The sequence below is a fragment of the Vitis riparia genome, chromosome 1, assembly GCF_004353265.1.
Source record: "Vitis riparia cultivar Riparia Gloire de Montpellier isolate 1030 chromosome 1, EGFV_Vit.rip_1.0, whole genome shotgun sequence".
Taxonomy (NCBI): Eukaryota; Viridiplantae; Streptophyta; class Magnoliopsida; order Vitales; family Vitaceae; genus Vitis; species Vitis riparia.
The window spans coordinates 23,312,631-23,456,809 of record NC_048431.1 but is presented as its reverse complement, the minus strand read 5'-3'; the positions used below and the strand labels follow the sequence as shown (position 1 = coordinate 23,456,809).

The 144,179-nt window shown below is 30.2% G+C and overlaps 11 protein-coding genes and 1 pseudogene across 21 annotated transcripts; 5 read left to right on the top strand and 7 right to left on the bottom strand.

The window, feature by feature from the left end:
• The first annotated feature begins 464 nt into the window (after positions 1–464).
• On the top strand, positions 465–4,761 carry LOC117919020 (protein NEOXANTHIN-DEFICIENT 1). 3 transcript variants are annotated; one of them, XM_034836058.1, is made up of 11 exons: positions 465–703; positions 1,691–1,767; positions 1,872–1,955; positions 2,072–2,135; positions 2,277–2,323; positions 2,975–3,029; positions 3,119–3,157; positions 3,485–3,653; positions 3,976–4,039; positions 4,116–4,172; positions 4,254–4,457. In XM_034836058.1, exons 1-11 carry the CDS (start codon positions 701–703, stop codon positions 4,273–4,275), a joined length of 681 nt encoding a protein of 226 aa, XP_034691949.1. In that variant the 5' UTR covers positions 465–700; the 3' UTR covers positions 4,276–4,457. The 3 variants fall into 3 exon arrangements, with proteins under 3 accessions (XP_034691949.1, XP_034691941.1, XP_034691933.1); XM_034836042.1 differs by having other exon boundaries at positions 480–703; positions 4,403–4,761; XM_034836050.1 differs by lacking the exon at positions 4,116–4,172 and having other exon boundaries at positions 476–703; positions 4,403–4,761.
• Positions 4,762–8,009: 3,248 nt separating this feature from the next.
• On the bottom strand, positions 8,010–11,201 carry LOC117911175 (serine carboxypeptidase-like 45). The gene is made up of 10 exons (XM_034825418.1): positions 10,903–11,201; positions 10,533–10,634; positions 10,330–10,425; positions 9,798–9,890; positions 9,613–9,692; positions 9,199–9,480; positions 8,981–9,105; positions 8,695–8,787; positions 8,475–8,592; positions 8,010–8,379 (listed from the first exon to the last, which is right to left on the bottom strand). Exons 1-10 carry the CDS (start codon positions 11,153–11,155, stop codon positions 8,230–8,232), a joined length of 1,392 nt encoding a protein of 463 aa, XP_034681309.1. The 5' UTR covers positions 11,156–11,201; the 3' UTR covers positions 8,010–8,229.
• An 11,105-nt stretch (positions 11,202–22,306) lies between these two features.
• Positions 22,307–24,830, top strand: LOC117921323 (annotated as a pseudogene).
• Positions 24,831–27,903: 3,073 nt separating this feature from the next.
• LOC117911989 (receptor-like protein kinase FERONIA) lies at positions 27,904–31,618 on the top strand. Its single transcript, XM_034826392.1, has 2 exons — positions 27,904–29,368; positions 30,558–31,618. The coding sequence occupies exons 1-2, from the start codon at positions 27,911–27,913 to the stop codon at positions 31,509–31,511; spliced, it is 2,412 nt and encodes an 803-aa protein (XP_034682283.1). The 5' UTR covers positions 27,904–27,910; the 3' UTR covers positions 31,512–31,618.
• Positions 31,619–40,441: 8,823 nt separating this feature from the next.
• LOC117919771 (coiled-coil domain-containing protein SCD2) lies at positions 40,442–51,284 on the bottom strand. The gene is made up of 17 exons (XM_034837021.1): positions 50,807–51,284; positions 49,766–49,932; positions 48,573–48,648; positions 48,448–48,489; positions 48,260–48,322; positions 47,273–47,322; positions 47,115–47,142; positions 46,771–46,845; positions 46,527–46,637; positions 46,389–46,449; positions 45,854–45,967; positions 45,559–45,680; positions 45,284–45,353; positions 44,616–44,657; positions 42,190–42,230; positions 41,556–41,682; positions 40,442–40,826 (listed from the first exon to the last, which is right to left on the bottom strand). Exons 1-17 carry the CDS (start codon positions 51,158–51,160, stop codon positions 40,705–40,707), a joined length of 1,665 nt encoding a protein of 554 aa, XP_034692912.1. The 5' UTR covers positions 51,161–51,284; the 3' UTR covers positions 40,442–40,704.
• A 3,962-nt stretch (positions 51,285–55,246) lies between these two features.
• LOC117916133 (RNA polymerase II C-terminal domain phosphatase-like 3) lies at positions 55,247–61,964 on the bottom strand. 3 transcript variants are annotated; one of them, XM_034831999.1, is made up of 12 exons: positions 61,016–61,964; positions 60,733–60,865; positions 60,576–60,631; positions 60,418–60,478; positions 58,890–60,335; positions 57,706–58,305; positions 57,469–57,615; positions 57,113–57,381; positions 56,897–57,008; positions 56,549–56,806; positions 56,124–56,170; positions 55,247–56,052 (listed from the first exon to the last, which is right to left on the bottom strand). In XM_034831999.1, exons 1-12 carry the CDS (start codon positions 61,651–61,653, stop codon positions 55,989–55,991), a joined length of 3,831 nt encoding a protein of 1,276 aa, XP_034687890.1. In that variant the 5' UTR covers positions 61,654–61,964; the 3' UTR covers positions 55,247–55,988. The 3 variants fall into 3 exon arrangements, with proteins under 3 accessions (XP_034687890.1, XP_034687907.1, XP_034687898.1); XM_034832016.1 differs by having other exon boundaries at positions 57,706–58,269; positions 61,016–61,963; XM_034832007.1 differs by having other exon boundaries at positions 57,706–58,278; positions 61,016–61,961.
• Positions 61,965–67,273: 5,309 nt separating this feature from the next.
• Positions 67,274–70,502, bottom strand: LOC117924984 (acyl carrier protein 1, chloroplastic-like). The gene is made up of 4 exons (XM_034843789.1): positions 70,369–70,502; positions 67,955–68,053; positions 67,741–67,863; positions 67,274–67,626 (listed from the first exon to the last, which is right to left on the bottom strand). The coding sequence occupies exons 1-4, from the start codon at positions 70,432–70,434 to the stop codon at positions 67,495–67,497; spliced, it is 420 nt and encodes a 139-aa protein (XP_034699680.1). The 5' UTR covers positions 70,435–70,502; the 3' UTR covers positions 67,274–67,494.
• Positions 70,503–72,781: 2,279 nt separating this feature from the next.
• Positions 72,782–81,986, bottom strand: LOC117923293 (poly(A) polymerase I-like). 7 transcript variants are annotated; one of them, XR_004652603.1, is made up of 16 exons: positions 81,793–81,984; positions 81,488–81,587; positions 81,239–81,355; positions 80,719–80,816; positions 78,718–78,801; positions 78,442–78,575; positions 78,265–78,337; positions 78,121–78,166; positions 77,897–78,006; positions 77,689–77,796; positions 77,528–77,587; positions 75,715–75,776; positions 73,747–74,062; positions 73,433–73,662; positions 73,223–73,282; positions 73,007–73,098 (listed from the first exon to the last, which is right to left on the bottom strand). XR_004652603.1 is itself a non-coding variant. In XM_034841528.1 (14 exons), the coding sequence occupies exons 1-14, from the start codon at positions 81,868–81,870 to the stop codon at positions 72,871–72,873; spliced, it is 1,503 nt and encodes a 500-aa protein (XP_034697419.1). In that variant the 5' UTR covers positions 81,871–81,982; the 3' UTR covers positions 72,782–72,870. The 7 variants fall into 7 exon arrangements, 5 of the variants coding, with proteins under 5 accessions (XP_034697419.1, XP_034697411.1, XP_034697435.1 ...); XR_004652604.1 differs by lacking the exon at positions 73,223–73,282 and having other exon boundaries at positions 73,016–73,098; XM_034841528.1 differs by lacking the exons at positions 73,223–73,282; positions 73,433–73,662 and having other exon boundaries at positions 72,782–73,098; positions 73,747–73,997; positions 77,735–77,796; positions 81,793–81,982.
• Positions 81,987–93,339: 11,353 nt separating this feature from the next.
• On the top strand, positions 93,340–96,303 carry LOC117921693 (transcription factor bHLH137-like). Its single transcript, XM_034839652.1, has 8 exons — positions 93,340–93,737; positions 93,834–93,974; positions 94,077–94,142; positions 94,739–94,807; positions 94,891–94,974; positions 95,067–95,201; positions 95,307–95,404; positions 95,841–96,303. The coding sequence occupies exons 1-7, from the start codon at positions 93,507–93,509 to the stop codon at positions 95,391–95,393; spliced, it is 813 nt and encodes a 270-aa protein (XP_034695543.1). The 5' UTR covers positions 93,340–93,506; the 3' UTR covers positions 95,394–95,404; positions 95,841–96,303.
• Positions 96,304–106,115: 9,812 nt separating this feature from the next.
• Positions 106,116–108,952, bottom strand: LOC117921314 (B3 domain-containing transcription factor FUS3-like). Its single transcript, XM_034839181.1, has 6 exons — positions 108,731–108,952; positions 107,556–107,645; positions 107,341–107,441; positions 106,680–106,726; positions 106,478–106,554; positions 106,116–106,373 (listed from the first exon to the last, which is right to left on the bottom strand). Exons 1-6 carry the CDS (start codon positions 108,950–108,952, stop codon positions 106,116–106,118), a joined length of 795 nt encoding a protein of 264 aa, XP_034695072.1.
• A 467-nt stretch (positions 108,953–109,419) lies between these two features.
• LOC117925869 lies at positions 109,420–110,806 on the top strand. Its single transcript, XM_034844982.1, has one exon. It carries the CDS (start codon positions 109,507–109,509, stop codon positions 110,416–110,418), a length of 912 nt encoding a protein of 303 aa, XP_034700873.1. The 5' UTR covers positions 109,420–109,506; the 3' UTR covers positions 110,419–110,806.
• Positions 110,807–123,503: 12,697 nt separating this feature from the next.
• LOC117912272 (protein LAX PANICLE 2) lies at positions 123,504–132,112 on the bottom strand. The gene is made up of 4 exons (XM_034826805.1): positions 131,004–132,112; positions 130,809–130,859; positions 130,622–130,694; positions 123,504–124,054 (listed from the first exon to the last, which is right to left on the bottom strand). The coding sequence occupies exons 1-4, from the start codon at positions 131,768–131,770 to the stop codon at positions 123,896–123,898; spliced, it is 1,050 nt and encodes a 349-aa protein (XP_034682696.1). The 5' UTR covers positions 131,771–132,112; the 3' UTR covers positions 123,504–123,895.
• Between the last annotated feature and the right edge of the window lie 12,067 nt (positions 132,113–144,179).

The window sequence follows — 144,179 nt, the reverse complement described above, 5'->3', positions numbered from 1 at the left end:
GTTGAGATATAACAAAATTGTTTTTAAACTCGAGAATGAGTCATTTAATGATTACTTTTAAAATAAGTCTAAATGAAATGGTTAAAAGTCCGATCCAAAAATTGATATCAGATTTAAGCCATGAATGGGGTTCAAATCATGGAACCTCGAAGGAGGGATTGTTGGGATGGGTCGTAGAGTGTAATGCTCTTTCTTATTATTATTAGACGGTAATTTTCGGTCTGAAAAGCCCTTTGGGTTCTTTTAGATGTATAGGTTTTTCACTATGTTGCATATATTTTTTTTCAACGGTTCGTGTGATCCAAACTGGGGAACCAATGCTTATGGATCTGCGAATGGAAAACGAAAGAAAGAATCAAAAATTTTTATTTTAATTAATTTACAGAAAAAATATCTGATTGGGAGACATTGTATATTGTGAATGATTGATGGGGAGGGAGCCCGGGGAGGTTCTATCTTGTAGTAGATTCGGTTGGCGCCAAGCCAAGGCCCATGGTATAGATAAAGCTCATAGTTTATCCACAAAAAATGGTGCTGACGTCTGAGCTCACCACCTTCCACTCTCAGTTCTTCTCTCCTCCCTTTTTTTACCACTTCTTACCATATTGACACTCGAATCTCTTCTGGGTTTCTAAGATTGTCACTCCTCTCTTCTGGGTTTCTCTTGGAATTTCACTAGGAAGCTTCCTCAAATCCGTCAATGGTGATTTTCTCTCCCTTTCCCACTCATTTTCTGCTCGACTTCTAAGGTGACTCAAGTACAGAACTGGGTTTTTGTTGGGTCTCATGTTTGTGTATTTTTTTTTTTTTTTTTTATGTTTTTCTTTTGTGTTATGACATATAAAAGAAGCTCTGGTGTTTGCTGAATCCATGGTGTCTTTTACAATGTTACTGAATTCTTTCAATTTCCTGGAATTCTTCTGTTTGATTGTTAACTGCTGAGGGAATTTATTGGTTTCGGAGATTTCTACCTGCAAAAGGGTAAATGAAGAGTTTTAATTTCTCAGAACCTAGTTATTTCTGTTCTTCTTTTGGCAATGTTGTTAAATTCTTTGGTTTTTCTGGAATTCTCCTATTCGATTGTTAATTATGGAGACAAATTATAATATTTTTATATTTATTTATTTATTTTAATAAAAAAAATGTACTGTATTACCCAGAAGTCACTGCCTGTGAAAGGCCATGGAGAACTCTAATTTATCAGAATCCTAGGGTTTTTGTTCTTGTTTTTGGCAATGTTATAAGATTTTTTAGTTTTCCTGGAATTTGGGTATTTGATTGTTAACTCTGGAGAAAAATTATTATTAATTTTTCACAAAGGAAGACTATTGAAGATTACCCAGAAGCTATTGCCTGCAAAAGGGCACATGGAGGGTTCCAATTTATCAAAGTCCAGGAGATTTTTTCTTTCTTTTTGTTTTTTTTTTTTTCACCCAAGATTTGGATCTCCTTAAAGCCCCTAAAGTCGGATTTTGCATTCATCCAAAGTGTATTATCTAATGATCAAGAACACCTAACTCTGGATCCAGCAAATATTTTGTTAGTATTAATCTCCCATTTCAGTTGAGATAGCTTTCGATGTAGATTTTCCCTTCTAATTGAATGAACAGTGCTGTTAATCTTTTACTAAGCAGTTCTCAGAATACGAATTTTGTTTCTAAGGCATTGTTTCATAATTTAATTTCTTCAGCCCTATTTGAAGCCGGTGGAAGCCGAGGAAAAATCTTCCTCGGGTTATGGCAAACCTCCATGGATATTCAAAGGCCGGCAAGTGCTTTAAAGCTCCTGGTTTTATTGCTTTATAATCACATAAGCATTCTTCTCCAAACTTGAAAAAGTGCTTTTTTGAGTAACCTGGTTCTTGTCTTCAGTGCCTTGTACCAGCTCCACCTTGTGAAAGCAGAAACCGCTAGAGCTTTCATCCCAAAAGAGTTCAGATTAGTTGAAGCTTTTGGGTATTCATGTTTCCTACTACTATCATTATTTTAACTGACAGTGGAGTGTAGGTGATTTGAGGGTATAAGAACTTTATTTTTTCGGTAAATAAGCGGAATCTGTTTTCACCCTGCAGATACACTCTTGGTGGCTTTTTTCTTGCCAGTTATGAGGACAGCCCAGCTGGAGTTTTTGATGAGGTTGTGTATTTCGGGTTTAGATTCTTTTCTCTGAGTCTTCTCGTGTTTATTCGTAGTAAAAGGGATAAAAGTACAGAATGTTTTTTAAGTTAATTCAATCTGGTAACTAATGTGATACCGCATCTTGCTTTCGTTTACCAGCTCGTGGTGATTGCAGGGATAGTGTGGAACCCACCAACATCTTGCGCGTATGTTTTCCTTCTGGTTCTACTCAAATGAATAGTGAATAGTTTTCCCTTTTTTAGGTTTAGACACTGTTTGTTGCTAAGCCAGTAAAAGGGCCTTGAAAGTGAGGCATGACTCGGACAAGGCCTGATCTGGGAACTAATTCTGAGCTCAATTTCAAATGGGTTTGATGCAGTCTAGCCAAAAAGCCAGCCAAGGTGGACACCCACCATTTAGGACTAGTTCATTCAACTTTTGGGACTTAGATTGGGCAAATCAACCTTGTGGCATGAATCTTTTGTTAATGCTTCTTAAATTATTTGCCAGAAGGAATCATCCTTAAGTAAGAGGATAGGGTTGTTGGTCAGTCGCATATCTAAGACCCAACCATGACTACTTTTTTCAAGACTACATGGAGCATCTTGTCTTTAACTCTGTCAGTCAAGAATCCTGTTCCAAATAAGTCAGGCAAATCTGAATCTTTTTCAAGTATAATTCAAAACAAAATTCTAATTGAGGTTCTATACAAAGTCCACATTTTACTCATTCATGCAATGCTGATTTGACTTGAATTGCCACGATTGGATGGCCATTAGGCAATATTTTCAAGGTTCTATTTTCTTTCTTGTAATGATTGAATAATGGCTAAAGTTGTTGGTTCCTTTTGTCCACAGATGGGCTGCTAGAGTGCTTGTGAACAGTGATGAAGCTTGTGTTCATGGACGGAAGGCAGGGAGTTGCAGAATTGCTAGTGAAAATTCTAAAATTTCAAGTTTTATTTCGACTAGTTTTTCATGAAATCATGATCTTGCTTGCAGGCTGTAGGGCTTCCAAGTCAGGTTGCAAGGTTTTCAAAGGTAGGCCTTGAACTCGATACTTCATTTTTGTTTATGTGAAGTTTAAATTTTGAAACTCCCAAGCATTTGGCCTAATGTCATATCCCATGCTTTTTTTTAACTGTGTGAATATGATTTTTCAAATGGAAAACTCTTTTTGGGAGGGTTCCATTCAATCATATTGACTGGGATCATCGTATCTCCACTAGGTAAACAAATTGATTCTGTTGTGCCATGAAATGACTTCCCAAGGTGGGTTTGAGCCGTTTATATACATCATACCAAAAGCAAACTTCAAAAATGAACATTTGTATGTTGCTCTTAGTATTCTTTTTCCGCATGAACCAGAGAATTACTGCAATTCCAAGGCAACAAAGGAGTAAGACCAATGGCTTTCTTAACATGATCGGCATCGGTAATACTTTCAATAGTCCAAAGGATTGTATGGATGTTCAAGTGACAGAAATTGAGGGTCGTACTGCTGCAGATGCCTGTAGTGTTAACCTTAACACTGCTGGTGAGTTGTTTAAACCGATTCCATGGAATATCGATGGTAATATAGTAAAAAAAATTGGCTGTTTTCTTCTATAGGCTGCTGTCTCAGTTTTTCAGTTTTCTCAATTGTTCATGCTGGTAGTCCAACATTGTATTAAAACTTTAGTTAACTGGTGGTCTCAGGTTTTCAATATTGACTAATAGTAATTTACATGCTTTAGGACATAGCAAGGAAGGAATATCACTTTCTTTTCCATTGTTATTCAGAAAAATGTTGTATATAAGCTTCATATTTCTGATGGGATTTTCTATTTCTTTTCTGGTTACGAGTTTGTTGATGGCAGTGCCTTTGCTGAAACCCGAGAAGTGGATGGGGCCAGCTATCAAAATGTCGCTTCCAAGCTTTAGGTAGATTTCTAAAATAATTCATGTTTGAGCTCCAGCTCCGTAGCTGCTGGATTAAATTCTATATTGTAAAATGCAGTGGCCATACAGTGTATAATCCGAACCTTCTCAAATACTCCTGCCAAATCGAATGCAGGTGATTTTTATTTTCTTTTCTTTTCTTTTGCCAAAATTTTCATTTGTTGTTATTCAATCTTCAAAACTGTTGAATTCTCAGAACTCCCACAGAGAAAATTTGAAAGCACACATGGGATGGGATTGAGAGCAAGAAAGGAAATTTTGAAGGACTGAGCTCATATCTGGAAAAAAAATGCATTTTATTTTGAACAAGGTATCGATATGTTTTTTGAATGAATTCTCGTACAGGGTGAGAGCAGTGAAGCCAGCCAGAGTATCAAGTCCCTCTCCTGGGCCAAAAAATAAGAAGGAAAATGAGAAAGAAGGATCTCCCAGACACCAGATTTTCAGTTCCATGGACTCCACAGCTGTAGAAACCATTGAAAATGGAGAAAACCTCTGCGTTTCCGTGATGTTATCAAAGCCTGTATTAGCTCTGGAGTTTAACTGTCTGAACATGCAAGTTGAAGCCCCCATTGTAGTTTCCCACTGCTCCAAGAACACTTTAGGAGGTTCTTGATCATCTCCTTGGTTTTTTTTTTCTTTTTCCAGCTGATTATGTACAATAAATCGATAATCCAAGTTTCTTTGCCTGGTTTTGCTCCTAAGTGATCATCCTGTACATGCATTTGCATAATAATAAGTCTTCACTGCCATCACATACCAGAAAAATGGTATCTGGGGAAGAAGTTTAAGCAGATTCAGAAGAGAAATAAGATGAGGAAAACCTGAAAAGGAGGGAGAAGTAGCAGGAAGGTTTCGGCCATTGATGAGTGTACACTTAAAACAAGCTAGTTCCATGGTCTACCATGGTTCATTTGGTAAGATCTTTACAGAATTCGTTTAAGTTCCATTAGTTTGCTTGGGTACAAAGTCTACTTTTTTTTTCCACATGCGCCTCTTTCTATTGCTGTGCAGGCATCATTTGTCTAGCCCCTGTGTAATGTTTTTGTTTTGCATATGCTGGTTTTATTCATTTTAGGAGTTATTTTCCAATGAATTTCCTCTGTGGCATCTAACTTTGAGTTAAATTTTGTAGCAAAAATCAAGTTTCGGTGTTAGGCTTAGGTTATGTTTGGTTCCAGGAAAATTTGAGAAAAAAATGTAAAAATAGAAAAGTAGAAGGAAAGAAAATATGAAGAAAAATAAAAAATAGAATTAAAGTTGATAAATTATTTTCATACGTCATTTCATACTCATTTAATTTATTTTAATTTTTTAATATAAACATTAAATAATTTGAAAATGCATAATTTTTAATTGATTTTAATTATATTTGATTTTTTTTTCTAAAATGAAACTAAATAGGAAAAATTTGTTTTTCTTAATATGTCTTTTCTTTTCTTAGTAATTTTTTAGAACTAAATATAACCTAACTATACAATCTTCTTTTATACTCTTATCTTGATGATATTTGAAGCATTGATGGAGAGTGGAAGGAATAATCCCATAATAATGAACCATGGTTTTTCCTAGTAGCGTGTTACACGATGCTCTAGCTTTGATGCTTTGATGACATGGAACAAAGCACTTGAAGGATTCAATCATGAAATTGAATCTCATCATTCCAATAGCCTTTTGGCCTCCTTAGTTGAAGCCTTTTATGACATGGAACAGAGCACTCAAAGGGTTCAATTATGAAGTTGAGTCTAATCATTGCAATAGCCTTTTGGCCTCTTTAGTCGAAGCCTTGCCTCATCATTAAGGAGCTTTCTGAGAACTTATCGATAGAGATCCTAAGCTCGTTCATTCTGTGATTGACCAATATGTTAACATTCGATCCTCTATCAAGTAAGATCTCGTTTACTCAATGCCCATGCACAAATCCAATAATAAACGGAAGAGGATTATTATGAGGCTTTGAACCAGACCTATTTGTCACCATTACGGTGATGGTATTGGAGGAATTGATAGGCTCGACTATTGTTAGAGTGCGTTTTATAGTGATTTTAGAAAACATTTCTAGCATTTTTAATACTTGAATGATAAAAATTTTCAAGTATTAGAAATATTAAAAACGTTTCCTAAAATTACTATCAAACAGACTCTTAGTTGTATTAGTTTGGGGTTTGACTTTGAGATACGGGTGGACACCCACTCTTAAACTTATTGTATATTTTAGTAGAAGAAGGTTTTAGTGTTGCCTATTGAGACGTGACTTGTAACTTTAGTAAGGTCAAACTTAGATTTGTTTTCTTGATTGTTATATTTTTTTTTTTTTCCTAGATTTCCATTCTTATAGATCTTTTACAAAGAAGAGATGAAAGATAAATGTTATTCTATTAGCATGGAAAAAACTTGTATATATGAATTTCTTTTTAACAAATAAATTATTTGAAACAAATTGATTTTTATTGATTTGTAAAATTAAAAGTACAGTCTCTATTGCAATCCTCTAATTCTTCTTTTACTAAGAACTTGACTTAGGCCTTCTCTTGGGCTTGGACTTAGGCAGTACTTGGGTCTGGACTTAGACCTTGATATAATTGGCCCTAAGCTTAGACTTCAGTCTTGGGCCAGTGTTTGAACCTTGGTATAGATTGGGCCTAGACTTGGACCAGGGTATGTCTTGAGCTTAGGCTTGGACATTGGCATGTGAATTCGGCTTGGACCTTGAATTATTAGGTTAGGTTTAAACCTTGGTATGTCTTGGGTTTGGACTTGGAGCTATGTATACTGAGCTGAAATTTGGTCTCCCATGACTTTGTTAACTCCAAATCAGATGCTTCTTTAGATTTATGTGAATACCAAGCATTTACTCACAGTCTACTTAGTGTTTGTCAAGTCACCTAGAGCTCCATGGAAGATGACTGCACTTCTAAATTTATCATAATCTGGGTGTTTTTGTTCTTGTTTTAGTAAACTATGGAGGAAAATTTATTATAAATTTTTAGGGAAAAAAATTTTAATTTTTTAATTTTATACACTGCTTGTAAAAGTGTATATACATAATTTTAATTTTATAATATCTCACATAGGGAAAAAAAAGTTTATAATACCGTTATATCCGTATAATCTTTTTTTAATCTTGTAAATATTTTTTAAAGCCGTGAAGACATTTTAACTCTAAAATATATAATATCTACACAATTGAAATTTAACTTAAAAATTTATCAAAATCTAGATTTTAGATTTTTTTTTTGTAATCCAAGATTTGAATATCATAGGACGCCCTTTTAAGTTGCATGTTCTTATTATGTTACGTGGTAAGTACATCCCATGTACACGTAGTTAATACAATCCTATGATCCTATCAATTGATTTCGAAAGGATTAGAAGAATGGATTAGGGGCGCTTTTGTAATGTTTATAAATTTTGCTTATACAATTAAATATTCGTTGAACTTTAAAATTTTAAAGATTCACTTGAAAATAATTTATAGTGAATTTGATAATGATTTTAGGAAGTGTTTTTAATTTTTTTAATACTTTCAAAATTTTATCTTTCAAACATAAAAAAAAAAAAAATTAAATACTTTCTAAAATACTATAATAACTTTTTTTAAATTATTTTTTTGATATATAGCAAATGACAAAAAAAAAATACTATAGAGATGACTTTTTTTGTTTTTTTAATATTCAAATATTAAGTGATTTTTCTAAAAAGCACTTTTAGTAAAATCCAAAAACTCTTCAACTTAAATCACTTCCAAACAAGGTTAGATTTATTGTATAGTCTTTTTTATTATATGCACATGTGGAATCTGGATTTTGTTTCCAAGGCTTTGTCTTATTATTTAATTTGTCTAATGGAATCTGAAGGCTATGGAAGAGGACAAAACAAGCTTCTTCACGATATACACTTTAACTAGCTTGTTGCATGGCATATCATACAGCTGAATTGAGAGACAGGAAAATGACACAAGAAAGAACACCTTTTTCCATTTCCTAAGACCTTTACAGAATTCATTCAACTTCCACATCTTCGACAAACCAGATAAGCAAAAAAACAAAGAATAGGATTTTCCTCTCTCCTTTTTTTTTTTTCTTTTTTTTTTTTATGATTAACAACCCTGCCTTATCAAACCCTACTTACAATCTCAATCAGGAGTTACTGCTGGAAAACTGATCAGCAGATCAGAAAGCTTGTGGTAGAGGCCTACCACCCAGAAATGCCCGGAACAAAACAAGTGATCTCTCTGGCTGAGAGAATGGAGCTTCATGGGATGCTCCTCTAATGGTGGCAAAGGAGAGAATGTTACCATACACTTGTGTCCACCCACCAACCTGAAAACCACCAAAAACATCTTTAGCTGAACCCCAGAATGACAATACCTACAAGATATCAAATTTTCGACCATATTGTAGATTATAGAACTCACCTGCTTCCCCTCAAACCATACTCTGTAGGGCACAGTTGTGTTCAGTCCTAATTCCTCAGCCAGTCCATGGACCAGTGTCCGGCTCCCCGTTAATGGGATAACAGAATCTTGATCGCCACTGCAGTTGGTTGAATATGATATGAAGCAACAATATCAGAATTTCATGCCTTGAAGACTAAAACAAATGTGGAAATCTTTTCCAAGGCTAGAGGCAAATTACCTATAAACCAAAACCGGAATCCCTGCCTTGATGAGCTTGCCCACGATGGAAATTGTGGGTATCTCCAGGTCAAGCAATTCATAGTCCAAGATACTGTGATTAGAATATACAAAATACTCATCAACTTTGTGTTCTTCTCTTGCCTATGAAAATTTTCTTTTTGACTTTATTTTCTTCTTGAATGAATACTAAGAGTATGGTTTAAAAAAGCTGAATCACCAGAATAGTAGCTTGATTTATTCGAAATTTCAAATATATCAATCATGATTAGTGGGAAGAGAATTACTTGCTACAAACAGACCATTTGTTGACTCCTACTAGCCGGGCATGGAGAGCCTTCTGCACGTCTCGCCTATTCAAATAACTCTCGGTTTCATCCTCCACGCAGACATCTATTGTCTCGGTTACTTGCTGGAAAAATGAAATTTATGAGAGGATGAACTTTCAAGATTAACAAACTAATCACAAACAGAAGAAAAGGAAATAGAAATGGATTGAACTCACTTGGGGATTAAGGACTTTTGATTGTGAGAGCACAGATGATATACAGACATCAAGGGTAACATCATACTTGTCCACAAATCTACTGGTTTCTCTCCCCACTTGGCTCATCACCCTTGAACAGATTGAGGAAACTGATCCTCTGTAATACTCGCTCACATACCGAGAATAATTACAAAAGGAAGTGAACATTTTGTATGTGGAATCCGATATCAATCCATGAGACCAGAAAAACTCAGCCCTTGAGTTGAGATCAGTGGCAAACTCCAAAACTGGATTGCCCAGCTGCAATTAAGATAGAGAACACCCGGGCTAATTCATAAAATGTGGAACTGATGATGGAATGAGATCAAACTAATGAAACGTGACTCAGGTTTTGGCATGAAAAAAATGAAATTCTGCTCTTGAACTACTCACAGCAATTCCTTTTAGATTGAACATCTTCTCCTTCTTGTTGAATTGGAGCATTAGCTCAGCAAGTTGAGGAACATAGTGGCCTGATCATCATATGTATAAAGCTTAGAACAGAGTAAGTATCCATTCCCATCTCTGTTTAATCAGTTTTGATCTTGTAATGGGATTGAGCAGAGAGAAATATTTACCAGCATAGCTTTCTCCTGTGATGAATAAATCTCTGTTCTTGTATTGTGGGAATTTGAGCAACCATTTTTGTAAGAACACCAGATTGTCCCTGGCTATATAGATAACAAAGATAAAAGGCAGAGTTTCAGAAATCAAAAGCAGTCTGTAAAGGTGAACTTTTATCAACCCAAAGGAGAGAAAAGAAAACAAAACAAAAACTGTATGCATTGAGCGTCAGTTGAAATAAAGGAAAGATGCTTAAGAAGCGATCTGTAAAAGGGCCAAAAAAGAAATTTTTTTATAAAAAGAAACAGAAAAGGGACAGAAACAGAGGAGGGGAGGAAGGAAGAAGGAAGTTGACTTGAATCTTCTGCATAGTGCCACTGTTTCTTCTGCATATTCACATTAATTTCACAGTAGGAGCTCTTTTGTTTTTTCTATGAAGAAATCCTCAAAAGAAAACTGGGTTTTGCATCAATTAGTTGTAAGAAGAAGTATTTTGATAAATAAAAAAAAAAGGGGAAAGTGAAGAGGGAAATTAAAGAAACATACCCGTGATCTTGTCATTTACAGCCGCATAGGAGGAAGAATCAGTTGAATAAGAGAACCCAACTCCTATTGGTGTCTCCAAATACAACATATTTGCCTCTGAAAACCAGTGAATATGTACAAATAAAGAAAAATAAAGAAATCAGTTTTATGAAACCATCCCGAAATGGAATGAAGAAAAAAGGCTCAATGGGTGAGTCCTTTACCTCTGTTCCAACTGTATTCATTTCTCACCAGCAACTCCCCACTAGGCCTAAATGGCCCATTTTCAGAAAATGCCCCAACCCCAAGAGAAGAACAACCAGGGCCTGCAAATCACACCACAGAAATCCATCACCCAAACATATCTCTCCAAAAATGCCTTGCAATGAGCTTGTGTTTGGTCACTGAGAAAATCATTTCATCACCAAAAACTGAACTCAATCAAACCAAAAATGATTTGACCAGGCTCAAATGAGTAAAGGATGTTGTGTCCTTTGATCCCAAAAAATGAAAAAGATGACACAAACCCATGTCCTCCCCACATTCCTGCATTTCCACAGAAACCAAACAAATAATGAGTGGAGAGAAGCAGACCTCCATTCAACCAGAGAACAAGAGGCTTGATAGCTGGATCTGTTTCAGCTTCAGCGAAGTAGTAAAACAAAGCTCTCTGCTGCTTCTCATCAACAGCCACATAGCCTGAATATTGCTGGAACCCCACTTGGGGTTGACCTGGTAGCTCTAGAATTTTGTCTGACAAAGAGAGAGATGATTCAACTTCTCTGGAAAAGCAGAGCAGAAGCAAAGTTACAGCTATTGCCATGGCTTTCCAACGAAGAGAGCTCATGATTTCAGAACCAACAGCCTAGAGAAAGAGAGAAAAAAGAGAGAAGGAAAAGAGAGAGAGGGAGCCAATGTTGCTGGGATAGAGGGTACTGTATATAAAGGAGTCGTCTTGTTTTTTCTTTGTTAATATTTTATTTTGGACATGACGTGGAGGACACACTTCATATGCAAAAAATTTTGAAAAAAAATGTTCATTTATTGATGAAATGACAGATTTTGAAAAAATAAAAGAAAAAAATTTTAAAAATAAAAAATAAATTTTAAGTTAAAGAAATTAAAAGTATTTCTTCCTACCCATCTTGCTTGATATTTTTAATAATTTAGAAATATATAAAATTTTAACTAATTTTAATTATAATTATTTTTAATAAATCAATTATAAAAACATTTTAATTTATATTTTTTCTTAATATTTTTGAAAATTAATTACAATCTTAATATCAATTATGAAATTTTAATATAATTTGAATCATTGGCAAATTTTTTAGATATAAAAAAGTATAAATAATTTAAAATATAATTTTTTTCACAAATTTTTATTATATTTAATATTCTATCATATTTTTAATAAATTTAAAATGTAAAAAATTATTTTATTTAATATTTTTTCTTTAATTATTACTTTTTCAAAATCAAATATAATCTTAATATCAATTATTAAGATTTAAGTCATTGATAATATAGTCTAATAATATTACTGACTTCTTCCTTTAGGGATCCTATTTTTTTAATCCTCATTTAAAAAAGTGATACTTGATAATAATGACGGGGTGGTCCAGTGGATGATTATTTTCCTCTTTTTCTTAAAGGTGGTCCGCCTTATCTCTAAACACATCTATTAACTTAAGTTAAGTTTTAATTAAATTTGTTTTAGAGGTTGATTGGGAAGTGTTTCCATTTAAAACAATTTTCAGTACAGTAGCTTATTCTTTGAATATAAACAGAATATAAAAAGTGATAGTATTTTTTGTAATGTATTATATTTGAAGATTTTTTTTTAAAAGAAATCTCTAATAAATGACTTTAAAAAAAAAAAGTTTATTGATAGGTCAGGGTTTAATAAATCAATTTAATAATTTAATTTAAGTTATCAAGTAAATTAAATATATTTGATAAAATAATTTAATAATATCACTTAAAATTAAAAATAATTTTAAGTAATAAGTAAAAATAATTAACTTATTTTTAAGTTCATATCTTCGTTTTAACTTATTTTTAAGTTTATATCTTCAATTTAACTTTTTACCTTCATTTACTCTAATTACTTTCATGATCTCTTTTATTATTTTACATCTTTATTATTATTCAATATCTTTTGTCTAGTTATAACTTATGAAGACAATATGTTAATTTGATAATTTAGAATAAGTTTTTAATTAACAACTTAAATATAATTTAATTTAAATAATTCAATAATAAGTATCAAGTTTTATTGAAACACTCCTTAAATTTAAATTTAAAATTTAAATAAATAGATTTCTTTAAAAATGTTTATTAGTGATTGTAAAAAAATCGTTACAATCATTTAAATTTTACTAATAAATTTAAACTTAATCTATTGATAATAAGTTCACTTTAATTATGGTATTAGATAACAACGAGTAATATTTGCTTTAATAGAAAAAATAAAATATTTTATATTTTTTTATTAAGTCAAAAAATAAAACATTGACAATTTTTAGGATTTTAAAAATTGAAATTTAAGAATACATTAAATACCTAATTTTTGCATGAAAGTATTTTAAGGCATTAGAAAAAACTTTTTGATTTTTTTAAAATCACTCCCCAACAAACTCTTAATTAATGATGTGTTCCACTAGCAAACATTTGATAGGGCTCTTCCATTATTTTGAAAGCATTTTTTAACCATATAAGTATATTTTTCTTATAAGACTTACATTTTAGTTGTTCAAATAAATTGAAATTTAAATGATTGTAACACAAAAAAGGGCTATGTTTGGATCGATTTATAATAAGTCGAGCTCTTTTTTAAGCTTAATAAGATCTTTTATACCTTCTTGATTAATTTCATTTAAAAAACTTATATATTTAAATACAAAATTTAATGTAGAAATTAGGGAAATATTAATTTTTATATAAGATTTATTTTAATTTATATTATTCATATTTAATAAAAAATTTAAAATATTAATACTGCTTTTAAAACTTTTGATTTTAGTTCTAGTTTCACCTTCAACTTCACAATAACAAAAAATAGGAAGTCATTTCAAGCAATACCTTCATATTTGAGTTTTATAACCATTCTAACTATATGCTAAGCTATGAATTTGACTAAACCATTAAGGTGTGTAGTCATAAGAACCCCTTTTTTATGTTGCACTTGGGTTTAGTAAATGATAATACCCTACAAAATTAAGACTTCAATATTATACTATAATACTAATTTGATTAAAAAAAATTTTGAAGTTATTAGACATAGAATATTTTTTTTATTGTCTACTTAAAAAATATATGTATAGTCTTAAAAAAATTAAGAGCTATTGAAATAATTCTTGAAATAGTATTTATTAAGTACTACTTTCAAAAATATTTTTCATTACAACATAAAAAATATTGGCATAATCACTTATCTAGTTTATGTCTAAAATATTAATTAATTTTGTTTTTATAATCAAATATTGTTTACAAAATTGCTACGATGTGAGATAATAAAATAATAATATAGGGTGCCGTCATGGTATGAAATTGCATGATTTTGATATGAAATCGAAAAATATCATCAATCAAAAAATTTTAAAAATATCACCAATCAAGTAGTGTCATCTGTTCAACAAAATCTCATTGTCTTATACCTTGATCTATATATCCCGATACTATATGTTTATATATGAGTTTAATGACCTAAATCTCTTCATGTATTTGATCTATCTAAATCAAAATTTAGATATGAATAACCCTACTATAGATATTCCAATAACATATACCAAGTTGACGCCTGCAAAGGTGCCTACTTGTAAATCAAGATAAAATCACTGAAATAAATGGCAGCCCATGATCAAAGAGGCCAAACTAAGAAAAAGCAGTAGAGACTCAGGCTTTGTCCTTTGCTAGAGTGTGAGAAGACTAGAGACGGCTTGCCCTGACTCAGAAGCAAATGGGCATCGTCAACTCTTTCTCAAAGTCGTAAAGAGAGAGAGAGAGAGAGAGAGGGAGAGGAGCGAGATGCAAGATGCAACCCCCACATTCATTCACTTTACTCTCTCCCCAACACTCAAATTCCCATTGGCTTAGTTCTTCTGTTTTTTTGTTTGAATCTTCACTGCATTCATTCACCAATATTAGCTGTGTCAGGTGGCCACCACCGTTCCATGGAAAGTAGCTTTACAGCATTACTTGCAGCCCTCTGAAACAGAAGAAAAAGGAAAAAAAGTAAGGGAAAAAAAAAAACTATGTGAATATGACAAAAAAGCCAGCCACACTCTCATGATGCCACTCAAGAAAGAAGAAAAATGGGCTTCTATTTTGAGGTAAAGTGTGCCAGAGTCATCATTCATGAGGCCCATGAACCTAAAAATGATTCCTTAATTTTTATATTTTTTTATGTTTAAAATAAAAATATGTTTTATATAAATATAAACCCTTAAAGACTTATATTAAAAATATTTATAAAAACTAATTAAAAATTAAGATACTATATTTTTTTATTTTTTTAAATTTTAAATTTAAAAAAAATAATTTTTAAACATAGAAGATAAATTTAAGATATGTTTAATAAGTGTTTTTTAAAATAATTTTTTTTCTTTAAAATAAAAAAATAAAAAACGTATTTTTAAAAAAAAATTATTTTTTATTTTATAAATAGAAATTAAGGTGTTTTTAAATAATATTTTTTAATTATTTTTGTTATTTTTTTAGAGTTATTTCAAAAATAATTGTATAAATATAAATAATGCTTAAAAAGAAAGTAAAAGTTATTTTTAAAAACGTAAAAAGTAAATTAAAAAGATTTCAGATCCAAAAAAACATTTATTATAAAATAATAAAAAATAGTTTTTAAATTTTATTTTTTAAAATAATTAATAAAGAGGGTTTTATTTTTTTATATAAATTTTTACTTTTAAAAATAAAAAATTTATCCATATTTAATTATTTTCTTATTCCTCTTGGTTCGAGTGATTAAAGCCTTGATGTGGGGTCAAGTACAGTTCCAGATCTCTGTGGGTTTTATTTTTTTCCTTTTCGAAATTTATTGGGTTTTGTCACGAAGATTTTGAGGAGATTTTGTGAGGTTGCAACAGTAAAATGGTGAAGAAAATCTTAGTACGTAGACTGTTTGATGATACAGTGATAGACATATGCCTTGCAGGCTTGCAGGCTTGCAGCTGCAGTCCACGCTCCTCGGCTTATGACCAATCCCTGTCTTAGCCTCTTAGACGAGAAAAAGCAAGATTTATTACAATTCTCATTATTTAATTCTGTCAAATATTTTTCCATTAAATGTATATATATATATATTTAAAGTCCATATAAAATATAACATTTTTGTAAAATTACCTTTAGAAGTTCTTATTAAAAATTTTAAAAATATTTTTAATTATTGGAAATTAATAGAAAGAAGACCTAAGAATTAGTAATTTAAAAAATTAATTAGTTATTTAAAAATCATGAGTCTCAAACTAATAGGAGTAATTAGTTATTTAAAAAAATGAAACAATTTTCCAAATTTTACTTTGTATAAAATACAATTTTTCTTGATTATATATATATATATATATATATAAAATATTTTTATGCAAAAAAAATAAAGAATTTTAAGTATAAAATTATTTTTAAAAGTGTTAAGAGTGTGTTTTTAAAAGCAAAAAACTATTTTTAAAAATTTATAACATTATCTAATTAATTTTTGAAAACAATTTTTTAAAATAAAGTGAAATATAAAATAATTTTTAAAAATTAAAAAATAAAAATAAAAGAAAAATATGAGTTCGTTTGATAATATTTTTTAAAATTATTTTTTATTTTTAATTTAAAAATAGTTTTAAAAAATAAGTCTTCATGAACATGTCCAAACGAGTTCTTATATTTTTATAAATTATTTATAAAGTGAAGTTTTTCTAAAAAAAATATAATATGATTTAATATTGCGGTAATTGTGGTTACTTTTAAGGAACTTTCGGTGAAGAGGCTTTTCTTGAGACTCAAGGCATTTTCCCTTGGCTTGATACAATGGTGCGAAAGTCGGCAGATGGCACAAGGCAATTTCTATAAAGTTGTGTTCTTTATTCCCACCTTTCATATCCCTGACATTTTCTTTCACTAACCAGTATTCCTCTCTTTCTCGACATTCAATTTGTTCCTTTCACCCAAAGAAAAAATATAATAATAATATATAAAAAAAATATTGAGATACCAAGATTACATTACATAATGCTTCTCAGAACCGTTTTTAATCTAAAAAATACTTTTAAGGAAAAAATTAAGTATTTGACAAAATTTAGAAAATATTTTTAAAATTTTAAAATATCATTTATAGTGTTTTGTGAAGAAAGTGATTTTTAAAAAAAATACTTTTAGAAAAACACTTTGATTAAAAGCACCTTAAATACTTCCTGATCAAGAACCGATCAGTTTAGTTCAAAATTCTTTCTATTTCAAAACCTTGGTGTTGTTGGTAGGGATTTGGCTTTCTCAATTGAGTATCACTTCAAGGTCGTGTAATAAAAAGGACAAATGATCACCTATTGTGTATTAAATGATTGATTGAAGCAGAACTTGATTAGTCGATAACTACTTTTGCTATTTTAGGTGTTTAATATTGTTTTCTATTAACCAAAGAACCCCTATGTATTTATTGAGATGAGAACACTTGTATTACCTACCATTTTTTTCTTATAAAATTTTTCCATTCAAGTACATTTATGTTGTACTTGTAAATCCAATTTGGGCACCGTCTTGATTTAATCCAAATTGTACTTGTATTGAGCCAAATTTGTACTAAGATTGAAAGTTGTAAAGTCTCCTTAATTAGATAAAGATTGAGTGGTCGAGTCTTCGAGTTGACATTAAAGTTAAAGAGAATGTAGTATCCATTGGAGCCATGAATCCAAGTATATAAGATTGAAAGTTTGGCTTGAAGTTTTGATCAGTGGACTTATCGAATCACTATAAAAAAATATTTGCATCTCTGTTCCCTTTATTATTTATTATTTACTTCAATTGCCAGCTTATTTATGACTTAGATTGAATAGTTTTTGAAAAGAAAATCACCCAATTTAAACCTACCACCCCTGTCCCTCATCTCCTTGGATGTTTTCCTTTAAATAATTAGCCTTTTTTTTTTCATACCCACAAAAACAAAAATCAAAGTAAAAAATGTGTTTTATATTCATTTATAACAAAAAGAAAAAAGAAAAAAGAAAGCTATAAGTTTAACTTATTATTATTTATTATTATTTTTAGTAAATCATTTGTATTCAATTTTGTTAAAAAAAGTTGATGACATGGAAATATTAATTTTCTATATCAATTAAATTTCTAGGTTGATGATATACATTATATTATTAAACCCAAAATTGATATATTTTAATACATAACATGTAAGTAAAGACTTATAAATTAATTATATAAATAACATCATGAAACAAATTTAATGCTTAGTCTTGATATAACAAAACTACTCAAAGGAGGTGAATAAATAGTCTTTAAATTAATCCTCAAATTAATACTTTATTACCAATTTTGGTTTTGCTCATTTAGATTAATTATTTTTTGAGAGAAATTAGTCTTGTGCAAATATAAATAAAATAAATAAATACATAGATATAACATGAAAAAACCACTTAACAACCTACTAAGTGTAAAAAATCACGGCTAAATAATCTACTAAATATGATAAAATAGTACATAATTTTACTTGATTAGATGCACATATATTGCAATAATTTTATTTGATTAAATACACATATACTGTACCTACACTTTTTTTTCACATTTCCAAAGCAACATTCCTCTATGCTCGGATTCCTCAAAACCCTTATCCAATCTTCATAATAAAAGGTTTGACCTTTGTGGAAGCTAAAAGCCACTCTCAAAAAAATATTTTGAAAATCTAAGAGTTGGAGCAATTTTTTATGAATGATTGTGCTCTTTTAGGTTCATAAAAGTTTTTTTCATTACTTTTAAATAAACTATTTCTTTATATTTATGATTTTTTTTTTTAAATTATGAAGAATTTCCTAATTCAAAAATCATTTTAAAAATAAAATATCAATTTACAAATAAATACAATTTTAAAACTTACTCAAAAAATATTCCAAAAATTATTTTTAAATCAAACACCAATTTAGAGATAAGCATAATTCTAAAAATTTGCCAAAAATAATTTTTGGAATTAAAAACATTCTAATAAAAAATATGATAATTACTTCTTTAATAATGTAAGTCGGATTTCAATATTGAACAACTCACCTCAATATTGAACCATTTTTCTTATGGTGTCATGTGTATTTCATCTAATACGTTTGTAACTCATTTTGATTTATTTGTATATTTGTATTTTTATTTTTTGTTTTTTGTTTTTACTATCCTTTAATAGCCTAAATTTCATCACACGTATTCAACATTCAAGTCCACATATTATTAATTAGGGTCTACCAAAATCGGTAGCGTAGAATTTTTCTAAGGCTTACAAAATCTTTGATACCATACCTATATTGATACCATAAAATTTTCCTATTAATTATTTATGTTGTGACTCAATTGCTTGTAACATTCCATGTACTTAAGCAGAATTTTCCTATTAATTCGTCATGCAGTGACTCAATTGCTTGTGACATTCCATGCATTTAAGTAGAGGTAACCCTTAATGACTCAAATATGAAGTTTCGTGAGCATTGACGCATTGACTCGAATTCTTGTTACATCTGAAGTAGAAATGACTTTAATTCTTGTCATATCTGAAGTAGAAATGATTTGAATTATTGTCACATTCGTTGTGTTGAAGTAGAGATAACTATTAAATTATTTTCAAATTTAATATGGTCAAAGAAATAGGTCACAAATTTAATAATGTATCATTCAAGAAAATAGAGAGAAAAAGAAAAGAAAAGACAATTGGAGGTGAAAATGAAAAAGAAAAACATGATAATTACTTCTTTAATAATTTTAACTTTTCAATATACGATCGTATTATAGTATCGAATAATGACAAATGTATTCTATTGGGTTTCGATTCTTTTTTTATCAGAATTTTGATAAGAGTACGGTAAATTAAAAAAAATATTCTTAAATTATCGTAGTAGGAAAAGTAATTCCAAATCTATGGCAGTTTGGAAATCGTCTTTTGAAAAGACGATTTTCATCAAAATAAGAAAAAAAATTTAATCCCTCAAAAATCGTCTTTTCAAAAGATGATTTCAAAAAAACAAAAATTATTTAAATGGAAATCGTCTCTTAAAAATATTTTTTTTTAAAATCCCAAATGGAAATCGGTCTCTTGAAGAGACGACTTCCACAAAATATATATATATATATATATATGTGTGAGAGAGAAAGAGAGAGAAATTCTCACCAAACCAAGTGAGAAATCATCTCTTGAAAAGATTATTTCCATGTGAGAATCACTTAAAAAAAAAAAAAAAAAACTTCAAAAATCCATTTTTCATTCTTTATTCTATTTATACAATAATATAATTATTATAAATATATATTATAAAATTAATTAATTTTATTTACTAAATTTAATATAAGATAAATAATCTATTTTTTTTCTCTTATTTTGGAATTAAAAAAAAACCATTATTAATTTATGTTAAAAATGAATTTTAAAAACAATTGTTATTAATTTATTAAATAACAATTTAGTATATTATTTAAAAAAATCTCAAGTGGAAATCGTCTCTTAAGAGACGATTCCACACCACCTTTAAAAGTGAGAATTTCTCACTTAAAAAAAAAAAAACCATAGTAAATTTAGTATGTTATTTAGAAACAAAAAATGGATTTTTGATGGTTTTTTTTTTTTTTTTTTTTTGAAGTGAGAATTTTTCACTTTTAAGGGTGGTGTGGAAATCTTCTCTTGAAGAGACGATTTTCACTTGGGTTTTTTTTAAATAATTATTTAATAAATTAATAAAATTGTTTTTAAAACTCATTTTTCACATAAATTTGTAATAGTTTTTTTTTTAATTCCAAAGTATGAGAAAAAAATAATAATAGATTATTTATCTTATATTAAATTTAATATTTTATTTATATATTAAAATTAGTAAATAAAATTAATTAATTTTATAATATATATTTATAATAATTATATTATTATATAAATAGAATAAAGAATGAAAAAGTGGATTTTTGAAGGTTTTTTTTTTTTTTGAAGTGGGAATTTCTCACTATGGAAAAGAAACGATTTCTCACTTGGTTTTTTTTTTCAAGTGAGAATTTCTCACATATATATATATATTTTTTTTGTAAATCGTTTCTTTAAGAGACGATTTCTCACTTCTTAAATTTTTTATTTTTTATTTTTTAAAAAACTGTCTCTTCAAGAGACGATTTTTCACTTACATATTTTCTCTTTCCTACCTAGACAGAACTACAATAGATTTGAAATTATTTTTCCTAATACGGTAATTTAGAAATTATTTTTTGAAACTATTGTACTCTTATTCTAAGCACTTGGGATTTTTTTATAAGAGTACAACAGTTTTAAAAAATAATTTCTAAATTACCGTAGTAGGAAAAATAATTCCAAATCTACCGTTGAAAAATCGTCTCTTGAAGAGACGATTTAAAAAAAAATAAAAAATAAAAAATCTAAGAAGTGAGAAATCGGCTCTTCAAGAAACGATTTATAAAAAAAAAAACAAAAAAAACAAAGTGAGAGATCGTCTCTTAAAGAGACGATTTCCATAAAAAATATATATATATGTGAGAAATTCTCACTTAAAAAAAAAAACTAAGTGGGAAATCGTCTCTTGAAAAGACGATTTCCACACAAAAGTGAGAAGTGGGAAATCATCTCTTCAAGAGACGATTTCCATAGTGAGAAAAAAACCTTCAAAAATCCACTTTTTCATTATTTATTCTATTTATACAATAATATAATTATTATAAATATATATTATAAAATTAATTAATTTTATTTACCAAATTTAATATATAAATAACATACTAAATTTAATATAAGATAAATAATTTTTTTTTTCTTACTTTGGAATTAAAAAAAAAAACTATTATGAATTTATGTGAAAAATGAGTCTTAAAAACAATTGTTATTAATTTATTAAATAATTATTTAGTATATTATTAAAACAAAAAAAACCCAAAGAAATCGTCTCTTCAAGAGACGATTTCCATACCACCCTTAAAAGTGAGAAATTCTCAATTAAAAAAAAAAAAAAAACCATTAAAAATCCTTTGTTTTTTCTCTTACTAAATAACATACTAAATTTACTATGGTTTTTTTTTTTTTGAAGTGAGAAATTCTCACTTTTAAAGGTGGTGTGGAATCGTCTCTTCAAGAGACAATTCCCACTTGGATTTTTTTTAAATAATATACTAAATTATTATTTAATAAATTAATAACAATTGTTTTTAAAATTCATTTTTCACATAAATTAATAATAGGTTTTTTTAATTTCAAAGTAAAAAAAAATAATAGATTATTTATCTTATATTAAATTTAGTAAATAAAATTAATTAATTTTATAATAATTGTATTATTGTATAAATAAAATAAATAATAAAAAATAAATTTTTGAAGGTTTTCTTTTTTTTTTTAAGTGAGAATTTCTCACTTTTAAAGTATGGAAATTGTCTCTTTTAAGAGACGATTTCCCACTTGGTTTAGTGAGGATTTCTCACATATATATATATATATATATATATATCTTGTGAAAAGATGATTTTTATTTGAGAATTTTTTTTAAATTTTTTTTAAGAGACAATTTCCACTTAAATAATTTTTTTTTGAAATCGTTTTGAGGGATTAATTTTTTTTTTTTTCCTTATTTTGATGGAAATCGTCTTTTGAAAAAGACGATTTCCAAGCCGCTCTTTTGAAAACTGTAGTAGATTTGGTAGATTTAGAGTTGGTAATTTAAAAATAATTTTTTTAATTTACGGCACTCTTATCAAAATTACCTTTTTTTTTTTATCTCGGTATCAATTATTTATATCTTTATAATGACAAATGTATCCTGTTGGCTACCCGCCGTTTCCACATCCTAAACTTCTTTTGTTTTTATACAAGTCAGTGATGAATGGCGATGACTGCATCTCATCCCATGCACCTGCTTCTCAGGAAATTTCAGATATGTCGATCAATTCCATCCGCCCTTTCGCCTTCTGTTTCTCCTTTCTTCCACTCCTCCTCATTTCCATGGCTGCAGATACCATCTCCCCTTACTCTCCAACTGATTATTTTCTTCTTGACTGTGGCTCCTCCTCAAACACAACATCATCTTCCGACGGCAGGACGTGGAGAGGCGATTCAGCCTCAAAATTTTCGTCCTCTAACGCACAAAATGTATCATTAGAATCCACAGCTGACCAGCAACAGCCTTCGGTGGAGCAAGTGCCCTACATGACAGCTCGTATCTTTACCTCCCAATTCACATACACCTTCCCTGTTTCAGCCGGGCCTAAGTTCGTCCGTCTTTACTTCTATCCAGCAGCTTACTCCGGCATCCATGAATCTGCCTTCTTCTTCAATGTTACATCTGGGGTTTATACCCTCTTGAGCAACTTCAGTGCTTCTCTTACTGCTGCTATGGAACCCCAAGTAGCTTCCATTGTTAAAGAATTCATCATCCACGTGTGGGAAAATCAGACTCTGAACATAACTTTCTCTCCATCCCCAAGCTTTTATGCCTTCGCAAATGGCATCGAAGTCTGTTCCATGCCAAATAATCTATACATCAGTGACAGTGAGCCGATTCCCTTGGTGGCCACGAATTATTTGTTTTACATCGACATCTACACCGCTATAGAAACTGTTTATCGTCTAAATGTGGGTGGCGCTAGCTTCGGAGGAGAAAGAGACACGGGAATGTTTCGGACGTGGCAACAGGATTCATCTTATATCTTTGGTGCAGCTAGTGGGCTAACATTACAAGGGAATAATACTGACATCCGCTATACTCGGGCGACGCCTGCACACACTGCCCCAACCGCAGTCTACTCTTCCTGCAGGAGTATGGGTCCCATACCTGATATAAATTTGAATTACAACCTAACGTGGATCTTCCCTGTCGATTCTGGGTTTTATTATCTTGTTCGACTTCATTTCTTTGAGATAGGAAAATATATTACGCGTGTAAATGAACGGGTTTTTGATATATTTCTCAATAACCAAACGGCCCAGGAAGAAGCAGATGTGATTGCTTGGAGTACAGGGGTTGGAGTTCCAATTTACCAAGACTACATTGTGTATATGATACCAGATGGGAGCCGAGGCAAGCAGGACCTATGGCTCGCCTTACACCCTAACATGGATACTGGGTCCCGGTTCGCTGATGCCATATTAAATGGTTTAGAGATCTTCAAGTTGAATCAATCCTATGGCAGCCTCGCAGGGCCCAATCCTGAGCCGGTACCGATACCGCTGCCAGTTCTGCAGCCACAGAATTCTAAGAGTAAAGGACTCCCAGCGTTCACAATCATAGGCGCGGCGCTACTCTTCGGCATATTTGCTCTACTCTCTCTTGTATACTTCTTTATCTGCGGAAACGGGAGAGATTAGGGTGCTGGGAATCGGGTAAAGCCAAGATGATGAGCATGAGGCGGGGTGGTTTTTCTCTACCCAAGGAACTATGCAGTCACTTTGCTCTCTCCGAGCTTCAAGAAGCCACTAACGATTTCGATGACGTTCTCGTCATCGGACACGGCGGTTTCGGCAATGTGTACAAAGGCTACATTGACGGTGGAGAGACCATCGTTGCAATCAAACGCTTGAAATCAAAGTCAAAGCAAGGGGCACACGAATTTTTGACCGAAATCGAGATGCTGTCCAAGCTCCGGCACCGGCATCTGGTTCCACTGATAGGCTACTGCGAGGAGGAAGGGGAGATGATTCTTGTATATGATTACATGCACCATGGGACCCTTCGTAATCACCTCTACGGCGCTGATAATGATCCTCTCCCATGGAAACAGAGGCTCGAGACTTGTATCGGCGCAGCTCGTGGGTTGGATTATCTTCATGCAGGTGCGCAGCATCCCATCATTCACCGGGATATCAAGTCCACCAACATCTTGTTGGATTACAAATGGGTGGCTAAGGTTTCAGATTTCGGATTGTCCAAGATGAGACCCTCCGACGACCCGGTCACCACAGTGGTTAAGGGCACGTTTGGATATATGGATCCTGAGTACTATAAGTGGATGAAGCTCACACAGAAATCTGACGTGTACTCGTTCGGAGTGGTGCTGTTGGAAGTGATTTTGTGGGAGGGCTGCAGTGGATAGAAGCTTGGAGTATGAGCAAAGGAGTTTAGCCAATTAGGCACGGCCATGTATTGAAAAGGGTAGGCTTGATGAGATAATTGACCCGCTTCTCATGGGTCAAATTGCTGACGACTGCTTATGACTGTCTGCTAGATCAGGGAATCCAACGCCCAACAATGGGTGATGTGGTCGCAAGGCTTGAACTTGCTTTGGAGCTGCAAGACAATGTGGATGCCAAGGGAGAGGCACTTACGCTTAGTTTCAACTAACAGAGCATACGATAAAAAATGAATTTTTAACGAATTTAAATTTCTTTCATATTTTTTATATTAAAATCAAATATAAGAAAATCATTTTTTAAATATTTTTTCTTAATACTTTCTTGCAATCAAACATATAGTTAAGGAAGAAATAGAAAAAAAAAATATCCAGCATCATATAAATTAACTAGTAATTTAGAAAAAAAAAAAATGGAAAATGTAATTGAAAAAGGGGTTGCAATGGATCGTGAAACTGATTCAAGAAAATCTAATATTAGAAGTCATAAATACCATTTAAATATATGGACAGAAGATGATTTTTTTTTCTTTTAATTTTCTTTCATTTTCTTCCTATGGCTGATGTAGGTTTAGATTTTAATAACTATTGCAACACTGGTTGGGACAAAAGAAATCAGCAACTTTAAAACTTACTAAAAAATATTCCAAAAATTCTTTTTAAAATCAGACACATAATTTAAAATTTTTGCCAAAAACAATTTTTAGAATTAAAAATATTCTAATAAAAAATATAATAAATACTTCTTCATAATGCAAGTCAGACTGTAATATCGAACAATATATATATATATAGAGACTTCAATAGATTTTTTTTCATATTTTCATGTGTACATTATTTGATTTAGTTTGTTTGTAACTCATTCTAATTTATTTACATCTTTGTATCTTGATCCTTTTTGTTTTTACTTAATTCTAATAGCCTAAATTTCATCACACTTATTCAATATTTAAGTACACATATTATTAATTATTAACAACGGTAAATTTAGTATCATCAAATAAATAGGTGGCAAATTCAAAAATATATCGATCAAGAAAATAAAGAAAAAAATAAAAGGAAAAAGACAATTTTGTTTATTAAGCGTGTTTAATAATAAGAGATAAAAATATGGTAATATGCTTCTTCAATGACTTAAACTTTTTGTAGAACCGTATTAATACCGGGTCAAATTATAATATCGAATGGTACCTTTTTAGTGTTATATAAAAAATGTATCATCAATAAGGTGATGATGTCATGTATGTATTATTGAGTCTCATTTGTTTATATATTGATCTCATTTACTAGTAACTTTATAATTTAATCTCATTTATTTGTATTTTTATCAAATAATCTAAATTTTATCTTTAATAGTTGTCTTCAATAAACACAATAATTACTTCTTCAATTATTTTAACTTTTTGATCGATATGAGGTGATACTATTAGCATCAATAATGACAAACGTATGCTATTAAATTTCAATTTTTTGATTATCTTGATATTAATTATTTATGTCTTTATAATTTAATTTTTTCATTTATATTTTTATGCAACCGCTTAGATTTTAAAGGTTTATTATATTATTATAATTTAGGATTTTTTATCAATATATTATTAATTATTAAATTCATTGAGATAGGGTGTGCTTGACAAAGATTATAGAAAATATTTTTAGCCTGATTTTTTTTTAAAAAAAAGATGGATATTTAATAAAATTTAAAAAATATTTTTAAAAATTTTAAAAATCACTTATAATATTTTCTTAAGAGATGCTTTATATGTGATTTAATTGAAAACACTCCCTACCAAACATACTCTTGTGACCATGTCACATCCACACATTGAAGCGAAGGCTACATTTAAAATTAGGTGGCAAATTCAATAATGTGTCGGCAAAGGAAATAGAGAAAAAAACAAAAGGGAAGGTAATATCTGTTATTCCAAATTGAACGGACGGTCCACACGTGTAAAGTTGTAAACAGCTCACTGCAGAAGAAAAAGGCTAGCGATTTTAGAACCTTCTCCCCAACTTTCATCAAAATTTTATTATTTTAAAAAATAATATATTTTTAGAATAATATTTTTAAAAAATATTTTGATTAAAAACTTATATAGAGTGTATACAGAATGGAAAGAAAATAAAAATATATTTAAAATGAAAATTATTTTATATATTATTTAAAAATTATTTCACTTATTTTTTATATAAATGCTAAATAATATTAAAATACATAAATTTATAATTAATTTGATTTTCTTAGGTTTTTTTTAAATTAAACATGAAAAAAATATTTTTTATTTATATAAATGTTAAACAATTCTCCTTAACAGTCATTTTAATGGGAGTGATACTAATAAAAATGTTTTATAAAAATTTAAATTTAGAAAAAAGGTATTTATTATATATATTTAAAAAAAATGAGGTGTTGGATAAAATTTAAAAAATATTTTTAAAATTCTGAAAAATCTTAACAAAATCACTCTAAGATTTTCTGAACAATCACTTTATATGTGATTTCATTAAAAACAGCCACCACATTGAAGTAAAGGCTACGGTCAAAACTGAACGGATGGTCCACACGTGCAAAGCTGTAAACAGCTTAGCAGATGACCAACAGCTCACTGCAGAAGAAAAAAGCTAGCGATTTTAGAACTTTCTCCCCAACTTTCATCAAATTTTTATTATTTTAAAAAATTATATATTTTAAAAATATTTTGATTAACAACTTATATAGAGCGTATACAGAATGGGAAGAAAATAAATATATTTTTAAAATAAAAATTATTTCACTTATTTTTTTTATATAAATGCTAAACAATATTAAAATACATAAATTTATAATTAATTTGATTTTTTTTTATTTTTTTTAAAAAAATTAAATATGAGAAAATAATTTTTTATTTATATAAACGTGAAACAATTCTCCTTTAACATTAATTTTATTTATATACATTCACTTGAAAGTATACAAAGTTTAAATTAATTTTATTTTTTTTTCTATTTTTATATGATATGAAACGCATTCTATCAAATAATTTATTTTTTGTACATAAGTTGTCAAATATTTTTGGGAATAAACAAAATAAGGGGTAAAAAAGGTTTTTTAAAATTAGTTGGGTGTGTACTGCATTTCCATTTTTTAATTTAAAACAAGAATAGATTTAAATAATCGGACTGGAGGTGAGCTGTCCAACCCGCGGCTTTGACTTTCCAAATGAATTTTGCATACGTTGGTTTTTGTATAAGTGAGTGATGAGTAGTGATGACCGAATCTCATCCCACTACGTAAGACATGTCCACTAATCCCATGCGCCCTTTTGTCTTCTGTATCTCCTTTCTTTCACTCCTCATTTCCATGGCTGCAGATACCACTTCCCCTTACTCTCCAACGGATTATTTTCTTCTTGACTGTGGCTCCTCCTCAAACACAACAACATCTTTCGACGGCCGAACGTGGGGAGGCGATTCAGCCTCAAAATTCTCGTCCTCTAACGCACAAAATGTATCATTCGAATCCACAGCTGACCGGCAGCAGGCTTCGGTGGAGCAAGTGCCCTACATGACAGCTCGTATCTTTAACTCCCAGTTCACATACACCTTCCCTGTTTCAGCCGGGCCTAAGTTCGTCCGTCTTTACTTCTATCCAGCAGCTTACTCCGGCATCCATGAATCTGACTTCTTCTTCAATGTTACATCTGGGGTTTATACCCTCTTGAGCAACTTCAGTGCTTCTCTTACGGTTGCTGCTATGGAACCCCAAGTAGCTTTCATTGTTAAAGAATTCATCATCCACGTGTGGGAAAATCAGACTCTGAACATAACTTTCTCTCCATCCCCAAGCTTTTATGCCTTCGTTAATGGCATCGAAGTCTGTTCCATGCCAAATAATCTATACATCAGTGACAGTGAGCAGATTCCCTTGGTGGCCACGAATTATTTGTTTTACATCGACAACTACACCGCTCTAGAAACTGTTTATCGTCTAAATGTGGGTGGCGCTAGCTTCGGAGGAGAAAGAGACACGGGAATGTTTCGGACGTGGCAACAGGATTCATCTTATATCTTTGGTGCAGCTAGTGGGGTAACATTACAAGGGAATAATACTGACATCCGCTATACTCGGGCGACGCCTGCACACACTGCCCCAACCGCAGTCTACTCTTCCTCCAGGAGTATGGGTCCCATACCTGATATAAATTTGAATTACAACCTAACGTGGATCTTCCCTGTCGATTCTGGGTTTTATTATCTTGTTCGGCTTCATTTCTGTGAAACAGGAGAAGATATTACGCGTATAAATGAACGGGTTTTTGATATATTTCTCAATAACCAAACGGCCCAGGAAAAAGCTGATGTGATTGCTTGGAGTACAGGCGTTGGAATTCCAATTTACCAAGACTACATTGTGTATATGATACCGGATGGGAGCCGAGGCAAGCAGGACCTATGGCTCGCCTTACACCCTAACATGGATACTAGGTCCCGGTTCGCTGATGCCATATTAAATGGTTTAGAGATCTTCAAGTTGAATCAATCCTATGGCAGCCTCGCAGGGCCCAATCCTGAGCCGGTACCGATACCGCTGCCACTGCTGCAAGCACAGAATTCTAAGAGTAAAGGACTCTCAGCGTTCATAATCATAGGCGCGGCGCTACTCTTCGGCATATTTGCTCTACTCTCTCTTGTATACTTCTTTATCCTGCGGAAACGGGAGAGATTAGGGTGCTGGGGATTGGGTAAAGCCAAGATGATGAGCATGAGGCGGGTGTAGTGCCAGCGAAAGCTTTGATGCCAATAATGTTAGTTCAAGAACACAAAGATAAAACAATCACATATACGGTACACGAGGTTTTAACGTGGTTCGGCCAACCATACCTACGTCCACGGATGAGAGATAATGATTCCACTATACAATAAAGAATATTACAGAGGACAGAACCAGATACAACTATTGGGTTCCCGAAACATCCTATGTTTCCCCACTCCTTGTATCCATACCTTACTACGAGTCATCTCGCTCCACCGGGTACCTCCCGTTCTTCCTCACATCTCTATCCACCTTGTATAGTCTCTAGATGCCCATCTCCATCTCATAACTTTTTCCCCTCATGACCTAGAATATTTATAGAGATATTTTCAACAACCTTCCTTATTCTATAAGGAAGTCTAATATTACAATAATATATCAACCTAGAAATATTCTATATAATATTCTTTACAAAAAGGAATCTATACTAATTAGGAATTTGGGACACTTCCTAACAATCTCCACCTTTGACCAAATTCCATGAAGTTAATCTTTAATCTCTCCATGACACAAACCTTTTTGTATCATATCACCACGAGAGAGCAATCGACTCCACCTTCAATGAAAATTCCTTTTGTTTTCATCTTGTGTGCTTTGTGATCTTTTGCTCTTCCAAAAATCTTCAACCCAAGCTCTAATACCAGTTGTAGTGCCAGCGAAAGCTTTGATGCCAATAATGTTAGTTCAAGAACACAAAGATAAAACAATCACACATACGGTACACGAGGTTTTAACGTGGTTCGGCCAACCATACCTACGTTCACGGATGAGAGATAATGATTCCACTATACAATAAAGAATATTACAGAGGACAGAACCAGATACAACTATTGGGTTCCCGAAACATCCTATGTTTCCCCACTCCTTGTATCCATACCTTACTACGAGTCATCTCGCTCCACCGGGTACCTCCCATTCTTCCTCACATCTCTATCCACCTTGTATAGTCTCTAGATGCCCATCTCCATCTCATAACTTTTTCCCCTCATGACCTAGAATATTTATAGAGATATTTTCAACAACCTTCCTTATTCTATAAGGAAGTCTAATATTACAATAATATATCAACCTAGAAATATTCTATATAATATTCTTTACAAAAAGGAATCTATACTAATTAGGAATTTGGGACACTTCCTAACAGCGGGGTGGTTTTTCTCTACCCAAGGAACTATGCCGTCACTTTGCTCTCTCCGAGCTTCGAGAAGCCACTAACGATTTCGATGACGTTCTCGTCATCGGACACGGCGGTTTCGGCAATGTGTACAAAGGCTACATCGACGGTGGAGATACCATCGTTGCAATCAAACGCTTGAAATCAAAGTCAAAGCAAGGGGCACACGAATTTTTGACCGAAATTGAGATGCTGTCCAAGCTCCGGCACCGGCATCTGGTTCCACTGATAGGCTACTGCGAGGAGGAAGGGGAGATGATTCTTGTATATGATTACATGCACCATGGGACCCTTCGTAATCACCTCTACGGCGCTGATAATGATCCTCTCCCATGGAAGCAGAGGCTCGAGATTTGTATCGGCGCAGCTCGTGGGTTGGATTATCTTCATGCAGGTGCGCAGCATCCCATCATTCACAGGGATATCAAGTCCACCAACATCTTGTTGGATAACAAATGGGTGGCTAAGGTTTCAGATTTCGGATTGTCCAAGATGAGACCCTCCGACGACCCGGTCACCACAGTGGTTAAGGGCACGTTTGGATATATGGATCCTGAGTACTATAAGTGGATGAAACTCACACAGAAATCTGACGTGTACTCGTTCGGAGTGGTGCTGTTGGAAGTGATTTGTGGGAGGGCTGCAGTGGATAGAAGCTTGGAGTATGAGCAAATGAGTTTAGCCAATTGGGCACGGGCATGTATTGAAAAGGGTAGGCTTGATGAGATAATTGACCCGCTTCTCATGGGTCAACTTGCTGACGACTGCTTGGAGAAATTCGTGGAGACTGCTTATGACTGTCTGCTTGATCAGGGAATCCAACGCCCAACAATGGATGATGTGGTCGCTAGGCTTGAATTTGCTTTGCAGCTGCAAGACAATGCAGATGCTACCGCAGAGGCACTTACCCTTACTGTTAGTGAATAAAACATAGTAAAGTTTAATATGCACATTGAAATGTAGGTCACTGAAAAAAAGGTAGAAACGAATGGAATAAAGTACAAGAATTCAAACAAATATGGCCTAAAAATATATACATGACATTATCCGGTTAATGGTGATTTTTTTATAGATAAAAAAGTACATTTGGATAACATAATCAAACCCCAAAACATGACCTATTTAACTTATAGAAAGTTCTAGAATTTCAAATCAAGGAATCGAACGCCCAACAATGGGTGATGTGGTCACAAGGCTTGAATTTGCTTTCAAGCTAGCTACAAGACAATGCAAATGTCATGGCAGAGGCATTTCCCCTTACTTTCAACTAACAACACATATAATAAATAATGCTTGTTAATATTCGACAAATGCTAAGTTATTAAGAGATCTAGATTGTTGAACGTGTATGATGAGATTTAAGTAGTTCAATAAGGGTAGAATAAATAATGTTAAGTTATTATACAATAATACTAACATTTTGATAATGGTAAGTTGTTAAGGGATTTGAATGGTTAAATATGTGTGAATCTATATTTTTCACGTACATTTCCACTCGACGACGAGATTCGCTTGTAATTTATTTAGTGAAAAATATGATTTTTAGAAAAAAATTATTTTTTAATTATAGTAAAAACCCTATAAAATAATAGATAAATTAAAAGAAATTATTATCCCAATGAGATTATTGATTCATTGGTGAATAAATAATTTATTAATTTATAAAGAGTATTATGTTTCTATAGTAGAATACTTGTATATGTATGAATGTTAAATCTAAAAATAATGGTTATAGTAGAAAGTTAATACATATAAAGTACCTGTGGATGATGATATTTATTCAACAAATTCCAAATATATGATAATCTTCACCTACTATAATCAATAGAAGGCTAAAAATTAAAATAGAGTAGTGAAAAAATATTTCTTAGAACTAAATTCTATAAATGAATCTATTAAACTGAAAAAAAACAAAAAAAAAAAGTAATAATGAGAAATAATAATGAATTTGAACACTAAAAGTAAGAAAGGTTCACTATTCAATTTCGACTTTATGCCATTTTAGAAAAAAGGTTTGGAATTTGGAATGCGGTAGAAGGAGAGGTGATGATGGGTTCAAGTTAGGAAAAATCATATATCCACTTGAGCATCTCGGAGGTGACACGTCATCAACGGGTGCCAAATTTCGCCTTTTTTTGCCGACATGGATCTACCATTTTGTACTATAATAATAAAATAGTTAAAAAATAAAATAAAAATTGAACTGCTCTTTTTCTTTTCGTGGGTCCATGACCATCTCAACTAAATTCTACACCCACAAAGGGTAAAGCTTAAGAAAAAAAAAATGGAATCCTTGATTTTTAAGGGAAATGTTGTTGAAAATTTTAATTTTTATACTTTTCCACACGTTGATATGGACACTTTTGGTCGACACCTGTCTTGAACTTAACGATACAACTATGCTTAGTCTTCAATATTGATATTGATCATCCACTATTTGTGTTGATTTAGATAAGAATGACGTTTTGACTTATTGATAGAGGTTCCCTCGAGATTGAGCTTTGGATGATCGTGTTGGCCATATATGATATAATCTAAATTTTATGCTTTGCATCGAGTGAGTTATATTCAACTTGATTAGCCTTTGATTACTGCACTAGTGGAGAGGTGGAGCCTAAAGATAGATATATTTCACATGTCGGTTGTTGAGATGACCATCATTACACGACATGGTCATCTTATTTGGATTATTTGTATATGGTCCTCCTATTATTGGTATTATAGATATTAATCGATATGCATTTTGGGAGAAGTTATTGGGTTATTCCTTAAAGTTCATTTTATTGTTACCAATTTCTCATACTTACCACCAAAGGTTTTAGATAAGGTCACATTACTGTCAAAGTATACATTCCATTGTTAGTGGGTAGTTCATTATTTGCATATAAGAAGAAAACCTACCTCCAATTAACAATTTTGTCCATATTAAGATATTTTGCTGAGACTGCACAATATAATTAGGGAAATATTTATTTCAAAGTGTTCACACCTAAAAACAAAATCAAATCAAATTGATTCCACGTAATAATTGTTTTTTTTTTTCTAAATCCTATTTGCACTTATGATTTTGTTTTAAGTAAAAGTAGCCTATATTTTTTAAAAATGCATAAGTATCTGAATTAGAGAAACAATTAAGGAATTATGAAACTTGTTTTAGTATTAAAGAAGAGAATAATGGAGATGCTAAGAAATTGTTCATTAAAATAGTTTTTTTTATTCTAATGAATAGAAAATAATATTTTCAATTTTAAAAATACATTAGGTAAATTTTGGACTACAAATGAATTTTTTTTTTTAATTTTTTTTATAAATACAAAGTTATTTTTTGTAGGTATTTAAAAAACAATTGAAAATATGTATAATAGGTTCGGAACTTTCACATTATACATAAATAATGCTTTCAACTAACAACACATATAATAAATAATGCTTGTTAATATTCGATAATGCTAAGTTATTAAGAGATCTAGATTGTTGAATGTGTATAATGAGATTTAAGTAGTTCAATAAGGGTAGAATAAATAGTGCTAAGTTATTATACAATAATGCCATGTTAATATTTCGATAATGGTAAGTTGTTAAGGGATTTGGATGGTTAAATATGTATAACAAGATTTAAGTTATTCAATAAGGGTAGAAATAAATAATGTTAAGTTAATATATAATAAAGTTAAGTTAGCATATGACAATGCTAAGTTACCAAGAGATCTAGATTATTGAATATGTATGATAGATTTAGGTTGTTTAGTAAGGTTAGATATATGCATTGTTGAATATGTATGATAAAATTTAGGTTATTTGGAAGAAGGGTGAAAACAAATAGAAGCATGTACAAGGATATAAATCAATATGACCTAAATAAAATTTTAAATGTGTGGATGGAAAATTCCTAAATGTGATGTGAGGATTTGAGCGCTTGATGACAAGATGAGAAGTCTTATTTTTTAATCATATTAAAAACCCTATCAAATAATACTTAAACTAAAAAAATTATTTTCTTAGTGAGATTATTGATTCATTGATGAATAGATAATTTATTAATTTATAAAGAGTATTAAATACTTGTACATATATGAATGTTAAATCTAAAAATAACGAGTATGGTAGAAAGTTAATACATAGAAAATACTTGTGGATCATGAGATTTATTCAACAAATTCCAAATATATGGTAATCTTCACCTACTATAATCAATTGAATGCTAAAAATTAAAATGGAGTAGTTAAAAAATATTTCTTAGAACTAAATTCTATAAATTAATCTATTAAACTGAAAAAAAAAAAAAGTAATAATGAGAAATAATAATGAATTTGAACACTAAAAGTAAGAAAAGTTCACTATTCAATTTTGACTTTTTGCCATTTTAGAAAAGAGGTTTGGAATTTGGAATGCGGTGGAAGGAGAGGTGATGATGGGTTCAAGTTAGGAAAAATCATACATCACTTGAGCATGTCGGAGGTGACACGTCATCAACGGGTGCCAGATTTTTTACGTGGCGCCTTTTTTTACCGACCTGGACCTACCATTTTGTACTATAATAGTAAAATAGTTAAAAAGTAAAATAAAAATTGAACTGCTCTTTTTCTTTTGGTGGGTCCATGACCATCTCAACTAAATTCCACACCCACAAAGGGTAAAGCCGAAGAAAAAATAGAATCCTTGATTTTTAAGGGAAATGTTGTTGAAAATTTTAATTTTTATATTTTTCACACGTAGACATGGACATTTGGACCCGTTTGTCTTGACCTTTAAGGATACAACTATGCTTAGTGTTCAACATCCACTATTTGTGTTGATCCAAATAAGGATGATGTTTTGACTTGTTGATAGAGGTTCCCTCGAGATTGAGTTTTGGATGATCGTGTTGGTCATACATTATACAATCTAAATTTTATACTTTGCATCAAGTGGATTATATTCAACTTGATTAACCTTTTATTATTACACTAGTGAAGAGGTGGAGCCTAGAGACAGATACATTCTACATGTCGGTTGTTGAGATGACCATCATTACACGACATGGTCATCTTATTTGGATTAGGTGTACAAGGTTCTTCTATTATTGATATTATAAATATCAATCGATATGCATTTTGGGAGAAGTTATTGGGTTATTCCTTAGAGTTCATTATTGCTACCAATTTCTCCTACTTACCACCAAAGGTTTTATATAAGGTCACATTACAATGTCATGTCAGAGCAAATGTTCCATTGTTAGTGGATAGTTCATTATTGCAGATAAGAAGGAAACCTACTTCCAATTAACAATTTTGTCCGTATTAAGAGATTTTGTTGAGACTACGCAATATAGCTAAGGGAGTATTTATTTCAAACCGTTCACACCTCAAAAACAAAATAAAATCAAATTGATTCCATACAATAATTGTTTTTTTTCTTCTAAATCCTATTTCCACTTATGATTTTGTTTTAAGTAAAAGTAGCCTATATTTTAAAAAAAGGCATAAGTGTATGAATTAGATAAACAATTAAGGAATTATGGAACTTGTTTTAGTATTAAAGAAGAGAATAATGAAGATGCTAAGAAATTGTTCATTAAAATAGTTTTTTTATTTTTTTTATTTTAATGAATAGAAAATAATATTTTCAATTTTAAAAATACATTTGGTAAATTTTGGACTACAAATGATTTTTTTTTTTAATTTTTTTTATAAATACAAAGTAATTTTTTCTAGGTGTTTGAAAAACAATTGAAAATATGTATAATAAGTTTGGAACTTTCACATTATACATAAACATAATATGCTAAGAGAGAATTAGTCGAAAAAATTGTACTTCATATTTAAGTTTTCAAATAAAAATTTATAAGTTAATTTTAAGAATAGCTCTCACAAATTAATTTTGGAAATATTGATTAGACAAGTTTTAATGTTTGAATTATTATCAATTGATTAAATTATAGTGTCAATTTAATAAATAAAAATTTGAAAATCGATTGGAGGATGGGCTCAAATAATAAACTCTCAAACTAGATAAATCACTCTTTAAAAGCGTTAAGATTTTCTCTATAAAGTGATAAGAGACATCACATTACCAATCCAACTACTTTGTGTTGTTTTTCCTTTTCCATGTCCATTTTCATTGCTTTATATCAATTTTTGGTTCCTTATTTTCTCTTGAATAGAAAGAAAGGATTGAAGAGATAGGACAACGAGAATAGGCAAAATGGCCCACATGATATGTAATAGAAACGACATGTTTTATATCTATGACAGCAAAATGATATTAAATGAATGTGATAATATTTATATTATTTATATTTATAATTATTTATAATAAAATAAATATTAATTAATTTAATAGGATTAAGAAGTACTAAAAATCTAAAAATTATTAAATATTAAATTAAAAATATAAAGATGGCCATGGGTTCTCTGCCCATGTCAGGATGTCACGACAGAAGTTTTGAGAACTGCAGAGTAGGGGTCCTTACTTACCTTACCAACCAAGTAAAAGTGGGAAGACTTCAACCTATTAGGATTGAGGCTCAAAAGACTCAAAGACTACTTTTAGGTTTTAGGGTCATTCTCTTGTCTCCCATGGCCAACTTTTCACCAAAAGAATCCTTTTTCCTTCTCCGTCTATTTGGGTTTCCACACCACCTACCCTACCACTCACTACTAGGGTTCACATGCCTCTTTTTCCATAAAATAAGGAGGCCTCTCCTTCATCCACTATGCTTTTTGACCCCTACAGCCCATTGGAATGTGCCTTAGGCCTGTGAAAGTAACCACATTTTACAAGTCTAGACAAACATTGAAAAGGCTATATAAGGAGTCTGCGCCTCCTACGGCCATTTTATAAGGCTCCACCTGAAAAATGACAAACCAGTTTTCCCTTTTCCTACTATATGGCGTTAAGGGTCTCCAAAAAGCCTTGGCCCGCGGCCCTGCCCAAGCCCGGCTGGCTAAAGCCCGGCCCGAGCCCATTTCTGGATGGGCCGGGCCACGTGCCCCAAATTAGGCCCGACCTGGCCCGTAGGCCCGCCACTTTAATATATATATATATATATATATATATATATATATATATATATATATATATATATATATATATATATATATATTAAAAAAAATATTCAAAAAATAGAAAATGTTACATTAATAAAAATATTCATTATTAACTATTTTATTCATTGAATGAATACATTACATTTGAAAATGTGGGAAAAGTTTACATTACTACAAAATAAATACATCACAACTAGGTTGTCATCTACTTATTTGTCAATCATTTGTACTTTTCAACCATAAAAATAAAAATAAAAATATGACATACATTTAGTAAAAAATTTTAATCATTATCTCTTGGTGGTGATGGCGAACTAGTAAAATTGAAAGGTTGTTCTGCTCTTATTATATAATCAATCACTTCTTCACGACAATAAGATTCATCATAAGAAAATGTTTTTAAATTTTCACTTTCATCTTTACCTAATTGCATATAATTTCTAATATCTACATTATTTTTAGTTTTACAATTTTCATGATGCCTTTTTAAATGACTTGTACCTGCATTTAAGCCATCATTAAGAAGTTTGTTACAAATTTTACATTTTGCTTTTATTTCTTTTTTATTATTTTCTAAATTTATTTCTATTCTATCAGAAAAATTCCATATATTTGAAGTAAATTTTTTGCTATCACATGCATTAGATGAAGAACAAGAACCACTTGCCATGATTATAATTATTGATAAAATATTATGTTAAAAATGATAAATGTAAAATTAAAATGTAACAAATAAATAAAAGAAAAGGTGAAGTATGTTACTAAATTGGAGAATCGAAGCAGAAATTCCTTCAAATTTGAACTATTTGAACCACCAATGCTTGTTTTTCACCACCAATAATATTGAATAATTTGAGACAAAATGCAATAATCGAAAATATTGTGAAATGGGAGAGAGCTTAAGAGTTGAGAGAATAGAAAAAAATTGAGGGTATTTAATATTTATAGGGATTTAAATATTAGGATTTAAATTTTTTTTTTTTAAATTTCAAGACCGTTCAACGGTCATATATTTGAAATTGAATTATGAGTGGCATGTTCAACGGTCATGTAACCGTTGAACAACCAACTCATTTTTATTTTTTTTCAAAAATCATACAACATTTCTAATATATATATAATTAATGCAAAATAGTTACACAAAAGAGGGCTAGCTCAGTTGATGGCTAGCTCCCTTATGGTTCCATAAGGGAAGGGGTTCCCTTCAAAATTAAAAATTATTTTAATTTTTACCCCGGCCCGCCAAGCCCGCCCAGCTTAAGGGCCCACGAGCCTTAGATATATCAAGGGCCTGGCCTGGCACGGCCCGTTGACCAGTCAACGGGCTTAGTGGCCCGGCTCGGGCTGGGCCACGGGCCTTACTCCTTCGGGCCGAGCGGCCCGGCCCGGCCCGTTGGAGACCCTTATATGGCATGCATCAAGCTTTGTTCACTTCGACCTTTATAGCTTAGCATATTAGATAAGGCAAGGGGCATGAGCTGATGGTTGAAAGGCTTTTAAAGATGAATTTGATTATATTGTCTAGGGACATTCTATGCCAAAGAAGAAAAAAAGAAAAAAGAAAAATGATGGTGATTTAAAATGAGTTTGGTAGCAAAAATGGTCTTATCTGTTTGTACATTAGTTTAAACCCTATTTATTTATACCTAATATCATTTCTTTGTATTTCAGTCTTATTTTATTAATGCTTTTATTTTTTAGATTTAATTATACATGGTCCAGACTTATAATTTGATATAAATTAATATTTTTCGTATTTTCAAATACCTTCAAATGGAAGATATCTAAATCCCAAAACCCCTTATATAATTTAAATTTTTTATATATATATTGAATATAAAAGTTATATTTAATTCTCAAAAAAGTACAAAAAAAAATTTTAAATGATTTTTTTTCATATTTAATTTTATTATAAAAATATATGAAAAAAATAATATAATTAAAATTAATTAGATAATTATTCATTTTAAAATTATTTAATCTTTATATAACAAGAAAAAAAAAGTAAAATAAGTTTAAAGATTTATATAAAAATAACTTGTTAACTTTAATTTTTTTTTCTTTTATTTTTTCTCTCTATTTTTTTTCCCTTACATTTTCCCTCAAATTTTATGGAATCAAACATTGCCAAAATGCCTTAGGTTATAAATGAAGAAGACTTTAAAACATATGATTAATTGACTCACCTCACGTAAGGAACTTCTCTGCAGTAATCTAGTAAATATCACTGATATTGAGCACAATGACCTTCACGGCTTTAAAAAACCCATGTCTTAAACGATTTATTCTTTATAAATGTGAGAAACTTCAATTGGGATGACAAGGGATAACATAATATAACAGAAAAATGGTAATATATGCTGATCCTATTGAACATATGATTGAAAAATTATAATACATGTAGAGCCTATTGAACGTACTGATGATAAAGTAACTCAGAGTTCAGTGTATTCATATATTGTTATCCACTAATCTAAGCCACCCCTTTGTGTTTAGAGGTTTCCAACTAAATAAAAGGCTGGTGTTTGAGACCCATTGGAGCTCGAGAGCACGCCTATAATGGGCTAGGGGCCGTTTGGGTGGGATTCCTTTCCGCACATGGCATCTTTATTGGCTGCGCTTTTATTTGAAACACTTTATAAACAAACTAACGTGCCTAGAAAATAAACTAAACAGGTGATTGTCATAGTATTAAACTTAGTAGAGATGCTTGATTTTTGTAAAAAATTCGCATTCAAATATTAAAAATCAGCCAATAAACTATTGGTTAAATCACAACAAACCTAGCCCCTCCCAAAGATCAGTTCATTTTACTTCACATTCACGATATTTCTAAGTACAGGTCTCCGAAATTTGATACCTTTTCTTTTTCTCCTGAATAAATACCTTTAAGAGGATGAGATAACGTAGAAGTGAAAAACAATAGATCTTTTGGGAGTACTGTTACATATAGATAAAGCCTGTGCTACCATCAAGCCAAGAAAACAAGTGAAAATGCTGAAGAAGAACAGAAACTGAAATATAATAAACTTCATATAAGGCTAATAAATAATAATGATGCAAACATCATCTCCAGGTTAGGGCAGAACTCTTTACTGTATGGCAGATTTCCGGGCAATAGAAGCAGAGGAGTCCTCGTCTATTTCCTTGCGTGATGCTTCCCACAGCCAATGCTCGATACCCAGTTTCCTCAGCTCCATCAGACCTTGCTCAACTAAACATGAAGAACAGACCCAATAAACAATAAAATATTAGGAATTCATAAGCAAATAACGGGTTTTATATTAGAAGCATATCATGGACAATAATTCATAAGGACAATAAAAGATAGTTGTGGCCTGACTGGGTAGTTACTTGAAGGGTAAGATACTGGTTTACCATGATTTAAGTCCAATTCTTAGCATATCCCCTCTTTTCTTCTTGCTATTTTCTTAAACTAAAGGGGCAAGAAAAAAGTGAGAAAAAGAAAAAGCAGTTGTGGCACATTCATGGAATTTTGGGTACAAGGTTATATTTTTCAATCCTCCCAAATTATAGTAAAAGCAAAGATCTGAAAACACCAGCCTAAGACTTCAGCCAAAGTATTTACTTGAATGGGACCTGCGTGTGTTTTATTACTGAAGCAGAGCCAGACAACTGTACCCAACACATAAACACAATCTTTTTCCATATAGGAACAAAATCTTCAGATAACATGATTGATAAGCATGAGAAGAAAATGAATGTGTCTATATTTCTTTAAAAAGGAAAATGACTGGCATAATCCTTATCGACAAGTCAAGGATAAGTGGACCAACATAGAGTTAACCACTGAATTGACATCTTGTGATGAGGCCAAGCAATTATCAACATAATGGCCATGATTCCTCCCAAATTTTGAGATTATTTCATTGAAATAGCTCCAAATCAAGCATTACATAATCACAGTTAAAGTAGAAATTACCATCAACAGCATCGTGAGAAGTAGGTGCATGCCCACTACGACTAATCCAAAACTGAAGACGTTCCTTGGCAATGTCCTCCTCGATACCATGGGCCTTGGCTCTTCTCCAAAAATATGTAAGCCATGCCTGCAAGTAGAATGTATGCCTACATCAGACAATCACTCGCAAAAAACTCATGAAAAACTTTCAAGTATTTAAATGTAGCCCATTGATGAACTTATACTGTTATGCCTATTCCTTTTATCAAACTCCATGAGGCGAATGGAGAGGGGAAAAAAAGAACCCAAGAAAATCACATGTAACGAGTTAGCATGAGAGATCATAAACACTATCTTCTCATAAGACTGGAGGCTGATTTGAGTGTATTGAAAGGCAATGACAATATAAAAATTGAATGGTCATCAAGATTTTTTTTTGAAAAAAGAAAACAGACGACCAGAAAACTACGGGAAGCATTTGAAACAAGACCAACAAGAGCCAATGAGTTTGTGGAAAATTTATGATACGAATCATTGACTCAGTGCCAAAATTAGCAATCAAGTACATAAAAATATGAAAGTAAATTTCTAAAGACAAGTATACATGTGTCATTGGAGGAAAGTCACACAAATAACTAAGAAACAATTTCCACACCTCCTTGAAAAGAACATCCTCAGACTCCTCTGTACTCAATTCTGCAAGAAAACATGTATCTCGACATTATACTCATGTTCAAAATGAAAACAATACATAATGCTATCCCATAAGACATTCAATTTAACATAAATAAAACTATTGCAAGCATCAAAACATGTCAAGAAAATGTTATATAAAAGATGCGCCTTTTACAAGTGATTATTCAAGTGAATCTATGATCAATAAAAACAAGCATGAGAAACTGGGGGAGCTTCCCGAAGTCTAAATGCAAGGTTATGGCCATAAGTGTATGTATATTTGTAAATTTTATATATCAGAGATGGACACTTACTTTACATACTTGTATACAAGACCCTAGAAAATGAAATGGTAAATCAAAGAACTTGTGCACAAGGCCCCTAGCAAAAAGGCACAATTCACCTATTCTTCTGCTCATACTTTAAGCAATTAAATATTGGAAATTAATGTGTTCAAAATTTAAGATAGAATTTATTTTGACAAAAGAATGGGACACAATGTGAAACTTAGAAAGAGCTGGCAAAAGGTTGGGTTTTGATGGTTCTACATTGAATTGGGTTTAAAAGAACTGCTCCTTGGGGGTTCCAAGCTTTCATCCATATAGGCAAGAAACTTGCAGAACTACATTATATCTGAAACTAATGGAACTATCCATAAATAGATAAGTATACATTTTGGCGTATGATATTATTAGAGATAATGACTAAGTTGGATACCAGCTGGTCAGTCTCTTTTTGAAGAGAATTTTTAAGTCAATTGAACCGGGCAGGTTCACAGGTTCAGATAAGACTTCAGATCTAAGCCTCATCTGTTAGAGTTACTTCTGTTCAGTTTGTTGATCATTGACACAAGGGAAGAGAAATTGGATATTTGATGGATCAAGATTGTAAAGAAACACTTGAGATCACTAACACTACAAAGATTTGAAAAACTCTGAAAGGTCACTCATCAAACTCCTTTTGATGGGCAAGAAGTAATAATAAGTAACCCTTAGCACAAAACTGTGGAAGCCTGATTCCAATTTCCTCCTACAATGCTCCATATAGTTTAGATAGTTCTGAAGGAAAATCATTGTTCAAATCCATAGAAGTTTCATATCAAATAAGTTCCCCAATTGAGAATTTACAGTTTGAAAGAATCATATTTTCACCTTGAGATGCAAAATTTGTCATTATTGCAAGAAAACTTTGAATTTATCAATTGATGGACCAAGATCCAGGGAACAGATTGAATCTCCAGAAAACACTCGGTTGCTTTGCAAAAAACCAAGATAAATGAGTTGAGCATTCTACATAAAGATCAACCTGAAATTAATTCCAATTGAACTGGTGAGAAGACAAGTTCAAGTTCATACAAGCTTGACATTGTATCACAACTGAAATATCAAAATTCCAACCACCGATACTTTTCTCAAGCCAAATTTCAAGTCAATTCACTTTCAAGTTTAGACGTAAATTCTGACTCATCAGGCTTGAGCTTGTCCGATAATTACCCTTTCAATTGTTGATCACTTAAAGATCTTCACCGGAAACTTTGACTAATGGACTAATCTAGGTTCAAAACTTTGACCAGTTAAATCCTTTCAATATTTGTTGAGGTATAAGTTCAAAAATTTTGGTGTCTACACACCTTCTCAATAAAATTTCCATCAGATAAAAATTTCATTCTAAGTCAACACTATAAAAATAATAATAATAATTTAAAAAAAGAAAAGAAAAGAAAAGAAAAGAAAAAGCAGAATGAATCAACATTATATTTGTCCAGGGATTTTGACATCAGGCAACAACAGTTCTGCTTGATCCTGCTCAAGCACCTATATTATCTCATGAAGATGTAGTGTGAAGCCTAGGAGCTCATGTTAAAAGCACAAAAGACCTCAAGCCACGATGAGCCATAGGGACAACACATGTGAGCAAATGTCTCCAGCCCCCTCAAGCATGACTATTATAGAACCCCCCTAAAGCTTGGGGGTAACTCATTAGCTACACCAGAGGATGACTTCACCAGTGGCAAAGTGATATAACTTGTGCACATGCAGGTGGGATCCATGACACCCCACCTAAGGTAAATACAAACCAACCCAATCCAATTAGTGCAATATCTATTATTGAATTCTCTTTGTATCCATTACTGTTACTTGATGAGTATCACTCAGCTGCACGTGAGAGTGTACAATTACTGATAACTAAAAATATATGATACAGAACAATTTTGCCCCAAATTTCACCTCATCTCTCTCATATCATTTTCAAAAAGACATATACTCTCTAGAGGCAAAACTTTATGCTACAAAAATCTCCCCATAAGTGCCATGCCTTTCATGAAAGAAGTGGCAGTTACCCTCAATTTCAGCATGTACATAGATTCTAAAGCAAAATGCAGTGAGAAATACAAATACAACTTACCAAATGCTTCCATATACTTTGGATCACCGGGTGATTTAAGATCTGAACACAACAAACAAAAGAAAAAAACGATTAGCATCCAGTGCATATTGAACCTGTAGTCTGCCATCTAAAAGAGGGCATAGCCTGTGAAATTGTGGCAGGCTGAATGAAGTGGGGTGCTTCTAGTGAGTCAAGCAAATGACATATGTACCAATCAAATTGAAGGGAATGCTCTACATGATAGCTCTAAGATCAACCTTGATTTAAGATACCATGAGATCTGAAATAGATCAATGGCAGGTGCAGACCAAACATCATTAAGGATATAGATGTGGAATACGATAAGGAGAGGACGTATGCAGTTCAATATAAAAAAGAACTACCACAACAACCAGATTTAAAATCTCAAGATGCTACTGTTTCATACATCCTCCATTCTTTTTATATAAGAGGCATCCCAGTTGGCAGTCATTGAATAGCTAACATTACACTCAACCTTGGAGCCTTGTCATGTAAAATTTATTCAAATATAAGTTAAACTTTCCATTGCCCTCTTTAGGACATAGTACCATCTCCATAAAAGCCAAGAAAGTCAATGACCTTTTTGAGAGAAAAGACACACCAGAGCAAGAAAATCAGCCATCAGAGAATCAAATTGAGCACCAACAATGTTATATAAAGCACACCTGAGCTGGATAGTCTAGCAGAATTAGGACGCCGCAGTTGAGCCAAAGCAAGAACAATAGCTTCCTCAACCTTTAAAAGAAAAATCATAAATATATCAGCTTACATAGAAATGCTTTCCAAGAAAAGAACACTAAAATATACAAACAGAACAATGTTTTCCACAAGGTGCCTGAGTTCAAAAATCAAACTACACACAAGGAAATGGCATCATAATAAAACTAGATGATTAGATGTAGATGAAACAAAATTTGATGTTAGAATTAAAAAAGGAAACCTTCAAGGAAGCAAGCTCCTTCAAACCCATTTCAACTGAAAGCATACTCTCAATGTTTCCATCTCCAGTTAGATCATTCAAGTCCTGAACCAGTTTGCTCCTTGTCTCAGGATCATCCTCACCTGCTCAATGTTTTAAGTGGAAAGGTTTGACAAGTTGATCAAGTAGGAGATGATACAATTATGAAAGAGTATTGCGACTCTCAATGAAAGTGCAAGAACCAATTACTCCAGTTTTTGCCACAGTAAAAAAGGAGAAAGTCATTAAGAGCAAAGATCAAAAAGGGATTACTAGCCTCGTCTCCACTCCTCTTTAGCTTTTTGTCCAGCAGAAATAACAACTTCAAAAGGAAGAGGAGCTAAAGATGACCAGTGCTCATGCTTTGACACTGCAATATCTGCACAGATACCTATGCAACAGAAAAGGAATTGTATGAACAAAACATAAGTGATGGATGAACTGTAATGGACCCCCTATTCAAGAGAAAACAAATATATAGAACATCAATCCGCAAATACAGACATCGTCAATATTTCAAACAACCACAAATTGATTCAGAACTACACCAAAATGACAAACACTTTCATGGAGCAGTATACAATTTGGAATTCCAAATACTATAGACTGATGGTTGCCATAGTATGCAATAGATCCAAACAAAAGGGGAATAACTTCCAATAAACAAACCGAAGTGTTCTAGAGTTTTTTCTTCCATGTTTTAAATACATCAAAAAGGTAAATGGTAAGCTGGTTAAATCATACACGGCCTATTATTTCTTTCTAAAAACTAAGTTAAAAGGGGTGTGTGGAAACAATGGTAACATGATTACCATGCCTTGCAGCTAAACCCCAATAGCGAGCAAGCCAACACCTCTTAAGAACAACTTCCTCCTGAAATGTGGATATGGTAATACAATTAACCTCCAAATGATTACTGATAAAGTTCTTGGAAGTATGCAAATACAAACCATCTCTTTCTGAGTCAAAACCATCCTTTGAGTCATTGAGCGAAGAGCTTTTACTTCAGATTTGGCTCCATGAAGCTGGTCCAAAACAGCTCCAGCCCTATCCTTTGCATTCTGATTCAGAAAGAAATTAAGGTATGAAAACAATATTTAGCTGCAGCAGCAGAATAAACTATTCAGAAATTTCCACATGTTATGGGAATATAAGGTAGGTTACAAATATGGACTACACATTAGAATACTTCACCTCAAGTTCAGACCGAAGGGATGCAATTTCTTCATCTTCCCCATCCCTACTCTGTTTTGCATCTTTAAGTGCAGCCTGTGATAAAGAATATGTTCTTGTTAACATTTTGAAAAGAGAAAAGGGGAATAACATGTCCTTTAAGATGGAATGGCCCACTCTGTTCACATAGTACAAATTTGAAATTAACATTAAAAATGGGATGCTCCACTCATATGCATATGCGTAAATCTGTCCAACTCAAATAAAGATAGAAGAAAAATGATGAATTAGAATACTTGACCTTAGCATTAGTCACTAATATAATCCAAATAAAGTACAAGTATAACTCGGATTGCCCTAGTTACCTCTCTTTGACGCAATGCAGCTTCTTTTCTGCACATGAGTAACAAAAGATGTCATGATTGAAACATAATATCAATTCTTTATTCAAAAGATAATGATAAAAAAATAAAAACAAAATAAGAAAATGAGGCAACCATGAAGGTGTTTTCGAACAATATACCTGCTCAGCAATTTAGCTTCCAGAGATACACCCTCTCCAAGAGCAGCAACCTGAAGACTCAATCAGTAGCAAGGTTTATATGTTGCATTTGCCCAAGCACAGTTTCATACAGAGGGGAAATGAAGTTAAAAAAAAAACTCAAAAGCTACTGAACTTCATAAAAATAATCTGAAGACACACTCGAATATCTAGCTAATCATCATATCAATTTTTTTTCCCTTCATAGATAGCTTGGTAGCTGTAATATACTCTTTCTGGAAGGAGATAACCAGCAACTATCTTCAATTTATTTCCTCAAAACAAGCAAAAATCCAACAGATCTTCTTTGACTTTTAACCAAAATTTTATCCCACCAAAAATCACTGATATCAAGTAATTGAGTAGTGGAGAGGAATTATCAATTTGCTCAAATCAACCACTAAAAGACCAGTTGTACCCAAGTAGCCGTTCTGAATTAAGATGGAAAATTAGTTGCTATGTAAAAATGGTTCTAACATTTGGTGGATGAATCTGACACTTGGAAAATAAAGATCAGAATTGTTACCACAGAAATGTCACTCTGGAGTAAACGTATAAGTCTATTGAATTCACTGATCCCCAGACATTTCCAGAAGCCAAAGGTTTTTAAAAGAAAACAGATTATTGATCAAGTACCAAAGGATTCTAACATCTGGAACAGGAGTTTAACAACAACACTGCCAGCTTGTTCAGTGGTGATTCATATAACCTTTGGTAACAATAATAATGATGAAAAGAAGGTGTAGGTCTCACTTTTTTTTCTTCTTCTAATCATTGACTTTATTGGAAGGCTTCTCACAGACAATCAATTAAAACAGATATGGGCTTGCCTCACAAAACAGAAAGGCCTCTGTCATGCCAATAAGAGAAAAGGAAAAAAACTTCAAACAGACGATGCTCTAGATCTTAGAAACTGATAAGAAGACCCTCTAAGATTTTGCCACACAATATGGAAAATATAACAATAACCTGTTTCTCAAGCTCTCTAACTCTGGCCTCTGCATCCTTGCATCTCTCTTCCTCAAGTCTGAGCTGTACAACAGAATCCAACACATGTTATATGCTATAAATAAATGAATGACGTGTTTTGATGACAAAAATGCTTTTTCGGGAAAAGAAAAAAAAGGGGGTGGGGGCGGGTGGGGAAGGCAATAGACCTTGTCAAGAATGTTCTCATTCTCTTCTTGTAGCATATCAACCTGCAGAGTTAACAGACATCAGTTTGACAGCCAATGTAACCCACATTTGCTTACATGAAATTTAAGGAATGTAATTCACAAACTTCATCACGAAGGGCAGAAGCCTCCCGCTGATCTCCAGTATCTTTTGGGTTGAAATGTCCAACATTTGATGAGAATCTGTCAGTCATGTTAATTAACTCTCAAGTTAGCACATAAGTCAATAACAACAACTTCTCGACAGTTAAATATCCAATGTAAAAGAAATAAACTCAATCAAATGATTTTTCACATTGCAATTTATGTAAATTGTCCAAGGCAAATTTTATGGTGATAGACTTCTGGAATAGGAGCAACAAACTAAACAAGATTAAGCTTATGAGTATGAGAACATGCCAACAGTTGACAGGTTTATAACCAAATGGCAAAAATAATTTTTTTCTCTCTCCTTAGACTTTCTATTTTGAGCCAATCAAGATTTGACATTTGTTAAAGTTCAACCAGTTTGAACTCATTTGATCATACACTTTACCCCTTTCCAATGGTTCCAAAAAATGATAAAACAAAACTTTGGTGAGTAGACACAATTTGTGTTCAGTTCATACATACATGCATGCATACATACATACATACATGAATGCATCACACTTCAAAAGTTTAGTTGAAAAAATTCCAAACAAAATTCTTTAATTTCAAATATCATGTTTTTTTCTGAAAACAATTATAGATTTTAGTTCTCAAAAGTTCTAAACGTATTTAATAGACTATGTTTCAGATTTGTGCACATTAAAAAGTGAGGATAAAAAAACAAATTGAAAGATAGAGATAAACATGATTATTTTTTTTATGTTGAGTAGGAAATCAAGCACATATGCACACTGGAAAGTGTAGTAGTACCACAGTAAATAAGGTATTGAATCCACTCCATTCATAAAGTGTAGTTGACAACATCCAGACCAGACTCTGGTTGTGAACAGAACAAAATTGAATAATCCAAAATCGATTAACCAATTCTATTCCGTAAGGATGGACATCATTTGGGTGGGTGCCATTGCATATTGGAAATCCAAACTCATCTATATAGGAAAAATTATTAATAGCTTAAAAATATCTAGAAGCAAGTATGTGCAACTGATCAAATCAAATCAAGAACGCTTTAATCCAACCACTTGCCGTCATTCATTTTCTTTTTTACTTTGAAAGATAGATAAGATTGGATGGTGTGATCTTAACTAGATAACAGAGGAGAGACATTCATGTTTTTCACTTTTAAATTTAAGAGGAGAGAATTGTTTACCTTTTCTCTTTTTGCCTATTAGGAGGTTCTATTGGGGGTATAGGAACTGGGGTCCTCAATGGTGCCCTACTAGGTGAAACCAATGGAATTGCATTAAGAGACATTGAAGGCCTTCCAGCAGATGTTGAGCGCACTGATGGAGTTTCCTCTACAAAGTTCCGACCTAACTAATTAAAATATGAAAAAATCCAATTAGTCCTATTTTTAAAGCCCCCAGCCCCCAATAAATATGTGTGCATTTCTACAATAAAATGCTCAGTTCAAACGTCATGCATTGTTACTGTAATCACAGGAATAACGCTTAATAATCCATGCAACAAATTTTCCTATTATCTGTTTGTACATAGAGGAAGGGATTCTAATGGTTATTAAATTCATGTGCATCAGCCATTTCAGGTGTTATTTTTGAGGGACCCAATTTATGTTCAAAATTCAATATAATTATGAACGTCAGAAACCAAAATGGTAGACATCCAACTTCATGGGAGAACCAAGCAGTACCTGCTTTTCTGCAGAATCACTCTAATATGTAAAGTTGCCCAATATTAGAATATTACTAAAGACAAATATCATTCAGGAACTTGAAACAGATAAATGTTTACAATTACGAGTTTCACTTATAGAGATTCTTGAATCCGAACTACGACCTTTTACACAGGTCCTGAATTATAATCATTACTCACCATACTTCAATCCTGTGGACCACCGAAACTGATTTCAACTTTTGCTCAAAAAATAAAAACAACAGAGAATTATCAATGAAATGAAAGAAAAAGAATCAAATTCTTAAGAATAATGAGAGAAAATAAAATCAAATGTTTAAAATTGCTTTAGAAATGACTTCCTTTCTTCAGCATTTTCTCTTTCGAAATCTTCGCCCATTGCTTATTTTCCAAAAAACAAAAAATAATCACTCAAAAGCAGATCCAAAACACAATGTGCCGCCAAAACTAGAATCCGCATTGCAAGCAAAATTACCAGCCTCATTCACTAAATTCGAACTTAATCACAATATGAACCACCAGATTACTCACAACTTACCCCAGGAGAAGGAGATCTAGTGACTCTACTCGCCGGCACAGCAGGTTTCCCACTGTTGACAGTCCTGGAAAATGCCGGAGGCAGCGGAGTACTGTACCTGAACCCTAGATCATCATCCTCATCGTCCTCATCGTCATCAGCCGTCTGAGACGCCATGACCTGCGCGAGCCGCTGAGCTGCGGCTTTGGCGGCGAAGTTCTGAGTCCGCTTGATGTTGGAGATTCCCGTGGCGGACGCAGACCGCGAGTGGTGGTAAAGCGACGGCGACATTGCCGGAGACGACGTGCCGGTGGCGCCGGACTCGCTGCTCCACTGTCGGCCGATAACCGTGCTATCGGATCGGGTCCGTTCCATGTGGAAACAGGTTTGGATATATCGAAGGAAAAAATTGAAATGCCTAGATCCTCGGTTAAGACTGAATGCTCGGAGCTTCTGAAGATTTTTCTTATTTTTCGGCTGTCGAGTGTCGACTGAGTTGGGCCTTGGGAGCTATATGTCCACGTATTTCGATTTATATAAAAATCAATACAGCCCTTCAATTAATAGCTATTTGTAAATTTTTATGCTGTTTTTGGTTTTTCTTTTCGGACAAGTTTTTCATAATTTTTTTTTAGACCAAGGTATCAAAGTTATTATTATTATTACCCTTTTTTTTTTTGGAAAAATTCTAGATACCATTTAGATAGGATGGAATTTATTATCTAAGTCTTTCAAGACTTAAACTTTACTATTTTTTAATTCAACCCATTTTTGCCCTTCAATTATTTATATATAAATTTTAAAATAGAAAGTTATTTTTATAAATAAAAAAGAATATTTTTATTAAAAATGAGTATTTTTAAAACTAAAAAATCATTTTTTTACGATAAAAAATGTCTTCATTCTTTTCCTGTAAAATAACTCTTTCCTTTAAATCTACATATAAATACTTAAAATAATAAAAAAATATTTATGTGAAAAATAAGTTATTTTTCAATAAAAAAAAAACATAGAAGAGATTAAGTTCACAAATATGAGGATTATTTTATCCATTTTAATCAATCAATTCAAAAAATAATGAGGAGTAGATTTATAAATTGGGAATAAATCTATAAGATTAAATACAAATATGCTAGACAAAAGTTAAAATGAATGATGTAAATTACAAAGTAATTAAATTAAAATTATATATAAAATAATGAAACCAAATTGTATATGTGACATGTTGTCATTGGTACGTTTTTTTAGGAGGAATAGGCTGTGTTACCATAGAACCCTAATTTTAACTTTTTATTATCTTAGTGTTAAAATATTACAAATAATTTTTAAGAATATTAGGATAATGAATACTTATTATATTGTGTCAAAGAGAGTTTCACAATCCAATATCAATGCTTAAAGAGAGCATTATAAAATCTAGAGCTTAAGGTTAAAGTCAACCTAAGATCAAAGTTGAATCATAAGACTAATTCACATTCAGAACTTAGATTTTAAATTTTCAAAAAATAATTCTCTTAACTCGATTAAATCTTATGGTTAATTTTGGTTTTTAGTTTGGTTGTTAGTTCTATTCAATTAAAAGCTCGTATATCTTGTAGATTTAATCCTTAGATTTGTTAATAATAAGATTAAATTAAGTTAACTAGTGATCAAGATCTTTTAAAAAATTACTAGTACTTTGGTACGAATGTAACTTATCTAAGGTGAATTAACACATAAAATTATTCTTATCAATTCAAATATGAAAACATAAAGAAACTCAATCAATACATTACCTTTTTTTTTATAATCCTCATTTGAATTCTTCATCTTCATATTAAAATCGTCAAAATTCATAAAATTAGTAGGATTCAAAGTCCTAATAGGAATGGTCGGTGTCATGACATAGTTGAATTAAGATAAAGAATCCTAATCTAAGAAGTGAGTGACAAGCACTCTATAAAAAGGGATAAGAAAACCTCCTTAGACGTATATACATTCACACATTCATACAGAGGGATCTAGAGAGGGAGATCTTGAGAGAGTATGAGTTCATCAATGCTATTGTGAAAGTCTTATTAATATGTGTTTTGTATTCTTATTCAGAATAGTAATAAAATACAAGTTGGGATTGGTCTGGTGTCTTGTAACTCAATGTGGTTTATATTAATCTAATATCTCGTATGGGTATTGAAAAGCTGGCCTAGAGGGATGTCTAGACGCCACATGAATGTGAAAAATTATACAAGAGTTTTTGCTCATGTGACAATACTAGCCACATCGTCAAATTCTCAATAAGTGTAGACTAGTTAATGCCTTGAAAGTTAACTCAAGGCTATTATGAAGTTATGTGGTTGGCATGGAAGAAAATATCGCGATATTTCGGCGATATATCGCCGAAATATCGTGTATCGAAGGACAGCGACACGATATTTCATGGAGAAATATCGGTCCAGCGATATCTCGGAATAAATCGTGAAAAATCTCCGATTTCTCGCGATATATCGGCGATTTTGGCGATAATCGGAGATTTTTCACGATATATCGCCTGGTCAACGCGGGTCAAACGAAGTCAACCCCGCTACAGTGCAGTCAACGCGCTACAGTGTCCCCGCTACAGTGCTCCAGAGTGCCCCCCGCTACAGTAGCTTCCCATAATCCCATTTGCTGCCGAGGGGATTTGAACCCCAAACCGTTTGGGCTAACTAGCCCCTTGATATATAATTTGCAAAACATATATATATACTTAAACTCAGTATGAAAATATTAAAAGAATATTTTAAAAAGCAAATTAATTATAATTAAATACAAGATCTTTTAATTAATTACCAAAAATATAAAAATTATATAATTTTCTTCATAATGTTTTTAATATCATTAATAATTAATTAAATATTAAAAAAATTATATATATATCATAATTTATTTTATATTGTTTAATACAATTGAATTAAATGGATCATATTTTAATATTAATATATATTTTAAAATTAGGCATATTATAATCAAATATCATAATATTAGGTGTAATTTAATAATAAATATACACTTATAAAATTCATATTTTTATCGATACATACGATATTATTATCAAATATAATAAATCATGATATACATATATCAAAATTTTCAATAAAATAACTTTAGAATGTCTATTATACTTCTAATTATATTATTATGAGGTTTTCTTTACATTTTTATGAGTTTTTAACAATTTTAAGCTTATCAATATTTTTTTCCAAAATATCTGCCGATATATCCGATATATCCGTAAAATCGAAGTACCGATATATCCGTGATTACCGATATTTTCATCCTTGGTGGTTGGGAGACTATAATAAAAAAATACTTAAACAATATCCAAATTCATTATCATTGAGGGATTACCATTCTTGATAGGATGTGGACCAATGCAATGGTCTAACTAATATTATGCAACGTTTCTAGTATAATCTCAAATGATTAGATAAAGACCTTTCATCGACTTATTTATCTCTAAATGTTTAGTATAAATATGTTAGATTTGAAAAAAATGATAATTGTATTTATTTTAGTATTATTACTATTCTATTATTTATATTAATTTTCCTTTTATTTTTGTCATAGTTTACGTGTTTGATCTTCCAAGACAAGAATCAATAAATATTTGAAAAATAAAATATTTGAAAGTGACCATCGCGTAAAATATGGCCACAAATGAAAGAGCACACATCTAGATTTCATCCGCCCACCCATAGAAGTCAGTGGTTAGGTAAACCGAAAATACTAAGCTACCAGTTTCTATTAAAGTCATCATAAATGAGGTAAATCACAAAGAATATTTTACCTAATAAAAAATTACTAAAATTCTGCCTGTTGAACTCTCAATATCTAATAATATGATTATGACTTTTTAATACCTACCAAAAAAGAAAACGTATACTGTAATAGGACCCTACACTCATGCAAAATGTTTCCGTAGTACCAGAGGATTCCCTATAACAGACCACACTATAGACAGAAGGGTTCAAAATTAAAAATTTTAAATCGATGTTCAGTAGTAAACATGTCTTCTAAAAATAGGAAGCATAGACCTTGTTAAAACAATTCTAAAAAAAAAAAAGTTTTAAAAATAATTTTTGAAAACTATTTTATAATGTTTTATAAAACAGAAATCTATCCTAAAATAACTGAAAACAACTATAGTAAGTTCTTTGAAAACACCTATTTTCTATTTTTTTATAATAAAAAGAAAAAATGTTTGATTATATATTTTTAATTATTTTATTCTAAAAACAAAAAAAAAAACATTTATTAAAAATAGTTACCAAACACCGGCCATAGCTATTATTTTGGTCAGTTTTACGTCAAATTTCATCCATTCGTTGTTGAATGCGTGGCCAGAGAGTGGCCTCCGGGCTTGCCACAAATTCACTCAATGGCACGTCTCATACGTACGGCCTTAACTCTTGAGATGCGAATGGTAAAGGTATAAAATCAACGTCCTTTAAAGGGCCGTAGGACCACCCACTGAAAACGACTTAAATGAAAATAATACAGAAGAAATAACAAACCTCCAGCAGTTACAGACTTTCCATTACTTTTCTACTTGGGTTCGGAATATAATGATTGTTATACCATTTTCAGACTTCATAACGTTTTACAGTTCCACTCTCAAATATGGAAAATTTTCAATACAATTTCATTTGGACATTTAATTTATAACCTGTTGTTGTAAAGCTTTGGAGAGTCAGGTGACACATTCATTTTATGTTCATCCTTCAAAATGATGATACAACTGTAGCATTTTTAATTAAGTGTATTTGTCAAGGGGCAGTTTTTGTAAGACTTGTTGGAGTGGATTAGCGCAAATGGCACGGGTCAACCCTGCAAACTACCTCGCCACTCAAAATCCCTGTTCCCATAATAACCCTATAACCCATGAAGGTTGAAAGGATTTTAAAAACCTTTTTGGGGGGCGGGACCGCTGTTATATGATCGACTGGACCAAGTCATCTGGAACTCCTTCAGAGAACTAGCTATTGACGATTGAACTGCCAGCAATGATGTGTAGTTTGGAAGGGTCAAAGTTATGGAGGCGGGTCTCAGATATAGGGCGCTGACCCTTAAAACAAGGGTAACCTGGTGGTTCTTCTCATGGGTCAATGTCAATATTTGATTTTGTGCTTTACCAGGTCTTCAGTTTTAAGAGGGTGGGGGTGGGGGGAATATGACTGTTAACGGTTTATGGTTTAATGGCAAAATCTTGCTCATTGGCCCTTCGATATAGCAAAGCCGATGCTTCCACCCTGTTTTTTAAGAAACGTGTAAGTACCAAATTCACATATCAAATTAAAAGACGTAGCTACAGTTTGCTCACCAGCCAGGGTGCACCACAAATCTTCCAGTGGAAAGAGCCCAATTCACCTGTTCAGGACAAAATTAATTATGTCTCGTTGATTAAAACATGAAATAAGTAGAAGCATATGCTTTGAGGGTTTCCCTATCCCTTTTATTTAAGAAAAAGGGAACCTCTGATATGAAACAATCGTTAGGTGAGTGTCTTCCTACTGTCACCTAATTGAGTTGAGCAACAACCTTCCAACATTTAGACAGTTTAAGAAGAAACTAGAAACAAGAGGTGAATGCCCAATGCCGCAAGAGGCACCATTGATTAAATATCCTTGAGCACATACTATTATCAGGGCTACTAATATAAATTATAAAATGTATCAAATGGGGTGATTTGGGGGTTTTTAAGGAGAAAAAAAAGGAAGGGGGGGAAGACAAAAAAAGAAACAATACCTTATCTGTTCCAAGAGAATTGGCAACTACATGAGTAACCTGTTCGTCTATTTGGTTGGTGCACACGGCACCAAAAGATTCAGCTGTCTGCCACAAAGGATGTAGGTGAGGGTTGGCTTCCCCAACAGGAAACACCCTGCTGAAGACTATACGACAACCAGCAAGAATTTTACGCTGCTCTGAGGCTAGGATGTTTCGGACATCCACCTCATCCAAGGCTCGATTAGAGAAAAAGCTCTGATGTATCCTCTCAATAACCTATTATGAAGCACAGAAACAGATTTCAGGGTGGGCTGAGAAAGATCAAGTACCAGCAAAATCTCACAGAAAATTAGACCATAGCCTCACCGCCAAAGAGGATGCCAAAGTCCCCTCTTCCGGTCTCTCATCGTGATCAATCTCAAGAAGAGACGGGCCAGGAAGCCCAAATTGGCGTCTACTACATGGAAAATAAGTGTACCTGGGACAGGAGATTGAGAGTAAGCACAAAGACACATCAAACAAAACATTATTACAGCAGCAGGGGACACAAACATTTAGACATATTATTCAGAAAGTACTTACCTTTCCACAACTATCAAGTTTAATTTGTTATGTGGCCAGACTCTCACAGAATCATCTATGATCACCACAGCTGATTCCATACCCAACACCCCTTCCAAATCCTTACTCTTAGGGACTCGCTCATCACCATCTAAAACATCCCCATCATCACCCTTAGAGATCACTCGTCCAGCGAATAAAACCCCTTTTGGATCAAGAACTTTCGCCATCTCTGTAGCATATAACTTGTTCCCCATTGTGTAAAGATGCAGCTCATAAAGCTTACTAGCCTATAAAATTCAAACAGGGAATGCTGAGAGTTGAATCCAAGAACCATTAAAAGGCAAAAAAAGATTTTAAAACCACCAACAAAATACCTTCTCCAAGAAATTCCAGATCCCTGGCCTTAATTTGGTCCACATTCCCATATGAGGAAAACGGAAGAGATGCCTCTGTGACTTCTCCCGATCCTGTTCCTCCTTCTTTCTTAGGATCTCATCATGCACTGGATCTACTTCGACAAACTGTAAGGGATGAGCGAGTTACTTAAAATTTAATAAACACCGCTTTCCAATCAACAGAAGGATTCATTTAACACAAACATAAGCTATTACCTTGGCTGAATTAAGGAGTGTGTGATCTAGATCCAAGACGAGGCAGAGCTTGCGTGCAGAAAACATTTTCTTCTGTTCTTCTATCCTCCTTGCTCTCTCTCTCTGGATGGCAGCTTTTTGCTGGTCATCATATCCATCAAATAGATGTTCAACATCCCCCCATGTATTCTTTGATTGAGGGGGACCTGCTGCACTTTCAGGCTTCGAACCATTTTCAGTTAGCTGGTCACCAGAATCTGAAACTGTAGCTTTTACATCCATCCTATCTGTGTTCACTTGAACTGATTGGGAAGAAAGAATCTGCGGAAAAGTTGGAGTCATTGATGATGCTTGGGAAGCAGACATTAGATCAGCAATGTTTTTCAGATTCTTGGTGAATTGCTGAGAAATATCTGGGGGATTAACAGAATGAGAAGGCACAGACTTCGTCTCTGTTTGATCCTCTTGCTTCTGAGCATTTGTTTTGAACTGCTCAGATCCAGAACTCCCACTCCTCTGAAATGAATTGGCATGAAGAATACGGCGAGGATCGCGAGGTTTCATGCGGACTTTTCCTGACTCATCCTGTGGATTCTGTGCATTATTACAAGAGGTCACCAACTTTACTCATGAAATGGAAACAAAATTGGGAAAGGAAAAGAATGAGAGCCCAGAAGCAACATACAAACATAAATTTCAAAGAGTAAAAATGCTGAATATTACAATTTACAAGCAACAATCTATTTTACTCTGTTTAATTTTAATAAAAAAGAGATAAGGAAGGTCAACATTCCTTCAAATCTCTCATATTTTTTCACAACGCCAATCATAGCTCAATGTTATGGTTTAGGCAACAGGAACAAATTTTTCAAACCAATAATTACGATAGATGCTTGTTGTAAAACAGAATGACCATAAGATTCTTCTAAAAGAGGACATGGAAACATTGCTCTATCTTATTGTTGCACAGTTTCAATGATTATGCGCAATAAATACCTAAGGCAAACAACTAATATAAAAATCATAACTAATAATTACTGAGACCACATTCTGAAAGCAATTAAACTAGTCAAGGCACAAACAAGGAGAACTACTGAGTTGCACAAACAGTAAAAGAACCACAGGCCATTTCTAAGGCATCAACAAGAGGAAATTAGATTCAGGGAAGGTAATTCTGCTCTCACAAAGTAGGATTAAATGCTTACCATTGGACCAGTTTGAGGAACCTGAAGTGCGCCTGCTGGTTTCTGCCCAAGGGCTGATGGCTTTAGTGGAGCAACACTTGCGGGTGGAACTACTCCCAGTATTGAATTTGAGGTCGGAGGAAGCACTGTATTTTTTGCAGGGTCACCAGACTTCTGTTGCTCCACCTTATTAAATATATTCATCCACACGGCTGGATTCACAGCAATATCTTTCAATAAAGACTGCAAGGAAGCAGTGGTGCTAGTAGCAACCACTGGCAAATGCTCATTTCCATTAACTGTTACATAAGGTTTATCACAACCAATACCAGTGACAGTCACTTTACTTTCCAATTTCTTAGGATCTGTTCCAGTGTTCTCTATCAACTGGTTCCTGTTCATCATCGGAGGTATAACAGTATTGCTATCCTCTAACCAGCCTCCACTTGCAACCACAGTTTGTGCATCTCTAACAGTTGCAGGGCTTGTCAACCCATTTCTTTGCCTTTTTGTTACAGGACCATCCAAAAGAGGTTCCTCAGCAGATTTCTGCTTTCTTGAGCTTACAATTTCTCCCAAGGGATCCACTTTAGGAGAATTGCTCACAGCAGGCAAGGGACGTTCATTGAGATCCAAAGATCCAGCATCAGAACTTGCCAATCGAAGCCTAGGGTCTCTACTCTTTGCTGATGCTCTTAAAATGGAATTAGACCTAGAATTCACAGCTCCAGTATTCCGTGGGCCAACTAGTCCTTGCACAACTGAACTATCCAGGTGGGGGCCAGAACTCACAAGTGAAGTGTTCCTACCAACAGTCGGTCCTTGAACAATGGAACTATCCATCTGAGGAGCAGAAGAAACAATAGGATGACCCAATGCAGGTGCATTTGCAGTTATGGGAGCACTAATAGTTGAAGAACTAGAAACCTCTCCACTGATATCACCATATGTATCACCAGATTCTTCTGAAGGGGTTGGGCTAGGAAGTTTGTCAATTGGGAGGAATGAAGTCAACCCAAATTTCTGTTGATAGGTAGAAACAGCTTTGAGAGCATCAGTTTCATAAGGATGCATTATAGAATCTTGCGTCTCATGTGCCACTTTAGCTGTGACCAATTCTGACTTGTTTACAGGAAAACATTGTGGGGCTTTCCCAGTGGGTGATGGAAGGCTGTCTTCATCATGATCTTTGTGAAGATCTAGAAGGGGACCAAAAATAAATCTCCCCCTACTGCTAGATAGTCCTGGTTTCAAAGCATCTGGGTTATTTTGATTATAAGATTCAACAGATATGGAATCTAATGACAATTTCTTTGCAGAAGCAAAAGCACGCCCAGCACTTTCAACTGAACTATCAAGAATGTTCCGATTCATTCCATCAGTCACCTGGACGTCATTAACCTTATCACTAGCTTCAGCACTTGACTGAGCCGCAGGAGTATCCAAAAAGGACATCATGACCTCTACCTGTGACAATATACATCATGTCAAGTTTCCAAAACCACAAGGCATCCTTCCAAAACTACAAAGTAAATTAATTAAATCACACCTCTTTAATGTGCTCAATGAAGAAAATAGGAGAATCTCCACACTCTACACAAGAAAGCAACCTGTAACAAATAATAACACCAAATTGGGATAACTAATCATTATTAGGATAAAAAACTTCCTCGGCAACATAGTGAACATAGAAAACAAAATCAAAACCTTGAGAAAACATCCTTGTTCAGTTCCTTTTGGTTAGAATTCATGGAACAAAATACCTGCAAGCAACCAACAATTAATGATGGGATGCCAATTTTAAAATTTAAGACCAATGTATTTTAAAATCTGTGATAGAATAATGAAGAACTTGATTTCTTACATAATTAAGAGCTCGAAATGCATTAATCAATTGTTGAGCGAGAGCATCTTTAGTTGGAACACTGCTCTCCCCAACCACTTTCTGCAAACTTCCCAAAGTGTTCTGCAGTCGGGAACATACCCCAGAAAATGATCTACATCAAACAAACATCATCAATCCAACATGCCATTTCATAAGAACTTCAAAATGAACTCAAATCTGAGATTTCACTACACTAATTAAAATTCAAAATTCACCCAATTGCCAAAATTCAATAACAACAACAACGACCAATCAAACTTACTTCTCCGCTTCAATCACAGTTACACTTTCAAGATCTTCCTGAATTGATTTCACTCGCTCCACCAATTCCCTCTCTTTCAGGTCAATCTCAGGCTCATTAACATCCAAAACCCCTCCTTCATCTTTCACATCTGGCTCCGAATCCAAATCAATCTCACCCTCCTCCAATTCACCTTCCTCTTTCTCACTCACATCATCCATCTTCACATCCATTTCGTCGCCACTATCATCAATTATCACCTTAGCCACCTCCTTCGCCGAACTGCTGTCATCTCTGCTAGTGTTCGAAGACGACGAAGATCGCTTCGACTCCTCATCATCCATAACAAAAATATCGTTAAGAGGTTTATTCTGAACAGCCTGTGCCCAGGCTAAATTGTACAATCTTGGAGTGTAACCACTGCAAGCCTGGTGGTACTTATACAGATCCTGCAGATCTCGCATCGTCCAAACCTTAGGTTTCGCTTCTCTCAAAACCCTAACCTCCTGCTTATTAAAATCCTCCTCACTGATCTCCTCTACGGAAGCAGAATCAGAAATCTCACCTTCCTCCACATCTTCAATTCCCATCCTATTTAGGGTTTCTTGTTCTTTAAGATTGTTGTTCAACACAAATCGATTAGATCCAACAACAAGCATATGTTATTCAACAACAAGAATTCACAAAAATCGTTCCTCAGAACCGATCTTACACAAAGCAAACAAAATTTAAATTAGGGTTTCGTTTTGGTAGAGATCTGAGATTTTATCGGTGGTTCTTGGATCCAAAAAACAAGAAAATCTTCCGTGGCGGTCAGATCCTGATTTTCTTAGATCTGGTCGCCGGATCTGAGATCAGCTGTGTCGTCGTAGAGATGCCGAACAGGAGAAACGAAGAAGCACAGGGACAATTGAAGGGAGACCAATGTGTAACTGGGGCAACGGAAAGAGGGGTTTTATAAAGAGGAGAGGAGTCAGTCCGAATCTAGGATACGAAAGAAGCTGAATCTTGACCGTACACGTCAGCGATCCTAAGCCACGAGGAAGTTCAGTGGTGGAAGGTCTGAGTCATCGTGGCTCATCATCTCGCTGGTTTTGGATTCAATTCCTCATCACACAATTTGGAATATTTCCTTCAAGAAAATAGAAGTTTCTTCCTATAATTATACTATTATTAATTAATTAATTGTAGAAATATTTTTTTTCATTTTTAAATTATTCATTTAATCATATTTTCTTAATAGTAATTTACATTAGTTATTTTAATACAAATAAATACAAACAAAACAAACATAACCATAATTTCTTATTTTTAACCATATCCTTTTTATTACTATTTTGCAACATAAGTTGATTTAATTTTAATCTCTTCTTATCCTTATTTACTATGTTTATTTCACTGTAAATAAATAAAATAAAAATATATTTAAGGTATTATGAAACCATATGTTATTCTTTAAATTATTTGTAAAAACATATTTAATTCAAATTAAGTTTTTCGGTGGAATAAATTAGAATAGGATATATCCCGTGTATCATATATTATTAGATAAAAAATATATATATTAAAATATAATTTTTAATGGGATATAATATCTTTAAATATTATATTTATATTTAATTTATAAAATAATAAAAATATAAAATGAAATATATATTATTTTTTAATGTTTAAAATAAAAATCATATTATATTCCAATATTTTTTATTTAAAAAAATATGAAATTTCTATTATATTTACCAATATTCATTATTAAAACTTTGAAATTTTATAAAAAAATAATATATATATATATATATATATATATATATATATATATATATATTAAATAATACATTATGATTTAATAATATTTTTAATCAAAATTTTAATTTTATAATAAAAATTTTATTATGATAAATCTTTTTATTTTTTCAATAGTTAGAAAAACTTAAAGGCTTTATTTATTTTTTATTTTTTTAATTTGTGCCCTTTTTGGTTTTTTCAAATTTGATTTTACTATGAAAAATTTTATATAAGGAAGGAAAATAAATTAAATAGATTCGAAGAAGTATGTAAAAATAATTTAATGACTTTAAATTTATTTTTATTTTCTTTTCTCTTTTTTTTACTTCTATTTTTATACTCTCTTTTATTTTCCTCACATTTTAGATCAAATTTTTCAAAAACCAAATATAATCATAATGTATTTATATACCTTCAACAAGAGAGAAAATGAAAAAATAAAAAACTAGGAAACTTCATCGTTTTCTTTTAATTTAAAATTTCTATGCCCTCAATGCCAAATTTTTCTTAATATTCTGAATTTCCTTTCCATTTATAACTCATATGTTAATAGGTATTAAAATAAATAAATGTTTCGGTAAGTAAAGCATTACTTTTTTAATAAGTGGGGATTTTTTGTACAAAAATTAGGAAAAAGTGTAACACAATAAAAATATTTGAAAATCTCATTTGGATACAATTTAAAAAAAAAAAAAAACCAAAAGATAACTATAAGTTTTATATAAAAGGTAAACACCTCAATTCAAAAAATACTTTCAAAATTTTAAAATTTGAAGTAGTAATTTTTTTTTAATAATAGTTTTTTTTTTAAATCATTACCTTCCTCTAAAAGTTTTTGTATTTTATATATAATTTATTATTATTATTATTATTTATTTTAAAAAATATAGAAAACATGAAGTATGTTTGAATCTTTAAAACAAAAATGAAGACCACATTTTGATTGGCTTTTGAGAAGGCAAAAACTTCCTTTCTAAGTCAAATTTGAATCTTTTAATTGTGTTTAGGAAGTTTTGATTGTAGTGCTTATCACCTTTAAAACATGATAATAGAGCATTTTTTCAAAGGTGATTTTGACTTATTTGTGAAGCTCTATAAACTTTAATAAAAAATTTATAACACTATTTTATTTTTATCGTTCATTTAACGAAAAGTATAAAACAAATCTAAGGGTAGCAATATCCTTAAAGTATTTTTCAAGTTTTATTTACATTTTGCATTAAACAATTTTCAATACAAAAATTGTTCAATCGAGGTTGATATCAATTTTGATAGTAACAAGACAAAAAGAATCTTTCATATAGCCATCAAAGAAAAGTATACATGGATCAAATGAGGAAATTAAGAAAAATCAAGAAAATATTTATTTAAAGTTTGTCATTAGTACATTTTATATAAAATAATGGAAGCACTAAATTAGGATGACATAGTTAACAAAATTATTTATGTCAAATCTAGTTCTAATTGGTCGGTTGGTTAGTTTTACATATATCATGTCCTAAACTCACTTGGGACACTCAAGAATACTTATAGAATTTTCATGAAAGGAAACTTGTATTACACTAGAATGCTTTATAAGGCTAGATTGTTATTAAGTATTCGGCGCCCTAACTAAATGAGGCGAATCTCTTATTTATAGGCACCCAAGGTGTTCAGTGTCTTGGTCAAATAAGGTCAATCTCTTATTTATAAGCACCTAAGGAAGTCTCTCAAAACCATCAAGGTTCCTTACATTTATAGAATTCTCTATAAATGCCTACATAAAAAATATGTATAAAAGTTATCTGAAACTCTCTAGAATGTTCTACATCTTTCTATTTCTTTCTCTTTCTTTTATCATTGTATAGAGATATATAGACATCTTTAAGCTTCTTTAGAATCTTTCACACTTCTTTACTAGTAGATAAGTGATGTTTTAATAGGGTTCTAAATGCTTTATGCTCTCCTTTAAAAGTTCAAGGAATAGTCATTTGAGCATGTTGTAATGTTTTCTAAGACATCATTTTTAGTGAATATTATTGTCTATTTGGTTGTGGGTTTTACAATCAATTTTATGTTTTTAAAAATTATTAATATTGTTTGTTCGTTATTCTCTAATAACAATTTTTAAAAACAAAGTGAAATAAAGAACAAGTAAAAGTTGTTTTTATTGATTAAAAAAAATCATAAAAATATAAATAAAAATGAACATGATATTATTCTCTTTCTTTCCCATGATCTAATTTTGATATAAAACATTTTCAAATATGATTTTCCTTTTAATTACATGTGTTTTTCTAAATTTTTTCTTAACTTTTTTGAAATTTTTTATTAAGCAAATAAATTCCAAATCAAATTATACTTCATAAATAAAATTTATTAATTTTCAAAAATAATTTGTAACTTAAAACCGATTTAATTAATATTAAAAAGTAACGAAACTCAATAACAATAGAAAGTTATAAACCAAAATTTATTTGAAATGTTTGGATTAGTTTCAAAAAAATTGGTCTAAAACGACTTTATTGTTTATCTTCTATATAGAATCATTATTTTCTATTTTTTTACATGGCAAATAAACTAAAATTTAAACAAAACTTAATGCGTTAGATTCATTAACAAGTCTAATAATTTTTAAATATGATTTAGAACTCAAATAGTAGCTCAATTAATACTAGAAATTTATGGACAAAAATTGATGTAGAACGACTTTATTGTTTTACTTTTACATAAAATCATTATTTTTCGATTTTTTGTCATAGGCAAATAAATAAGACTTAATGTGTTGGATTCATTAACAAGTTTAATAATTTTTAAAATAACTTAAAACTCAAATAATGATCTAATCAATATTAGAAATTTATGGATAAAAATTGGTGTAGAATAACTTTATTGTTTCTCTTATACATAGAATCAATATTTTCCATTTTTTTTCACTAGAGAAATTAAACAAGATTTAATGCGTTGGCTTTATTAACAAGTTTAATAATTTTTAAAAATAATTTGAAACCCAAATAATGAACTCATTAATACCATACATTATAGATAAAAGTTGGTTCATAATGAGTTTATGCACATAATTATATTTTTATAAATTTTTTCATTATAAAATGAACTTTAAATCAAATGGCATTTTGTATTGTATTTATTAATGAGTTTAACAATTTATTTGAAACTCAAAAAATAGATATAATTATTATAAAAATAATAATATATCAAAACCAATATATCTTTAATGTTTCTCCTATACACACAACTATTTAATGTTTCTCCTATACACACAACTATATTGTTTGAATTTGGATAAATAAATTATAAATTAAGTAAGATATAATTAATAATTTAAATTCTTTAATGAATTTTTAAATTTCAAGAATAATTTTGGAATAAAAAATCGATTTAAGTAATTACAAATTAAATCAATACATTATAAAATATTATATTCATAATTTAGTACTAAATGTCTACATGAAATGAAAACCTTGACTCATGTTAAAAAAAAAAAGGATAATTTTTCTTCATTATTCATTTAAAATAAAACATTGTTAATAATTATTATTATTCATTTTTAACCACAAGAAATTTATGGAGATGTTATTATCCTTATGTTTCTAACATGTAATAAAATAATATATTTGTAATAAAAAATATAATTTATGATTTTATTGTAATATTATTATTCATGATTTACTAAAAACTATTTTTTTTAATTTATTTGTAATTACCAAACTATTTTCATTTTTAATAAGACTTGACTTAAATTTAATTTACATTATATAAATTGAATTTACAATGTTTTGACAAAACAAAAACAAAAACAATTATTTTTAAAAGCAATTTAACCAATCAAGTTTTTTGTTTTTTACTTTTTAAAAATAACTTGTCAAACACCCTTATTTTTATAAAACACTAAAAAAACTATTTTTTTTCTTTAACTTAAAAACAAGTTTCAAAAATCATGGCATTTTTTTTTTTTTGTAAAAAATAAAAGAAAAATATAATAAAGAACATATTATATTTTAATGTTTGGTAGAAAAATTATACTGCATTCAAATATTTGACATTAAAAAATTTAAATCTATTTTGTATTATTTGGAAATTGTTAAATACAATTTAAGATTTATCAAGTAATTTTGATTTATTTGTTATTCATATTCATGATTAAAATATGTAACATTTTAAATTATTTAATCACAAATTTATAATTTTTTAATCAAGATTTTTTGTTTTACAAAATAAGTAAAAAAAAAAAAATGATTGATATGTGGGACATATATATTCCATATCTCAACTTAAGCCTAACATGTCCATAAAATACAAAAAATTATTGAATGATATATCCTACTGTTTATCTTATCTCATATTTGGTTGAATATAAGGTACTGTTTATCTTATCTCATATTTGGTTGAATATAAGGTATGATAAGTAATGAGATTACTTATTATATCTCTTATCCTATTTCATTATACATCATGTGAACCAAATATTGTGTAGGAGAAGAAGCGACAAGATTGTGGTGTCTAGAAGCATCATCATTCAATAAGGCCGGTCATAAAACTAGAATAGTGAAGTTTAAAACAATCATTAGTTTCAAGATAAAAATGGATGGAAAGCTAATGGGACCAATATTTTTAGAAAAGTTACAAAAAAATGAAAGCAGGACAAGATCAAATTCCTCTTCATGGCTTTTACTTAAAGTCCAAAACTTCTACTCTGCAGCTAACCGGTTGGTTTTCTAAGCTTCACTGTTCTTCTGGACAAGCTTCTCTATCAAATCTGCTGCTTCTTGGACTGTTGTTATGTTCTGAGAGCTTTCCTCTTCCACGCTGATCCCGAACTCTTCCTCCAAACTCATTACTATCTCCACCTGTGACCAGTAATTTATAATGTTAGTAGTATGTAAGATGGTTAATCCTCGTAAACATGTGGGATTTTATTGGGGGTTTGTTTATCAAAAGATAAAGAAGTATATTGGGCGTACTGTGTCAAGAGAATCAGCACCAAGGGCAGCAAACTTGGACTCTGGGGTGAGTTCAGACTCAGCAGGCAATGCAAGTTGTTTCTTTACTATCTCACACACTTTCTGTACTGTCTCTGGCTTAGCCTGCAAACTCAGCACAACTACTCCCTTATTTTCTTCTTTTAAAGAAACAGAAGGAAAATGAAAGCAAGAGGAAAAAATAAAATGAACATACCGAGCAAGAGACACGGAAGCGGGAAGTTCTCAACGAAGGGAAGCCACTCTTTGTCCAACCTACAGTTACCATCTTCAGACTTGAGGCCTTTCCAGTGATCTGCAAAAATATAATCTTAGCATCCAAAGGTCTTCATTTTGACATAAGATACATCTTATTTGCATACTCAGCTTCTCAAGCTCTGAATCTTATGGACTTACTTGCCACTCTAGCATTCACACAACTAAGAGTCCGTTTGGTAGTGATTTTAGGAAACGTTTCTAACATTTCTTGCACTTGAAAATTTTTATCTTTCAAGTGTTAGAAAAGTTAGAAACGCTTCGTAGAATCACTATCAAATGCACTCTAAATGTCATACAATTGCACAAACATTAGGGAAAAACTTTCAGGTAATTTAACCAAGAAAAATAAACAGTGAAGTATATAATACATAGGTCAAAGGATAGTCCTCAAAGAAACCGAAAGTGTAAAACATTATCTGATCTTCTATCTCATATCTCTGATAAATATGAGTCTGTCCAAAGTTTGTGCCTTAGAATTGACTGTTCTGATCTTTGCAATGAAGGACCATTTCAAAACACTGCCCTTGTAAGTAAGAAGGGAGAACTCCCAACAAATTGGAAGCACTTTGTTCCCTAGGCACAAATCACAACACACATGAATAACCAATTGATAATTACATCAACATTCTAAAACACTTCAATGAACATGTCCATCAAATCCAACTATTCCTTCAAGGAAATGCCTAACTAGATAACATCAAACATCCCATGATAAAATTTTGAAGTTCCCAAATGTGGGGGGCTTGGACAGTGGACTGGAGTGGGAGGGACTCTAGACCCTAAACCCCTTACCATCTGCATACATATATGAAGTAACAGCTAAGAAGATATGGACCATACTCTTCATTAACAAGGTGGTTGAACATGTGACTTTGATATAATATAAAAAGGTCAACGTATGAACCTAGAAGATATATTATATCCCCTCATCCCTCTTAAATTCTTCTAAACCTTCTGGAGCACAAGACATCAACATTAAAAACAGAAACTCTAGAAATTTGACCTCTGTTACCATATAAAACTACATCTTGCCAGAACTCAAGCTCCGGTACCATATAAAACCACTACTTGCCCCAGAAACTTTAAGCTTAGGCTATTATTGCCCTAACAATGTACATATATTCAGCCATTGCAACTTCTGTACCTCATATAATAAACCTCCAATAAGCATGTGCAAAAATTAAGGCTGAATGCATGCACCCAAGAGGACAAAAATAAAAGGCCAAACGAAGGCCTTTCTGAAACAAAATCTCAAATAAAAGTACATAAAAAGTAGCATATCATCAATCAATCTGCCCCTTCAACTGAAATCAACAATGCCATTATGAATTCAAAAAAACCTCACTCGATGCTACTGAGTCAGATCTCAAATCTCCATCCAGTAAGATGAGTTCGTTCACAGTCCTTTTGGTTGCTGAGGAAACCAAAGCAAAGGAGGAAACAGAAAACATCAAATCTCACATGTTAGAATTGAATTGGCTACCATCGGATTTCAAGCTCATTTTCATTTCCCGTGATCTTCAGCAACCAAATGCAACGCTTAAGAAAATTTAACTTCAAAATAACTTCTAACTGTTTGAAATCTGAGAAAAGGTTAAAATTGAATCCACTATTGTAAGATTCAAAGCCCATTTCCTTTTCCTGTGATTTCTCAGAAACCAAAGGGAGCATTAAAAAACTAACTTCAAGATAGCTTAAATTTTTTGAAATCTCACAAAAGGTTAAAATGAATTGGCTCTTGTAAGAGTCCAAGCTCATTTCATTTCCTGCACTTCCTCAGCATCCAATCGGAGCATTAAGGAAAAGTACATTCCAAGATAGCTTAAATTGTTTGAAATCTCACAATCCCACTACAAGTTAGAATGAAATTGGCTTTCCTAAGAACCCAACCTCATTTCGTTTTTCCTGTATTTTCAGAGAATTCAAAGCACCATTAAAGAAATTAAATTAAGTTCAAAATAGATTAAACGGTTTGAGATCTTACAACAGGCTAGAATCCTAATATTCCAAGCTCATTTTATTTTCCTGCATTTTCACAGCGACCAAACACAGCACAAAAGAAAATCAAGTTCAAGATAGCATAAACTATTTTAGACCTCACAAAATGTTACAGTCATTCGCTGTTAGCATTAAGGTTCCATGCTCATTTCATTTTCCAGTATTTTCTCACCAACCGAACAGAGCACTAAAGAAAATCAAATACAATATACTTAAACTGATTTAGGTCTCATAACAGGTTACAATCACAGACTGATGTAAGATTCCAAAGCTCATTTCATTTTCCTGCACTTTCTCAGCAACCAAACGGAGCATTTAGAAACTTAAAACTCCAAAATAACTTAAAAGTATTACCTGGCTACTCTTCAAGAGCTTCAATGAAGATCCGAAGGTAACAGAGGTGGCAGAGACAGCGGCCATTGAAGCTCGAAGGAGAGAGAGTATGAGAGGTGACAGAGATGAAGAGATGGATAACGAGGGATTCCAAACCTGAGAACGATTGTGAACCGGAGAACTAGTTTTTATATCGCGTAAAGCTCCTTAGATCGCAACCGTTGGATTCAATTTTTTATTTTACGTGGATCGTACGGCTGGTATGCGGCAATGACAACGTGGCAGTGCGCTGGCACTCCGAATGTAGACAATCGCTTTTATAGTTGGCTTGGCATCCTCCGATGGACCAATCGGGAGGAAACACGTGTCAAAACTTGTCTAACTAAAAAAAGGTTTCTGTGAAAATAAAATTTACCTTTTCAAAAAAACAAAATTTATTATAAAAAATAAATTAATTTTTTTTATTTGCAATTCCTATGAAAAACGAGTTCAATGTTGATCTTCTTCTTGTATTGAATTAGTTTTTCTAAAAAACAAACAAGTTCCACTTTATACAAACTAGTTACGATTTTGTAAATATTTTTTGAAATAATCATTTCTAATTTTTTTTTTAAATTGTTAAAGTCGTGCAAAATACTCTAATTAAGCATATAAAAGACGTTTTGTTAGACGTTTTAGAAATTAAATATATCTTTTTTCTTTTGGATTAATTGATTGAAAAAGATAAAAAATCATAAATTTATAAAATTAACATCTCTCTTTTTTAAACTAGAAGAGTAATCCATTTTTTTTGACACAAATACCCTTTAATATTTTCATTATTTATAAGTATGTCTTAAAAGTAAAGACTATATTTGCAAGAAAAAAATGATGATATTTTTGTCCACAATGAATATTTTTTTTTATAAAAAAATGTGGGAGGTTAGATTTGTAATTTTATATTTATTTTATCTCTTTTAATCGGTTATCCATTCTTCTTTTTTTCTTTTTAATGGTAATCACTATAAAATTTGTTATTAACACAAAAAAATAAAAATGATGATTATTACTGTTTTCTTTATTAAACTTTTCAAATATCCATATAATCTTTATCCTAGTCTTTCAATGTTGTAATAAGCCCAGGGTTGTTGAAAATTCATTACTTTCTCTTACTTTTTTCTTTTAATTATTCTCTCTATTTTATTTAATTTTACAACAAAATTATCCTTATTTTAAATTAAAAATATTATTAAAATATAATTTCCAATCATAAATACATTAGTATAACTTCTACTTCTAATAGTTTAGGGCTAGCCACCCTTCAACTTTTTGCATGTTTTACACTTCATTCCTCACATTTAAAATTCAACACTTTGTCCGTTCAATTACAAACCTTTTGTAAAATTATAAAATGATTTGTTTTTTTTCACATTTTGATTCAAACACGGGTTTGAATTAGCAATTTAGGAGTTAAATTTCTTAAATGTCTTCAAAATTTAATAACTCTTAATTTTAATTTTTTAATTTTAAAGATATGTCTACAAAACTGTTCATGTGATAGTTTTGAAGTTGAACAGTAAGTGCTTTTTCTTTTTTCTTTTTTTCACATTTTAACTTTATTTTCAGTCAACAAAGGTAAAGTATTACTCTTTTAACAAATTTAGAAGATAAAATATTAAGTTTGAGCAAAGTTTAGAAGACGCAAAAGAGGGAGAGGGTAAAATATATTTACCCCAACAATTTTTTACTTCTATCCAAATAATCCCAAAAGCCAAATATCATCCAAAACTTGTACTTAGGAGAAGCCCTGTTGGCAAGATTGAAGATTGACTACAACAATTATGTCTTCCTCCAAGGCAAACGGGCGCAAACCTATCCCAGTGAGATGGAGTTCATGGGTTGTACGCTACTAGACTATGATTCGATAAGGTTCGAGGGAAAGAAAATTGATAAAAAAAGATTAGGAAAAAAACGAATAATTTATAATTCACTTTTTGTTTGTCTATTGAAAAATCGAGAAAAATAAACAAATTTACAAAAAAAATAAAATAAAATTAAATGCATTATTTCCAAACTCTTCTCACATTTTTTCTTGAACTTTGAAAATAAATATTTTTAGCATTTTCTTCCCTCTTTTTTCCTTGGATGACATGGTATCCAAACATAAGAAAATTATTTTTTAAACATTTTCCCCCTTTGCAATTTGCAAGATCAAACATATCCCTAAATTCATGATCTATTTTTCACTTGTTTTATATAATTTTCCAAACTTACTTCCCCACACCTAATAAAGCAAGTGTGATTCACCTTATGCTGAATACCTTTTCCAGAAACTTTCCCAGCTGAAAGCATCCCCATTCCATGTCTGTGACCCCCGAGCTTACAATGAAGGCAAAGGATTCAAACCAAAGGAAAGGATGAAGATACCGAGGAAATGGGTTACTGCAAATGCTGCTGAGGATAAAACCAATTAATATTATAACATTTGATTTATCAAAAAAAATATGAGATTTGAGACAAGCTTTGCTCCATAATATTAATTGACTAAGAATTTTGGTTTACAAAATTGTCCTCTTTGTTGAGGCTTAGAGGGTAAACGGTGTCAAAAACGATCCTCGCAAACACATGCCGAACCTCACGAAGGCTTCCCAATGCTAAGAACTCGTAGTCGATCCTACTCCCTTGTTTTGGTACGAATCCCTTCTCAGCACCCCCTTGTACGCACTCAAAGATCTTAGATGCTCTCAGGAATGATGCCAATGAGATAAAAACCTGTGAAATGGAAGAAAGCCGGAAGAGAAAGGGCCACAGATAAGAACCAAGCAAGAAGCTCAAACGATCACACAGATAAACATCTTAGTTATGCCGAAAAAACAAAAAGAAGAAAGAAAATTACTAGCATCAGAACAGGGATGACTATCATGGTGATGTTGAGGACTAGCTGGAGATTTAGGATCTATTTAACAACATTTTCCAAAACAGTTAGTTAAAAAAATGTTTTTGAACAAAATTTTATTTGGCAATTCAAATATGAAAAACAGTGTTCTTGCTCATATATAATGCAAGAGTTTTCAAAGCATTATCTAAATTTTCAACTGTTTCTCACCTGAAAACATCTCAAATTTGTACCAAAAGGCAATTTGCCTTCATAACAAATTCTTTTTTCTGGAAGAACAATTACCAAACAGACCCTTAGAATTTCATCCTAGAAGGATTGCACAAGTGGGATTCATAAGCAGTAAATCTCAGGACCTACTCCCAAGGCTCAAGTACATTTGAAATTTGTAATGTAATACACTGCCACGATAGCATAGAATTGAAGCCAAGACACATGATCTGGTCAAGGAAAACTTCAATTATCTGTTTGGATAACAACCAGGTTGCCAAAATTAAAGGTTAATGAAAGAGTTGAAAACTCACCAGATCTGAGTATGGTGCTCGTGGGTATTTGCTCATTGCTTGGGAAACAAAATGTTCATCTGTCATCTTCATCAATGCAGATTTCACCGATGCTGCAAGATCCATGATCTCGTCTATCAAGGATTCATCCGAGTCTAGATCCTGAGGTTCTAATAATTCACTGAAGCTCTGGTCATGAGGTTGGGAGATTCTCCTTGCAATTTCCACCGCTTCCGACAAGGATCCACCATTGTGCACAGCAAGGCTGAATGCTGCAACAACCATGGGGTGCCGAGGTTGGTCAACCAAGGCCTTATGAAATGCTAACATACCAATCCTGTGATCGTTAACCCACGATTACCTTGTAAGTACAGCCACCTCAGATATACAGAAGAATATCATAAATCAATTTATTAGAGAAACATAGAAATCCAACATTATGGCTATGTTTGGTTCCTGGGAAGTATTAAGGAAAGAAAAAAATATTATGTTTGGTTTCACTATGGGAAATATAAAATAAATCAAATATAATTAAAATTACTTATTAACTTGTGCATTTTCAAACTATTTAATCTTTATATAGAAGAAAAAAAAGTGAAATGAGTTTTAAAAATCATATAAAAATAATTTATTTTGTATATTTTTTATTTTCCTTCAAATTTTTTTCTTCCATTTTTTCTTTCTATTTTCTTTCCTCCACATTTTCCCTCAAACTTTCCAAGAACCAAACATAGACTATGAGTTTGGTATAAATTATCCCCTAAGAAATTTGTAAATCAAAAAAGCTATGGTAACAGGAACACTAACTTCTGCCAGGAAATTAGTGGGTAGGTAATTTGGATAGAAAGCCCCCCAAGTGAAACTATGATACTCAGGTGGGAGGGTGCTTATGGAGTTCTGTTTCCCAGATGCATTTCACTGTTACACTCCTTAATATTATTTCCATCTACAGAGGAAAAAACAAAAAACCAACAACAACATGGCTTCGTTGCAACTATTTGGAGTCAGATTCACCGTTTCACTCTACCTAGATCCATACTTCCTATTAAATCATTCACCAGCTCAAAATAGACTTGCAGACACTCACTACAAGAAAACAGGTAACTAATGTGGATAAATAAATATCACCAAGAAGAACACCAGGCCTTTGTACGTAACTAGTTAATATTAAGTGATTTTACTGTATTGAGAGCCCATTTGGGTGTTATTTTGATAGGGCTAGAAACACTTCTTTATGTTTGGAAATGTTTCCTAACAGAAACTAGCTGTTTAACCAACTTCCAAAAATCACTTTTAAAATCTAGAGAATCACTTGAAGTGATTATTGGAAAATGTGATTTTTCCAAAATTCACTTCTTGTTTTAAAACACTATCAAAACACTTATTTGGTTTATATCTAAACATCAAGTGATTCTCTTTAAAAATGCTTTAAATGAAAACAATACTAATAAAAGCACTATAGACTAGAAGTACTTATCAAAAATTGCTCCCAAACGGAATCTTATAGCTTGTGTTTGAACATAAGTACCACTTATCAAACAATTTATCCTTCCCAGCCAATGATGTCATCTGTTAGTTGGTCAAGAGGCAAGCTTAGTCACTTCAATCTCCATTAAAATGGGACGGCCTATATATTGTAACTAGCAATGAATCAAATTGTAATGCACTGAATCACCTTTTTCAACAAATTATGCAATACAAAAAGAAGCATTTAAATCATAATTGAAACCAACAAATGAAAATCTTTTATGAATTTTTTTTGATAGGTAAATAGGAGAATATATTAAAAAGCGCTAACAAAAGGTGTAGCCAAGTACAACGAAAATCTTTTATGAATGCAAACAACCTTACAAATTTCACAATGAATCACATGTTAACACTCTGACAAATATGCCACAGCTTGGAGTAATGAGGTAAGGCAAGTAATTTCAACTTCAAATTGTTTAGTACACAGATTGAAGAGGTTTCAATTGCAGAGAAAGTTCTTACCATAAGCTATTATGGCATGGCCGATCAGGTGCCACAAGTCTATCCAGGTTTGAAAACAAAGACTGCAGAACAACATAACCATAAATAAATCAGACACCCTTGAAAACTGAGCTGGAAAATGATTTGTCTATTTTGCCAACATTGGACAATAGAAGGTGAAGTAAAGATCAGAGAACATCCAAAAAGAACATTGGATTTCTTGTGAAAGAGTATTAGATATGCATCATGGAGACCATCATGCTAATACAATATAGCATAATACAATAAGATTAGATGGTTGCTCAGGACAGAATGCAACTAGTAAGGTTTTAAAGCAATCTAAGGTGCATGAAGGATGTGAAACTGAGCTCAGTACAAAGAGTTGAGTGAAAATGCAAGAGATCCTCAAATAAAGCCACATTAGTTGCTTAATTGTTTGACATCAACATTTATATCTGGAGCTTCTAATATAGTAGCAAGTGTTTGAAATTAATGTGGGCATCTTGCTCTTAAAATCCCAATCATTCAGCTAATCACTAGGTCTTTTGAAGATGGTCCTTAGTGTTTCCATTCTAGATTGAACAGAAACTAGAGTTTTCTGACTTGAGATAAGTAAACAAGAGGGAGTAAAGCAGGAAAAATGGGATTTCATGAAAAATCAACCTCCCAGTAGAGAGAGATTGTCAATCAATTGCTTCTTTGATATTTAGACAATCAATGAGTATAACAACTAATATATCTATGCTGCCACAAATGCACTTGGGTAGAGCACCCCGGTACTCTTCAGAACAACCCTCTCATTGCACCAAAGGTCCAAGGTATCAGAAGGTTGTGTGAGGTTCAGCTTAAGGAGAGCCAGGAAGTCACTGTGCTCAACCCTGAACAGATGGCATAGGAAGTAGGGACCTGAATCCCCTTAACTTCAGTTGAAGGTCTGTATGAAATCGAAGAATGTTCCAAGAAGAAGAGATGTCAGATATGAGCTTGAGGAACCTCTTCCTACGATCTCTTCTTGAGTGGTCTCAACAGTTTATGGACGTGGACTATCTCTCTTTTCTGAATTTGTTGGGTGTTTGGATTGTTGGTTAACTTTGTCCTTTCTAGGTTTTTTTCCTCCTTTGTTGCCTTGGGTTTGGCTTTCTTTGTATACTGCCGGTGTACATAGGGAGCGCCCCCTGTTTTGGCGTATTTTTATTTGATTTCTTTTCTTCGTCTATCAAAAAAAAAATTCCTTCCTGTTTCTGAAGTGGTTCTAAAGGAGAGAATTATCCTTCCAGTCTTTGACTGGAGCACTGGGCTCAAATCCAAGTGGGGATGGTTAGAAGATTGGAAATAACTGCTACAGCCAGAATCTCCAACATACAGAAAAGCAAAGGCAGAAATCCAAAACAGCAAAAGGCAGGATTTCGAGCCAGAAAAGGTAGAAATTCTGGGACCTCAATAAATGGGTAAAAGGTAATGAAAAAGGAAAAACCAATGCTCCTTCTTTTATTTTTAAAGGTGGTGAGCGCAATTGGACCATCACCTCATTTAGGAAAAAGCCTGCTATGCCTCCTTATAAATTGCCAAACCTTAAACACCTGGGCAAGGAAATCACTCCACTCCTATAGCCTAGTGCCTCCATATTGCCATAGTCCCTCAACCCCGTTTTTTCTGTATCCCAACCATTGCCACCTTTCCCACCTCATTGATTTACTTGGTATCTCTCCACCAACTAAGAATCTGATGCACTTGCTAGGAAATAGCCACTCAGTTTACAAAAGAATGCAAGAAAGGTTTGGTATGGGCATTACATGATGACATAAGCAGTCAGAAAATAAGCATTTGCACTCACCAAAAGCATGTTTGATCTCTGATCACGTCTTCGAAAACCTTGGGAAACAAGATATGCTGCCTGTATGATTCAATTATCACATTATCAGTAGATAAACATATAAGAGGATGGAAACTAATGAATGCAATTTACTCATCAACAGCAGGGGAAAAACCCCATACTTGGATGGGTAGAAGTATCTCCAGGAGTCCAAATTTCCATAATAACCTCAAGGAAGCTTCTGCAGACCCATAAGCTAGCATGTAATTCATTTCCATGAGTATCCTTCCCTACAACATTTGGAAGCAAGAAAAAATGGGAATCATGATAGACTTTGACATGATTAAGGAGCACAATTAGTCTACGTCTAGGGACCAGACTTTTGAATACCTTATCGAGTCTTAACACTGAGCAAGATAACTCTCTTACAGAATGAGCTATATCTTTAGTGAAACGAAACCCTAAACGTGCTGCAATTCTAACCCCACGCAAAATGCGAGCTGTAGAATTAGCATTGTATAGAGTTAGATGCCACTTTTTACAAGACACAGGCCAAATGATATGGACTTTATGCAGGTATGTCCACTATATTTTACAACCAAATAGATACTCACCGCAATCCTCCACAAAAGAAATATTAGCAGGGATTACAGTCCGTACCTACAGAGAGACATTAGATGTCATAAGCATTTGCATCTGCTTCAAACAAGTTTATACCAACTCTTGGAACTGACACAGTTAAAGAGATACATGCACACTTTAGCTTTTTTGATATCTTGCATCCCGCCCATATAGTCATACACTATCTTTGTGTAAGGATCAAACATCAACCTACAAAGACAAAGCAAGCATTAACAAAATCTAAACAAAAAATTACATCTGGAATTTAACCATATACTCATTCTGTCTTCCACTACAATCACCAAGTATATTACCCATTAATAGTAAAGTCCCGCTGTAGACAATTCCTCCAGCGAATATAATCATGATCATCACAATCAGGAGGTCTTCTGAGAATATAATCAAGTTTCCTACCAGTTCTCTTTCCAGAAGTGCTAAAACTTGAAACCTACTTCATAACAGAATCCGTTTTAATAGTGAGAAAGGGAAAGACAGCGAAAAAATCTTCTTTCAGGTAAAATTAAGTGCTCCATTTATTTATTATCTAGTAATCAGATGAAATGTACATGAAAATCACACAGATGACAGACCTCAACAATGGTATCATTGACATGCACATGGCATATGGGAAATCGCTTTCCAACTACTTCACATCGGGGAAATACTCTCAGTACCTGCAGAGGATTGTAAAAATTAAATTTGATGCATTAGAGACCCCAAGTAAAGGAATTTGAGAATCATTGTACCATAAAACCCCCAAAAAAATCTGGAACTATTTACAAGTGCCAAAATATAGGAGTTGTTTGCACAGACAAAAACAAGGAGTTCAATATGAGTGTCGTCCTAGGAACCTTCATCTCTGACAAGTTCATCAAAAAGATAATGGCAAAGTGGAATTAAATAACAGAAATCCACCAATGTAATTCATTGTGAAATTAATTGTATGTACATGGATACTTTAAAATACATGAACTACCAGTAATATAAACAACATGGCAAGAGTATGGGTATGTGATGTGTGTCTGACTTTCATAGTGCTAAGCACGTACCTGTGTCCAACAGAGGGAAACAGGGACATATTCCTAATCTACTAAAAGTCCCTGGGATAATATCTTAATAAATTTGTACTGCTTGGATGTTTCAAAGAGGATGAAGCATTCATTTTGACAAGCCTATCCAAAAAAAAAACAAAAGTATTCATGTTGACAACACTCTGTCACAGACATTTTCTGACCATGGAGCCAAAAAACATAAAGAGAGCATAGAATAGATGACTTTGGCTTAGGAGACATATGAGTATTGTTTTAGCTAGATACTTTTAGCTGTCTCCCAATATCCAAAACCTATGTTACATAGATACTAGAAAATATGTGGAGTACCCATGTTGGATAAGACAAGATAAGGGTACTCTTTCATTTTATTTCATTGTCATCTTTGCTATATTTCCTTTCCTGCAATGAATCTTACACTCCAGAGTATATGTTTTCGCAGTTTAGATATAGGATATATGGTTAGCATGCTTACCAGTCAGAGATGTACCAAATGAGCATGTCCAACAAAGAAAAGGAGGGAAAACTTCCTAGATCATCACCCAATTAGGTTTGCAATTTTATCACTTCTTATCATTTATTTCCTTGGCTTTCTCTTAAATAAGTTTTATGGATATACCACCCACATGAGAGAAAGAGAGAGATAGCATTCTTCTATTTTGTTACTTAGTTTATCACTTTTTATCACTTATTTTCTTGGCTTTCTCTTAAATAAGTTTTGCGGATATATCCTCCACATGAGAAAGAGAAAGAGAGATGTCAACATTCTTCCCTATCTTCTTTGACATAAAGGAAATAGTGAAACAAATCCTAGATCAAGTTCCCTACTTCTATGTTATTAATAAACTCATCTACCATGCTCTCCATAAGGCAAGTTGAGAACATGCTTCTATTTCTTCTTTGAAATAAAAAGAAATTCTAGATCAAGTTCCCTTCTTCTATGTTATTAAGAAATTCATTTACAATCCTTTTCTTAAGGCAAGTTAAACACTTACCTTATTCTTTTAAGAAAGGATACAACATATGGTCTAGAATGCCATCTTACAAGCCTTGCATATTAGAACAGCCCTTGGATGCTTGTTCACCTTTGGATACCAAAACCATGGGACAAATATTAAGACCTGCCCAAGTGACATGAATGCATAGGTTCCATTATGCTTTGATTGCAAGCCTAACACAATTAAATAGTTTTTCTACTAAAACAACCTCCTCAAGAAATCACTGGAACCATACTTAGAAATGAGAAGGATTTCTAGAGAATTTTTAGAATATCTTGTCTTTACAAAAACACTAGTTCAAAGCTCTATATGGTTGATGGTTATATTTTATAAACTATCAACTAAAAATACAAAAGTATTAGATTGATTAAAAAATTGTAAAAAACCAATATTCTACTTTATCTTCTACAAGATATATTCCAGTTGTCAAAATGTTAATCAACACAAACCAATACATTTGGCACGCATATCAAACATCAATCTCAAATGAATCTCAAGATGATGTGCATCTCAATGGATCATGAAAGGAGAAAGAGATAATAACCTCCTTAAGTTCAGCTGAAGTTATGATGTCAAAGTCTTTAGGAGTTCTCTTCAGGATAAGGTCCCGTACACAACCTCCAACAAGGTACACTTCATATCCTGTAGTGTGACAAAAAGGACCATTTTCAGCAACAGAAAATAAATCATTTACTTTAATTAATAAAATGCAAAGAGGAAGAGGAAGTAGATTCACACAAAAGACGCATCAATTCAATTACTGGATTTTGCATTCTCATTTAAAATCAAAGCAACTGGTCTGAACTTGTCCATATTAACCCTGTCTTTGCAGGGAGTAACTAAAGCAGCATTCAACAAATTCAACAGCATATTAAACGACATCAATTCCTTCAAGTTAGATGTCTGATGCTTTCAATAATTTTAGATCAAATCTATGAATTGCAATTGGAAAATTTAGTTTAGAAATTCTTAAAACATCAATATCACCATAGTCCATAAAGAGGCGATGCAAATTTCTGTTTGATTGCTGAGAAACCATGGGAAATGAAAATATATATATATACCTTTTTTTTTAAGTCCATTTAAAACATATCTTGTGGGCTTTGCAATCATCGACGTCCTAATCCCGAGGTCTTTAGAATTCAACTTCTTCCATTCAGGTGCCTTAGAAGCACCATTACCTACATAACCACAAAACAATTCAAAACTCTCAGGTATCAGATTATTACGACAAACAACTACCCAAATACTACCAAAAACCTTCAAAACAAAAAAGGCATCAGCTAAGAAGTTATCAAAGATCCAAAACTTACCTCTTCCATCATAAGTAGCCCAATGAGGTTCTTCTTCCTTCGTAACACCCACGGGTTCAGGAGGCGATTCAACAGTTGCAACATTGCTGCGGTGTCGAACCTATAGTAAAATGCAAAAAATATCTATGAAATCGATTTCTCTGACACAACTATTAGCTTAGTTAAGCTGAATTTTCCTTTTCTTTTTTTCACAAAGCACGTAATCTGATATTTTCTTTTCTTCTATTTTCCTGTGTTTTCTCGGAACCCAAACATAGGGTACCCGTCATGAAATACTAGGGTTTTTTTTCCAGCAAAGGAGAGACCTTGTGAACGCAGTAAACGAGAGGACGACGGAAAGTGAGGTAACTTCTACAGGAAAATCCAAGAACAGCAATCGCCATTGATGAGATTTCGATATCACAAGATTCACAACGTTGGAAATGCACACAATACAAAGCGTGAATCTGGAGAATTTTAGGGTTTTCAGCTTCTGAAATGATAAATGAGGGACAGCCGGTAAATGAATTATCGGCCTCGGATATTTTGGCATCGGGTGATCGACTCGACTATGAATGGGCCATATCAGGATCAGCCCGCTGATTATGAATGGGCCAGCCTTTCTACCCATTTGGGTTACCTTTTGATGGGCCTGAAGTTCTCTAGGTTAAACGTGTTACCTAAGATGGTGAAACGTGATGATCAAAAGTACTAATTTTCTTAGGTAAGCTTATATTTCCATGTAAAAAGACCATTATATACACGTTTTTATAGTTCAATTTTTTTATGCCTAACTTGGCTAATATATTATTAGAAGAGCTTAAACAAGATAAAAAAAAAATTAGTATAGAAATTAGAAAAATAATATTTCTTACATAAGTTTTCTATTGATTTATATGAAATTATTATTAATATCGCCTTTTTAAAAAAATATAATGTTCTACTTTTGCTCATAAATTTAAGATGACAAACAAAAAAAAAAAAGGGGAGGGGGAAATTACCATTTGGGGTAAGCTAGAGGTGATCTACTTTGGGAAGGGTAGGACAAAAGAGAGAAAATTCTCTCAAATGTCAACTAACATAACAATGGATTGAAATGCCATAAATATACTTCAACTAAAAGTAGTGAAATTCAATTCAAAATATTTAAAGTACTTGACTTTTCTTGTCAATACAACCCCCACATTATTTGTAACCATTTAGGTCTTAGCCTTTGAAAATTGTTATATAGGATTATATAGTATAATTTACTATTTAAAACCAAAATGCTTATAAGAAATATTTTTAAAAACAACATCTAATGTGCTTTTTTACACATTCCTATTTATACTATAATTTTTACTTTTATTTAGAAAAATAAGTTTAAGAATTATGTAATAAGAATGATAATTTTTTTCTAATTTTAAATTGATAAATCATGTTTGAGGAAGATAGAACGTTTAATTTTTTATTTGAATTGTCTAAAATAATAAGAAAATGATGAAGAATGTCTAATAGTTTTTTATTTTATTTTATATAAGAACATAATCTTTGTATATATTTTTCTTTACATAATGTTTTTCTTAATTATATAAATAAATAAATAAATATATATATATATATATATATATTTAATATGGATGATATATCATGTGTTGGATTAGGGGTGGTAATGAGATGTTTTTTTTTTATACCCGCTCCATCTCGCCCTTAATGAGACATGTTTGAAATTTAAATAAATTGGTTTGAGATTTTTAAAAAAAAAACCTACAATGATTAAGGTATTTTTTTGTTGTACCTTGATTATATATAAAATTTAATTTCAAAAATTTAATTTAATTTAATTTAATTTTTATTTTCCTATTTTAATATATATAATAAATTAATAATAAAAAAATATTCTTAAAATACATTATAAAAAAATTATAATATTTTGATTGTTTATAAAAATATGTTTATTTTAATATAATTTATTTATTTTTTAAATTAAAAAAAAATTAAACAGGGCTAAATAAACCCGTTTAATTTTTTTAAAAGAAAAAAATGAAAAATATTTTAAATAAATGGGACTTGGGATAAGGCCAACCACACCTGAGTAATGATAAAATGACAAAATGACTAAATATACTATATTAATGAGTTAATATAAAATAATTTATGATGTTAATACAAAATAATACACTAGATTAATAATACATAGTTTATTAAATTATTTTTATAACAATTCTAGCATTCAATTGGACTTATAATTTGCAAGTCCAAGTAATAAAATTATCTTTATTTTGATATGCACTATTGGATGATTGTCTTTGTCACCATAACAAAGTGTGATTCACGAAGCAATATAGAAAACGACATTAAAAGGGTAAAAATATCTTATAATAAATTTGGTTATTCACAAAAATTCATGAAACAAGTGATCCTTCCAATTATTATCGGCCCTTGGTAGTTTTTCCTTTTGTTTGTGTCACCCCTCTATATGGAATCAAATATTATATATAATATATGTATTTGTTTATTATTAGACCATGGATTATTATAAATAAATATAGTTTTATATCATAATAATTTGTTTATTAATTATAAGTATATTAAAATATTTTATTAAATTATTTTAAAATAAACAATATAGTAAACAAATATAATATTTAATAATATATATCACAAAAATAGTAATACTATATTTACATTAATATATCTTACAACATGATGTACATTATATAAAATTCTAATTATATTTATATTTACTATTTTTTACATTAGAAAATAAAATAAAATATAATAAAATTTTACAAATTTAATTTTCTATAAATAGTTTTTAGCTTTCTAATCAAATGTCATTTTGTAAGAAAAAAATAAATAGGAAATAAAAACCATTTTCAATATATATATATAGTAAAAAAATCCTCAAAAAGGTTTTCTAAACAAATGCAACCTAACAAATCTTTCTTAAAAGTTATTCAGTTTTGTATGAGAACAGATGGTGAGAATCTCGGGACAGTCTCCTCCTTTTGGACTATCAATTAATTGCTAGATATGGACAATGGGATTTATTATACGGGCCAGCCCAACCTAGCTATTGGCTGGGCCAGCTCAAGTATGGTGCTGAAATATTCTGACTCATATCCAGCAAAGGCTGAATTATTGGAACTAGGCTTTGGGCCCAACCTTGTCCTTCTTGTACCCTTTTTTTTTCTTCTCAAAAATAAAAAATAAATAAATTTGGTCTTTGCCTTAAATGACACGTTTTAAACGCAAGGTATGAAAACAAATAATGATCATAAGATTGTACAACTTGCATTCCCACTTAGGTATACTGAATGACTTCTCATATAGCCTTTTATTTCCCTAGATAATTCAAACACTTTAACTAGTCTATGTCGTTTTATGCATTAGCCATGTGACGTGTAACGATGGGTCTATGTGTACATTGAATAATAGGACATCTATAAATAAAATAAAATTAAAAAATAAATTAGAATGTAATCGATAAATCAACTTGATAAGCTAATATAATTTAATGCCTTAATTTTAGTCATTAAGCATATTAAGTGAAATATAACATCACTAAGCTCACTTATAGATGGAAGCGGTGTGAGATAAGAACCTCACTAAGCACACGTACAAAAATCTAGGATAAGAGCCTTAATTATAAACGTACTTGCTAAAGCGACTGGTGTAAAATATAAGTATTAACATGTGACAATTGCTTAACATTAATATTCTCTTACACGATGCAAGCACTTATGCATATTACCTTGACATTAGCTTTTCAATACTTCAAGAACCACTCAATTTAGAGTTCAAATGAGAGAGAAATCCATATCAAAACTAGCATAAGTCAAACGGTTTTTTGATGAATCAAATTTTATCGCTAGGTATGTTATTGAACTCTCAAGTTGCCGCTCTCTACAACCTATCAAATTTTGCTAGTTAGTATGTTTTGAATTTCTTGAGTTGCCACCAACTTCGGCTTATCAAATCTCTCTACTTGAAGTGATCAATACCTCACAATTTGCCACCAAATTCAACATTTTAGATCTCGTTTTGAATGACCCACATGTTATCATATGGTTGGTCCCATGCGAGCACATAATTAGTCTATGTAGTAGCAAATATTTGATTCACATTTCAATACCTTTTCATCCACATGATTGATCCATGTATTAACATCATGCCAACATTTTTTGTACTCTTATTTAAACTTGATATTAATTTAAAGAAATAAGTTAGTTGAAATTAGTATTCTAAATTTATAAGAATCATTATATAAAATTCTCAATTTTTAATAACATTTTTATCTATCATAATCATCAACTATTTCTTTCAATATTTCTTTTTTTTTATGAGCTCCTTACTTGATATTAATAAATGTAAATATGTTAAATTTAATAGTTTTTTTTTAAATTAAGTTAATTTATCAAACAAACTTAATACTTAAGATAAGAACCGAGTAATAATTTTAAAGTTAACAAATTCACCAAAATTCATATTAAGTCATCTTAAATCATTGAGACTTGATTAGTGGGCTGGCTAATAGTTTTTTTTTTTTTTAAATATTAATAACAATTTGAGTAATTTTATTAAAATTATGAGTTAAAAAGAACTTTAAGTCGCTTCTTATAAAATCTCTATCTTAAGTTATATATAAGAAACTATATCATATTTAATGAACTTTACTTATTTAAAAATTACAATTTGGCTTTCATTTCAACTTTTGGTTAAAAAATTCAAACTAGGGATATTAATAGGGTAGGTATTTTCAAGCCTTCCCTAACTTACCCCCTTAGATCGTATTCGTATTTGGGAGAGGTCTGAATAGGTAATTGTCCCAATTGACGTGTTTATATATATGATTTTTTTTTTTCATTTTTCTTTTTCAATTATATTTAAAATAAAAATGTAAGGTTGCTTTTTTTATAAAAATAATAAAAATTAATGAAATTATTTATAGAATATAAAATTTGTGTTTATTTTAGATTTAAAAATAATGAAATTTAAAAAAAAAATTGAACAACATAGGGTAGGATAGATTTGTGAAATTTCATAATCCATCCCACCTTGCTCCAATATGAATTTGAATTTGAAATAAGAATGTATTTAAATAATGAAAATAGGATTGAGATGAGGGTGATATGTCCAAAACTTGCCCCATTATCCTTATCCCAAATAAAACTTAAGTATTTAGGAGATGTTTGGTTACATTTTTTATTTTATACTTTTAAAAATAGAAAATCTCATAAACATGATGGGATGAAGGTGATTCACCCCAAACTTACCTTTATTGATATCCTTATCTCAAACAAAAGTTATATTTAGGTGATGTTTGGATATATTTCCTAATTTTTATTTTAAAAAATATGGAGTCATATACAAAATGAAGGAATTCTTATACATAAAATAATTGGATATTTATTGTACTTGAAAATATTTTGTAAAATTTAAGGTCATATTGGCTCCTAAAAAAAAAATAAGAGAAAGAAAATAAAAAGAAAAAAATAGAAGAAAGAAACAAATGATGAAAAATAAAAAATAGATTTAAAACTAATGGATTATTTTGATGATGTTATTCAAACTCATTTAATTGATTTTTCTTTTTTTATATAAAAATTAAATAAATTAAAAGTAAGTAAATTTTTTAATTATATTTGATTTTATTTTATATATTTTTTTGTAAATTAAATAAGTCACAATTCTTTTTTTTTAATATTTTTTTGGTATTTTATCGGGAACAAATGTTTCCTCAAAATTTTAAAACTTTTTTAAACAATTAAAACATAAGATAGATTTTTTTTTATAAAAAAAAGTGTGTTATAAACACTTCAATTCAACTTCATTGTATGTTCCTTTAAAAAAAATTGAAATCACGTTTGAAATTATTATTCTATATTTTATTTCATTAAATTATAATTAAAAAAAAAAAAAAAGAAGGAAAATTTGAAGGGCGGTGGGGGACAATGAATTGTCAAGCACTAAGTAATAACTGCTACGTACGTACCAACCTAATGCAGGATGAAATTTAATATACGGTTCCAAACTGTTCAGAAATGTGTCGGCGCAAATGATATTATTTTATTTTTATTTTCTAAAATGGATTCATTTTTCAAATACGAGTCTTCAATTTCAGCTAAGTCTACTTGTAGACTGTTACCTACACATTCTCATTCAATGCTCTCTTTCAATCTTTGAATTGTCGCTTGGATTTTCAATTTATTCAATATGAATGTTGAATCACATGCTTTATATTTTCTCCTGATTTTTGCCTTATTTAAATAAATAAAAAAACATAGGATTTCTCTAGAATTTTTTATCCTATGCTTGGAGAATAAATTTTCAATTATAATTTTTTAAAAATATATGTGCAATAATAATAATAAAAAAAAACTATAGCATAGAAAGGGCCTTTAATCACACGTCAGAAAAAAAAAAAAAAAAAAAATCTTGATAGGAACCGATCTTTGACAAAGTGAAATGCTATTTTGGGAGTCTCTTTATGTCATTTTCAAGAGTTTTTTTTATTCATTAATTAAATAATTTAATGTGGGAGATTACCTGGAAAGTATAAAAGAAGGTGATACATGAATAAAGTAGATAAGGAAAAAAAAAAGTAAGTTTGTTGAATAATTATTTTATTTCTTTTTTTAATTTACCCTTTTAGAAAATAATAAATTCCAATAAGAAATTTAAAATCAATTTTGTAAATGAGAAATTTAAATGTACATTTTATTTCCATGTGATTTTGTGTTGTTTGAAAAAAAATAAGAAATTTATCTCATTGTGATTTCTTATTCCTCCTAAACAAATCAAAAGTTATATTGTGTTCATTATAAATTTAAAATAAGATTTTGGGTGAAAATTTCTTCTAATAATTTTTATATTGTGTGGAAAAGACAATTGTTAGTCCGTCGAGTTTATGTTCACCACGACTTGAAAAGAAGAAGATTTTCTTTTAATGACAACTTGAATTTTATTACAACTTAGTAGAATCCTTATTATTTTTATAATTATTAAGAATATTTAAATTTAAACATGCATTTTATTTTCAAATGATTTTTGTCTCATTTGATAAATAAGACTTAATTCATTGAGATCTTTTATTAAAGGTAATAATTAGATTGACTCAAAATTTTAATCTAAATCATTCACATGTATGATGAGATATGAGCAATTGAATAAGAATATAAATCAATGAGATTAAAATACAAAACAACGGATCCTGATACGATAGATTGAAACGTGAAATATAATGATAAAGTCAGGAAAGCATATGACACTTCGTGATTAGCGGGCCTTTTTAGCATAATATAGTGGTGAAACTTAAATATATATTTTTTTTCTGATTGCAACTCAAGGTTGAAGAAAATATAGTAAGAAATTTTTTTGGATCACCTCAAGAGTTAAAAAGAAACTTGGGAATATTGATTTGGAGAGATTTTCTCTTCATGCTTGTCGATCATTGACAACTTCTACTCTTTTAATCATAACTTAGAAAATAGTTTTCTTTTATTTTAATTATACATTGGAAAAAGGTACTTTCTGATCATGTGCAGAGCATTTTTTGACTGATAAAGAAAATGTTGAATTCAATACTAGAAAATACGAGAAAAAAATTACAAAAAAAAAAAAAAGAAAAGAAATTTCATTGCACTATTCACCCTTTTTTGGAAAAAATATAAATTCACAAACAATTAAGAGAATTTAAAAATATAATGTCAAAATACAACTTTCATCTATTTTCTAATCATCAAAACAAAAAGAAAAGAAATATAATTCAAAAAATATTTAGAAAATATAAATTACCCTTGAATTTGATAAAAAAATTTGAGAAAATGAAAAAGATTGCAGACAAAAATGTTTATTGTTCTCATTCAATTATTGAGATGAGAAATAATTAATGCTCTAGAACTTTTTAAATTTCATAAATAAGAAATTTGAAATATGCATTTTATTTTATTTTTAAGAAATCCTTAATCAATTTTTTTTAAATACTTGATTAAAAATGATGAAATAATATTTATATTTGTAAATTTAATAATTCTTATATTTTTATTTGAAAAGTAACTTATTTATGACATTAATTTCTTTTACCATTTTAAGTATTTACATGTAAATTTTAAAATAAAATATTATTTTTACCAGAATAGAATAAAAATATTTTTATCAAAATAATACCAAAAAATAATCAAAGATTAAATTTCTAAAATTATATTTTTAACGAAGCTTTTAATCAAATAACCCATTGAAAATTGGGTAGGGTGGTTTGAAAGCATGACTTGGCACTCCAAGGCCATGAAAGGCCATGAAATCAAAATGCAAAGTAGCATTGCAACACCTTTAGTGGGATATTACCTATTGAAAAAAATACCAACATGGTCTAATTCTCCACGCAATGAGTTTCCTTCCCATACTTGAATATTCACATTTCAAGGCAATGATTTGACATTGAATCCAGATGAAATCCGTCTATATCATGAATAAAGGTTAAATAACTTTCGGAAAAGGATTTCTTTTGACTTTAATTATTAGATATTTTAAGATATAACTTTCATGGTATTAGTATGAGCTAGGCTGCTAGCTCATAAAGTTAATTTGATTCTACGCATGAAACATACAAAGAAATTTTAAAGTTATGTTTGATTCTTAATATATACTAATAAAATAAAAAAACATTAAGAAGAATTATTTTTTCATATTTAGTTGTTATGAGAAAAATAACCAAAAAAATAAATAAATATAATTAAGATTAATTAGAAATTTATATATTTTCAAATTATTGACTCATTTGGCCATATTTTTTGAACTTTTTAAAAACTCTTTTTAAGTTAAAAAATAAAAAACAAAAAATGGTTTTTTAATGTTTTATTAAAATAAGGGTGTTTGGTTTTTTAAAAATAGTTTTTTTTTAAATAAAAAACACAAAAACTTATTTGAATAAATTGTTTTAATATTTTTTTTTTTGGTTTTGTAAAAGTATTGCAAATTCAGTTTATATAATATAAATTTAATTTAATTCATGAAAAGAATTTTGTAATTACAAATAAATTAAAAAATAAATAGTTTTTAGTAAAACGTGAATAATAATATTATAATAAAATCATAAATTATATATATTTTTTTATAAAAAATATACTTTTTTAGTATATCTTGGAAACATAAGGACTAACATCTTTGTAAAGTTTATTTTGGTTAAAAATGAATAATAATAAATTAAAAATAATAATTTTAAACATGTAAACCAATCTTAGTTTTTCATTTCATGTACACATTTAGTATTGAATTATGAACATAATATTTTAAAATATTTTTATTTAATTTGAAATTAATTAGATTGGTCTTTTGAATTCAAAATTATTCTTAAAAATTTAACAATTCATTAAAGAATTTAAATTATTAATTATGTCTTAATTTATAATTTATTTACCTAAATTTAAAAATATATTTATGTTTATCGGAGAAATAGTAAAATTATAACTCATAATATATCAATTTTGATTTATTAATTTTTTTTATTGATTAGATATATTTTTTTAGTTCCAAATTATTTTTAAAAATTGTTAAACCCATTTATAAATTCAATACAAAATATCATTTGATTTGAAGTTGATTTTTATAGTGAGAAAAATTATAAAAATATAATTATATGTAGAAAAAATAATAGATCCATTATGAACCAATTTTTATCCATGAATTTATGGTATTAATGGATTTATTATTTTTGTTTCAAATTAATTTTAAAAATTACTAAATTTATTAATGAATCTAATATATTAAGTCTTATTTAATTTGAAGCTTATGTGCTTGGTTAAAAAATTAGAAAATAATGATTTGATGTAGAAGAGAAACAATAGAGTTACTTCCTATCAATTTTTGTCTATAAATTTTTTGTATTGATTTAATCATTATTTGAGTTTTAATTTATTTTAAAAATTATTAGATTTATTAACGAATCCAACATATTAAGTCTTACTTAATAAGTAATAAATTTATGTAGTAAGCCCTGTTAGATTTGAAATTTATTTGTTCAATGAAAACTTATAAAGGAGTTAAAATAAAATTTAAAAAAAGTGTAATTTAAAAAAATATCATATTTTAAGATTTTCGAAATCGGTATTAGATCATGAAGAGAAAAATGAAATGATATCATGTTCAATTTTATTTATTTTTAATGGTTTTTTTTTTTTTTTACTTTTCTATGTTTTCCTTTTATTTTTTAAAAATGGGTGGAAATAACTCAACTTATTATCTAAAAATTGTTATTTATTTCACTTTGATTTTAAAATTTGTTTTAAGATAACAACAACCAAACAATGTTATGAATTTTTAAAAACAGTTTTCTATTTTTAAAAAACAAAAACTGTTTTTAAATGATGTGGTCAAACAAACTCTTAATCTTTATATGAAATAGTGAAAATAAGTTAAATGAGTTGGAGGTAACATATAAAAAAATTCATTAACTTTAAATTTATTTTTATTTTCCTTCACTTTTGATTTCCTTTTTATTTTTTCCCCCTCATATTTTCCTCAAATTTTATAAAACCAAGCAAAAAATAAAATAAATCCTTGAGGTTTAAAAATAATATCGTAAATATAAAAGATAAATGTTGTATGTTAATTTTTTAGAAACAAGTAGTACTTGTTTGCTTTTTATATTTGAGTTACAAAGCTTCTTGAATTTAGATTTTTTTTAGTATTATTAGTTTTTTAATTTACCGTTTTAAGACATTTTTCTCTTGATAAAAGAACTTAACTTTTTTTTTTTTTAATCTTAATTGAAAAGTCATTTTTTCTATTTCTTTTTCTTATTCTAAGCCTCTATAACACCTTAAACACAAACTAGACCTCTTTTTATTTTCAATACAGATAATTTTTTTGAAGTAAAATTTAAAAGCAAGAGGTATAGATCTTGTTCCCTTGTTATACTTACTCAATATGCTAAAAAAATACTATACATTGTTTGTTTTTATCTATCGTATACATAACAATTCAAATACAATATAACTATATAAGAAATAATTAAGATAAGAAATACAGATATCATTAACATTTTTCAAATCAAGCATAACTTATAATTTTTATCTTTGATTTTTTTCACTTAGATATGAAATCCAAAAAAAAAAAAAATCTTAATTATTGAATTTTAATCACAAGGATTAAGGTGCTAGCGGATCCATGTTCACTTAAGACTTTTATATTATTTTAAAGTTTAAACAGTATTTCTTTATCATATTGTTTTAAATACTTCCACTAAAATATTATCGTAAATTAATTTTATTAAATATATTTAATAACTTAAATTAAGTTATCAAAATCTCGTATCAGAAAAGTTTATTACTTTAAAAAGCTTAATATAAATTTATCTTCAAAACTATTTTATATTTAATAAAACTTTTACTATATTAAGATTATTTTTTAATAATCAAAATTTGACTAAATTGGATCAAAAAATATTTTTGAAGGCCCATGATTACATTATAGAACAATCTTATTTTGTGACGTGTTTCATTATAGTTAAAAAAATAATATTTTTAAAATTATAATTTTTACTTCAACTGCAAGTCTGCAATTACAAAAAACAAAAATGGATCGAAGCTGGTCCTAAGTAATATTAAATTAATCCCTAAATTATCAATGATACGAACAGTCCTAGTTTATAAACGTGCTCAACTGAAATTGAAAAAAAAAGCACAAAAAACAAGAACCAAAAAAAAAAAAGAAAAAAAAAAAGTGGAGTTATCCTATTGATGTATTACTTCAAATATTATTGCAACATGTGGTCAGCCTACATTGGTGACCAAAACGCTTCTTTGTTATGTGGGCTGTACAACATTTATTTCTAATTTTCTAGTGTATATATAAGCCCCCATTTTCCCCATACTTCCATAGATGAGTCCACACCTCAAACAAAGAGATCATATAGACTCCCGATCCTCAGTCAAATTCAACAACTATCAACCATCTATATTCATATATTTATATTATCCACCATCAGGAACCAGACACCATCTCTTCCATCATCTCATTTCTCTCAGACTCCACTTTTAATTTAATTCCAATCCATCACATGGCAGCCTTTTCTCAGCAGTCTCACCACCTCCACCCCCACAAAAATTTAAGGCTGGACTCGACCATTGTGCCAAGCATGTCTGCAGTATTTGATGATGAGAAGAAACCCACCACCTCCATCTCCTGTTTTTCTGATGATCCTGTGAAGAAGATCACGCATTGTTCATCCATGGGGGCTGAGCTTGGGGCTCCAGGGATGGCGAGGAAGAGAAAGAAGGCTGATTTTGAGGTGAGTTGGGGGAGATTTTAGGTGGGTTTTTTGCCATTTGTGGCCTGGTTTGATCAGCCTTTTCTTGATGTTTTTGGGTTTTTTTTTTCTTCATAGGAAGAGAGGGACGTGGAGGAGAAGAAGGGTAAAGCTGAGAAGAAGAGGAAGAAGAAAGTGGTGAAAGAGGTCCCAAGTGGGTTTGTTCATGTGAGAGCAAGGAGGGGTGAAGCAACAGACAGTCACAGCCTTGCCGAAAGGGTATTTTAGTTGTTATACTACAAATTAATTAACTTTGGAAAATGACCATTCAAATAAATTCAGCTTTTCATTTACTTTTGCTGGGTGGGTTTCACTTTCCAGGCAAGAAGAGAGAAAATCAGTGAGAGAATGAAGCTTTTGCAATCACTTGTTCCTGGTTGTGACAAGGTAAGAATCTCTCTCTCTTTTCCTTTTCCTTTTTTTCAGTGGAAAAAAAAAAATTCCCTGTTGTGAGAAGCTCAAATCAAATTCATGTGTGCATCATTACATACATTGTTGCCCAATTTGTTGAGTTAAATTGATAATGGTATTCTTTCTCCTTCTTTTTTTTTTCCTTTTTTTTTCTTTTTTCCTTTTTTGGGAAAAATGAGTTTTATTACACCCTTATGAAAAAAAATTCCAAAGAAAATAGTTTTGCAAAATCTAAATTTAATATATTCAATTTAAAATTTTATAAACTTTTACTATAAAGACAATACTTAATGATATAGGTATTATCTTTATGTTTAGATTGATTGAATGATATAGATCTAACCTTTGATTTGATTTGAGAGTGAATTGAATTTGAATAATTTTTAGGATTCTTTTTATCAAAAAATATGCACCCAATCACTTTTTTTTTTTTCCTTTTTTTGCTTTCATGGGTCTTTTTTTTCCCTTTCTATCTTACATGGGTCATTTTTTATTTATTTATTTTATTTTATTTTATTTTATATATATGTTTGGAGGATGAGTATCTAACATTACATTTTGTTCAATTTTAGATCATTGGCAAGACTCTCGTACTGGATGAGATAATCAATTATGTCAAGTCCCTGCAGAATCAAGTCGAGGTAAAATCTCCTCTCCACATCCCCCCACCACATTTTATACATTTATCAAACCCTAAAGGTATTTTTTTTGTAATTTTGGGCAGTTCCTTGTGGGCAAGCTTGCTTCTATAAGCCCTATGCTGATTGGACATGAAGCAAATTTGGATTCTAGCACACTCCAATCAGAGGTGCTTTCCTTCATTCTTGCCTTACATTTGGCTAGTTTTTCACTTACATTATTTGTTTTTTCTTCTTCTTATTCTTCTCCATTTCTCCTCAGAATCTTTGCAGCTTTGGACCCCCACTGCCATCTCTGTTGGCATGCAACTTTACCCAGCTTAATTCTTATGCAGAAACATCACTCACTTCTTCATTTTCACTGCAACAGGACCACCTCTCCAGTGTTGTTTCTCAGGTATTTATGATCATATTTTTTTCTGAAACTTCAAAATTTGGGAAACCAAAATTATGAAATTTAAGTTTTTGATGATTAACCCATTTGATAAAATCTTATTTTTAGAATGATGGGATCATTTTATGGGACATGGATGATCAAGAACAGAGGCTTCTTGATCAGTATGGTTTCAGCAACGGATACTCTTTTTAGTACCCCTACAGGTAAGCTCCAATATCTCATCTTCATTTACAAAAATTTTAATTTTAATTTTTAATTCCCATAGGATCACTTGAACTATAAATCCAAATTAATTTTGTGAAATGTTTTTTTTTTTTTTTTGAATAAGCCAATGGGTTTAAATCTATTTTCCACTTTTCTTTGTTTTTATTTATTTTTTCTTTGTTGTTGTTGTTGGTTATTTATTTATTTATTTATTTATTTATGTCTAAAGTCTTAATAATTTTAAGATATTTTAGAGTGATTTGTTCTATAAATTAAATTCTATTTTTAGATATATTGTTTAGACACAAAAAGTCAATGATACTTTTGTGTTGATCTTAATTTTAGAAAAATTCAGACTTATTTAGATTTCAGACCTTAATCTTTCAAATCAGTTTATACTAATTCTCCCATAATTTCTTGAATTTTCTTTTGCAGATTTCTTAGGAAACTTTAACTGCTGCAACAATAGAAAAAAAAAAGAAAAAAGGGATATTATAAATCCCAATTGGTTTAGGGGGAAGTTGGCATTTTCGGTTCAAGCTTCTGCCATTGGAGGATGCCTGCAAGCATAATGAGAGGGAAGAGAAAAAGAAAATAGATAATAATCATAATAATAAAAAAAGAAAAAAGAAAAAAAGAAAAACCCACCCTTGAGGACACAAACACAAGTGGCTAATCAAATTATTGTGTCATTCTCTGTTGTTGTTGTTGTACATCTTGAGCTACCAGTGTTTGTTTCTAGTACAAATTTCAAACCTCTGTTATGTTTGTATTTTATTTTATTCTTATTTTACTCCCCAGAAAATTGTGTAATATTTGGTTAAAGAGGATGACATCATTATTAAATGACCCTTTTAAATTGTTGAGGAAATATGAAGAATATTGTTTCTTTCTTGTAGCATTTATGCCAAAATGGAATATTCTTCTCCATTGATTTGATGAATAATAATTTTGAATATCATTTTTATTTTTTTTCATTATAATATTTTATTCATTTTAATATCCTATTTTATATTATATCCTATCGATCAAACATGATCAAATGAATAAAAGTGAAAAAAATATTTCATAATCGAAAAATGATTCATTACAAATTATCTCATGATAAAAATATTTGTTCGTTTTTTTCTTTAAATCTCCAATATTTAGATTTTATGTTTTTATATATTGGTTTTATTATTTTATACATCAATAATTCACATTGATGATTGGATATGATACCATTTTGATACTACAATATTTTTTTATATATTTAGGAAAAGACTAATATTAATTTGATTTGATAAGAATATGTACACTTAAATTTGGATTATTAAACAAAGGTATAAGGAAATATGAGTTAGGTATAAAAATTATTTTGTTTATAAGGATTGAATGCTAGGGATAATTATCTTGCATAAAAGGAAAGGAAAGCAAGTTATTAAACGATGTATAAACTTGATAATATAAAAATATTTCTAGAAGGCTTCTATGGTACCAAAAAGTACCATCAACTAGGAAAAGCTACCTCTGTAACAAGATTTGACTACTTTGTAATTTAGAGGCCTATTACTCTACATTTTACATATGGTTTCATTATTTAATACCTTGATCTCACAAATTTGTTTCTAATCTTGTATATTTATATCTTTGTTCAATGACCTAGATTCTATTATACATTTGAACGGTATGAATTCAAAGTTTGATATAAGACCAAATCGATACGCATTAAAAAAAGGAAAGAACATTATAACACCTGTCATACCTATTGATTTTCCTTTTTCATACAATTGAAAATTTTCACAAAAGAGAAGGCGACAAAGCAATGATTCTTAAGATTCTAGCTATGCTACCATCATGAAAGAAGAAATGGGAAGTGATGTTTTTACGCTACAACCTACAATCATGAAAGAAGAAAAAGAAAATACCAAAATATTGACCAAACAACAAAAAATTGCTTGGACATCTTTAGTACGCAATCCTTTCTTGTCACTTATTTTTTTCTATATTGGAATGTAAAATCGTACAATGAGTGTTAAGATAAGATTGCCATATTTATTAACCAATTAGTGAATTATTCATACTAATGATAGTTTCCTATATTAGCTAAGTTGTCCTTCTATCAAAATTATTTTGGATTAAGATAATACTCATGTTTCTGGTAAGAGATTTGAATTGAACCCTAATAGTAATGATCATAATTTTGACGAAGAATGCAAAATTTTCTTGCAACAAGTGTCTTAAGCCTGTTTGTATTACGAAAAGTACTAAAAAAGGAAAAAAATAAAAATGGAAAGAAAACTAAATTCTCTTGTTTAGTTCGGAGTAAAAGGTATAAAATAAAATCAAATATAATAAATTGTTTCAAAATTTTTTAATCTTTGTGTACAAGAGAAAAAAGAGAAACACACTTGGAGAAATATGTAAGAAATATTAATTGAATTTAAATATATTTTTTATTTTATTATTTTTATAACTTTTTACAACTTAAAATTAAGAAATATACCAAAGACATAGGTTTTAATGATTGACATATGTTAGTGTTATAGAGCAAATGACACTAAAAAATGCAATATGTTTTAATTAAATTTTATTAAGTATTGTACGATGAAAACATTTAGCAAGATCACAAGTAGAATTCAAAACCTCTCAATTCACGAGTAGTATTGGGGTTTTCGTCTCCTTTCATATTTTTGATGTTGCGATCATCACCACAAAGTAGAAAATGATAGACTTGGATAATTTTCACCAACAACATGACATGGATAGTGACAAATAATATGTTAATTTGAAATCTAATTTAAATTTGATATAATGTTGCATCAATCGATGTTTCAATGAATAGGTTTTATCCCGATACCAAAAATGGATGGCGAGAAGCAAAATAAAAGAAATTGATGATTTTAACCATAAAACTACAATAAAACATATAACAATGACATTTGTTGAATTTATAAAAAAGTTTAAAGAAGTCTTACCAACAATCCTCTTATGGAAGAAAGTGTTTTTCAAGAAAAATTGGAATTTGTGATTAAAGTTGTTTTCAAATATCATTGAATTAGTTGTGATATCAATCAAAGTTTATTGAATTATAAAACTAGAATGAAATGTATACAAAATGATATTTCTTGAATTTCAATAAATCTTATTATATAAGTAAGTGTGTTTAGTAACATCGTGATTTATAATAAAAGATCATTTTCAAATAATGTTAGATTTGGTGATGTATCGATTTCAATTAACACCAAGATGTTATTAATAAAATCATTTGTCAAAATGAATTTTATTTCCTTTTTATCCAAGCCACTTTTTTTTTGTGAGTCAATTTATATTAACTTGTTAGAATCAATGGTAATTTGAAAATAATATTTTTTTTTTTTTTACTTATACCCCTTAATATTACTTTTTTTATAGAAAAGTTTTTTTTTTTTTTTAAATAGTAAAGAATGATTTACAATTTGAATATTAGTCAAATGGATCATCATGCATATAAGAAAAAATTGAATATGAGCAAAACTTTTGAAGAATATTTGAAATTTTTTTGTTTTGAAGTGGATGAGTCATTTTCAAGTAGCATTAATTCCTAATGTCCAACTCCTTGTTAGATTGAAAGGTATAGGACCATAGACAAGACAAATTTGTCAATTGTTACAACTTTTTATACAAATCACTACCTTTAATGTGAGACTCAATTTCCTTCTTGCTGGTGAGTTTTGTGGAAAGTGTTGGTTCTTTGTCTAATGTCATTCAATAAATTGACAATAGAATGGCAATGGGAATTTCCCGAATTTGAAGAAATAGAGTAACACTGTCCCTTTTATTTTTTTTAGTAAAACATCCAAGAGAATGAATTTATACAAACAAATTTATAATGTATTTTTATTTTATTATTTTGGCCCATTATTATTTTTCAATAACAACCCACAATTCAAAGATAATTGGCAAAATACTTGATGTCTCCATGTGGATGTCTCCCAGGGGGAGAAATTCTTAAGATTCATAATGGGTGAGATATCCGTGAAGTCGTTGAAGGCGGTCGAAGCTCTAAATGATAATATCCACCTTAATATTTTCATATTATACGTGTTTCATTAAATATAAAATAATTTTATAATAATAAGGTGGTGATTCAACTTGATAAATGTGAGAAAGTAAGGTATCTTAATATTTCATTTTTATCTACTTAAAGGCTATGTAAAAAGCAAAAAAATAAAAATAAAAATCAAGAAAAATAAATTTAAAAATAATATTTTTTTAGACTGGATTTATTTATTTTAACTTTTTATCTAAAAATTGAATAATTTTAAAATATATAAAATTTTAACTTTAATTATATTTGATTTTTTTATATTTTTTTGTAATAAATTTAAATTTAAGAAAATCTTTTTCCTTAGTACTTTCCTTTAGTTGCAACAAATAATCACTAGATAATGAAAAAATTGTTATGAAAAATGATTTTTGTTTTGTTTAACTTTACTTTTGAAAGATACAAAAAAAAATTAAATATGATTAAAATTATTTAGAAATTTATATATAAAAAATTTATTTTTAATTATTATTTTCCTTCAAAGCAAACATGACCTTCAATATTCTTAACATAGCCAACAGTTTTCCAACAACCTTTTCATTGTCTTTAACGCTTTCCAGTTTCCACCAACCAAACATGAACTCATTTTCCAGCAAGAAAATCTGTGAGTTGTACTATTTGAATAAGATACAGGCTGGTGGACCTACCAATCTTTCTCTCGAGCACGGAGCTTTGAAAAGTAATGGACATTGGTGGGAGCCAGCCCCATTCCTCATCATCAATGAGAAGACAAGGCCTGGTGGAGATGGGAGAAAGACAAACTTGTGGTGTACTCCTATCCAAGAATCCAAACTCCCCAAATTATTCACGTGTCTCTGCTGGTTTCCTATTTTGTGTAAATTTGGCATGATGCCACTCCACACTGTTTCTCAGCCCAACTTTCAAATATTTCAGAACCTTATCAGATTGATAGGTTTATACCAATAAATGAGTCCGTAAAAGATAAAAATGGCTCCATAGGTGGAGTAAGAGCTCATTTGAGACTGATTTTGTAGAGTGATTCTCTACTAAGATTGTAATAAATATGTGTGTTTTCAAAATTTTTAAAAAGTTTCATAAATCTTCTTAAATATATCATTTTTCTTCAAAAACATTTTTTTTAAAAAAATAACGTCGAATGGATTCTAAAAGTTCATTGAACAATAATTCTAAGAGAAGTTTCTAACCTAAAAATTATTTTTGAAAAAAAAAATAGTGAAATTTAAAAAAACACTTTTAAAATTTTGAAAAATCACTTTTAATATTAAAAAATCATTTATAATATTTTTTGGAAAAACGCTTGATTAGTGATTCTTTTAAAACCATTTTCAAATAAAACACTTTTGTTATAAGTACTTTAAGTAAAAATATTATTAAATGTATTCTTAGAGTCAGTTTGATATTGATTTTAAAAAATGTTTTTAGTTTTTTTTAATACTTAAAATTTTTTATCTTTTGAGTATTAAAAAAAATTAAAAATACTTTTTATAATCATTATCAAACGAATTCTTAGTTTTATAAGTGATTTGGGACATGGATTATTATTGAAGATGTGAAAATTTTTAATTTACAAATGAAACATAGCTACTTATCATAAGAAAAATAAACTAAAAAGAAGATTTTGATTGATTTGAGGATTCCAATCTTGAATTAGAAAAGGTTTTGTTTTCTTCAGATAAACAAACTCATGAAAGGAGATGGGGATAATGGAGTCTCGAAGAAGTAGAAATGGGGAGGAGGGTAAAAATATTCCTTTATTTTCTTGTGTATAAAAAATTTAAAGAAAAGACAATTAAATTGTAATTGTTTGTTGCATATTATATACTCTATCCTCAATGATATGCAGACATATTTGGTTAAGTCTCATGGAATTGTCGGTCCTTTAAAATACTCAGAGTCTCGTGACATAAAGACATGTGTTTCATATGGATTATATAGTCATTCACTTACATGTAGGATTGATTTTACTTCCTTTTATATAGATCTTTTCACTTGACTTGATGCGTTTACATAATTAAAAAAAAGTTGATAATAATATATATGATATTTTATCATAAATATGTTTTTTAATGAAAAGGATAAGGAAAATATTTTAACATTTCCTCATTCTTTTTCTTAATTTTTTTTTTTCCATCATCAACTTTCATAATATCCAGGTGGAAAAATTATTTTCCATAACATGTTTTCCCTCGGCACTTTCCAAGAGACATTTAGGCTATGTTTGGTTCCCATAAAATTTGAAGGAAAATGCAAGGGAAAGAAAATACAAAGGAAAAGTAGAAGGAAAGAAAAAGTGAAGGAAAATAAAAAAATAGATTAAAAATTGATAAATTATTTTTTTTTGTTACTTCAAACTCATTTTATTTATTTTAACTCATTAATATAAAGATTAAATAATTTAAAAATACATAAGTTTTTAATTAGTTTTAATCATATTTGATTTTCTTTGATATTTTTCATAGGACAACCAAACATAAAAAAATTATTTTCCTTTACATTTTTTTTCTTTCCTTAGTATTTTTCGGAAACCAAACATAACCTTATAACTTGAAGATTCTCTGATTCTGATGTTTTTTTTTTGGTCATGTTTGGTTGATAGAAAAGTATGTGGTTCAAAATATTTTGTCACTTTGGGTATTTTCAAAATTGTAAAATAAATTATGAAAATCACTTTTATATTTTTTACCCGAGCTTCAATTTAACTTCAGAATTTTTTGTGAAGATTTTCAACGCTCAGTTATGACTGAATGTCTTATAGATATCGGTTAGAAATAAAGGGAGAAAATCTTTGGAACATGTGTAAGGATTGAAATTGAATGTCTAGATATTTTTGTTAGGATTTTTGGTTAGAAATAGAGGGTGTGTAAGGATTGAAATTGGTTAAAAAAATTATAGAGAGTAATGTCCTATTTGACAACTATTTTTTAAGATAATTTTCCGTTTTATAAAAATAAAAAACAAGAAAATAAGTTTGACAATCAAAAAATAAAAAACAATTTTTTGTTTTTAGAAACAAAAAACAAAATATTTTTAGAAAATATATTTTAATTATTCTCAATATTTTTTGAAGATCATTTTAAAAAATAATTATATAGATATAGATAATGATTAAAAATAAAGTATTACATATAAAAATCATTTTAAAAACATATAGAAACATAGAAACCGAGTTAAAAACATTTCCGATTCTTTACAAAAGTATTATATAATAATTTTCAAAAACTACTTTTCATAATTATTTTTGAGAACACTTTCTAAATAAGATATAAATTTGTGTAATTTACCCAATTTTTTATTATTACCAACTCTATAACACTATTAAAAAAAATTAAAAAGCGAAAGACCATATTTGTCTTCCAAAAAGTATTAAGAAAAGAAAAAAATATTAAAATAAATTATTTTCTCATATTTAGTTTTAAATATGAAAAATATAAAATATAATTAAATTTAATTAAAAATATATATATTTTAAAACTGTTTAATTTTTTTCTAAAAGGGAAAATAAGTGAAATAAGTTTGAAATAAAATATAAAATTTTATTAATTTTAAATATATTTTTATTTTTCTTCAATTTTTCTTTCATTCTATTTGTATTTTTTATTTTCTTTCTCTTATATTTTTTTTTCATATTTTCCAAGAATCAAACATAGCTAAAAAGTTCTAAATAAATAATAGAAAAAATAATAAAAATTTAAAAATAGGTTTAAACTCTATAATCTTTTGTACATATATATTTTAAATTATTTCTTATTTTATATAATTTAAACTCTATAAATTTAACCTAGATTATCTCTTTTTTAATACTAGATTACTTTTTTTTTTTTATGAAAATCTCTCCATTTTTATTCTTTCTCAATTTAAATTTCTTCTCTTTAGTCTTATAAATTAATTTATTTTGTCTTACCCAATAATCTTTGACTGGCATTATCATATGAAATGTATGTTAAATTACATATTCCAAACACGGAAAAATTAAAATAGAATTCAAAAGAAGACGCAGACAAGTGTCATAAATTTACGTACGAAACTGCCGACTTTTTCAACAGTTAATGACTTAGAAAATTTGGTATTTAAGTTTTGCCTTTGTCTTCTCTGACTGTCTACGCTGTCATCAAAGTCGGTGGCCCTGGATTTTGTTTATAATTGATGTTAAGTCATTTTATTAATTAATTTATTTTAATTAATTTATGTTAAATCATTTTCATTTATATAGAGTATATTTGTGAATTATTTTGGGAGGGTTAGAAGCTTTTTTTTTAATATTTAAAAATATCTTTTAATATATATAAATTAACTTATTTACAAGCCATATTAAAAATAGAATATTCTTAGGAGCTATTATTGATGTTTTTAAAATTTGAAATAGTAAAAATTCTTTATAATTTTTTTAAATAATTGTAGCAAATTATTATCTTTATTAGTTAAGTGAGTATTTGATCGACCAACTTAATAATTTAAAGTAATTGGATAATTTAATTTAAATAATTAAGTAAATTAAGTTTGTTTGATAAAATATTGAGGTGTTTGTGTTTTTAGCTTTTTATTGAAAGTAATTTACTTTTCAAACTTTAGACTGATTTTTTTTTTTCATTTTTTCATAATTTAATATAAATAATAAAAATATTTAACTTTTCTAAATGAAAAAATTAATATATTGGATTTTCTTTACTTTTTAACACTTAATAAAAATAAAATATTATAAAAAGAAGCAACTTAATGTTTGACACTATTAAACACTATTTAGTTTTAAGTTTTATTTAAAATTAAGTAAAATATATATATTATCTTCATAGTATCATTTAAAGTTAAAAAAACTTTAAGTAATAAATCAAATAATTAATCTATTCTTAACTTCATATTTTCATTTTCCATTTTTAACTTTTATTTATTATTTATTTTGGTTAATTTTACGATCTCTTTTATTATTGCACAACTTTCATTATTATTCCATATTTTTTGTCTTAATTATAACTCATTATGATAAATATGACAATTTTATGATTTAAAATAAATTTTAAGTTAATTTTATTAAATAATCTTAATACTTAAAGTATAAATTAAATAATATAGGTTAAGTTTTACCAAATATCTCTTGAATATCTATTATTTTATAAGATTTATTTTTAAAAAAGCCGATAAAAGTATAAGCATAAAAGAAAATAATAAGTAACTTTCTCAATTACTTTGAGATGATTGATTTTTAAGGATTTTTCAACATGTACATGAGGTTATTAATTTTTCATTTTAAAATTTGTCTAGATTTTTTTTGATATCTTTATTTTATTTTATTTTTTGAAAATTTTAAAATAAAAAAGTAACACGTGCTTTTCAAAATTTTAATTTAAAAATGAAAATTGGATAACAAAAAAGCAACCAAGATGCTCCCTTAGTTGTCATTTAAATAAATTTCTATTTTTACTATTTTTAAAAGAAGAAAACATATATAATTTTTTTATTTTAAATTTTATAAACATTATATATATATTTGGTAAAATTTTTAAAAAGTTCCAAAAAAAATTAATAATTATATAGCAGCAAGTAAAATTATTTTGATGATTTAGTTTTTTTTCTTAAAAACAAAAAATAAAAACTTAAGGTTATGTTTGGTTTTAAAAAATGCAAAATGTAAGTAAAAATAAAAGGAAAAAAAAAAACTAAAGAAAAAAAAAACAATTTAAAGTTAATAAATTATTTTTATATGTTACTTCAAACTCATTTCACATATTATAATTTTTTGATATAAAAATTAAATAACTAAAAAATGTATAAGTTTTTAACTCATTTTAATCATTTTTTTTCGTAATTTTCATACTACAACTAAATATGAAAAAAAATCTATATATTTTTTCAATTTTTTTTTCTTAATATTTTCCAAACCACACATAGCGTAAGTAAATTCTTAAAAAATTGCTTGTCATCAACATCTGGTCGTTGCAAAGGGGCACGATCATGTGGTTGAGCCGGACCAAACCCATTCTATCCAACTCAAGACTGGTCTTTCATGGCATGCTGTGTTGGGCTAAAATGAGGCCCAAAGTGGAATATAAACCTAGACATATACAAGCCCAGCCAACAACAGCTCGGGCCTAACTCTGTATATTCAACCTAATTGCATTAGTTGATTAAGGACAAATTAAGAAAATTTCATATATATATATATATATACTTAGAACATAGATCAAGGACTTGTATCACATCCGACCTTTGTAAGAGTGTGTTTAGTAGTGATTCTAAAAAACGTTTTTAACCATTCTAACACTTGAATAATAAAAATTTTCAAATATTAAAAACGTTTCCTATCACTACCAAACGGGTTATAAGAGTGTGTTTAGGAGTGATTCTAAAAAAAATGTTTCTAACATTTATAATATTTGAATGATAAAAATTTCAAGTATTATAAATATTAAAAGTGTTTCCTATAATTACTATCAAATGAGCTCTAAGGGTTTCGACTTATAAATATCATCACATGCATGATTACAACACATACATTCTATTACTTACTATATATTATGGGAGCAATATATTTTTTGTAAAAACTATCATAATTTTACTTTAATCACATAAGACTAACATATATGCATAAAATAATTATATTAATATTATCCACTATACAAATACAATAAGTCTAATGTTTAAGTAAAAAAATTACACATGCACATATCTTACTTAAAATCCTCTAAAGAGAGGTCAAGAGATTCAAAACTTGGCATGCGTCTTGGAAAGTCGAGTAATGATGCACTTGAGAACTTTGGTGCATCGTCGAGTAAAATGGAACTATGAAATGAGAATATGCCTATTTCATTTGTTGTCATCGAGGTTTTTGATTCGTTTCGTTCATCTTCCCCAATTTGGGAATCCAAACCTTCTTCTATCATATGTTGGGGACATGCATTGTAAATCGACTTGCTACCCTTGATGACCTATAAATAACCATATATATAAAATATTCATAATCACATAAAAGTATTTGATTAGTTAAAATAATTTTGAAATATTAAAACAAAAAGATACTGATACTACTCACGTATTTGTCATTCCTGTTATCTTTGTACAATATAATGAAATCGTTAGCACATAATCCATGCGCCCTAATAAACTCCCCTGAAAGATTTCAAATTCTTACATTTTTTATTATTAATTATCATATACTTCAAAAAGTAAATAATTAAATAAATGAAAGGAGGTCTAGGTCACAACTTGCATGCTAGAGAAAATAATAGGCTCACCTGTATTTTCAAGCACATACATCCGAGTTAGGTTGTTGATCCAATATCTATTGAAAAGATAAAGAAAAACTAAAATGATGACTCCAAAAATTTATTGATAGAATCATTTGCTCAAGAATGGCTCTTTAGAGAGAACTTTAGGTTTAGATTTTTAATGGAAGTATTTAAAAATATTAATTAATTACTTCCACAAATACACAACTTAAAATTTGGGCTTTTTGCACAAGTACAACTTAAAAATTTAAATTAAATATGTTTTATTAACAATAATTATAAAAACTATTGTAGTTGATTCTAAATTAGATTTCACATGAAATTTATCGAAAGATGATTCAACTTAAAAAAAAAAAAAGTGAATTTATTTATTTTTAAAATCAAGTTCTATATAAGAACTTTCAATGCAAAAAATAAACTTGTCTTTTAAAAAAATGAGTTTAGCATTAAGAATGAATTCATCATTTCAAAAGATTAGCTTTGTATTTAAAAAAAAAAAAAAGGAAAGGAGTATAAAATATAATCAAAAGTGCCATATATTATTTTATTTTTTAAACAACTTTTATATATATATATATATATATATATATATATATATATTATTTTTAAAAAATCCCTAAAATCTAATATAAACCCATAATAATTGTTTCAATGAACTAACTCAAACCTGAACCTGAAGGTCCATGTCCCCAAGCCGTCCATGTCTTCCATACTGATGAGGGTCCCTTCTATGGTGTACAAAGTGGGGAGATAGGTTTCAGCTAAGGCCTGAGACAAGAAAAAAATATATAAAAGAAATTAAAAAAAAAAGAATTCATAATGTTACATGAATTTTGATCCTCAATGAATTTTCATATTAGTTGATGAGCTGAATTAACCAACCTTAGGGATTACTATTCGCTTTGTTGAGCTCACATCACTATACTTGAGCTCCTTTTGAAAAAGAAAACTATATCTTAATGAATCAACTTCCTACAAGACAAAGATGTCTATGACACACCCCTTGTGGTAAAATATCAAATCAAAACTTATGAAAATAAAAATAAAAATTTAAGTGTTAAAGACGTGAATGAGAGTCTCGTGATTTAAAAATGGTTTTCTATTTTAAATAGAGAATAATTAGATATTTAATATAAGTTTGAATTCTTATATTTTATGTAAAAAAAAGTAATTATTTTTTATTTTTAAAAATAAAAAGTATGAAGGATATCCATCAATTTTATCGGTAGCAATTATTACCATGTCAACAACTATCCTGTCAAACAATTATGCATTTTAGGGCGTTTTTATCACGTGAAATTTATTTTTTTGGTTAATGTTTAGAATTTATTTTGAAAACAAATTGTTTTTGGGAACAAAATTAAGATGTTTTTGTATTTTTTTTTGTTTAGTATTATGATAAATAATGGAAAATAAGTTAAAAAAACTATTTTTTACATTTCCTCAAATAAAATTTTGTTCTCAATAAGAATTAATTATCAGAAAGATCAACATTTCTTTTAATAATCAGCACATATGAATTTTCAACAATATTGAATTATAATCATTTTTGAAAAATTAAAAAAAATATGTAAGAAAATATAAAATAGAAGAAAAAGAAAAGCCTAAATTTCACTCATCTCTATTTAAATTTAAGCTAAATATATTAATTGTTAAGCTAAATATATTAATTATTATGAGTTTGAAATTTCATGAAATAAAATAAATGAGATCCTTAGAGAAGATATTTGATAAATTTTAAATTGAGAATGAATGATATATTTAATTAAAACTCAGAGAAGATGAATAAGATTAATAAATAAAAAATATATTAATATTAATAAATTAATTTTATACACACTTTCAAATTTACTTATTTTTCATTCTTTATATAAATACTATACAATTTAAAAATTTATAAATGCTTAAGCAATTTTAATTATATTTGATTTATATATATATATATATATATATATATATAAATATAAATATAAATATAAATATAAATATAAATGTTTGAGGTGAATTTTATTTTTTAAGCAATTTTGGTGAAGGAAAGAGAGAGAGAAAAGCATTACCACTTCAGGCGAAACTGGGCGGCGCTGCTCCGGTGTAGGCCGGGGACGGGATGACGAGGTGGAGGAGCCACGGTAAACCAAGGAGTTTAAGCTCGCCGTCCGCCGAGAACTCCCCCTCCCCGATCTCCTCCGGTTTACCCGCGAAGCAGTCGGCGAAGAAGCACCGACTGTCTCTTCCTCAATCGGCACTGCCTCACCTCTTCCACGACCACCACCCTCCATGGAACACTGCAAGAAATGGAGTTGTTGTTTACAGTCTTCTTCTATTCGCTTCTACTCCATGTGCATTTATATATATGTGGAGGATTGCTTTTCCAGAGTTTTGGCTGGGTCTGGAGACGGCAACTTGGTGGAGTGGAAAAGAGAGGAAAATGTTGAGTGTATTGGGTTGGATTTTGTTTGATTGTGGAGTGGGATGAGGATGGATTTATGGCGGAGGGATTGGGTTTTGAAGAGGGCGAGAGATATGGATGAACAGGTGTTGAAAAAGTTGTTCTTGATGTCTTCGCCGGACTGTGGTTTCTCTGAAACCGCGGCCAGTCTCCGGCGGCCGTCACACGTGTTGGGTTGTTCTGTAATTTTGGGCTAGGAGTTGGGTTGGGCCGTAGATTGAGCCCGAGAATGGGTGATGGGCCAGGGAATCACGATTTTCGAAGAGGATCGGACGGTGGACATGTTGACGCGAGTGTGGTCTAGAACCACCAGATTGTGCCACCTCTTCCTTATCCTACGCACTCTTGACACCTACACTCTCTCTCTTTCTTCTCAGTACTGTGATGGCAGAGTTACAGCCACCAGAAACTACCGTCAACGCCGGTCCGGTGGGAGTAGCCATAGCTCCGGCAGTCCCGGCGGCGGTAGAAAATCTATCGACATCTCTTGCTCCGAAGCGGCAGCGGCGGCCGAGCGTCAGGCTGGGGGAGATCGGAGACCAGCCGGCGGCGACGCTGTCGTACGACTCTCAAGCGAGAAGAGTGAAGCCGTGGCGGTTCCATAAGGACTATGGTCAAGCATCGAAGGCGTCGAAGACTCGACCTCTCACAAATCTGGTGAATGGCGGAGAGTGCCACGAAACCCTAGAAACAGAAGAGAGGAGCTTCGCCGGCGACGGGAATCTCGATTCGGCGGTGTTCGGGAACCGGAAAGCGAAGAGGAGAGGCGCGACGAAGAGAGTAAGATCGAATTGGGCGACGAAGTTCGACGAGGGAGCTGAAGGGGATGAGAAGTTCAGCGGCAGGGAAGACGACGAGGAAGAGTATAGGGATTTCGATCCGGAGGGCTCCGAGAGTCTATTAAAGGAGCAGAGTCCTGTTCACTCCGTCGATAATGTGGCTCTCGATTTGTGGCACGGCCATCGAAGACCGGTTAGGGCGAGGGTGTCGGAAAGCAGAGAACGCGATGCTGTTGAATTGGACGCAATGCCGGACTCCGATTCTCGTGATCGGAAGTGTCGCACCAGTGCGGATAGGAATTTGACTGCAAATCGCTTGCTTGACGATGGTGTGAGAACCTGGCTCTTCGGACTGGGGCTAGGCCGATACGCCCCGGTTTTCGAGATACATGAGGTGGATTTTGAGGTTCTGCCATTGTTGACACTGGAGGATCTCAAAGATATGGGGATAAACGCCGTTGGTTCTCGCCGGAAAATTTACACTGCAATCCAAAATCTTCGCAAGGGGTTTACGTGAGTTTTGACCTTAGTATAACATCTTAGAATTCTCGGCCATAGCAGAAATCAAAACAAATGCCATGTCTGAGGTGTTTTTGAGCTCTTTTGTCTGATAGTAGTTTTGCTTTTAAGTTACTAATTTTGCTAATTTTGCTGCTGAGTGGTTCTTTATTTTTCTCTATATTGCCTTCACATTGATTATCTGTAATAGGAAGCATAGAAAATAATGCAACCAAGAGAAGAATTTGATCACTTTGGTGGGTGATTGTTTGTCTCTCTTGAAGGGGAATGTCACCATTTGACTCCTATTAGCTTCTTAGTTTAATCCTCCCCATTATGACATCTATATTCTACGGGCTAGGCTCCCAACTCTATATATAGTTGCTAATGAATGCTGTTGTATCTAATCTCACAAAATCTACTAAAATTGAATCTCAGAATTCCTTTTTTGCTATTTGGGAAAAATGGTTGATAAGTTACCATTGATTTTAATGGATATACATGATGCCTTGCTCTACCAGATGTCTGATTGGTTGGGGGAGGGTAGCCAAAGTTCAGGAAGGGCTGTGTTTCTTCTTAACCCTCGTGTTCTTTATTAGTCATGTTGGATTGTTTCCCAATTCATGTCATCACTCATTTCCTTGTTATTTAATATGCTGTATCCTCTACTTCTCCAAAAGTGTCAGTCTTTCTTTGTATTGATGAGATAGAATGAGCGTTCATCGCAACAATGTTAAACCCCCCCATGGTTTTCTGCTCATTGTCTGATCATCCCACACACATCATTGAGGAAGCCTTGTTATCATGTTCTATGATGTACTATAAGATGCATGATGCTTGGAAAATAGGTATAAAGAGAATAGATACAGATATATGAAACAAATATTTATATGGCAAGAATGGAAAATAGAGCAGCAAATAATGAATTTTATAAAAGATAACAAGTTTCAAAGAGGTAGACCTTTATCTATCCAAGATCCACAATTAAATTTTCTGAACTTTGACATGTAATTCTATTGTCTATGCTTTCACTAGTCTACTTAGCTACTAATATGCTGAAAGTCTCAAGTAGTTGCCAAAAAGAAACCTCTGAGCATGTAACAATTAAGATATAAAATAAATACTTGCATATGTCATGGGTGTATAAACTACAAATAATACCTTGTGGAAAATTGTTATATTGCTGATTTTTGGATGTAAAACAAGTAGAAAACCCAAAATAAGGGCTTGTTTGGTTGCTTTTTTTGAAAATTGTTATGGAAAATAGTTTTTAAGAACAGTTTTTGGTGTTTTTAGAAAAAAAAAATTGTGTTTGGAAATTGAATTCTGAAAAACAGTTTTTGTTTTCAAAAACAAAAAAAAACATGTTTGGTTGAGTTAACAAAAAAGTTTTTTAGAAAACATGTTTGAAAGTTTTTTTTTATTTTTATTAATAAAGTGTTTTCTTTCGTTAACTTGGTATTGTAAATATATAAATAATTTTTATATGCACAATTCATTTAAATTAAAAAAAAAATTATTCCATTTTGAAATTTTTACACCACTTATAATTTTCTTAAACAAATGATGACTTTATAACCATGTGTAAGTGTATTAATTTCAATAATATAAGGAAGAAGAAAGGGCTTGCGGATGGGGGTGTGGTGGTTGGGTGGAGCTCACCTTCGTGGAAACACAAAAAGCAGTTAGGAAAACACAAAAAGAAGGAAGAGATAACACGGAAAACATTCTATTCTTTGAACAATGAAAACATCTTTTTATTGTTCTCAAAAAAATGGTTTTTGAAAACACAGAAAATACAAAAAACAAGAACACATCCCCTTCCCCAAACATGTTTTTAGTGTTTCTTGTTTTCAAGAACAGAAAACAGTTCTTGAAAACAACAACCAAACAAGCCCTAAGATTCTTGAAATTCATAGAGAAACAATCTTGAGAGTTATGAAGGGGAGAAGTTTGAATTGGATTCTGTGTAAGATCTTGTTATTAATTTCATAGGATGAGCAAAAGAAAACAAAGGAGATTTCTAAAGCTTTGTTTTAGCTTAAGGTACTGTGAAGCCAACATAGTCTGGAATTGATTTTTCTTAAAAATAACAAATAATAGTCAAATGTGCTTGTACTGTATATCATATCCAAAGTGCAGCATAAGATACAGTTAGAAACTACAAAAAACAGTTAAATGTGCATATATCATGTATCATATAATTCTGTTTTGTAGAGTAAGATACGGCTAAGATTTCATACATATTTGGATATGTACTCTTTTTACATAAAGGGGAGGGAAAAAAATCTATCACATGTATCATTTAGGGTCTAGTAAGTTGAAGTTAATAGATAATATCTGAGTAATTGGTTTATCTCTGCATGTCAAGTTGTAAGTATATGTCCTCTTTTTATTCATTTCCATGTTTTGGTCCAAGTTATAGTTGATGTGATGTTTAGCATGGCATCATGTCTTAAGTCACTCCTGTGGTCTCGCTCGCTTCATTCAACTTCTGGTAATTTCTTTTAATTAATATTTATAGTTACAAGTTTTTATGGATAAACCATGTGAACAAGTAGCTTAGAGTTGATTTAAATGAAATTTCTTCCATGTATATTTTATTGTGTAGTGAATGTCTAGGCATGCTTCTTTACATCCTTTTGAATTTAACATTTAAACCATGTTATTGATTGCTTCTAAGTTCATTTGATGCCAACCACTAAGCAGCCATATGTGTGCAAGTTTTTAGATTTTGTTCTCAGTTTTAACCAAATCAAAACACTTTTGAAGCTATTAACTGTTCCTTCATAAAAGCACCGCCTGTTCTGGATGGCTGATATTCCCTTTCAACCCCTCTTCAGAGTACAAATTGAACATGCACCAATTCAACAGTGGACCAAGGAAATTTCTTTTAAATGAAGCCCTGATTTGGGAAGTTTGTAGATTGAAACCATTTTAATGAAATGACTTCTGACTAACCAAAATTGAAAATGTGTGTTTGCATTAAATGAGAATCCATTATACTGATTTAAGACTGAGAATAGCACTAGGAATGGATGTTATATAGCAGGAGATGGAATGGAGTTCAGCAATAGGTAAAATTAGTAGGGAATGGCTTTGCTTTGGCATGGTTGGAAGGGAATTACCTAACTTGGAAGTGCTGTTTGCAAAATTCAACCTGGTTAGAAATGTCTTGCATTTAACAGAGAAGGTTTTGAGTGCTTTCTCTGTGGGTTGCTTGTCTTCTCTCCAATTGTTCCAGTAAAAACCTCCTGAGGCTTAGGGTATTTCATGTGATTATATCTTGCTATTGCTCTAGGTTTGTGACCTTGTGCTGGTGATACTGTTGACAGAGTAAATAGGCTGTGGATTCTGTAGAACTGAGTTTCTTTGTTTAGGGAGATGAATTCAATAGTTATATATTTTTTAGTAGTGAAGATTTCAATATTAAAAAGTTGCTTGTATCCATCCTCGAGTATGTTATTGTTTCCCTTGTTAGGTTGTGGATTTGTGACCTCTTTGTCCTCCTTTTAAGCATCTGTCGTACACATATCGAAGATGCAGTGTCTGACATGACTTTTTTATTTCCCAGTAGTCAAGTTTCCTTGCTACACTGGCTTTAGTTTGTTTTCTAGTTGTGATTATTCAAGTTTCCTTTTAAGTTTGTCGTAGCCATTTGATCCTACTTAACTAATTTGATTGGCTCCTTTTGATTCAATTATGTGGATTGACGTTTCTGCTAATCTCAGTATTTTCATGTGTTTGGTTAATTTATTAGTGCTGCTTGCCCTGTCCTAACCTGGCCATCCCATGACTATGGCTCATTCTTAGAGTATCCTGTGAGTAAACTTGGAAGTGTAATCAACCAAAATTGTTGATGACTTGATGCTTGGCCTTTATGGTGTTCATGGTCAGTATCCCCATAACCTCTTTTCGAGACTGTTTGTGTATGCGGTAGGAGCAAAAGATATGTCAGCTAGCACAAGTCCAGAAATGTGTACCTTCACTCTTTCTTTCTTCACCCGAGCATACAAATTCCAGCTAGCCATGGATAGTTGCCCAACTTAATGTTTACTGTGTCAAGACAAGGGTTTTATGACGTTGTTCTCTTTGTTTGCTGTATCTTGAGTTCTTTCTTCCATGGTCAGAGAGACTCTCTTAGGTTGATATGATTTCTTCATGGGAAATATGAATGGAAATGAGTTGAAGATCATTTGAAAATTAGAAGTCTGGCCAAAGCCTCTAAAACACTTTCTTTAGCAATCTCTTATTGTAGATCAAATTGTACATAGATGAAGGCTCAATGCCTTTTAACAGATTTTGTAGAGTGGCCTTTTAGTGCCTTTCTTTCAACTCGTTTAATATATACTCAGTTTGTTTGCCCATAAAAAAACAGTTTTAAAATCACATATTTTACATGATCATCGCTCCCTCCTCATCTTCTTCCAGTTACTGGTCACCATAGAATCCCATTCCTGAAAATGTAGGGCCGGTAGCAGTCAGATTTTCAGAAATTAGGGTCCTCCCCCAACTCGAGCCGTCGGATTAATACTCTTAGCAATATCAATCACATTTGGTTATGTTCCATTTAAATTAGTACCATACACCACATACTAGTTTAAGAATGTTGTGACAAATGATGCTTGAAATGATGAACTGAGCTCTTAAGATTTGGCAGACTGGGGTTGCAGTAGCAGGAAGCAAGGAACTGTGAATATCTGCATATCCTTTGGATTCTGAATTTGAGGTTCAGCTTAAACTCATGGTAACTTCTTCTGTAAATGGCCTACTGTGAATGCTTCCATTCACTGATTTCATCCGTGATTTATTGATTACCTGTTCTACGAAAAGGTCAGGCCTGGTCTGCAAAACTTCGGATAACAGTTCTTAAAGCAGTTTTCAGTTTGATTTCACCGATCAAATTCTGTTTGGAAGTTCAAAAAGAAATCATATCATACTCTTGTGAGAATTAGGCGCGGATATTTACTCTTAGCCAAAGCCCAATTCTTATATATATATATATATATATAAAATATTTATGGATTTTTTTTCTCATCTCATGTATAGTGTTTATGAATTTCTTTTCTTATTCCATGGATGATATTTTTATACATTTTAAAGAATTTTAATTCATGGATTGGGTTGGGCCAACGAATGGGTCTGACTCAGGCTTTAAAAAATCAGCCCAAGCTCCACCTAAAGGGATCCCAACCCACTTAGCCAATGTCTAAAGACACAAAACATGAAGGGAAATTACATTGAAGAGGAAAAGGGAGGCTCTAATTTAATTACTTTATTTATCTTGTCATGCTGATGTCACAAACCATTTCAATTTTGTGGGTGCTTTGAAACTTTATTTGCAGTGTGGTAGTATTTTCTAGGTTAGTACATCAATAGTTAGTCCCTGAATCTTGTGGGACAATGGTTAGAGGAACTTTCTTGCTTCCCAAACATTATATTATACACCACATGAACTAATGGGAGTTTATGATTGAAATTTAATAATCAATCACTTCTATTTTTGTGAAACTTTTTGGTATTGGAACTGGAGGGTCCTTTTTCCTGTTTTTCAGGGTTTCTTTGGGCTCCTCTTTTGTCTCTTGTGATCACTGTCCTGTGGATTTGAATTTGGAGATTGGAGTGAGAAAAAACAGTGTTTGGCTGGCTGGAAAGTTTAAAAGGAAGGCTGCAGCTCCTCAACTAAAGAAACAGTTTGGTACCCAAAAAGTAGGAATATTGTATTATAAAGCAAATGAAGAAGACAAAAGGAAATCATTTAGAAATCTTCAAGGTAATGGTTAAAATTAAAGATTTATTGAAATTTAATTCATTGCTTTAAAATAAGAAAATGAATAAGAAGACAAGTGTATGATTGACAATTATTTTTTAGGATAGTTTTATGTTATTTAGAAAAAAAAAAGAAAAAAAAAAGTTTGATAATTATAAACTATTTTTTAAAAAATAGAAAATATGGTATTTTTAGATAATTTTTTTAGTTGTTTTCTGTTACTTGTTTTTTAAGGATTGTTTTAGAAAATAATTATATAAATATGTAGAATGATTAAAAATAAAATATTAAATATAAAAATAAATTTTAAAATATTAAAAATAGTTAAAAACATTTTAAGTTCCTAATTAGACTTTTGTTCTACAAACTATCAAATAACAATTTTTAAAAATTGTTCTAAAAAACTATTTTGAAAACAATTACCGAAGACCCAAATGTTTTTATTATTATTTTTATGTTGGTGCATGATATTTGACATTTACCAAATTATTTTGCTAATATTTTTTTTCCTCTTCTTAAAGGGATTAAAGGTTTGGTTAACAATTGTTTTTTAGAATAGTTATTTATTTTTTAAAATAAAAATAAGAGAAATGCATTTTACAATCAAAAATTGTTTTTTTGTTTTATATTCTTAAGGAAAAAAAAATGATGTTTCTGGAAAATATTTTTAGTTTTTTCAATTATTTTCACATACCTTTTAGAGTCGTTTTAGAAATAATTATATAAACATATAGAATGATTAAAAATAAATAATTAAACATAATTTTTAAAAAAAATATATTTTTAATTATTAAAAATAGATTTTTATTCTATAAAATATTAATCAACAAGTTTTTGAAAACAACTCTTGAAAGCCATTTTACCAAACAGGACTAATAGATTTAAAAGTTTGAAATGAGTTGGTGAAATTTGATGTTTGTTTGCTTTTCCTATTGTGTCAAATTTTTTGTCAATGCAGGCTCTCGGGGAACAAAAGTATGTTATTCTTAAGGTAATTTTTATCTATTCAACAATGAAAATGACTATAATGACTTTCACTTCATGTTGTTGGATCCCTAAGGTTGAATTTCATCCATGTTGTACCAGCAGGCTTTAAAGTCAAACTTCCTTTTGCCTTTACACATTAAAAGCTTATATTAAAAGGATAAATATGTTGAGATTTCAGAAAAAAAAATTATAATTTAAGTAATATATTTTAATACGATACCATAAGTTTAAAAATATATTATTATTATTATTATTATAGGGTTAAACCGTGTATACAATTTTTTTTTTTTTAAATTGAATTAAACTTCCCAATTTGGTGTTTTGAGCAGGGAAAATTCAATAACAAAAAGGATTTTGGTAAGAGAATTTTAAAATAAATGATAAAGTATAATATAAATAATATTTATATTTTATGCTATGTGAACGAAAATTTTAATATAAATAATATTAATTCAATAACATAAAAATAAAATAATTAATATAAAGATGTATAAGGTTTTAACGTGGTTTAGTGCCTATATTTACATATGAGAAATAATATTTTCACTATATTATAAAGTAGATAAAATCATATACAATTATCGGGTTCTTGAAACATTTTATATTTTCTTACTTTTTGTATTCACATCCTAAATTATGAGCTATTTTGTTATTTTGCTTTATCTAATGTCTTTTATTCTTCCTCACATTTTTATAGACCCGTATAGTTTTTACAATCACAATTTCATTTTATAATTTTTTGTTGATCTATAATGTTTATAAATATATTTTCAATAACTTTTTTTATTTTATAAAAATATTTAATATTATAATAATATATTAATTTAAAGAAATATTTTGTATAATATTTTTTTTATAAAAAGAAATTTATATTAATTAGGAATTTGGGATGAAGGAAGAACAATAAAGAAGTATTATCCTTCTAGTAGAATATTTGAAAGATTTTTATTTAAATGGGTACAAGGGATTTTTCCTTTCTACTTGTTTTTTGAATCTCATATGCTTGAATGTGAAATTGTTCTCTCTCTCTCTATATATATATATATATATATATAAATTTATGATTAAAATAAGGAGAAAATAATTATCTTTTCCATCTCTCAAATCATACCATTGTTTTCATTTCAACTCTATAACGGAACAAAAGACTGAAAATCTAATCCATTTCCCTTAATTTCAATTTCTATTAATTAAATTATTTTATTTCAACATTCAGTTCAAACAAGATATGAAGGTTTTCATCCCAACCCACATGCACAAAAGTCATAGATGAGGGAAAAACACTGAATTGGTGATGATGACAGGAGTATCCTTGTCTTGACTATGCTTCATAGGCTGTACTTTATAGCAATTAATAAATTATGAAAATTTAAAGGAAATATTTATTGTTATTATTATTTTAAGTGACAACGTGTTGCACAACCGAGGAGAAAGTGGATCCTTGGAAATATAATTGCTTTTATCTACTACGCCCAATGACCTTGGCTCCTATTGTGACATTGGCAATACTACTTTTTTATAGAGAGATATCATTGTTAATACCACTGAACATATTTCCATTCTCAAGTAACTTTTAAAAATTATAATAAAATTTTGAGAATTTAAGTGGTAATTTTATTCAATTATATAAAATAAACAAATATAATAAAAGAGAAGTTGCATGGAAAATAAAGGATAACGATATTGCAAATGTTAGTTTTCTATTATGGTTCAGCACAATCCAACCTATCTCCATTTTTCTTAAACTTCAACTATAAAAAACAAATATAACGGAATTATATGAAAAATAAAGAGATAAAGGATTGAGATATTGAGAATATTATGATTCGTTTGGGAACTGCTTTTTTAAAACAATTTTCTATTCTTCAAAGCAAAAAATACAGAAAATATATTTGACAACTAAAACTGTTTTTTTTTTATTAGAACAAAAATTAGAGTGTTTTCAAATAACATTTTTTAGTTGTTTTATATTATTTTAACTTATGTTTTTTATAATTGTTTTAAAAAATAATTATACAAACATGTATAATAATTAAAAATAAAACATTAGATATACAAATTATTTTTAAAATATATTTAAAAATAAGTTAAAAACACTTTAGATTTTCAAACAAATTTTTGTTCTACAAAAATCAAAGAATAATTTTTAAAAATTATTTTCAAAAACTATTTTTCAAAATTATTTTTGAAAATAGTTATCAAACAGACCATTAGTTTTAATATTCACTCTTCTCCAACTTTAATCATTTTGAGGGTTTTAACGTTTTGAGGCTTTCAACCCAAGCCTCCAACTTTATGATTTTATGACTAATCATCATCTTGGATTATTGTCCCAACTATCCTTTACAATCAAGACTTTTCAAGAAAAAAATGATATTTTTAGAAAATATTTTTAGTTTTTTCAATTATTTTCACTTACCTTTTAGAATTATTTTAGAAAATAATCATATAAATATATAAAATGATTAAAAATAAATAATTGAACATAAAATTAATTTCCAAAATATATTTTCAAATATTAAAAATAGATTTTTATTCTATAAAATATCAAACAACAAGTTTTTGATAACAACTTTTGAAAGCCATTTTACCAAACAGGCCTAACAGACTTAAAAATTTGAAATAAGTTAGTGAAATTTGATGTTTGTTTGCTTTTCCTATTGTGTCAAATTTTTTGTCAATGTAGGCTCTGGGGGAACAAAAGTATGTTACTGTTAAGGTAATTTTTATCTATTCAACAATGAAAATGACTAGAATGACTTTCACTTCATGTCGTTGGATCCCTAAGGTTGATTTTCATCCATGTTCGACCAGCAGGCTTTAAAGTCAAACTTCCTTTTTCCTTTACACATTAAAGCTTATATTAAAAAAATAAATATGTTGAGATTTCAGAAAAAAAAAAAAAAATATATATATATATATATATATATATATATATATATATATATATATAATTTAAGTAATATATTTTAATAAGATACCATAAATTTAAAAATATATTATTATTATAGGGTTGAACTGTGTATACAATTAAAAAAAAAAAATTGAATTGAACTTCCAAATTTGGTGTCTAGAACAGGGAAAATTCTATAACAAAAAGGATTTTGGTAAGAGAATTTTAAAATAAATGATAAAGTATGATATAATTAATATTTATATTTTATGCTATGTAAACGAAAATTTTAATGTAAATAATATTAATTCAATAACATAAAAATAAAATAATCAATACAAAGATGTATAAGATTTTAACGTGGTTTAGTGTCAATATTTACATATGAGAAATAATATTTTCACTATATTATGAAAAAGATAAAATCAGATATAATTATCTGGTTTTCGAAATATTTTATATTTTCTTACTTTTTGTATCCATACCTTAAATTATGAGGTATTTTGCTTCATTTAATGTCTCTTTTTTTTTTTTTCTCACATTTTTATACACCTGTATAGTCTTTACAATCACAATTTCATTTTATAACTTTTTCTTGATCTATGATATTTATAAAGATATTTTCTACAACTTTTCTTATTTTAGAAAAAAATTTAATATTATAATAATATATATCAATTTAAAGAAATATTTTATATAAAAAGAAATGAATTTGGGATGGAGGAAGCAGAAGAAAGAAGTGATTTTATGATATTTTCATATTATCCTTTTTCATAGTAGAATATTTGAAAGATTTTTATTTAAATGGGTACAAAGGATTTTTCCTTTCTTCTCATTTTTTTAATCTCATAGGCTTGAATGTGAAATTGTTCTCTCTCTATATATATAAATTTATGATTAAAATAAGGAGAAAATAATTAAAAAATATATTTCTTCTCCATCTCTCAAATCTCTCAAATCATACCATTGTTTTCATTTCAACTCTATAACGAAACAAAAGACTGAAAATCTAGTTCATTTCCCTTAATTTCAATTTCTATTAATTAAATTATTTTATTTCAACATTCATTTCAAACAAGATATGAAGGTTTTCATCCCAACCCACATGCACAAAAGTCATAGATGAGGAAAAAACACTGAATTGGTGATGATGACAGGAGTATCCTTGTCTTGACTATGCTTCATAGGCTGTACTTTATAGCAATTAATAAATTTTGAAAATTTAAAGGAAATATTTATTATTATTATTATTTTAAGTGACAACGTGTTGCACAACCGAGGAGAAAGTGGATCCTTGGAAATATAATTGCTTTTATCTACTACGCCCAATGACCTTGGCTCCTATTGTGACATTGGCAATACTACTTTTTATGGAGAGATATCATTGTTAGTACCACTGAACATATTTCCATTCTTAAGTAACTTTTAAAAATTATAATAAAATTTTGAGAATCCAAGTGGTAATTTTATTCGATTATATAAAATAAACAAATATAATAAAAGAGGAGTTGCAAGAAAAATAAAGAAATAAAGGATAATGATATTGTAAATGTTAGTTTTCTATTATGGTTCAGCGCAATCCAACCTATATCAATTTTTCTTAAACTTCAACTATAAAAAACAAATGTAACAGAAGATGAGTTACATGGAAAATAAAGAGATAAAAGATTGAGAGATTGAGGATATTATGATTCGTTTGGAAGCTGTTTTTTTGAAACAGTTTTCTATTCTCCAAAACAAAAAATACAAAAAATATGTCTGACAACTAAAACTGTTTTTATTTATTTATTATTAGAATAAAAATTAGAGTGTTTTCAAATAACATCTTTTAGTTGTTTTCACTTGTATTTTTTATAACTGTTTTAAGAAATAATTATATAAACATGTAGAATAATTAAAAATAAAACATTAGATATAAAAATTGTTTTTAAAATATATTTAAAAATATTAAAAATAAGTTAAAAACACTTTAGGTTTCCAAACAAACTTTTATTCTACAAAAATCAAAGAATAATTTTTAAAAATTGTTTTCAAAAACTATTTTTCAAAATTGTTTTTGAAAATAGTTATCAAACAAACCCGTAATTTTTATATCCACTCTTCTCAAACTTTAATCACTTTGAGGGTTTTGACGTTTTAAGGCTTCCAACCCAAGCCTCCAATCTTATGACTGGATTATGATTTTATGACTCTAATCATCCTCTTGGATTATTGTTCCAAGTATCCTTTATAATCAAGACTTTTCAAGACAAAGTCTTCAAAATTTTCCCTTTGGATTATGATTCCAAAACATGTTCTCAAAAGATAAACCACTTTTGAGTAATCTTCAAGAGATTACACTTTGATAGAAAATTGATCTCACAAAATCCTAACACAAATATTAACCTCAAATGAGTACAAAATAAATTAGGATGGACTAAAATGAAATGCAAATATAAGAATAGTACACTCAAATACAATCTTTCAAAACTTAAATAATATTAAAAAATGATTTAAAACTTTGTTTCTTCCAAAATAAGAAATTTGAAGCTTTTAAATATGAATTGGAAACCTAAACTAGTTGTTAGGTATAATTTGGGATCGATCGGTCAAATTGATTACTAGTTATTAGGTATCAGAAGATATAACAGCTAACTATTAGGTCATAGGGGATGGATCAATTGAAGCAACCTTATGGACCTATAGGGGACAAACTAACCCCCTCAACTAGTTAAGTAAATTGGCTCAATCAACTACCTTATATCTCAATTAATAAAAGTAAAAATGCAAGTTTTCAAGATTGAGTTAAGGCTAAGAAACTACCTCTAAACTCCTTAACTTTTGAAAAACTTTTTAAAATGATTTTAACTAAATATAAACTCAAGTTTCTGCGGCTCAATCAACTCCCTTATATCTCAATCGATAAAAGTAAAAATGCTAGTTTTCGAGATTAAGTTAAGGCTGAGAAACTACTGTTAAACTCCTTAACTTTTGAAAAACTTTCTAAAATGATTTTAACTAAATATAAACTCAGGTTTCCTCAAATCAATTTTTCAACCGATTTACATAAAAATATAAAAACAATTAAGTACTTAGAAGAAATTAGGAGAGTTAGGTATATAAAATGAATGATCCTCATGCACCAACAATTTTACAAAGAGATTATAGACAATGATTTTGATTGATATTTTGTTTGACATCTTCTTTTTCTTCTTATTGATTTTTTTGACTTCATATATTTTTTTATTACCTTTTAATAAACTTTTTTACTCAAACACACTTAAGATAAATAGTTACTTGTAAATCTTATTTTATTATTATTGAAACACAGATTAACCATATCTTGATTTAACAATCTTATTAATGATAAAGTATAGTTTTGTGCAAAATTAAAGAATATCATACTAGATAAACACTTATGAATAACATTATCTAAAAAAAAAAGGAATAATCTTAAGAGTTATAACCCATAAAATAATGATAAAAATGAGAGGAATTAATAATGGAAGTTCTTTACATAAAAGAAAATTAACAAAATATCAAAGCCCCCATGGGTCAGCAGATGCATTGTGGGTTATGTTATAACCCCAAAATCCACATATATCAATTTGGGGTCATACTCATACTATTTCTTTTCTCCATCAATTAGAGAACAAAATCAAAGAAGCCAAAAGCAAAAAATAAATAACAAAACCCATTAATAGGACCCAATTAAAGGAACCCCCAAAAAAAAAGAAAAAAAGGAAAAAAGAGTTCCATAATTTAGCAATGATACATGTGATGTGGGGTTGGGGAGAAAATTAAGTAATGGGAAATATTAATTCATCATTTTCTTTTTCTCTTTGTTTTTTTTTTTGCCCTTTTCCTTCAAGCACTCCTACCATAGTTTAAAACCATGACATGGTCTGAAGTGGATGAGTCTGGTTGAAGAAAAGTGAGTGCATCTCTTGGACTCCATATGTTATCTCTTACATGCTGCAATGTGAAGAAAGGTAGAAGTTGTTGCCCTCTACATGTTATCTCTATCTGCATTTATACAAAAATATACAAACAATTAAATTTCAAGCATTTCATAGACTAATGGACAATATAATTTATTAATCATATATTATTTGTTTATTTTTTAATACTTTTTTCTTTTTATTGTTAAAAAGAGTCAATAGCATTTTTATTCAAATTACCATAACAAAAAAAGCTTAACTCTAAATAAACATGAATAAACTATTTTAAGGTTTTGAGTCCTAAAAAACCTATCACATACAATGAATTTTGCTTTTATTATGAATTAAAGTATTCACCCATTCCTATAAAATGAAAAGAAAAAAAAATTGACACTAATAATTTTTTTTAAAACAGTTTAATATTCCACATAACAAAAAAAAATAAGAAGACATATTTGATAAAAAAAAAAAATAGATGACAGTTTTCTATTTTTAAAAACCGTTTTTAAGAGTTATTTTAAAAAAAAAATATACAAATATTAATAATAATTAAAAATAAAATATGATTGATGAATGTAACTTTTAAAATACAGAAAACAGATTGACAAACACACTTTTATTTTATAAAACATCACCGAACAATATTTAAAAATTATTTTCAATTTTTTTTTTCATATAATGCTTCTCAAACAAAACATATATTACTTCATTTCCAAAAATAACTAAAAGTGTTTTCTAACAATTAAAATTATTATTATTATTTTTTTACAAAATTTGGTATTGGAAATGTTTTTAAAATATAAAAAATCACTTAAAATGATTTTAAAAATGCATTTGATAATATTTTTACTCAAAGTATTTTTAGTAAAAATGTTTTCTTTAAAAATGTTTTTAGGATAATTACTTCTTAGAAAATACTATAAGTGATTTTTCAACATTATAAGTAATTTTTTAGATTTTTAAAAGTGTTTCTTAATTTTATCAAACATTTAATTCTTTTTTAAAAAAACTTTTTAAACTAAAAATATTTTTTAAAATCACTATCAAACAGACTTTAAAATAATTATTTAATCGATGAATTTAAAAAAAATTATATAATAAAATATAAAAGGTCTATGAAAACACTTTTCATTAATTTATTATATCTAAACATCAAACCACTATTTCTACTAAACACTACAAATAAAATCTTTTACCTAGGATCTATATGATACAATGGTGGATAACTCATGATTGTAGATCAAGATTTTTCATTGAATATTGGATTCATGAGAAAGAAGAAAAATTAAAAGAGGATATGTTTACAATGATGACATAGCATCGTTATCATAATGGTGCATGTTGGATGAAAAAAAAAAATCATGTCAATGGAGATTTTGTAAGCTAAAATTGTCATACCATGATCAAGTGGATCATCTAATCATGATTTTGGATTATAAATGTTTAATCCCTTTTCCTATATATTATTATTATTATTATGAGGAGATCATACTTAGAAGAATTGGAATGATGCGTAGTTCACCTTCTTTTGGCTTATGTTACATACAATGTATCTCATCATCGAAGGCTTTATTTTTTAAAGTAACCCCACAAGACAACAATGATTTTACTTTAGAAAAATACATTGGATAACTACTATCATAAATATAATCACATGTTTTAAAAAAATTACCTAAAAGACTAGTATTAAAAAATGTGTTTTAGAAGAATGACATGATTGATTAAAAGTTAAGTGTTACAAAAGGACAAAGAGTAAAAATTAAAATATATTAAAGAAAGAAAAATAAAATATAATTAAAATTAATTATAAATTTATATATTTTAAAATTATTTAATATTTGTATAAATGAAAAAAAAAGTCAAATGAATTTTCTTAACTCTTTCTCTTTTTTTTTCCTCTAGAAAAAATAGTAGGAGATTTTTTTTTTTCTTTTCAATTGAAGTTTTAGGAAAAATGTATTCCAACCAAAGATTGTTTGACTCTTAAAAAGTAATAAGAAAGGATAATAAATAAAAAGAAAAAAATTCTTATATTTAAATGCCTGAGGAAAAAAAATATTTAAAATTTTAATAAAAATATTAAAAGATTTTTTTTTTCATTTTCTCTAAATAAATATGAGGATAATAAAGTAAAGTGTTTTTTTTTAATAATTTATTTTTTTTTCAATTTTCTCAAAGAATTAAATTAAAAAAAATTAGAATCAAAGATAGAATTAAATTTTCTGTACCTAAAAAAAGTTTCTAACCCTTTTCACCACCTTACAGTTTCTATTCTTATAAATTATAATATCTCATACCCAAAAAGTTTCTTTTTTTTTTTTTTTTCCACCTAGGGGGAAGGAGAAGGAGACATTAAGAAACAAATGATGAAAAAAAAAAGAAAAAAAAAAAAAAAAAAAGGAAAGTGGAATTGAAGTCAGCTTTGTGAGGAGCTTACGTCTTCAAACATTTTCTTTGTTAACGTCTACTTTACCCATCAACTTTCTTTCTCTTTCTCCCTTCCCAAACTTTTTTCTTTACTCCAAGGGATTCCCTCATTCCGCCAAGAAGGCAACAATTCGGTCAGCGGTCAGCTGCCGAAACAGACCGTTCTGGCCTGCTCCAACATCCCACGATCGAGAAAACTGCCCGAGTTTAATCATTACGGCCCCACCAAGACTTTGCTCGTAAGCCAAAATCATGAAACCATAGACTTTATATATACATATATATATATATATTTCTAAAAATAAAATAAAATAATCTTCTAGTATTATACCCAAACAAAATTATTAAATAATAAAAATAAAAAAGGATAGTGGATCCAACAAGTACGGCGATGAATCGGCACGATTTCTTTCTCTAGATATCACCTACATGCACGTCTCCCTCACGTTGCTTGCTCTTTCTAAAACCCTAAAAATGAAAGGTCAATATATTCCCTCATGAACCACCCTCTTTTTTTTTTCTTTTTTTCTTTTTTAAATTTTAAATTGGGTTTGAGAAGGTTTAACCCAATCTAATTAAAGGGTGGTTGTGATTTTATTTTATTTCGTATTTTATTGTGCATGCAATGCATTCATCAACGATGTAGCTTTGATATTGGAGGGTTTTTTTTTTTTTATATATATAGTTTTTATTTGTTTTGTGCGTGGGCTTTGATAATGATTTTGTTGTGGATTTGCCACTCATGCATTGCTTTCCTCCAACGTAAAAATAGATGCTTTTATTTATTTGGTTAAATGAATAAGGGTTTGGTCGTGGATGACATGATGGGAGTGGCTTAAAAATTCATCAAAGTGCACCACTTAGGGTTCTTGATGGCGCTTTTTTAAGAGCAGTCCATGAAAAAGAAGATGATCGGAAGGCATCGGAAGGCTGACGAAAGAGGGCGATAGCGCATGCAGAGAGATGTCGAGATAGACAGGGTCCACGTGTGATTTTCGGGGCCCTACGCTATATCATTTTTGATGTGTTTGTATCGACTTTTGTTTTAAGTGTCAACTAGGGCAAAGGATAATCCAACTCCAAGATCGTTTAATCTTAAAGTCAATGCACTACATAATAAAACAATGAAAAAGAGGAGCAAACCTTCCCACCACCTTCAAGACATCTCTTTTTGCTTTCTTGCTTTGATAATTATTATCTCCCATGAACATAAAGCTTTCATTGCTACTCACATATCGTGCCTAATCATCACAAGATATAGTAGAATATTTTGTTTGCCTAGCAAGTATGAACACAAAATAATGAAACCCAACCACTAAATCGATTTCCTGATCCACCCCAAACACTCCAAAATCCACGCAACATTCATACTCATATATATATATAAACCCTAATGATCATTGACTACTTATAGTTGGTTTATGTCAAGTGTGAAAAGGTAATGCAGGTTTTGCATTATTTTGGGTGACATGGCCATGCTTCCTAGACTAGAATTTCATCGAATGATTCTAATTGCCGCCCCGGCCGGCCGTGGATCGAAGAAACGAAAAGAAATTGCCTAATCAATGTCATGACATAAAGGTTGACTATATCATAATTTTGATTATACAAGAGGGAGGAGAATGTTGAGTGTGTGACACATCTTAATTTTGGAGAGAAGAATACAAAATTAGGGTTATATTTTAAGCATCTTGTCATGGTTGTATCTGTACATATCAAATTGTTTTTGTTCAAATTTGATATGGATTTAATCTTCACGGTCGCCCTTATTTCAAGGCATGAAGTTGAAGGCATAAGAGAAGCGTATTTGAACATCCAAATAAAAGTGTTTATTAAGGGTTGACCTAAGTGCCGGAATGTACGCAAATGGACCTTAATATAAAACAACAACAAATGGGAATGTTGTACAATTTTTTTTAAGCTTTCGATTTAATTTATTTGTTTAGGTAGTGTAGACAACATAAAGATATGACCCTCATTGCCAAATTCAACTGATTGTTCTTGGTTTCTAAAGTAGGGTTATAGAGAATATTTGCATCCATTTATACCATATAACATCATTATATATGGTGTTTTTTTTCACCACTTTGAGTATTTAATATCATTTTATTAACCTAGAAGAACCTCTCTTAGCACATACACCTAATCAACTACCGATATATGCAAACACCGGATTAAAGAACGAGGTTACACAATAGATGCCGGGTGTATTAGTACTATAAATGCATAGAAACCTCATCCCACATGTCATATATTTTGAATGCGAAAAGGTTGGGTTCAACCCTTAAGCTTAGTTTTCGAAATAGGCACATCATATTAAGAAATCCTAAATTTCTTTTTTCTTTTTTCGTAAAATTAGTTGATATGATTTTTCAATACTAACATTCTCGCACCCTAATGGAAAATTATACCCTATCCACAACATCAAGAAAGCTTGGAGCTCTACGATGGCATTTTTCGGAGGTTGGTCATGTTATATATGTTGGGCATTACGTCCGAAAATTTTATATACAAGACTGTATGGAGAGATATGGTGGTGTTTGATAATACTACTGTGTGCATGAGAAGCAATGTACAAAAGTGATGGGGCCTATGAAGCAGTGGATCTAATGCCCACGTTCTCTCACTTTATATAGTGCATCTCCCCAACATTATTACTACGTACCACTTTGGTTTTTTCTTCTAATAATGACTATTCATCCATTTGAAGTCTAGTGTAAGGTATGTCCATTTATCAATTGTGAGTGTCCTCTTGTAGGTATAAGCCCCCTACAACACTTTGTCAAGCTCCACAGATCTAGCTAGCTCTCTAGCATGCAAATTTAAGTATGCACAGTATGAAAATGGAAGATGTTGGTGAGCATGTAGTTTCTTGTTTAATTTATGAAACCCTACTAGGGTTTTGCACGTGGAGGAGGATGGTGGAAGAAATCGATTAGAATAAAATTATCCATGGGAATTTAAGGTTGGAGGAATGGAAATGTTAAGGTAGGAACAATGAATTGATGCCAGAAGCAAAAAAAAATGGAAAGAAATTTTAGGAAAAAACTTGTTACTGCAAACCCTGGTACTGAGAATGATCAATCTAACCCTAATTCAGCCTAGCTCAAAGTAACCAGTCCCCTCCATTATAGCAGTCCTAGTTCAAAATTGCGATGATGAGCTGTTTGAGAGTATAAATGGATCAGAAAGTAAGTTCTATTATTTATCAATCCATCCTTATATGATCTGTTATACAACCTCCCTCAGCCTAGGCCTTAGGAATTTGAAATGGGGGAAGAGGGTCGGTCTAAAGGATCCTCCCATTTTGTGGTTCGACAACTCTTAAACAGCTAGCTAAGCTCAAACCCTATCTCAATTGCACCCTATTGGTTGGATCTACTAACAAAAAGCTGCATGTCACAAGTTTAAAATGATCACCAGGTAGTCGGTTCGGACCAAGATCTAGGGTGAGGCTTTGATTTTTTTTTGTTCATGGCCTTAAAATCCACTAAAACATATATATATATGTATATATATAGATTGACGATATCCTTTTTTTTAGGTGTTGTATCCCATTTTTCTAAGTGTTACAAACCATGAAACATTACTTTAATGATGAACAAGAAGCCAAGGAAAACAGCAAAACCCATTTCTACAACAAGGAAATTAAGAAGGTGGTAGGTAGTTTTGTTGGTAAAATTCTGAATTCTTCATTACTTAAACCATAAACCTTAAGTAATCCCATTACTAAAACATCGATAACAACTAACATGGAACTTGCGACCATTTAGCAAGAGCCAAAAACTTTTCTTCCTAGGCCAACCCCAACCTTTACAAGAATAGATTATGGGCTAAAAGCCTAATAGTACAAAAAGAGATGAGAGCTACCTAGAAATATACTTCCCACCTAAATATGATGTTCTCACTTGAAATAAATACTACTAAGATTAACCCCATTTTAGTTCTGATGTTTCTTTCATTGTTTCTACACCTACCTTGTCCATATCTACATGTAATTTATATAGGTGGCTCGAAAAATAATTTGAAGGTTTTTCCTTTTTCGGTTTTTTTCTATGTATCAATTCTTCACATTCTCATCCTCAACATGACCACGGCTAAGTTTATATGCAGAATATGGAATGCAGTAACATTGATGTTTTGCTACTGAACTACTTTTTCTAGATAAATTATTCACGCATATATGAAAGGAAAAGAAGCAGCAGCGAGGGTTTAAATTAAATACCTCTGATTCGCTATCGAGTCTCAGCTTATTAGCCACATACTTCATTAATAATCGAACTGTCATCCTCCCGTCTCTGAGAGAATTGAAAACATAAAGGAAATGTAAAACAAAATGCCTCCATCAAAAAACAAAGGCAAGGCAACAGAAGAAAGAAAAGAAAACGAAAGAAAATAAAAGAAAAATGTACTTGATTCTTAAGTAGCTCTTGGGTATCTGAGGCAAAAAGGGTTCTTTGGCCCTGCATTGAGAAAACAAGTACAACCCATTAAACTAAGCTGGGGTGTTTTGAAAACTGAAAAACAACCTAAAAAGAAAAAGAAAAAAACCAGAAAAAAATAAGGGTATGGAGGTGATCTATTCATGCTTTCCCCTTTTCACTTACTGGTTTTGCGATGCTTGTAGAAGAAACCAAACACCCGAATGAGGCCTGTGGGAGGCATTGGCATTGATGATTCTGAAATCCGAGCTCGGCCCAGCTACATCTACTCCGGGGGCGTGGAGTTGGAAGGGTGTAGCGAAATATGGGGCTTGGGGTATGAAAGATGAAGAGGTGGATGAAGAAGCCGATGTTATATTTTGCGGGATATGCCGGAATGCCCAGTTAATATCTTGGAGATGAGGAAAATTTGAGGCAGCTCCAGGCTGTTGTTGTTGCAAGAATAAGGATGTGCTAAAACTGTTAGTGATATTGGTAATTGGCCGCGGTGGCGGCGGCCGGAAGTCAGGCAGGTGGTGGATGATGGGGCCTAATGGCCTCCCTTGCTGCAAGCCGCTGCGGCCTGGTAACAGATTCAGCTCAACCATCCCACCTCGGCCGGACATGGGATCGAGCTGATGATGATGGTGGTGCTGCTTGCGCTCTTGGCTCGTCATTTGGCCGCCAATACTCAATTGGAGCCACTCTTCGTCTCTATCTTCCTGCATATCTTTCGAGCTGGAGCCTGTCTCATTGACACTATCAGCTCTTGATTCATTTTCCGCCATGGGAGCAAGCACTAGATCAGATCCTAAGCAAGCTTCACTACAACAGTCATACCCTTCTAATCTGCTCATAAGACATACGTTCTCGTCCAAGTAATTACCAGTATAACCACCATAACCGCCGCGAAAACACTGTTTGGAGAGATTACGCGCAGGAATCATGGTCATGTCGAAACCCTCCTCCCAAACCCCAAAACCAACGCCCTTCTCCGATTACCCCTCTCGTTTCCCGGCTTGCCGTGGATCTCAGCATGAGCCATGGATGACGACAACAAGAGGCGGGACGCTGCTGTCTTTAAATTGAAAGACGTGGAGATCTGTAGAAGCCATAAGCATGTGTGGAAGTTATGGGAAGATCATATAACCCAGAAAATATACCCATTAACCAGATAAGGGTTGTCCCCAGTTTCATAGTAAACAAATCCAAAGACAGCAAGAAAGCGAGCAACAAGGCTTGGAAATCTCACTTTCCATTAATTCTCTTTGTTTGGAAGCTTGTGTTGGGGGAGATGAAATAGTTGCAGAGGAAGAGAGAGATGGTGGTCAGTCAGTTATATGATCAATAAATAATTATTTAATTAATTAATTTTTTTTGTAATAAAAATTATTAAATTAACGAGGTCCAATAGTAATATTTTTTTGACTTTATCAACAAGAAATATATGTTGCACCTGTTTTAAAATGGGGAAAAAGGTTTGAGGGTCCTCCAGCTAACACCTTTAAGGGCATGTTCCAAGGACAAAATTTACATTAAAGGCTTTCTCTTTTCTTTTCTCTTTTTTTTTTTTTTTTTTTTTTTTTTTTTTTTTTTTTTTTGACATATCACAAAAAGGTCCTTTTTAGCACCAATACCATTACCCCTCTCCCATTTCCTTTGTTTTTTCTTCCTCTTTTATACCTAACCTCAATATTTACACGCAAGTCTTTTGCTCTCTCTCTCACTTGATTATACCATTGATTTTAATTTTGAAAACCGCTACAATTTCTGCTTCCACTTCTAACAAAAAAAAAAAAACTACAATCCAAACCAAAATTTTATATTATATTAAATCATCAATTTTTCTATAAACTTAATTTTACGGGATTTGGGTTTAATATGCATGTTATGTCGCTTAAGAATGAGAGGCGGGTTTAAGTTGAATTTAGCAAATTTAAAGACAAATTGTTCAAATTTGAATGTGAAAAAAAAGGGTAAGATAGAAAGTGTATATAATCCCCTATTTTCAATATATGTACACAAAATAATAAAATAAATAATAGGTTTTTTAATGGGTATATACATATTTATATGCACATATAGAATGGTTGTGGGAGGACGGGGTGGGGAGTGTTTTCTTCACTAGACCCAAGAAGGAGAACAGCATTGGATGGCAGCATGTGCCTTCCACCCTTACTGCAAAACTGTACGAGCTCTGAATTGTCAAGTATGTCTCTCTCTTTCTCTCTAATTATTATTATTTTTTTCATTTTTCTTTAATAATTTTTGGGTTGGAGTTGAGAATTGAGAATTGGGGAGGAATGAGCCTGAAAAGCTGATCTCATTCTTTCCAACCCATCAAACATGTTGCTGCAACCTCTTTATGTTTTCCTCTTCCTCTCTCTCTCTCTCTCTCTCTTGAATGAATGAATGAAAAAAAGAATGGAACTTTTAGAGAGGCGTCATTTCTCTAACTGAAACCCACATGCCCATTGGGAAGAATGAACATATCTCTCATCTTTTAGGCTCAGCCCAATATTATAGAATTAAGACTAGTACAATTAAAAGTAATTTGTTAAGAAAACTTGACTTTAAAAAAGAGTAGTAGTAGGAGTAGTATATATGTGAAAGCGGAGGCGTGGCCTTTGGTGGCAGTGCATGGGCATAGAATGACTTAAGCTTGGAATAAAAGCATGAAAGCGAGAGGCCTTTGATGGAGATATCTTTCTACCCAAAATTCTCCTTCAAGATTCCATCGACTTCCTCTCCAAAACCTCTCCCCCACGCGCTTTATTTCCGTGTTTACCATCATCTAAAAATTCAATCAACCCATTTTTATAATTATACTTAACTGTAATTAATCAACTTTATGTATAACTAATATCAAACAGGACATAATTAAATCATGAGTATTAAGGAGCATGATATGCATATTAAATTTAAATTCTGCAAGTTTAAATTTTAAGAAAAATTATTAATTTAATATGATATCAAAATTTGGTTTAACAGGATGACTCATGTTCAAATTGTCTCTCAATATTTGCATTTATTTATCTCTCATTAAATCCATTAATATAGTAGGGTGTTAAGTATTAAACATCTCGTTATCACATTGAATTTAAATTTTACAAGTTTAAACTTTAAGAAAAATTATCAATTTAACATGATATCAAAACTTGGTTTGACGGAATGACTCATGTTCAAATTGTCTCTCAGATATTTGCATTTATTTATCTCTCATTAAATCCATTAATATAGCAGGGTGTTAAGTATTAAACATCTCGTTATCATATTGAATTTAAATTTTGTAAGTTTAAACTTTAAGAAAAATTGTCAATTTAATATGATATCAAAACTTGGTTTGACGGGATGATTCATGTTAAAATCGTCTATCAGCTATTTGCATTTATTTATTTCTCATTAAATCTATTAATATAGCAGGGTGTTAAGTATTAAACATCGCATTATCATTAATCTAATTAATCTTTGGGTTATAAAATTATAAGAGAAAGGAAGAAAAAAAAGATAAATTATGAAAAAAAAACAAAAAAACAAAAATAATATAAACTAATTTAAAATTTTATATATTTTTAAACTCATAATTTTTTTTATTAAAGAAAGAGACAAAAGAGGGAGAAAAAACTTGAAAAAATATATAAAAAAATTATTAAATTTAAACTTATATTTTCCTTTGATCTTCTTCCTTTCTATTTTCCATTTTTTAACTCGGTCATTGCATTAGGATATTAAGAAGACGATTGACCATTGCCAAACACACAACCAAATGTACTTTAAGTCGTAGACAACTTGTTATCAATAATCTAATCAACTTTTGGCACTCATGGTTGAAACCAAACTTACTTGGAAACTAGTTGGATTGGAGCAACAGGTTGATCATAATCATTTTTAGCCTAAAACGTTTGAACATGCAGACAAAGGCAGATAGAACATGGTTCACACATAGATTCCTAAGACTTGAAGTTGGGACATCACACATTTACTACACGGCATTGGTTGCTTAGGTTTTTGGATTTCAAATCTCTATATATTGGGGACCCCCCTAGGAATATTGGTGGGTTAATGCCAAAAATAAAAAATAAAAAATAATAATAACCACCCAACCCAAAACTAAAGCCTTCTCTTGACATTGAGGAATGTACATATGAAACGTAATAATCATGCATGGGATGCCCTCATGACTTAGAGAAAAGAGAAAAAGAAAAGAAAAGAAAAGGGATGATTGTCCATGGAATTTACTTAGAATTGTACCATTGAGGGGGACCAATTTATAATAGCTTTTCAATGTGCTTGTTCCCATTAGAGAAAGTGGTTTGGCCTTGTGTTTTTGCTCTTTTGCTCCATACCCCACTTCATGGCGAGATGTGAATTCCAAGATTTCTACAAGTATAAAAAAGTTAAACACCCTTTTTCCCTTCCACAAATTTTAGGGTTTTTCTTTTGTTCTTTTTTTATATATATAATATTTTTTAAGTCATGAAATTATTTTCTATCTTTCAAAAATAAAAATAATTTTTAAAAACAATTATCAAACTTAAAAGATGAAAGAAAATTAAATTTTTATGTTTAACTTAAAAAGATAAAAATATGATGGTTAAAATTGGAAATATAAGAATATGATATTCATTCAAATATAAGATATGTGAATTTTTATATTAATGAATTAGTATGATATAATTTTGATAGAAAATAAAAATAAACTATTAGATTTTGAATGTGTGGGGGACAAAAAATTGAAAAACCATGATAAAAAATGTGAGGTAGGTTTTGATATGAGAAGACGCATTCGTCATCATGCCATCATCAATGCCATCATCATCACTCCTCCATTTACAAATGAAAGAGTGTGACCCAAAACACACAATGGTGGTTTTGGAGGGAGAGAGAGAGAGAGGGAGAGAGAGAGGAGAGAGAGAGAGTAAGGTCTATTTGCATGTGCATGTGGGATAATGAGTGGCTATGTCAGTCCATGCATGTGAGTGTGGGGAAAAAAGAAGTGGGTTTAATGCGTTGAAACCTTTGAAACCTTTGAGAGAGAGGGAGAGAGGAAGAGAGAGAGAGAGAGAGAGAGAGAGAGAGAGAGTGCATGGCTTGTGGAGAGTTTGTGCTTTGTTTTTGTCAGGTTTCATACACTTGGTAGGCTTTGAATGAATGAACTCATGTATGTACTTCACACATCTTTTCAATTCTATATTTATTTAATTTCCACACATACACACAAAAACAAATGTATAATCCACAGAGAATAAATAGATGGCCTATGACTTATGAGAAGTTTTGTCAGGTGTCTTCATTTTCTGCCACCAGGGCTTCTCCCCTTTATAAATGCCTTTGTACTTCCCCACTACTCTTATTCCGCCCTTTGTAGAGGAGAAAGTAATATCAATTTTTTGTTTTTCTTAAGAAGAAACTTTTGAAGTATCATAAAATTTATATTATCAAATAAGATATAACAATCAAATACAAGTATAAAGTTATATAATAAAATTATACAAGCATGGCATGTTGTGATTAGGCTTGATAGGTATCAATTCATATTGTAAATACCCTTTTTTAATTTGATTTCAAAATTTTAATTTCTTTAAAAATTAATCATTTATGTATGATTTAATTATTGTTACTAAACTTGTTAACATGTATGAATTATGCGTCTATCACCAAATAGGATAATCTTTTAAACTATATTTAATACTTGAATCCTTAATTATACATATAGTTCATTACTTTTAGGTTGTTGATTGATAACTTAGAGATCTATCCACTAGCTTGTGACATTATTGCACTCCAAATATGATTCAAATCCTTTTTTTTTTTTTGTTATGATTTAATATTTAGATCAAGTTTTAATCATTTCATCTTAAAATTAATTAGTGTTTAATAAAGATAAATCAAATCTTTTATGATATTTAAAATCATATTTTATAGTTCTGTTTAAAAAATATGACTTTTATATCTAATATTAATATTTCGATTAAGTTTTAATCATTTTATCTTAAATCAATTGGTATTCAATAAAAATAAATAAAACATCTTATGATATTTAAGACGACATCTTATAGGTCTATTTTAAGAATTAATCATCTTTTAATTAAAAGTTAAAAAAAAGTCATTGGTAAAACTCCAAATTCCAAGAGCTTCTTTTGAGGAGAGGTGAAGAAATATATTAGTAAGTTTCTTGTAGTGGGAATCCAAAATTAGGGAAAATATGATCAAGGCAGCTAAGAGGACTAAACTTCAAACTAAGATATACCCTATTCCACTATCTTTTATTGGGTCCCATTCCATCTCTGATTTTGTGGATTACATCATTAATTTAAGAAAAAAGTTTCCCTAATTTGCCTTATTTTCTATAATCCCATACTAATGATGGGACTTTATCTATCCAACACACTCCTAATTTTCAAAGTTTGGCGTTGTTGGAAAGAAAGACATGCTCTCAAAATGACCCTCTTAGTTCATGATGGTGACTCTAAAATTATACAATATATATTAAAAATTAGCCAAACACACCATATTAGGCAGCCAATTTTGAAGCAATGGATCACAGATTTGTCTTCTTTTGGTGATCAGATCAGCTCACCATCCAAGAATTCATCACTAATTGCATTAAGAATTGATGTGTGAATCCCATCATTGTGTGATTTCCCCTCAAACCCCTCCATGCATATTTGTCCTATAAGGACCATCCCACATTTTGGAAAATGATGCCCTTCTCCATGACTAATGAACAACCTTTTTTAAATTGTTCTACAATATATTAATAAAGTGGCCAACACATGAGACCTTGTTTCAGATGGAGCTAGCTACCTCATTTTCTCACACACCTGAGATCAACAAATTATTGAAAAATAAGTGAATTTTCTATTAAAAAAAAAAAACCCAAATCATAGATTTTATTTTTTATATTTGTTTATAAAAATACTATTAATTAATTAGCTCAAAAAATTTATTAAACCAATGGATTTTTTTTAAAAAAAATTACTTTTTCCATCAATGCCCAATTAAAAAGAAACTCATTTCAAATAAATAAAATAAAAAGGAAAAAAAAAAGAAAAGAAAAGAAAATTACAAAAGTAGGTATAGGGTAACTAGACAAAGGAGAGAGGCCTGTCATAACATTTGGAGTTGAATAATGATGGCTAGTTGGTTTCTTTATTTCAAGTAGCTTGTAATATTAAGCATCTCAAAGTAGAAAGCTGCCCAAAAGTGGGGGCCTAAGAAATGATGGAAACATTTCTGTGCCCTTAAGTTGACGCCTTTGTGTATTAAGCAATTCCCATGCACTTGATTTAATGTTTTAATCATTCCATGTAGCTTCAAAAAGAGTAGATATAGCTCTCATGACAGTTGAGAGGACACTATATTTACTCATGGGAATCACATGCCCCATTACCCAAATGTTCTTTTGTCTTCTTGTATGGCCAAGTGAAACAATTACTATTATTTATTAATTAATTTATATATATATATATAGCACTCTATTTTATTTTATTTTATTTTAGGGTAATATTATAATATTAAATGGATATGTATGGATATGTGATCGTTTTTAGGGTTTATTTTTTATACATTAATCTCATTGTTTAAACCTTCGATGAATTACCTAATTTTTATCATATATTTTCAACAGTATAGATTATATTTTCGATGGAATCGGTTCATTACCTTAAAATTTTCATTTATTTTATATTTATAATACACAATTCAAATAAAGGATGGTGATTGATGTTTTTATAACTTCCCTCCTTTAAGTCTTTCTAAAATGTTAAAAGCAATGTTTGAAAGTGAAATACAACTTTTTAAATTAATCCAACCCTCCTAAAATGGAAGGTGCTATTGTTCTACTTTTAATGAATACAACAAAAGAAATAGCTAATTATTTCAACTACTTTTATGGCTAATCATAAAAGTAACGGATAATAACCTATTAATAATTGTTAAAAAGAAAAAAAAATCATGTGTTTAAAACACATCAACACATAGTAGATGAGTGAACCCTTATATATATGAATAGCCTCTCCCATGAAATATGGTAGGGGCCAGTTCTTGGGTTTCTCAGCAAAACTCTCTAGGTCATGATTTGAAGGATATATGTAGGCATTTCTCTCCAAAATTAAATTTAAAAAAAAAAAAAAGCATTGCAGAAAACATAAACACAGAGAGCATGCTTGGGCTTTGGCAATCTTGTGATAGAGACTAGTCTTTTAGAGATGAGTGGGATATTAATAAAAATGATGGGAGAGGCATGAGGAGATAGATGCCTTTTGTAGGGTTGGTGGTGGTGATGTATTTCATATTTTTGTAGTATTGACATGGGCATTCCTTCTTCTTTTCTTTCTTATCTAGTGGGTTGTGATTGTGTGTGTGTTTTTGTGTGTTGTGGGGTGATCATTCCAAAGTGAAAAGGGGGCCAACTTTCCATAAGACCACACCCTCCTTTTTGGGCTCTACCACTTTGCATTGCATGTTCCCCTTTTGAATGTGAAACATCTCTCTCTTTCCCTCCCTCCCCCCCTCCCTCCCTCTCTCTCTCTCTCCCCACTTTGCATTGCATGTTCCTTTTGAATGCGAAACAACAACTGTCCCTCCCTCTCTCTCTCTCTCTCTCCCATGTCTTAGAGAATATTCTCCTTTCATTTTTTTCATCAACAGTGATTTAAAGGGCCACAGGTTCTTTACAAAATGGGATACTCATGAAAGGACACTGTCATCATCCCTGTTCTTTGGTTTTGTCCTCTGCAACAAAGGCCCCTTTTTTTTTCAATTTTAAAAAATGTAGCCCTACACTTTACAAATATGAGAGAGCTTAATGATTGATAACCCCAATTAATAACCTTGTTTCGAGTTTTTTAAACACTAAATACTAAAGACATGTATCTAAAAAATGATCCCATTTCTTATTCCTCCTCATATTTGAATTACTTATTAAAAATAAAAGTAGAAATATTCCCATTGAAATTAAAACTTAGTTTCATCCAAATTTTGATTCATCTTTACCAAACAACTTCATGATTCATTTTCATGTTTATTTTCTTGTGGAAAGCACTTTTTTAACTTTAGCTTAACACTTTAGCTTAAGTGTGGAGATGTTTCAAAATTTAACTTTTATCACGCATGTATCAAAATTTATCTTTCTAAAATTAGGGTTTTTCTAACATTTTACTATTTTTTAAATTATTGAATTGTAAAGTTTAAATCAATCTTATTATTCTTTATGAAGAATGTTTGGAGTCAAACTCCTTGTTGAGCTCATGGGACTCAAGTTATCCCATTAACTTGCATATTTATTTATTTTTGTATTATGTATTAAATGACAAATTTATTTTTATTATATTTTAAGATTTAGTTTGAAAAATATATATATATATATATATATATATATATATATATATATATATATATATATATATATATATATATATATATATATGGAGTTACAATGAGAAAAAGAATAAGAGTTCATTTGATTAGTGAATTCTTGAATATTGGTATATGTCATGAACATGCTGATCACGTTAATTGTCCAACCAGACTAAAACTCTTTTGTCCTTTCCACGTATGATGTTGTGTGATTAGGTTATTATAAATAAATTAAATTTACGTCAGAATCTCGGTAAGTGTGGACCAATATTAAAAGGATTGATACGTAACAAATCCCTATCCTAAAATTTGCCATTTAAAAAATAGAAGATCAGCCCAGTTTGCAGGCACGCTTGATTAGATCAAAGCACACACATGCATAGAAAATTACAAATGCAGATAAAATAAAATTACAAACTAAAAAAGAAAAAATAAATAAAAAAACAGAGAGAAATAGATAGAAAGGAGGCAATAGTACTGCACTCTTTGCATGTCACCGAACCCTAAATATTCCATTCCTTTCCAAACCCCCTTTCCTCTTCTTCACTGCTTCCCACTCACCATCATCACCACAACCCTCATCATTTCTAACTCCATGTTTTCCTTTATTTATTAATTTATTTATTTCTCTTTTGGCCCTTTTTCTTCTTTGGCCGGCTGCTCTTCAGATTGCTTTCTTTACTTGCCCTTCCACTTTCTTGCTTTTTATCATTATTCACATCTATTTGTGATTATTAGTTTTACTACCAAAAGGGTACTTCCAATTACCTCCCATTTGACTTAGAAACCACCTTTTGGGGTTTCTTTCTTTTTTTTTTTCTTTTTTTTTTCAAATTTTCTCTACCCATAATGACATGCACAAGTGGCTTGGAATGGGAAACAAATGCAAATTCACATGTTACAATGAGTTTTGATCATAAATAATCATAAGTAATGGAGAGATTGTGTGATTCATGGTGAGAAGCAAGTCATTGTTCGATGGAGTGCACCAAACCAAATATTGAAACATGCACAAAGGAAAACCAAGTCAAAAAAGGAGGACGAATGAATTAGTGGAATAACCAATAGGTCCACACCTACATTCAAGAAACATGCTAGGAAGTTTACAAAATATATATATATATATTTCAACGCTGATTTGATTTATCCCGGAAAGTTTTGTTTTCGAAAACAATTCTACATCGGAGATTTTACAACTAATTTATGATATTTTGTAAAACAAAAATCTAGTAATAACCTCAACAAAAGTTTATTTTGGATCCAAAATGTTTTTAACCGTTTTCTATATTTTAAAAATAACTTTTACATTTAGTACTTTATTGTGTAATTATTCTCTACATTTGTACAATTATTTTTTAAAGTAGTTTCATAAAACAACTAAAAGTAACTAAAACATATTATTTGAAAATATTTTATTTTTTATAAAAAAAAATTTCAAATAAGGCTTAATTACATAATTTTTTAATAATAAGATGGTAATAAATTTTATATAAGATAAAAAAAAGAATTATAATGGAAAAATAATGATTTTTAAAAATAAGGTACACTTTAAATTTTAAAACGAATTGGAAGGTTAATGATTTTAAAAATTATTCAAAAAAAAACTTACTACTTGACATTTTAAAAATTACTATTTGTTTTTATTTAGATAATTTTTTATTTTTTGTTTTACAAATAAATAATAATAAATTCTATATGAAATATAAAACCTCTTATAAAAACTATAGATTTACCTTCTATTTTTAAAATTTATTTTAGAAAATTTTAAAATTTGAGATCCTAAAAATCTTTTGATAGGTCAAATAGTTTTTAAAAACGGTTGCCTTTTACATAACTCTCCTTATTCAATTTTTTAAAAAAAAAATTATTTTATATATAAAAAAAATAATAAAGTATTTAACTTCCAATTAATTATACCATAATCCACGTAGTACATTCCTCTATTTAATATCAAAATGAAAGTTTGGTTTTAAAAAGTCCTTTGATTGTATAAAGTGATCAACATGTCACATAGATCAAATAATTATTATTTTAATTAAGTGAATAATTAGGATTTAATTATAATATTTATGAAAAAAATACAGTCAATCAAATAATATTATAAGTATAACTTAAGTCTCTTTTTTTTTTAATAATTATGTTACAAAAATACTTAAAGAATTAATAATTACAAGGATTTTTTTTATAGTTGCACAATTCATTAAAAAATATTTATAAAAATAATTTGACCATTTATGATATTAAACAAAAGTGAAAAAAAAAAAAGAAAAAAAAAAAGAGGAGAGAGAGATTTTAAGGTGGTCGGAAAAAACAAAAGCTTTGGTGATTAGTGTGACACCATTATACAGAAGTTACGGAACGCGCAGAGATTTGAGAGGGAAGATGCAGTGGGGATAAAGACACGCATGATATTATAACGGCGTACGCGCCTCGAAGTTGAGGTGGGATAGGTGGGGCATACATAAAATTCCACGCAGTGCATGGACGTGCGTGGGTGTGTGGGGCCTACAGCACTGACAGCGCGTGCAAAGCCGAACTTCATGGGGGCCTCTCCTGTGGGCCCCATAACTGCCGCCCTCCATCAACCACGTAGTATTCGTTTTCATACTAATAAATTACTATTATTATTTAAAAAAATTAAGATAATTTTGGTAACTGTTTTGAAAAAGGGCAGAATAAAAAAAATTAAGAAACAATGTTTGGAAATAAATTTTTTTGTTTATTTTTTATTTTTAAATTTTAAAATAAAAATATGATATTTTTAAATAATATCTTTTATTCATTTGATATTATTTTTACTTATTTTTTAAGGATTGTTTTAAAAAATAATTATATAAATATATAAAATAATATATATATATATATATATATATATATATATATATATATATATAAATTATTTTTAAAAATATTATGAACAATTTTAAAAAAAAGTTTTCAAAAACCATTTTTAAAAATAATTACCAAACAAACCCCAAAATTTTATTTTCTCAACTTTTTTTATTTGAATTCAATAAAACCTTTTTTTTTTCTCAAATAAATCTTTTATCTTCATCAACCACCACAAAAATTCAATAAAAAAAAATCATGTTTATTTTCTTACTATATTATTTTTTAAGTTAAAATATTTTTGCTAAACTTATTTAATTCCATGCAAAAAAAATTCAAACCAACCCTTCAAAAAAACAATTTTTTTGAAAATTTATTTTAAAATCATCTTTTTAAAAAATAAATTTCAAATATTTTATTTTATTTTATTTTTGTAAAATATTATAAATAATGATAAAAAAAAATGAAAAATATTTTTAAACCAATTTACATTGTATATGAATGTACACATCTCTCTTATTCAATATTCAATTATTCTCCCAAAAAAAAAAGGAAAAAAAATAGGTATTAAAAATAAATTGATTAAATTTAGATCCCAGATGAAGATCCAAATAATGGGATCAATTTTTTATTTTTTATTTTTTAAAAAAACAAAATATAAACTAGATTTTGAAATGGGGTTAGTTGTCATGGATGAGTCAGCTCTACGTTAGAATTGTCATCACACACCCAAAAAAAATAGTCACATTACATGATCCTACAAATGACTTCCCACTTGGATTTTGCTTTATTGTCTTGTAATCCCACTGGACCCTTGATGTGATGCCTCATTTCCATATATGTTTTCTTCAATTATGTTCGAATTCTAAATGCCCATTTCGCCACTTCTACTTTACAACCATCTACACACCATGGAGTTTGCATCTTAAACAAATTAATTTCTTCATTAACATTACCTATTATTTATTAATTGGTTTGTTTTATAAGAAAACCAAGGGGTGATAATTTTGATGTTGAAATTTTAAAAATTTTATTGGTGGGTTGACTGTTACTAAAAGGGTGTAGCCAAACAAGGTCTTACCCATATCAATCACATCTCTCGACATTGTTGTAAATTGATTAAATTTGAAATGGGTATTGGCCATTCTTTTTGAAAAGATGGAAAATACCTTT

Bases quoted from the DNA above. Each gene is read 5' to 3' on its own strand.
- LOC117919020 (XM_034836042.1), top strand. The intron at 4,040-4,115 runs GTAGATTTCTAA...TGTAAAATGCAG, and splicing joins ATGTCGCTTCCAAGCTTTAG to TGGCCATACAGTGTATAATC. The intron at 4,173-4,402 runs GTGATTTTTATT...ATTCTCGTACAG, and splicing joins TCCTGCCAAATCGAATGCAG to GGTGAGAGCAGTGAAGCCAG.
- LOC117911175 (XM_034825418.1), bottom strand. From the start codon at position 11,155: ATGAGCTCTCTTCGTTGGAAAGCCATGGCAATAGCTGTAACTTTGCTT. The intron at 10,426-10,532 runs GTAAAGGACTCA...ACTGGTTTTCAG, and splicing joins TGAATACAGTTGGAACAGAG to AGGCAAATATGTTGTATTTG. The intron at 8,380-8,474 runs GTGAGTTCTATA...GGTGGTTTTCAG, and splicing joins TATGGTTTGAGGGGAAGCAG to GTTGGTGGGTGGACACAAGT.
- LOC117911989 (XM_034826392.1), top strand. From the start codon at position 27,911: ATGCGCCCTTTTGTCTTCTGTATCTCCTTTCTTTCACTCCTCATTTCC. The intron at 29,369-30,557 runs GTGTAGTGCCAG...TCCTAACAGCGG, and splicing joins AGATGATGAGCATGAGGCGG to GGTGGTTTTTCTCTACCCAA.
- LOC117919771 (XM_034837021.1), bottom strand. From the start codon at position 51,160: ATGGAACGGACCCGATCCGATAGCACGGTTATCGGCCGACAGTGGAGC. The intron at 49,933-50,806 runs GTAAGTTGTGAG...TATTTTAATTAG, and splicing joins CTAGATCTCCTTCTCCTGGG to TTAGGTCGGAACTTTGTAGA. The intron at 45,354-45,558 runs GTTTCCTTTTTT...TTTCTTTTAAAG, and splicing joins AGGAGCTTGCTTCCTTGAAG to GTTGAGGAAGCTATTGTTCT.
- LOC117916133 (XM_034831999.1), bottom strand. From the start codon at position 61,653: ATGCTTGTTGTTGGATCTAATCGATTTGTGTTGAACAACAATCTTAAA. The intron at 60,866-61,015 runs GTAAGTTTGATT...TGTTTGATGTAG, and splicing joins ACTGTGATTGAAGCGGAGAA to ATCATTTTCTGGGGTATGTT. The intron at 58,306-58,889 runs GTAAGCATTTAA...TCATGAGTAAAG, and splicing joins TTCCTCAAACTGGTCCAATG to TTGGTGACCTCTTGTAATAA.
- LOC117924984 (XM_034843789.1), bottom strand. From the start codon at position 70,434: ATGGCCGCTGTCTCTGCCACCTCTGTTACCTTCGGATCTTCATTGAAG. The intron at 67,864-67,954 runs GTATGTTCATTT...CTGAGTTTGCAG, and splicing joins GCTTCCGTGTCTCTTGCTCG to GCTAAGCCAGAGACAGTACA. The intron at 67,627-67,740 runs GTACGCCCAATA...TACTGGTCACAG, and splicing joins GTGCTGATTCTCTTGACACA to GTGGAGATAGTAATGAGTTT.
- LOC117923293 (XM_034841520.1), bottom strand. From the start codon at position 81,870: ATGGCGATTGCTGTTCTTGGATTTTCCTGTAGAAGTTACCTCACTTTC. The intron at 78,167-78,264 runs GTGTGCATGTAT...GTCTCTCTGTAG, and splicing joins AAGATATCAAAAAAGCTAAA to GTACGGACTGTAATCCCTGC. The intron at 73,099-73,746 runs GTGAGTTTTCAA...TCCATTTCACAG, and splicing joins GAGCACCATACTCAGATCTG to GTTTTTATCTCATTGGCATC.
- LOC117921693 (XM_034839652.1), top strand. From the start codon at position 93,507: ATGGCAGCCTTTTCTCAGCAGTCTCACCACCTCCACCCCCACAAAAAT. The intron at 94,975-95,066 runs GTGCTTTCCTTC...ATTTCTCCTCAG, and splicing joins CTAGCACACTCCAATCAGAG to AATCTTTGCAGCTTTGGACC. The intron at 95,202-95,306 runs GTATTTATGATC...TCTTATTTTTAG, and splicing joins TCTCCAGTGTTGTTTCTCAG to AATGATGGGATCATTTTATG.
- LOC117921314 (XM_034839181.1), bottom strand. From the start codon at position 108,952: ATGGAGGGTGGTGGTCGTGGAAGAGGTGAGGCAGTGCCGATTGAGGAA. The intron at 107,646-108,730 runs GTAATGCTTTTC...TTTGTCTTGTAG, and splicing joins GCCCAGTTTCGCCTGAAGTG to GAAGTTGATTCATTAAGATA. The intron at 106,555-106,679 runs GTGAGCCTATTA...GAAATCTTTCAG, and splicing joins GTATGTGCTTGAAAATACAG to GGGAGTTTATTAGGGCGCAT.
- LOC117925869 (XM_034844982.1), top strand. From the start codon at position 109,507: ATGGCAGAGTTACAGCCACCAGAAACTACCGTCAACGCCGGTCCGGTG.
- LOC117912272 (XM_034826805.1), bottom strand. From the start codon at position 131,770: ATGACCATGATTCCTGCGCGTAATCTCTCCAAACAGTGTTTTCGCGGC. The intron at 130,860-131,003 runs GTAAGTGAAAAG...TTCTCAATGCAG, and splicing joins CTACAAGCATCGCAAAACCA to GGCCAAAGAACCCTTTTTGC. The intron at 124,055-130,621 runs GTATTTAATTTA...GTATAAATGCAG, and splicing joins GACTCGATAGCGAATCAGAG to ATAGAGATAACATGTAGAGG.